The sequence below is a fragment of the Medicago sativa genome, chromosome 3, assembly GCF_051527215.1.
Source record: "Medicago sativa cultivar Bolivia chromosome 3, Bolivia_mono, whole genome shotgun sequence".
In the NCBI taxonomy this organism is placed as follows: domain Eukaryota; kingdom Viridiplantae; phylum Streptophyta; class Magnoliopsida; order Fabales; family Fabaceae; genus Medicago; species Medicago sativa.
In genome coordinates this window covers 103,456,843-103,559,434 of record NC_140751.1, presented here as the reverse complement: position 1 = coordinate 103,559,434, position 102,592 = coordinate 103,456,843, and the positions used below count along the sequence as shown (strand labels likewise).

Below are 102,592 nucleotides of genomic sequence, written 5' to 3'. Positions count from 1 at the left end.
AAATAACGACACATATTATTACTACTTTTGTCTCTCTAGTACTCCTTCCGTTTCAAAATGAGTGTCGCTTTAGAAAAAAAAATTTGTTTCAAAATGAATGTCATTTTCAGTTTCCAATGCAATAATAACTTTTTCTTTTCAATTGTACCCTCCAATTAATACGCAGCACACTACTTCCAAAGTATTACTTTTAAAACTAACCAATAGTTAATAAGGATAATTTGGTAAAATAACCATTCTCTTTCTTTTTAATCATTGCATTTCTTAATATGTGTGTAAATACCTAAAACGACACTCATTTTGAAACGGAGAGAGTAGTAGGATAAGGTATGAGTAATAATAAAAGTCATCAAGGTGTATTAAGTTCAATATCATATGATCTGAACATGAGTTTATAAATGGTGGATAGCTTGCACCTTACAATCTAGTAGTTTTATAGATGTTGAATTAGGTTTAACCTAAATTCTAAAAAAAAGTTTAATGTAATGGATTAGAAAATTTCTTGAAATAGATCGGAAGGTGAAGATATGTCATTCTTATCGTGCTGTCCAGTTTTGTGTTCATGCTTTAGCTAAGGATTAGAAAACTTCTTTGATTTATTCTGAGTATTTCCTTGGTCAAGTTAGTATGTATCTTTAATCTAGTCTACCATGTGTTCAACTGCTTCGTATAGTTTCTATTTTTTGGACTTTAATCCAAAAAAATTGCACACAAATATTCGGGATATTCTGTTTAGGCTCCCTACGTTATTTAAGCTGGAAAAAAAGTGCATTAGAAAGTAGTATCCAATATATTTAGATTTTAGTGGGAAAAAAGCTTAACGGAAGTACTACAAATATCAATAACCTTTGAAAAAATTTGATTGTTGGACTTGTAATTATTTTTTGCATGCCGCTTTTCACTTTGTTAACACCAATAAGAATTGTTTTGCATTTACCACAATACTTTGATTTAAGCATTTTTTTTTAAGAAGTCAAACTAATCCAAAGAAATTTGTATATGAGAGAATAAATATGATTTTGTGCTTATACTTTGAGGAAAATATCCAAGGTTTGATTTATGTGCTTCTGAATAGTTAAACTATATTGAAAGAGGTAGCTATTGTACCCAATAGTTTCTTAAAGAATCGGTCTCCGCGGTTACACATAAAAATTACTTGGTTAATAAAATTACATGTTTTTTTTAGGGTTAAATATGTTTTTGATCCCTATAAATATGTCAACTTTTCGTTTTAGTCCCTCTAAAATTTTCCTTCAACTTTTAGTCCCTATAAAATTTTCAATCACTACTTTTAGTCCCTATTTCTAACTTAATTTATGCATTTTTTAATGAAATTGTGCAGAAATGTGTAAAATATTCTAAAAAAATTTCCTAAAAAAAATTAGAATTTTTTAACAAAACACAAATTAAATATGAATTTTTAACTGTAAAAACTATAAAAATTCATATTAAATTCATGTTTTGTTAAAAAATTCTAAATTTTTTTTGGAGTGATTCTTGTAATATTTTGAATTTTTCTGGAAAATTTTATTAAAAAATATGAATTCTATATATGAGTTTACTTTAAAAGAGGGACCAAAAGTAAAGATTGAAAATTTTATAGAGACTAAAAGTTGAAGGAAAATTTTAGAGGGACTAAAAGGAAAAGTTAACATATTTATAGGGACCAAAAACATATTTAACCTTTTTTTTTAATTACAAAATGATGTGTTTCTGCGTACACGACAACAATAAGCTTGTTAACAGAAACGGTTCAACAAAGGAGGCCGGTTCAACCATAGCACAATTTCTTTCTATAATTAGTGTTACCTTGTGATATTCACGTGCGTTCTCGTTGTTTATGTGTGTGGTCCCTTCTTTGTCAACGTCAGCATGACATGATAGTATCTTTTTCCACATATGCATATACTTAATTTTTTGAATCAATATGCATCTTATCTTATTTATAAAAGTTTTTAAGTCTCTTAGACATGTTTTTAGAGCCGAAAATGTTGTTGAAGTCTAATGTACTTCAAGGGTTTTATTATTTGTCTTTTGGAAGCATTATCAATGATTTTTTCATAACAAGGATTGGACCAAGGGTTAACCCTAATCCCTATCAATGATTTTTCATAACAAGAATATGACCATGAGTCAACCCTAATCCCTTATCTATTTACGTTGGTTTTGGATGTATTTACGAAACACATCCACTAGCTAGCACCAAGATGTATGATTTTTGTTGATGATGTAGTCTTAATTGGAGAGTCGAGGGATGAATAGAATGAGATGTTGAAGACTTGAAGACAAATCTTAGAAGCGTAAGACTTTCGTTTGAGTAGAAGTAAGACATAGTATATGTAATGTAAATTTAGGAAAAGACGAAGTAGTTCGACATTAGAGATGAAAGTTGGAGATCATATCATACAAGTTACACAGTTTAAATATTCTGGGGTTCATTCTTTCAACAAAAAATATTAGGTTCATAGGACAAAAGGACGGAGAAATAAAAGCATACGAAAATCATTGTATTCAAGTTGGATGATTGAAATGGAGAAGAGTCTCAGGTGTTTTTTGTGATACAAACGTGTCGTTTAAGTTGAAGTGAAAAAAATACCTGACAGTTGTCAGAACAATGATGTTTTATGAAGCAGAGTATTGACAGTTAAGAACCAACATGAGAATAAAGTAAGTGTGCGGAGATGCGAATGTTGTGTTGGATGTGTGGAAAAATCTTATTTATAAAAGGTCTTAAGTCTTTTGGACAACATTTTGGAGCCAAAAAAGTTGTTCCACATTTCCTTCCTAATTTTTTGCTGTTTATTTATATTTTTAGAAAATGATCGTGTATCTTATTTATAAAGGTACTTAAGTCTCTTACGTAACTTTTGGAGCCAAAAAACGTTTTGCAAATTTCCTTCCTAATTTTTTTTTTTTGAAAATGATAGCGTATCTTATTTATAAAGGTACTTAAGTCTCTTACATAACTTTTGGAGCCAAAAAACGTTTTGCAAATTTCCTTCCTAATTTTTTTTTTTTTTAGAAAATGATAGCGTATCTTATTTATAAAAGTTCTTAAGTCTCTTAGACAACTTTTTGGAACCAAAAAAGTTGTTCCACATTTCCTTCCTAATTATTTTTTTCTGTTTTTCTATTTTTTTAGGAAATGATCGCGTATCTTATTTATAAAAGTTCTTTAGTCTCTTAGACATGTTTTTGGAGCCGAAAATGTTGTTGAAGTCTAATGTACTTCAGGGGTTTTATTATTTGTCTTTTGGAAGCATTATCAATGATTTTTTTCATAACAAGGATTGGACCAAGGGTTAACCCTAATCCCTATCAATGATTTTTCATAACAAGAATATGACCATGAGTCAACCCTAATCCCTTATCTATTTACGTTGGTTTTGGATGTAATTACGAAACACATCTTATTTATAAAGGTACTTAAGTCTCTTACGTAACTTTTGAAGCCAAAAAACGTTTTGCAAATTTCCTTCCTAATTTTTTTTTTTGGAAAATGATAGTGTATCTTATTTATAAAGGTACTTAAGTCTCTTACGTAACTTTTGGAGCCAAAAAACGTTTTGCAAATTTCCTTCCTAATTTTTTATTTTTTTTTAGAAAATGATAGCGTATCTTATTTATAAAAGTTCTTAAGTCTCTTATACAACTTTTTGGAACCAAAAAAGTTGTTCCACATTTCCTTCCTAATTATTTTTTGCTGTTTTTCTATTTTTTTAGGAAATGATCGCGTATCTTATTTATAAAAGTTCATAAGTCTCTTAGACATGTTTTTGGAGCCGAAAATCTTATTTATAAAAGGTCTTAAGTCTCTTAGACAACTTTTTGGAGCCAAAAATGTTGTTGCACTTTTCCTTCCTAATTTTTTGTTGTTTATTTATATTTTTAGAAAATGATCGTGTATCTTATTTATAAAAGTTCTTAAGTCTCTTAGACAACTTTTTGGAACCAAAAAAGTTGTTCCACATTTCCTTCCTAATTATTTTTTGCTGTTTTTCTATTTTTTTAGGAAATGATCGCGTATCTTATTTATAAAAGTTCATAAGTCTCTTACACATGTTTTTGGAGCCGAAAATCTTATTTATAAAAGGTCTTAAGTCTCTTAGACAACTTTTTGGAGCCAAAAATGTTGTTGCACTTTTCCTTCCTAATTTTTTGTTGTTTATTTATATTTTTAGAAAATGATCGTGTATCTTATTTATAAAAGTTCTTAAGTCTCTTAGACAACTTTTTGGAACCAAAAAAGTTGTTCCACATTTCCTTCCTAATTATTTTTTGCTGTTTTTCTATTTTTTTAGGAAATGATCGCGTATCTTATTTATAAAAGTTCTTTAGTCTCTTAGACATGTTTTTGGAGCCGAAAATGTTGTTGAAGTCTAATGTACTTCTGGGGTTTTATTATTTGTCTTTTGGAAGCATTATCAATGATTTTTTCATAACAAGGATTGGACCAAGGGTTAACCCTAATCCCTATCAATGATTTTTCATAACAAGAATATGACCATGAGTCAACCCTAATCCCTTATCTATTTACGTTGGTTTTGGATGTATTTACGAAACACATCTTATTTATAAAGGTACTTAAGTCTCTTACGTAACTTTTGGAGCCAAAAAACGTTTTGCAAATTTCCTTCCTAATTTTTTTTTTTGAAAATGATAACGTATCTTATTTATAAAGGTACTTAAGTCTCTTACGTAACTTTTGGAGCCAAAAAACGTTTTGCAAATTTCCTTCCTAATTTTTTATTTTTTTTTAGAAAATGATAGCGTATCTTATTTATAAAAGTTCTTAAGTCTCTTAGACAACTTTTAGCAACCAAAAAAGATGTTCCACATTTCCTTCCTAATTATTTTGTGCTGTTTTTCTATTTTTTTAGGAAATGATCTCGTATCTTATTTATAAAAGTTCTTAAGTCTCTTAGACATGTTTTTGGAGCCGAAAATGTTGTTGAAGTCTAATGTACTTCAGGGGTTTTATTATTTGTCTTTTGGAAGCATTATCAATGATTTTTTCATAACAAGGATTGGACCAAGGGTTAACCCTAATCCCTATCAATGATTTTTCATAACAAGAATATGACCACGAGTCAACCCTAATCCCTTATCTATTTACGTTGGTTTTGGATGTATTTACGAAACACATCCAATAGCTAGCACCAAGATGTATGATTTTTGTTGATGATGTAGTCTTAATTGGAGAGTCGAGTGATGAATAGAATGAGATGTTGAAGACTTGAAGACAAATCTTAGAAGCGTAAGACTTTCGTTTGAGTAGAAGTAAGACATAGTATATGTAATGTAAATTTAGGAAAAGACGAAGTAGTTCGACATTAGAGATGAAAGTTGGAGATCATATCATACAAGTTACACAGTTTAAATATTCTGGGGTTCATTCTTTCAACAAAAAATATTAGGTTCATAGGACAAAAGGACGGAGAAATAAAAGCATACGGAAATCATTGTATTCAAGTTGGATGATTGAAATGGAGAAGAGTCTCAGGTGTTTTTTGTGATACAAACGTGTCGTTTAAGTTGAAGTGAAAAAAATACCTGACAGTTGTCAGAACAATGATGTTTTATGAAGCAGAGTATTGACAGTTAAGAACCAACATGAGAATAAAGTAAGTGTGCGGAGATGCGAATGTTGTGTTGGATGTGTGGAAAAACTAGATGGGATAAGATTAGAAATTACAACATTATAGGATAATTGGGGTAGCACCTATAATATAAATATTGTGGAAAATAGGTTTAAGTGGTTTGGACATGTAGAGTGAAAACCTGTAGATTCTGTAGTAAGAAGAGTAAATCAAATAGAGGATAGTCATATTACAAGAGGTATACGAAGACCTCGAAGAACTATAAGAGAAACTATGAGGAAAGATTTGTAGATTAATAAGTTGAATCTAAATATGGTTTGTGATAGAACAATATGACATATTTCAATCCATGTAGTCAACCCCACATAGTGGGATAATGTTTGGTTGTTGTTGTTATCGTGTTTTGGAAGTATCAATTCATGCTTAACAATAACTATTATTTCATTTCATTGTAAACTACCACATTAATTAGTTAATGACATAATCAACTTCCCGTGCATCGCACGGGTCCAAATACTAGTCTTATATAATAAAGCTTAACCCCTAAAGTTATTTCTAACCCTAATATTTTCCCCTCATTTCTCCTTCCACTTTTCTGAGCCATTGGATCTTGCACATTTAGGCGCCATTCAATTTTAGTCATTGATCATCTTACTTAATTAATGGCAGCCGAATTTTGTTATCAGATTTGCTATAATTTTGGCCAGCCGAATCCTTATTATTATTTTTTTGAATTCCTATCCTCCTTTTTTTTTTATTCCTATCCTCCTTTTTTTTTCGAATCCTTATTTTTTTTTTTTGAATTCCTATCCTCCTTTTTTTTTCGAATCCTTATTTTTTTTTTTGAATTCCTATCCTCCTTTTTTTTATTCCTATCCTCCTTTTGGCCAGCCGAATCCTTATTATTTTTTTTTGAATTCCTATCCTCCTCTTTTTTTATTCCTATCCTCCTTTTTTTTTTTCGAATCCTTATTTTTTTTTTTTTTGAATTCCTCTCCTCCTTTTTTTTCGAATCCTTATTTTTTTTTTTGAATTCCTATCCTCCTTTTTTTTTGAATTCCTATCCTCTTTTTTTTTTTTATTCCTATCCTCCTTTTGGCCAGCCGAATCCTTATTATTATTTTTTTTGAATTCCTATCCTCTTTTTTTTTTTATTTCTATCCTCCTTTTTTTTAAGCAAATATTTTCTACACTTTTAGGTTTGCAATTATTTCACATAACAAATTCCATCTAAAAAAATGCATCACACCAATTTTATTCCCTTCCTCTTGCCTTTTTTTTTTATGAAGCAAATATTTTCTACCCTAAATAATAAAGCTTAACCCCTAAAGCTATTTCTAACCCTAATATTTCCCCCCCCATTTCTCCCTCCACTTTTTTGAGCCATTGGATCTTGCACATTTAGGCGTCATTCAATTTTAGCCATTGATCATCTTACTTAATTAATGCCAGCCGAATTTTGTTATCAAGTTTGATATAATTTTGGCCAGCCGAATCCTTATTGTTTTTTTTTTTGAATTCCTATCCTCCTTTTTTTTTTATTCCTATCCTCCTTTTGGCCAGCCGAATCCTTATTTTTTTTTTGAATTCCTATCCTCCTGTTTTTTTTATTCCTATCCTCCTTTTTTTTTTAAGCAAATATTTTCTACACTCTTAGGTTTGCAATTATTTAACATAACAAATTCCATCTAAAAAAAATGCATCGCACCGATTTTATTCCTATCCTCTTGCCTTTTTTTTATGAAGCAAATATTTTCTACCCTAAATAATAAAGCTTAACCCCTGAAGCTATTTCTAACCCTAATATTTTCCCCCCATTTCTCCCTCCACTTTTCTGAGCCATTGGATCTTGCACATTTAGGCGTCATTCAATTTTAGCCATTGATCATATTACTTAATTAATGTCAGCCGAATTTTGTTACCAAATTTGCTATAATTTTGGCCAGCCGAATCCTTATTATTTTTTTTTTTGAATTCCTATCCTCCTTTTTTTTTTTATTCCTATCCTCCTTTTGGCCAGCCGAATCCTTATTTTTTTTTTGAATTCCTATCCTCCTGTTTTTTTTATTCCTATCCTCCTTTTTTTTTTAAGCAAATATTTTCTACACTCTTAGGTTTGCAATTATTTAACATAACAAATTCCATCTAAAAAAAATGCATCGCACCGATTTTATTCCTATCCTCTTGCCTTTTTTTTATGAAGCAAATATTTTCTACCCTAAATAATAAAGCTTAACCCCTGAAGCTATTTCTAACCCTAATATTTTCCCCCCATTTCTCCCTCCACTTTTCTGAGCCATTGGATCTTGCACATTTAGGCGTCATTCAATTTTAGCCATTGATCATATTACTTAATTAATGTCAGCCGAATTTTGTTACCAAATTTGCTATAATTTTGGCCAGCCGAATCCTTATTATTTTTTTTTAATTCCTATCCTCCTTTTTTTTATTCATATCCTCCTTTTTTTTTTGAATCCTTATTTTTTTTGAATTCCTATCCTCCTTTTTTTTTTTATTCCTATCCTCCTTTTGGCCTGCCGAATCCTTATTATTATTTTTTTTGAATTCCTATCCTCCTTTTTTTTATTCCTATCCTCCTTTTTTTTTAAGCAAATATTTTCTACGCTTTTAGGTTTGCAATTATTTAACATAACAAATTCCATCTAAAAAAATGCATCGCACCAATTTTATTCCTATCCTCTTGCCTTTTTTTTTATGAAGCAAATATTTTCTACCCTAAATAATAAAGCTTAACCCCTAAAGCTATTTGTAACCCTAATATTTTCCCCCCATTTCTCCCTCCACTTTTCTGAGCCATTGGATCTTGCACATTTAGGCGCCATTCAATTTTAGCCCTTGATCATCTTACTTAATTAATGACAGCCGAATTTTGTTATCAAGTTTGCTATAATTTTGGCCAGCCGAATCCTTATTATTTTTTTTTTGAATTCCTATCCTCCTTTTTTTTTTCGAATCCTTATTTTTTTTTTGAATTCCTATCCTCCTTTTTTTTTATTACTATCCTCCTTTTGGCCAGCCGAATCCTTATTTTTTTTTTTTTGAATTCCTATCCTCCTTTTTTTTTATTCCTATCCTCATTTTTTTTAAGCAAATATTTTCTACACTTTTAGGTTTGCAATTATTTAACATAACAAATTCCATCTAAAAAAACGCGTCGCACCAATTTTATTCCTATCCTCTTGCCTTTTTTTTTTTTATGAAGCAAATATTTTCTACCCTAATTTCCATGTAAACTTGGTTATCTTACTTACTAAAGCTTATCCCCTAAAGCTATCATTAACCCTAATTTTTCCCCCTAATTATTCCCAACGTGGCATTTGTGTTCTCTATGCATATTCAAATTTTCTCTCTTTCCCATGACTATATTTTCTCTCATTCTTAACAGCTCCCACAATCTATTCTCTTATCAATTGTTAACGCCCCTCCCTCTCTCTCTCTCTCCCTCTCATCGGTATGCATCGCAAATTTGATACGGCAACGCAACGTGACGAAGCTGAAGCGAAGGAGATCGAGTGATGGTTGGTCGGATTTTTTTAAATGTTGAATCTGATGAAGCGAAGAGATTTGTGTAAGGTGATTGTTCAACCGAGAAGAGAAATCAGAGGGATTTCAGAAAATTCATCGGACGGTGATTATCATGATCTAGATTGTTATTCTTCAGAATACTCATCTGTTGGATTTGATGACCTAATTCCCTTTCTCCTGATTATCGATCTATCAAAGTCTTTTTTTAGTAATCATTGTAATTGTTTTCTTTTTATTTAAAAAAAAAATATTGGTTTGGTTACGTTTCATTTGAATTAATCTCACGTTTTGATTATGACATCTCTGATTAGGTGATTTCGATGAACAGTACCCCACAAGGATTTGACCGCCGCCGGCACCTGCGGTTGCTCTCTTCCACACCTCCAGTAGAGTTTCAATTTCCCCTTCTGTCTCACCTTTGGTGTTATGTTCGGTTCTGTTTCACTATCAGTATCTTTGTCATGAACGAACGGTTGCGTTTCTGGTATCGATCTTGGGGAGTTCTTCTCCTCTCTTAGTAAATTTCACGACATTTGTTTATTGTTGTGTTTTTGAGTTTTGATTTTCGGAATGGTTTGGGAATTGATGATGAATGTTTGGTGCCATCAAGATTGGTGCAATTGATTATTTGTTAAGAACTGTGAGTTTAGAAATTTGTTTCTGTGATATTTACAAAATAAATAAAGATAGTTTACCAGAATATGTAATTAGATGGAGCGGAAGCGAATGGGGAGTGATAGTTTACCAGAATATGTAATCAGATGGAGCGGAATCGAATGAGGAGTGATAGTTTACCAGAATTCTTGAATGTGTGATCAGATGGAGCGAAGTCGGTGGCGGAAGGTGACAATTCCTCACAAATAATCTTAAATTGGTTTCAGTTTTAGTCTTATTTTCGCATTATTTTCTTAAATAATCTTAAATTGGTTTCAGATTTTTTTGCGGTTTTGCTATATCAGTTATATAATTGAATCTGATACGACCGCAAGGGATTGCAGATTTGCTGGAGCAGGTAGGGAGGATTTTGATGGTGGTTGAGGTTCTTTCGTGTAATCACATAAGGATTCTTCCAGTCATTGAGTTAGAAAAGTTGTGGATCAAGTATTGTATTACGTTGAGTACAATACTGAAGAAGTAAGTATAAACTCATCATGTCCAGTTGCCTTATACAATAATTCTTCAAATGTTGTAATTTTTGTGTTGTGTATGAGTTTTATCAGAGTGTGGTTGTTTGCATCATAAATAAACATGAATTTATATTGTTTAAGTGATGAGATGATCATCTTGAAGTGTTTGTTCTTGAATCCTTTTTATTTAACATTGGTTCTATTAAGTTTCGAATGTCATTGTTGTTATTAGCTTCTGCTGTTGTACATATATAGAACCAAGTATATAACAAAGTATGCAATTCTAGGTTACTTTTTTAAAATTTTTGTACCATATGAAATAAAGTGTGCTAATTAAATGTTTGGTGACTTGAATCTTTTTGCTATTATTATATGGCATTGGTAAATTGTTTTGGTGACTTACATCATTTAAATTCTTAATAGTATGCTATACGATGTTTTTCATATTTGTTGATATTTTTGATTTTTTTTAAGGGTGCTGTCATGTTGGCTAAATGCTTGGCTAACCATGCTGTCATATTTTTTTAACTAATGGTTGGCAAACACTACATGATTTTAGTGGGATCTCTATGTTTTTTTTGGCATCAGTCAATTTGGCATTATTATCAAGGACATGGTTGGCAAGAACATAACTTATTGGATATTTGATACTCCAATGAAGTTCCTGGTAAACATGACTGTTGTAATGACTCATTTCCATCAAGTCTTTTATGGACTATGGTATGTCTATATTACTTTCCTCTACTTGAGTATATGTTAACTCCTTTGCAATAGTAATGTATCAGCCTGTCATTTTCATTAGGTCCTCTGATCGAAAGTTTAATGATATGCCTTTCTTACCCTTTTCCATGTATAATCTTTGCTTTTTGTTTTTGCTTCATTTCTAGCTTAATTAAGAAACATTTCTACTGCTTTTGAATTTATTTAGTCTTTTTCCCCTATTTTTATGGAAACAATTTTAGCCTTTATAGCTATGACTGTCATATGCTTGAAGTCAATGTGATGCAAAATACATTTACAAAAGTTATCATATGTTAACCATTTAACTTATGTACGTGTGTGTTTTTATAAGCCATGTTATATCTATGCATATTTATTTAACTTAAAAGTAATTTATTATGATCCTATGCTTTAGCCGTGTGACCAAGACCATAATATTGTCACACAAATATTTTATTTTTTTGGTCAAATATTGTAATATGTATTGCTCTTTAGAAACTATTTCGAGGACTCTGTTGGTTCTACTTTTGTTTATACAGCTATCATTGAGGAGTTATTAGTTTTAACTATAGTGTTCTTCCATAAAAAAGTATCTTCATAACTTAAAAAGAAATTCAAAAGAATTGGGTTATCAAAAACTAGAAGCATGCGAAGAAAAATTTGTAAAAAGATGTGCATAGTAACTAATAGTAGTTGTGTTGATCAGTTGACATTGATTCTCTAATAGGATCTAAAGATGTTATAATTTGTTAGTTGTGATTATCCTTTCGAAAGAAATTGATAGCTCAGTATGTTTTTTGTCTGGTGTGTACAATGTGGACATAAGTCTTTTGTGAGCCAAACTTCGGCGTCCTATATCCTCATCCTCTCCTCAATACCTGGTGTAAGTTGTGCTTTAAGGATCTTGGTTGTGCTATGTCATACATTTTTTGTACAAAGCCATACTCTTAAACGTTGCTGCAATGTGCCAATGTTTATTGTCCTCCTTCCATACATTTGCATGATAGTTTTGTTTGTTCTGTTTAGTGCTTAATATTTTGTTTATCTGTTCCTATATGTTGTGGTATCAATTAATATTCATATTGTTAGGAGGTTCTAAGAATCAACTATGATATTGATCGACTTGGTGTATTCTTTTCTTATTTGAAATCAATGTCATGTTGTTATATTGGGTGCTTTGCCGAATATTTAATGGTTCTACAATAATCCAACTTTGCTTTTAGGCTATGATGTAAGTTTGTGTCCATCTCACACACAAAGGAAATTCAAAGTTTGTTTTAATTTTAATTTTATCGTTTTGTATAGGATTGTTTGAAAGCTGTGATTACTCCATCAACCAAGTCAAGTGAAAAGAGAAGAGAAAAGGGAATATAGGTCACACCAATCGATGATGGTGGAACACAGATGTTTGAGATTGTATTGTAAACGAGCATAGTGAATGGATCTTGATGCTCTCCATCAATCTTTTTTTTTTAAAGACGATTCTTCTAATGTATTGTCTTCCACCTCTATATTTTCTATTCTCATTGCAATCGTAAATGTCATATGATAATGTTTCATAAATCAAACAATTGGGTTTGAATGGTTAATGAATTCCATAAATAATGAATTGTTCAAGAGAACTTGAATTTGATTTTAGGAGGACAATTTTTGGTCAAACTTTTCTTACTTTTCGACCGAACTCCAGATTACCATATCTCCTTTTTTCTTCGAACCAGATGGTTAATACAAAAAATATGATATAGTTTCATATGTTAATAACAAACTATATTCCTTCATCATTAAAAGAAATCTATTCTCATTAAAAAAACTAAATACCGATTGTTCAAAATATACTGCAGTTTGTAATTTTAAAAGACCCGTGCGACGCACGGGTCGGCGTTCTAGTATACTTAATTGTTTTTGCTTTATATTAATTTTAAAAATCATGAAATAATAAAATTATCCTACTGCCTAAGTGCATGATACATGATTTACAACAAAAAGTAGATATTTATAAGGGAATTCCACCGTTTTAAGCATAGGCATACTTAAAATTTAATAAAAAGGGTAAGTGTCAAGTTGTTTCATTATCCTATATTCTTTCTGGTTTCTATTATAAGAAAAATATCATTTGTTAACTTCGTTCAATAAATGATATATTTAGTGTTTAATATAGACTAAATACATCATTTATTGAAGGAACTAAATACATTATTTATCGAATGAATCTAAAAAATATACTTCTCTTATAATAGAGACGGAGCAGTATCAATGTACATGACAATTATCATGCTTCAATTGAACAAGGAGATTACATATTGGTTGAGAGGGAAAGTTGTGGAGATTACGAAGGGCATATGTTCCCTAGTTTGTGCCCAAAACCATATCCATGTCCTAGATTTATACGAAGTCACTATATTTCCAAGGATTCCAACTGTTCCCGTCACAGAAAACATATGGCGACTTTTTTTCTAAGGCAGGACAGCTCGAACATGAACGGCAGCAAAGCAATGGTAGTATATTTATGGGAAAAAAAAATTTAATTAACGCTTTATTAGTATTTTAAAATGACAATTAGCACGAGACAAATAAAATATATGAAATGTGACACTTAACATGAGACGAGAAATTAAATATGATCCAGGTAACAATTTGCATAGGTAAATAAAAACAAATATTGTACTTGGTTTTTGACCAGCCATGTCGTTAATCGGTTATGCATACACGTTTCACTAGAACAAGAATAATATTAAGATGGGTTCAAAAGTGTAGAAGATGAGCTTAAAGGCTCGTGTAAAACTGAATTTGAAGAAACAGCAATGGGACTTCCTTCTAACTGCAACATGATACTCCCCAGTATTTCAATTAAAATTTTCTTGAATTCTTCTTCTTTAATCATCATCTTCTTGTCATCTTCATTATTCACCGTCTTAAAGGCTTCACTAATAACCTTATCCATCTGTAAAATCAAACACATCGATAATTATAGTTAATTTTTTTTATTTGCTAGTAATATATATTCATTCAATGCAAGTATACCCGTCACTACAAGACAAAAGGGACTTTGGGACGGAATATTTTGTCGCAATGTAGTTGAAGATCTCGTCACAACTCATTTTTGGGATGAAATTAGCGACAAATCATTTCAGTCGCAATATTTGTTGGGACGGAATATGTTCATCTGCCACTAGAAGACACAGAGTCTGGGACAGAATTTAATCAGACATTGTGATGGAATCCTTTGAATCTGTTCCAAAATGGAGACAGATTGATATAAATTTCCGTCGCAAACATCATATATGGATGAATATACTGACTAATATGCATTGGCAACAATAACATACCTCTTCAATTGCACCAACTGGAGGTAAACCAGCAGATGGAGACACCACATCTAGTGTCACCTGCAAGTAATCCTTTGATATTTTTCCATTTCGATCTTTTGGCAGATTCCCTAAAGTTGTGTTCAACGTCTGCATACAAGAGAGTAGGTAAAACCACAAATAAAATATATCAAAGTGAATTAACAGCTCAGTGGCAATGGCAGGAATGAAAATAAAACCTTTTCTAATTCAAACTTGTTGGATAAGAGTCTCTTGACACCACTTCCATCAAAAGTGTTTTCACTGTGAGCTACAATGACAGGCTTCTCTTTAAGGCAATCAACCACACTCAATGCCACTTTCTTGAATTCTTCCAAAAATGTCTCTTGATCTCTAACAGGCCTATCCAAAGCTTGAGACAACAGTGCCGGATCCACAATGTTGTTAAAAACCTAAGTAGAGATAGCGACAAGAGGATATATATACTTGCATTAATTAAATTGAAAACAAGATTGACATTTATTTTAATTATGTTTGATCACACAAGTTATCTATTGTTGTTTAGTTTAAAAATTTGAAGTACTTAAACAAATAGAACACAACATGTTTCAATGCAAGGACAAGAACATTGTTGCATTAGACAGTCTATTACCCAAGAATCTGATGTAGGAGGAATTCCTCGATCAACATCGAGTCTTCCAAAAGCTTCAATAACAAGTTCGCGGAGTGATGTACTAGAGTTTTGAATCTGAGAGAATATGGATGTCATTTCTGTATAATAACTTGGACCGTTAACAAACTCAAGAAGATCTTCCCCATCCATGCAGAGTATAACAATTGGGTCTCGCTTCAGTCCAGCAGCCATGCCTAATAGAATGTCTGAGAGAACCTCTTTGAACTCACTCTTGCTCACTTTTTCTTGCTTTCCATGAGTGAATTCATTCAACACCTATACAACAAGTCCATCAAATTTTTATTCTTGTTCCAGTTCCATCAATTATCAGGCCGGGCATATTCATGTGCAGAAATTTTAATAGGACACGCATAAATTATTGAAGGAAATTGACGACTTCTATTGATCTTGAAAATACAATGGCAATCAAAGTCTTCTAATTCACAAAAATATAAATAATCTTAAGGAAAACAATATACGGAGAGCTCATATTTTTATTCGGTAAATCAGATTTGAAAACTTAAACTCAAAATTTGAGTTGTCTAGTTTTGATCGAATGGTCTTGACTTACAGATTGTATGATTGCATAGGTTCATGATGACAGTAAACTTAGGTCCATTCATCAAATATCTGACCACATCATTGATATATAATCATATTGCCTCTATTTTTTTTCTCCCTGTTTCTAAGGTATCTTTTATGATTGTGTTCCCATATTTACCATATTTGGTTAGGTAAGACACATTTGCTTTATCCCAAAGGATTCCATTTAAAGATCAATTTTGCCTTTCCACACAAGCACTAACTTCAGATAGCAGTTAGCACTAGCAATTAGGGTCTCTATAGTTCATCATTAACTATGATAGCAGACCAACTTTTTATCACTCTAATAATGAAGTATGCTCCAAGTTCAAAGACTAAGTGGTATGAGTCATCAATGGTATAGAACATACTATATGTTAAACTAAAACATATATGTCACTCATGTGAAAAAATCGGATGTCCCGCTGCCGACTTGAGGATTAGTCTCATAGAGGATTCAAATGGTTTAAGCCGTAATTATACCTTGGAGTGCGTAATGGATGTCAAAGATCGTAGTTACACTCAAGTAAAAGATAGTATTGCATTAAAGACTAGATGAGATACATTTATTATTCAACTCAAAATGGGGAAACTTATTTTGCCTGGTACACTTGCTGCGTTCTTTTTCTCATACTTTATGCTACAATATCTAGGCAAAACATTATAGGGGCATTTGAATGAGCTTTTTGGATTTTTTTTCCTTCATAACAGACACTTGTCTAAGTATTTAGAAGAATGTAAGAAATAACTTGAAATAAATTTATAGACTCTTTTAGCTTATCTTTATTAAACTCCCCTAGATAGATATCTCATGGAAACAGTTAAAACTTACCACATCCATTTTAACATACATATTCAGACGCAATAACTAACAAAAGCTGAGCACTTACGACATAAGTTCTCATATGATAGACAAGTAATGAATAAACAGTTAATTAAGTTTTTTATCCAAACGTCTTCCCAGTCTTAATTTTTAGAAATTGATGACGTCTACTGAATTTGAAAATGCAATGGCAATCAAAGTCTTCTAATTCATTCACAGAAATATAATTAATCTTAGGGAAAACAATATAGGGATAACCTATATCATTTATACGGAAAATCTGATTTGATCAAATGGTTGCAGATTGTATGATTCCATAGGTTCATGATGACAGGAAACTGGGGGTCCATTTATCAATTATCTATCTGAGCACATCATTGATATATAATCATACTGCCTCTATTTTTGTCTTTCTGTGGCTAAGGTGCCTTTTATGCGTCTTTACCATATTTGGTAAGGCAAGGCAAAGGATGCCATTTAAAGACCACCTTTGCCTTTTCACACCCACAAGTACTAACTTCAGATATCAGTTAGCACTAGTAATTTGGGTCCCTTCCCTTGAGTTCATCATTACATTAACTATGATAGCAGACCAACTTTATAAGTTTATATCACTCTAATTAAAAGTCTACTCTAAACTATAAATTTTCAAGTTTTATGAAGTACTATGCTTCAAGTTCAAAGATTAAACGGCATGAACCGTCAATGGTTTAGCATATACTAGATGTTGAACTTAAACATATATATTACCAATATGGGAGACACACTAATGAAAAAACCGGATGTTCCGCTGCAGACTCAAGGATTAGTCTCATAGCGGCCCAAAGGGTCTAAACCGTGGGAATACCTTGGAGTCTTTAGTTGAGGTCAAAAATCATAATTACAATGGCCTAGAAGAAGAAGAAAAAAAAGATATGTGTCACCAGATTCTGCCTGAAAGGAGATTGGCAGAAAAATGGCAATAAAAAGCAAAATTGAGCAGGGCAAGTAATTACAACCAAAAAGCATATTCCCACCGGACCGACCATGTTATCATGGATAATTAATTAGGATAGGACACTTCTGGGGCCAGCTTCTATAAAGTATCACATTAAAAATAATTTTAAAATTCATGTTATCACTTAAGTCTTTTTATCCAAGTTCAGAATTCGTCTTCAAGCAATAAGCTATTTTTGTGTGTGTTTTTGCTAATGAACCACATACACAAAAAGAAAGGGGCTAACTTGGTCAGGCCAAACATAAAGGAATTTCTTTCATAACAAGAGAAGTGATACCAATACATTGATAAATTAATTAAGTAATTTTATTTAGATTTGATAATATAATATTGTTATGAAAATAATTAAAATAAGAGAATTCATAATACTAGCACCAAAACAAAAGTGAAGAGCAACATATATACACATTACATCACTCATTTTGTTGCACACATTAGATTAGACATTACATAATAAAAAGAGAAAGGTTAATTACCTGATAGTAGATGTGATCAGAGTCAGGAGTAGTGCCCTGAGCAGGCAAACCAAGAGCAGCACCGATGTCAGCAACAGCGGGCTCAAGCTCCTTCAAGGAGAGTTTACCATCTCTGTCCTTATCCAGCTCATGAAATTTGTGGTCCACAAACTTGTTGAATCCTTGCTCGTTTCCAACCAATTCCATAATGTTGGAGCCATCAAGAACCTCTCCTCCTCCTCCGTTCCTCTTCTGGTTTTCCATCTACTGCTGATTCTTGTTCTTTCTTGTGGTTTATTTGACTGAGGGTATCAACTCAACAATATTATTATGGTGTTAAGTGTGTCCCCACATGTGGTTCCCAAAAGAAAGTCATACTCCTGTATAAATGTCAATTATATCATTCAAGCGTCACACCAAAAGGGCAACACAACATGTGCTCAAAGTCCTATTTCTTCTTTTAGCTGATGTGAACTTTCTGTTCTGTTCCTTTACTACTCATTTTTGACTACATTCATTATATTTAATAATTTACCTTTTTTTATTTTTATATCTCTCATTGTTTTACGTCGTATAGATCATCTCAGTAAAAAAAATTACAAATCTGAAATTATTTGATGTCATTAAAATGCATCAAGATAAGTGTTAAGACGTTGATCTTTACATACCTTAATGACATATTAAATGATTTCAAATTCTGTGTGGACATGTACATCTAGAGAGGGGTTATTTTTGTCAAAAGAAATAAATTAAGGGCTGTTTTAGAATATAGGAGAGAAGCAGCTCTACTCTATTGAAGATATATGACTATATTTTAAACAATGCCATGGGCCAATGGACCATACTATGCTTAGAAGAAAATACTACTGTGTGTGTGTCTACACAATCTGAAAAATAACAGCATTGATTGTCCATTATTTCGAAGAAGATATATTCTTGCATGAACTTTTACCTAAGAGATTATTCTTACACCCAACCAATAAAAATATGACACATGTTATTAACTTTAAAAAAATATGATTTTAATTAAGAAAATTGAAACAATAAATGGTGGTGGGTAGTTTTTGTTGGTTAAAGAAAGTGGAAAAAGGAGAGAGAAATATTAAAAATAATGAAAAAAATTATGATATTAATTATTTTTATTATTTTAATGAGATGTTTAATTTTAATTGGTTAGATGTAAGAATGATCTCTTAAGTAAGAGTTCATGTAAGAATTTCTCTTTCAAGAATACCAGTGAATACTTTTTGACCATAAATAAAAGCCTTATTCCAAGCAAATCCCTAAAGAATCCATAGCCTGAATACAAACTACTACCATTGGCTTCTGTCTCATGTTTCACCATGCTGCAAGGCCGGATGAACGAGTTGATAACTTGAATTAAGGCCGGATGAACGAGTTGATAACTTGAATTAAGTCATACATAGTACCACCAATTTATTATTAAAATTGAAACATTAATGATACGTATAAAGACCAGCCAGCCAGCCAACCAGTATTGACACCAAAATATGAGTGAGAGTGACTCAATCTCTGGATTACTCTTGTCCAAAGTTTTGAAGCACTCGTAACCAAATGTTAACAAAATTAGATGGATACTAGAACCATGACCCGTGCTGACGCACGGGTCTTATTTTCATGTAGAATAAGTCATAATAAATTTAATAATAAGCCGTAAAACATAAAGAGTACAAAATTTATGATACATTCCAAGCCATGAATCATAGGAATAGTAGAACTTTAATTCTGTTAAATAATAGAAAGTACACAACCTAGGGAAAATTGTCAGGCATAAATAGTTAACAATGAAGAATATTAATTTCGGTCAATCCTTCCAAGTACACAATTTAGGATACATTGTGAAAAACTTCGTGATAAACTACATTAGAAGTTACATCAGTGTCTTCACCATCATCATCAGATATTAATATCTTCAAACCTTCTCTTGAAGTAACCCTTGACAAAGCCACGTACAATTGACCATGAGAGAAGATAGACGATGGCAAATATACGCCAACATGTTTCAAAGATTGACCTTGACTTTTGTTTATAGTCATTGCAAAAGAAACGGTAAACGGAAACTGCTTTCGTTGAAACTTGAAAGGAATTCTAGTATCAGACGGTATCAAAGATATCCTTGGAATAAAAACTTTATCACCTATGTTAGAGCTGGATATGACTTTCCCTTCAAGCACAAACTTACCCATCCTTGTAATGATCAACCTCCGTTGCACAATCCCAAACTCTGATCTATATTTCTCAACAACATCACTGTAACTCCCACTTTTAAGCGCAACTTGTGATTTGGAAGTCCAGACGCAACTATTGTGTTGAGAAATTCAGGTGTGTGAACATCGTCCACTGCATCAGTACCTGTTTTATTTGCTAATGTGCTATCATAACTCAAATATATTTTTTCTTCTCCTGGCAGCAAGTCCAACACATACTCGTTTATCCGATCAACAATGGAATTTTTAGGGGCTAATATAGCTCTGTTTTGGAAGTAATCTATATTGCTCATATCTTCTAAAAGATTTGGGCAAGTGTTAGAAACAATTGAAGCAAGAGGATCACCTGATGTTATAATAAGTAAGTCAGATGGAATACTAACAGTAATATCCACATCATTGATTTCCCCAACCGTACCATCACCAATACTCAATACCCGATCTGAAAATAACTTTCTTTCTTCAATGTCTGACTCACGTGCACCGTGTAGAATTCTCATATTTTTGGTGAGAGTGAGAACCTCACAAAATCTCCAAAGATGAGAAGAATTAATTGTCGTATGTACAACTTCTGGTCTGATACCTTTGGGTATTACTGGTAATATCTGTCTGAAGTCACCACCAAAAACCACAACTTTACCACCAAATGGGATGTCTTTATTTCGCGCGTCCACCTTTTTAAGAATATCTCTAAAAGAGCGATCAACTACCTCAAAACAATGTATGTGCATCATCGGTGCTTCATCCCAAATTATGAGCTTTGTCTTAGCAATTAATATCGCCAATGGTGAATCTGGTTCAATGGTACATGTTGAACACTCGTCAACACTTAAAGGAATACAAATCCTAGATTGCGCGGTTCTACCACCTGGTATCAGCAATGCAGCAATTCCACTCGATGCAACCGCCAACACTATTTCACCTTGAGATCTCAGTGCAGCGCACATAGCCCTCCATATGAATGTTTTTCCCGTGCCACCGTAACCGTAAAGAAAGAACAGACCAGGACTACCCTCATGTAAGCTTCAACCTCAGGTAACTTGCCATTCAAAGTAACATTTGTGTCGTAGAAGCTATTGGTAACACCCATAGCACCTGATTTAAAATAGACGTTGGCTATAAGATGTTTAATTTTTTTACTGGTTGTTATAATATGTCTCAATTCCTAATACAATTGTTACATAATAGATATGCGTACCCATGTATTTCCGTGACTTGCAAAACTGAAGAAGGAGTATCACAGCGGACGTACCCTCATGAGCATTAAAAAAGCTAGTCACTTTGTCTGCAAACTCAGTCCAAAGAGAGACATGAATACGATTGCTCCTGTTAACAAAAAGTATTAACATTAATAACAACGATTATAACGTAATGTAAACATAAAATTTGAACTAATAGCAAAACAACCAAACATTACTCTGTATCTTCAAGAGTTAAATCAATGACCCTGCACTTCCTGCCATTTTTCTCTGTTTCCTTTAAAGTATCCTTTGCAGTTACATGACCAATGACATCTGATGGAAGAAGGAAAATTTCCAAGTAAGTATGCGATGAAAACGTGGAAATTTGACGTTAACAGGAAATAGGTAGAAATATAACAATGTTTTATAATTTAATTAAAATAAAAAATCCCTACCAATAGCCTTCTCCTCCTTTGTGCAACTCAATACTTCCTTGAGTGTCATGAACTCAAACACATTCATCTGAATTTCTGGAGTGTTGATTTTGGTGAATTTTGAGTGACCCATCATAGCCAACTTGTGCTTATGACTTATAAGCTTAAAAGGGCCATCATTGAAACCAACAACAACACTTTCAATAACATATGCACATCCTTTTGTCACCATTTTCTGGAATTTGGACACCAAATCTCTTCGTACAGTTGCCTGCATCCGACCACCCTAGAAAAAACGAAAAAAAACAAATTAAAGCACAGTTAGCAAAAATGCTTATCGCAACAATTCAGGAGCGGTTTCATAACACTTGTAAGGAGACACAAAACCAACCTTGTCATCAACCAAGAGGATTTTCATGAAAGTGATGTCGTTAAGATCCCACCAGTTACAGCCAAAAGGTTTGTGTAAGCGTTGGCCATAGCTTCAACAGACAAAAGCAATATACTATTTCTTAATCTATGGAATGTTGCAATTGAGAATTCATAAACAAAAGTTATTACTTATAGGAAATCAGCCACAACAATCACGTCAAAATGAGGAGCAGCCAATAAATACAGGTTTCCTGAATTTGTAATGTTGACTTTGCATAATCAATGAAAATTGAAGGTGGCAGCATCAGTGGCGCATCAGAAGGGGAATGTGGAGTGTGTTCTTTCAGGAAACAGATTTCGATGCACACAATGAAAATGTGTTATAGTGGCTTACAAAATATCTCTTATGGTGGGAGAATTATTTCAAACGATAAATTAATGAAAAATTAGGTACGTTGGAAATTTCCTCAACAATTATGTTAGGATTAAATACGTTGAGTTAAACGGTAATTCCATTTAAATAATGGTCACATCGAAAAAAAAAAGAAAATTGTGTTACAGTGCGAAGCCAATAATTCTTACGGCGGTATATTTATTTTTAACGTTAACCATTATGAAAAATAACTTGCTCTTAAATTTAATTTGAACACGGTGCTGTTTTTTTTATCATGCAATCTTGTGTCCTTTTTTTTTTCTAAAGAAATTTTCAACCGCGTGGTTTTAATACTATTTAATGTACAATTGAATGGCTCTAATACTAAAGAAATTGTGTTAAAATACTAATAAATATACAGTTGATTGTGTGTTATTTTATTTCCATTATACAATTTTCTGTGTTATTTATTCACATTTCAAATTTGGGATGACAATTAATATGCAATCATATGTTATTCTATTTCAAAAATTAAATTAATATGCAATCGTCTTATAAATGGAAGTTTTCAACCGTGTGTTTTTATAGCTAATAAATATACAATTGATTGTGTGTTATTTTATTTCCATTATACAATTTTGTACGTAATTCACTTGTCTAATTTTCAAGCTCGTGTTTTTTTTTTCATTTCGTTTTAATGGTATCGTGCTATACTATTTTCAATGCACCTAATTCACATTTCAAATATGGGATGGCAATTAATATGCAATCATGTGTTATTTTTATATAAATTTTCAACCGCGTGGTTTTAATACTATTTAATGTACAATTGATTGGCTCTAATACTAAAGAAAGTGTGTTATAATGCTAATAAATATACAATTGATTGTGTGTTATTTTGTTTCCATTATACAATTTTCTGTGTTATTTATTCACATTTCAAATTTGGGATGACAATTAATATGCAATCGTGTGTTATTCTATTTAAAAAATTAAATTAATATGCAATCGTCTTATAAATAGAAGTTTTCAACCGTGTGTTTTTATAGTTAATAAATATACAGTTGATTGTGTGTTATTTTATTTCCATTATACAATTTTGTACGTAATTCACGGGTCTAATTTTCAAGCTCGTGTTTTTTTTTCTTTTCGTTTTAATGGTATCGTGTGCTATACTATTCAATGTACCTAATTCACATTTCAAATTTGGGATGGCAATTAATATGCAATCGTGTGTTATTTTTATAGAAATTTTCAACCGCGTGGTTTTAATACTATTTAATGTACAATTGATTGGCTCTAATACTAAAGAAATTGTGAGCTTAGCTCAGTTGGTAGGACAATGCATAAAAATATGCAAAGGTCTGGGTTTCGAACCCAGCCACCACCAAAAAAAAAAAAAAAAGAAATTGTGTTATAATGCTAATAAATATACAATTGATTGTGTATTATTTTATTTCCATAATACAATTTTCTGTGTTATTTATTCACATTTCAAATTTAGGATGACAATTAATATGCAATCGTGTGTTATTCTATTTCAAAAATTAAATTAATATGCAATCGTCTTATAAATGGAAGTTTTCAACCGTGTGTTTTTATAGCTAATAAATATACAGTTGATTGTGTGTTATTTTATTTCCATTATACAATTTTGTACGTAATTCACGGGTCTAATTTTCAAGCTCGTGTTTTTTTTCTCGTTTTAATGGTATCGTGTGCTATCTATTTTCAATGTACCTAATTCACATTTCAAATTTGGGATGACAATTAATATGCAATCGTGTGTTATTTTTATAGACTAAAATTAAAATAACATGCAACCGTGTTATAAATGGCAGTTAAATGCAATTATGTTATAAATGGCAGTTAAAATTTCCTGCAATGAAATAAAATAATATGCAATCGTGTTATAATGACGTGTATTAAGGGTGAGGAGGTCAAACTTACACATAAATGCTTGAGAAAAGAGCGGGAAAAATCAAGGTTAGTTTTAGGGTTAGGGTTAGCTTGACCACAAGCTTTAGTAAGTAAGATATTTATTTAATTTACAATATTGATGTTTTTACTTACAAGAGGGATTTAGAAACAAATGAACCCATCATTTAAAGCCGGCAGCATGTACCAAAAAAAAAAGCTTAATTACTCTTTTGGTCCCTTAACTTATTTTTTGGTTTCGTTTTGGTCCCTTAACTTACTTTCTGGTTTCGTTTTGGTCCTTTAACTATTAAAAGTTTCGTTTTGGTCCCTTAACTTATTTTTTGGTTTCTTTTTGGTCCCTTAACTCTTCCACCGTCAACCACTTTGGTCCTTTTAAGTTAGGATGAATGTATTAGAGTTAAGGGACCAAAACGAAACCAAAAAATAAGTTAAGGGACCAAAACGAAACCAAAAAATAAGTTAAAGGACCAAAACGAAACTTTTAATAGTCAAGGGACCAAAAGAAAACTCAAAAATAAGTTAAGGGACCGAAACGAAACTTTTAATAGTTAAGAGACCAAAACGAAACCAAAAAATATATTAAGGGACCAAAAGAGTAATTAAGAAAAAAAAATGGTTTGAGGAATTTTCCATGAAACAGTGAAATCACAGGAAAGAAACAAAATATAGGAACGTCTCCTCTCACCAAACGGTGCAAAAACTCAAAAATATTGTTTTAGTATTCAAATATTTGTTTGCTCTAAAAAATAACAATAGAGTCGATATGTCCGAGTGGTTAAGGAGACAGACTTGAAATCTGTTGGGCTTCGCCCGCGCAGGTTCGAACCCTGCTGTCGACGACAAATCTTTTTTCAACCTTTTTCTTTCTATTTTTCTATTTTGCTCTTCGTACATCATAGCTAGCCGTTCATGGGGTGAGTCTATTTAAAATCATATTTTTACTTTTTTACTGACACTGGAGATTCCTTTTCTTTTCTTTCAAATGTGATTACCCTAAACATTTTATTTATCATTGACGAAAAGAAAGATCCGTCTTTTTGCTCTAACGTTTGTAAATCATAATCGGTGTCTTTTTATAAAATTTTGACACAAACAATATAACAAATATAATATAAATTTTTTATTTTTTAATGACATGAACAATATAACATTATATTTATGAGTGTTGAAAATAAAATGTCTAAATATTTCTTTTGAAGATTTTAGATTTAAATAAGATATCACTAAAAATTATGATTTATAGTTTGATTAGGGTATTTTTAGGATTTGTTCTTTATTCAATTCAAAGATATGATTTAAAAAATATTTGGCAAGAATTTTTTTCAAATCAAAATCGAATTATATCTCTTATAATTTTTGTAAGTACAAAAAGGTACATATCAATTTCGCGTATTCTGACACCAGTTTTACTTACTCTATTATGTGGTGCAACTACATTGGTACATATCCATTGCAGAAAAATTATATTCGGTACTTGTTCACTAGTACAAAAAACACTTATTAAATCAAGGATTTTAAATGGGTTGCTATCCACATGACTTAAAAAGTTGGGGTGAGGAAAGTTTTTAACTTCTAATGATATTAAATTGTTTTGACCCCATTTAAAAACTATATATCAAAATTCAAAGTTCCAAACAAAATATAGAGATCAAACTCCAGTGCTGGTTAGTTAGTTATGTAACTTTCTTGTATTGCATTCTGCCACATTATAATAATCCATTTAGACAATCCCTAATTGGGGACCTCACCATTTTAAGAATTGGTACTTGTTAGGTATCAAAGGTTTCACTTATGGGTTTGTTTGGATGACCAAAGAAAGGATAAGGAAAGAAAGTAAGAGGAAAGATTGTTAAAGGAATGAAAGTGAGTAGAAAGGTTGTGGAAAGTGAGATGATTTTATGGTTGTTTGGTAGGAGTGAAAGTGAAAAGAAAGGGAGAGGAAAGAATGATATGTATTTAAAAAATGACATTACTACCCTTATATTTTAAAATTGAAAATAGAATAAGAAAGAAGAGCAAATTATGAAGAAAAAAAAATCACATACATACAAGGGATTACAAATTATGTACGCAATACGCAGCAGACCCAATAAAAACATTATGTTTTTTTTTTAGAAGTAAAAAACATTATGTTGAAAAAATTAAATTAAATTATGATGTAAACAATAATGTGCACAATCCAAAGCAAAGACGTAAAGGTCTTTTGCTATGATGAAAAGCTTCTTTCCATTTTCTTTGCAATTTTGGGCGGAAGGTATTTTGATGTGGGGCCCATAAAAAAACAATCTTTCCTTCCCCCTTCTTATTGGAAGCACGGTTTTCAAAAACCTTTCTTTCCTAAGGAGTATCCTTCCTTAGACAATCAGTGGAAACAAACATGCTATTAGGGTATGTTTGGTTTGGAGAAGAAAGTTAAAGGAAAGAAAGTGAAAGGATAGATAGTATAAGGAAAGAAAGGTAGAAGAAAGTGAGATGATTGTTTTGATTGTTTGGTATAAAAGAAAGTGAATAGATTGTTAGAGAAAAGAAAGATATGTATATTTGCAAAATGACAATCATAACCTTAAAATGTTTTAGGTATGTGTTTGTTTTAAATTAATTATACTATCTACACATTTAAACATATTTTACTAATAAATATTAATTTACATATAACATTTGTTAATTTTTTATCAATGTTTTTTTTTTTTTCAAAACATCACACCAAGAGAAAAAAGAGCATGTTTCAAAATCATAACTTGCTTGCTTACCCACTTGTTGAAGTTGAACACATTAATATTAATAAATTATAGAGGGTATTTTTGACTTTTTACAAAAAGTTGGTGCTTCTTTGTGTTTTCCATCCAAAGAAAGGAGGAAAGTTTTTGAGAGTGGGTCCCACCTCAAACTTTCTTTCCTCTTCTTTTTTAAGTGCTGTCAAACCGTGGAAAGACAATCTTTCCACAAACTTTCTTTCCCTTCACCTCTCTTTCCTTTATCTTTCTCTAGATCCAAACACAACCTTAAGCTTGAGAATTGGTACTTGTTAGGTATCAAAGGTTTCACTTAAGCATTTCAATCTTAAGTAAGTTCCATCTTTTTTAATATTAAAATATTGAAATATAAAGATATAGAGTTATTGGTAAATGATTAACAAGTCTCATTTACGAAATTTGTATAAGATGTCTGGTTAGAGGTATGAAATGTTTCTATTTTTTGGGTTTATTTCTCTTCAAATCGTATACTTCATTTATTTTGATAAATGGATATGATATTTACTCATATAAGTGCATCCATACATTTATTTTTTGATATTTAAATAGGTCACACATGTACACGTCACTTATTTATACTTTTTTAATTATAGAATTTAATAAACATTTCATACCTCCAACCAGACAGTGACCTATTTATACATGTGTGGCCTATTTAAATATCAAAAAATAAATGTGTGGATGCTCTTATATGAGTAAATATTATATCCATTTATCAAAATAAATGAAGTATACCATTTGAAGAGAAATAAACCCAAAAAATAGATAATGTGTGTTTGTTTCTCAGAAGAAATTGAGAGAAGAGAGATCCTAACTCCTCTTGTATATACCGCCACTTTTTCACATAACTGCCACCCACGCCTTTGTTCTGAGTTCTGACAATATATATGCCTACTGCACCATGCAGATAATGCGATTTCCGATGAAGATTCTGAATTTAGAGAACAAATTTTAAATAATAATCTTTCACTCCAAAAGTATTGAATTTCAATATGATTTGGCTACAAAATCCTGCAAGCTTCAACAACAAAATGATACAATAAAGTTTGAGACGGACAAGAATACGTTGACCTTAGGGATTTACCTGCATTATTGCACAAACCTCCTTGGACGTAACAACTAACAAAACTGCATTAACATGAATGATAACCAAGAGAGAGTAGATGGAGGCGACAGTTTGTATACTTTGGAAGTATCTTTCGTAGTGACCTAGAGCAAAAGGTTGTGGCATGAATTCATCGTATGTGCAGTCAAGCATTTGGTCTAATTACTTTGAGCGTGCGATGACATGAGTCTCCTCTTTTTAGCTTATTTTCAAGCTCATACCACAAATTAATATACAAAGAAAGATTTAAAGATTCACTAAACCCTCTTATGTGAGACTTGCAACTTTGGAAATATAGAAAAACACTAAAAACACAACAAGAAGAGCCTTAGTACCACCTAGTCCACGTGCGTGAGTTATCATCTAAACCAATAAATAACGTCACCTTGCTAATAGAGGCAGAAAGAGAGGAGGGGCATATGGTATATTATGCATGGATGTTTGATTAATAGCATTGCTATGTTTTTTTAGCCTTATTGCATCTATAAAGCCCCATCACATGCAAGCGTGTGATTGTGATGATCCTTTTCGTTTTCAGTGTACGTACGGCCCTCTGTTTTCTACAGAGTGATCAGTGATGATGGGCAGGGGTGGATTCAAGTTTGAAATTCAGCTTGCCATGTGAATTTTTATTTTTTTGTGAATTTCATAAAGTGGGCCCAGTGTTTTTGTGGCACCATATGCCCAAGTAATTAATTAATTGGACTCACTTATTAATATTGTATGATAGGACCCCTTCTGGAAATGCATGGCTTCCCACTCTCAATCATTAGTAACACAACACCACTAGTAGTATATAATACTATAAATAAATGGTGGAAAAACCTACATAAATACTATAACAACGCCAAATCAAGCATTCAGTTCCAATATTATTGTTACACAGATCCACTGCACACATCTCATCTCATATATATTAATTCGCATTCTTTCTGTCTTGAATTCGATTAATTAATTATGGGTGTTCGTCTTCCATTTATGGTTTTTCATGCAAACAAGATATTCAAGTCATCATCATCACATCATCTCCATAGTAGAAATCATTCCAATGTTCCAAAGGGCCATGTAGCAGTCTATGTTGGAGAGGCTCAAAAGAAGCGTTTTGTGGTTCCAATATCTTACTTAAACCACCCTTCATTTCTTGATTTGTTAAATCGAGCTGAGGAAGAGTTTGGTTTCAATCATCCAATGGGTGGTCTCACTATTCCATGCAAAGAAGAGGCTTTTATTAATCTTACCTCTCAACTGCATGCTTGCCTCTCTTGAACATTTTTGTTTTTGGTGCAGCTCCATCACCATTTTTGACAAATAGTCATTCATTAGTGTATTTCATTGTACACATTTTGATGATATTAATATATTAACTGTTAGTGAGAAGGAAAAAAATTGGCACCTCCATATGTAACTTTTGTATGTATGTATGTATGTATGTATGTATGTATGTATGTATGTATGTATCTGTAATCAACTTCCAAATTTAATTAGTTCCCTTCCCTATCATTTTGAACCTAGATAATTTTTTTTAAGCAAAATATAAAGGGGACATTGGACCTGACCCAGGAAATACCCAAAAGGAATACATCACGGCGCAACCCAGCGAACCCGCGTACGGGCACGAAACCAGGTTACAAAAAAATATGAAAAGTGAAAAAATGCATACAACAGTTAGAGTTTAAAATATGGCGAATGGATCGACCGCCAACACGGTATCGAAATCCAAGTGCCAACAGCTCCCTGATCAACAGCAAGCATAAAAAGCTCTTTCGAGCAAGCAACGCGTAAAAACTCATATCGAGGGATGAGTCCAATACGTCAGAAACCAGACCCTTTCGGGTTAAACGAACCAACCCTTTCGGATAAATAGAACCAGACCCTTTCGGGGTTATCGAAACAGAACCACCGCAAAAAGGACCACATCCGTATCCACCCAATCTCTAAACAAACAACATAAACACAAAACAGGAAACAAACAAAAGAAAAAGTACAGAACCAGATTTTGAACCTAGATAATGAAAAGCTATTCCATTAGTATTTAACCAGATTATGTATTCCAAAGTTAATCAGGTTATAAAAAAAAATGTTATAACTATATTAGCTATAAAAATGTATGTTTATTTCACATTTATCTCATTGACAACTTAGAGTACCCACATTAACCACCAAAATTCAAGTCATTAACCACTTATTTTTACATAACCCACTAAAAAGTACATGGTTAGTTTAGTTCATTACGTGGTTGATTAACAACAATTTTGAATTTACAGAGATTAATATAAATTTAGATGATTATGTGGTTGATGAATTATAAAAAACTGCGAGAGAATAAGTTTATTTTATAAAACACACTAAAAACAATTGATTAAGTGAGAAGTATGCATGAAATGAAAGTAACATAAGAAAAGTTTGAAGTATAGAAGCAAGGTTGTGTGTGAGTCAAAATAGCTAGACCCAACAAGCTTGTATGTATCTATGATAAGATGATTGTATTGAGTAGTTAGTGTGAGGGTGGGAGAGGGACGAAGTTGTTGACTTAGTTAATCTGAAACTGAACTGAAATGAGTGACGAAGCTGTTGTATCTTATGTGTTGTGGTTGATACTATTAATAAGTCCCACATCGCCTAAATGCTTGGCGTCTCAACTGTTTATATAGCAGAGGTAAACGAAAGTGTTCGCCCTTCGGGGACATCCGATAAAATTGGAACGATGCAGAGAAGATTAGCATGGCCCCTGCCCCTGGATGACACACACAAATCCTTCCACAAATCGATCGATCGAGAAATTGTCTTTTGTCTTGTCCAAATTTTTTTGCCATTTTTTTTCCATCGTCTCTCTCTCTCTCTCTCTCGTTCAGTTCAGGTATGTTCGTTCTTAATTCGATTGTTCATTTTCTCACTGTTTGATTTCGTGTTTAGGGTTTTGTTTTTCGAATTTTGAAATTGGGGGTGGGTGGGTATGTATACACACTGCAATCCCATCAAATCAATTCAAATTCATGTGTTGATAGATGCTTGTTAAATCAGTGATTAGAACATACAACTCTGATTCCTGCTACTTGGTTTCAGATCCCCTTATCAGGGGGTGTATTTTAGTTGAATTAGTTAATTAGTTGAGGTCGTTGTTAAGTTGATTACAATTACGTACAATTTTGCTATTCAATACGAGTATTGTGTTCATTCATTCTTAATTGCTTTCTTTTTTTTTCCAAGGAATCACCAGTCAAATATTAAAAAAGACTGAAATAATGTTATTGAGTATGTATGTCAATGTCATTCATATACACAATTTTTCACCCATTTTCCCAATCAAGGAAGGGAAAAGGACAAATATTTTCAAGTGTCAAAAAAAATATGCCTATTGTCCTCCTACTAATCTATGTCACTCTCTTGCAGCTGCAAATTTATAGCCCATTGAAGCTAGAAGTAACATGCAAAAAATCATCTTCCGTGCAAGGAATTGTCAGGCCACCCATTGGATGATCGTATCCAAATTCTTCCTCTGCTCGACTCAGCAAGTCTTGAAATGAAGTTTGGTTCAAGTACGATGTGGGGATCACAAACCGCTTCATTTCCTCTCCGACATACACCGCAAGATAGCCCTTTGGCACATTTGCTACTTTCAATGACGTTTGGTTGCTGCTAAATGACGCCCTTCTTATAGCTGCAGGTAAACGGAATCCCATTTTAAATGTTTCAAAGAACAAACTTAAGAAAAAAAGTATTTTATCTTTTGATGCTCGAGTATGTGAATGACTTGTGGTTTCTTTCAGGGAAAGTGGTGGATTTATAGTCTTCAAGATTTTCTTCAAATCCATTTCTTTGAGAAATTATTGTTGAAGGATGGGCTCCATGAGATGAGGAATCACATGGTCTTGTCTTTTGATGTCTCTCTATAAACCAAGGATCATCAAGTTCAAATATAGTGCATACATACCCCACCTTGTGGATGAAAGGCCAGCCAGCAGATTACCCATCCAGTTGGAAGTCAAATGAGATGGCTAGGTTCAACTTAATGCTTGATCTTTGGATACTCATATAATTATATACATGCATTAGACATGTCATATCTTCTCTTCATATTGATAACACAGCTCAATGCCGACACGTAGCTAGCTACCAATTTTTCTCTTGTAGTGTGAATTCTAAGGTAGACGATGGCTAGTTGGCTCATAAATGTTAGGAGGCAACGTGGAACCTTTATCAAAGGCTTGGTCAGCAGTCAAAAGATAGTAGTACATGATTGAACCCACAGGTAGCAGAAATGTTTTGCTTTGAAAATTGATATTTTTTTCTTTAATTTCAACATGTTTCGACCCACACTTATTCGTTTTAAATAAGTGCAGTCTTTTGAAGAATGTCTAGCAGCAACTGCTTTGACATGATTATAGGGACGACTATATCTCAAAATTATTTTTTCAGCATATAATAGTTAGCTACTAGAACTTTGATTCATGAAATTTTGTTAAACTAGCCTGAAATGTCTTCTTCTGTACTACTATTTAGTTTAATGAATTTGAGGGGAACTTGTGGATCTGTATTTAATTTTTAATAATAATATTTTATTTCTTGCTTTCCACCAAAGGAAGACCCGATGTTTTTTCTAACTCAAGTCAAAACCAAACTACCATATAGTTAATGAGTTACTGCTTCTAAGTGTAAGACTGTTGAAAACTTTCCATTCAAAATTGATTAACAGACATAAGTTGGCAAAATATCATGGTCTAGTTTGGACGAGTTTCTAGCATTAAGGAATTGAGATGGTTATTTGACTTCTGTTATGTTTGGTATGTTTAGGTTCGACTCTTAGCTAACATGCACTTTTATGCAACAAAGTTGTCCTAACTAGTCAATCCGACTGTCTAATGCTATTGTTCATATGACTTTTTTGCAATATGAATTTAATCATAGGCCATTCAAGCCAGAAGTTGTATGTAAAAACACATTTTCTTTGCACGAAATTGTAAGACCAGTAACTGAATTGCTTTTCAGCTTGACTCAACAATTTTTGAAATAAAGGCTCGTTCAAGAATGATACTGGAATATAGAACCTCTTCATTTCCTCTCCAACATACACCACAAAATAGCATTTGGGACTTCCACTTGTTTGCTAGATGATTGACTTGCAGTAATGATAATCGTCTAATACCAGGTAAGCGAAAACCCATTCTTGTTTTGTTTCAGTTTTGAGATTAAATTTCTGATAATAGAAGATCTTGATTACGGTAGTTGATATATCAATTGGAGATTAAATTTCAGTTTTGTATGGATAGACTACTTCCACATTGTTGATCTAACTGTACAAGAATTGGAGATATATTATACTTTTTTTTTTTAAATAAAATAAAAAGGAGAAACGACAAGGAACAGGACTTTGAAATTTGGTTCCACAATTATGTTAACTCCACCAAATTTCTTAACGATTGCATCTCACACTGGTTAGAATAGTTGGAAGAGTTTTTTTTTTATTATTTATCAGCTTAATTGCTCTGCTAGATGAAGAAGTAGTTTATGGAATAATAATTTGTTTGATAATGATAACTATTCACCAATATGTTTCAAATTTTCGCCTTCGACTTCAACACAAGTAAACAATCACTGAAAATTGATAAACGTAACAACTCCCTTTCTAATCAAACTTGGAAAAGTTGTGTGGCCAAGCTATTGCTATAAATCATAAGTCAAAGCTGCTAGAAAAATAGTCTGCGATAAAAGTATGCAAGAAATTTGTGAGAATATTTTAGCTAGATTTTGCTTACACTACGTACCGTTCTGTCATTATAATAAACCGAGGGAAACAATATATATATTGCTTTATAATTTTGTCAAAAAAAATATATTGCTTTATAATTTCTTTTTGTTTCCAAAGAATCGCTAGTTTTGTTATTCATAAACAGAAGCATATAGATGCCCATTGAGTTGTTGAATATATTGTCATTTTGATTAGAAAAGATAATAACAAATAATTTGTTCCTGAATTTGTCATTCAGATGGACAATTCTAACTCATCCCAAAGGTAAAAAAAGTTACAATTCTATGACGACTATTGTACAAAATGTCCTAGCTAATCTATGTTAATCTCTTTCAGTGTAAGATTTATAGTTCATTGAAGCGAGAAGTAATATGAAAGAAAACATCTTCTGTGCAAGGAATTGTGAGGCCACCCATTGGATGATCGTATCCGAATTCTTCCTCTGCTCGACTCAGCAAGTCTTGAAAGGAAGTTTGGTTCAAGTACGACGTGGGGATCACAAACCGCTTCATTTCCTCTGCGACGTATACCGCAAGATAGCCCTTTGGCACATTTGCTACTTTCAATGACGTTTGGCTGCTGCTAAATGACGCCCTTCTTATCGCTGCAGGTAAACGGAATCCCATTTTAAATGTTTCAAAGAATAAACTTAAAAAAAAAAAAAAAAGTATTTATCTTTTGATGCTCGAGTATGTGAATGACTTGTGGTTTCTTTCAGGGAAAGTGGTGGATTTATAGTCTTCAAGATTTTCTTCAAATCCATTTCTTTGAGAAATTATTGTTGAAGGATGGGCTCCATGAGATGAGGGATCACATGGTCTTGTCTTTTGATGTCTCTCTATAAACCAAGGATCATCAAGTTCAAATAGAGTGCATACATACCCCACCTTGTCGATGAAAGGCCAGCCAGCAGATTACCCATCCAGTTGGAAGTCAAATGAGATGGCTAGGTTCAACTTAATGCTTGATCTTTGGATACTCATATAATTATATACATGCATTAGACTTGTCATATCTCCTCTTCATATTGATAACACAGCTCAATGCCGACACGTAGCTAGCTACCAATTTTTCTCTTGTAGTGTGAATTCTAAGGTAGACAATGGCTAGTTGGCTCATAAATGTTAGGAGGCAACGTGGAACCTTTATCAAACAAAGGCTTGGTCAGCAGTCAAAAGATAGTAGTACATGATTGAACCCACAGGTAGCAGAAATGTTTTGCTTTGAAAATTGATATTTTTTTTAATGTCAAAACCCAATGTTTTTTCTAACCCAAATAACAAAACCAAGCTACCATATAGTTAATCAGTTACTGCTTTTTTGCTCAAAAAAAAAAAAAAAGAGTTGCTGCTTTTAAGTGTAAGACTGTTCAAAATTCTCCATTTAAAATTGATTAATGGACATAAGTTGGCAAGAGATCATGGTCTAGTTTAGATGAATTTCTTGCATTAAGGAATTGAGATGGTTATTTGACTTCTGTTATGTTTTTTTATGTTTAGGTTTGAATTTTAGCTAACATGCACTTTTATGCACCAAAGTTGTCTCAACTAGTCAATCCTACTGTCTAATGCTATTGTTCATATGACTTTTTTGCAATATGAATTAAATCATAGGCCGTTCAAGCAGGAAGTTGTTTGTAAAAATACATCTTCTTTGCAGCTAATTGTAAGACCACCCATTGGATGACAGTAACTGAATTCCTTTTCAGCGTGACTCAACAATTCTTGAAATAAAGGCTCATTCAAGATTGATACTCTGAAAATTGATTTTCTTTTTTAAATTTCAAAACCCGATGTTTTTTCTAACTCAAAGTGTCAAAACCAAGCTACCATATAGTTGATGAGTTACTGCTTTTAACTTTTAAGTGTCAGACTATTCAAAGTTCTCCATTTAAAATTGATTAAGAGACATAAGTAGGCAAGAGGTTATGGGATTCACAGCCTTTTGAATCATGAGAGCTTTTGAAATTCATGTTTAACTGTTATTTTATTTGTATTATGGTTGGACACAGAACCGGCAAGGAAAGACTTTTCATAACTGGGTTAGTAAGTTGCAAACCTGAAATCTATTATTAGATGGGTTTGGCTTCTGTTTTATGTGCCTACTCTGTCCACTAATTGAACTAAGCCGCTGAAACATGTGAGGTGCAATTTTCTTGTCCTGATTTGGTTATTGTAGAGATATATATATATATATATATATTGTATTCTGTCATTGTTATGCATATTTTCATTTCAGTCTTGTGTCTGTTAAAATGGTTCACCAATCCATATAGCTTTGAACGAATTTTCTGATTGGGAAAATGTCAAATAATAGAATGCCAAACTATGTTTGCATAATATGGGTTGCCCTTACCTTAAGAAAAGAAATAACACTGGCCATCAACTGGACATAAGTTGCAGGACAGTTTAATGCTTGTTTTTTCTGTTAGCTGTCCTCAGAATATAACCTCAAAGGTCCCTAAGCCAGAGTCTGGTACTTGGTTTCAGCTGATGATCCAGCAAAACTATGCGAATTATCTGTTGCTTTTCCTCAATGTAAATGCAGTCAAATACAGTTGCAATCACCAACCCCGTGCCAATTTGAGGGGCATTATATATCCCTTAGTTATGGGGATGCATATCTAAATTCTTTTTTCAACAATAGTTCAACTAGCCTCAGAGCTCAATTGGTATTTATTCCGATTTACACTTTATTGTAAATAGACTCTTTTCATCATTCATCATTGCTGCTTAGTTTCTTTTTTCCAAGGAATCACTAGTTTAATCTATTTGTTGAAACATTGTGTCATTATGACTAGACAAATAATAGAGTGAAATAATGTCACTGAGTATGTCATTCAGATGAAAACTTTTTACTCTTTCCCAATAGGAGCCCATTTTGAGTTGTTGAATATATTATGTCATTATGATCAGAAAGAAATAAACAATAACAATTAGTTTGTTCCTGAATCTTCAGACGGACAATTCTTACCCGTTCCAATGGTAGGAAAATGGAAAAAAAATCTTTACAAGTTTAAATGATGACTATTGTACAAAATTTACCTGCTAATCTATGTCAGTCTCCTTTAGTTTAAGATTTATAATGCTTATTCAAAAAAAGAATAATAATGAACAAACGACAAGGAACAGACTTTGAAATTTCGTTCCACAATTATGCTAACTCCACCAAATGTCTTAATGATTGCATCTCACGCGAGTTAATTGCTCTGCCTATGAAGAAGTAGTTTATGGAATAATTTGTTTGATAATGATAACTATTCACCAATATGTTTCAAATTTTTGCCTTCGACTTCAACACAATGTAAACAATCACTGAAAATTGATAAACGCAACAAAGCCTTTCTAATCAAGCTTGGAAAAGTTGTGGCCAATCTATTGCTATAAATCATAAGTCAAAGCTGCTAGGAAAATAGTTTGTGATAAAAGTATGCAAGAAACTTGTTAGAATATTCTTTTCCAAGGAGCATATAGATGCCTTCTGTCATCTAATAAACCAAGGGAAACGATATATATATTGCTTTATAATTTCTTTTTCTTTCCAAAAAATCAGCAGTTTTGTTATTCATAAACAGAAGCATGTAGATGCTCATTGAGTTGTTAAAAATATTGTCATTTTGATTAGAAAAAAATAACAACAAATGATTTGTTCGTGAATTTGTCATTCAGATGGACAATTCTAACCCATCCCAAAGGTAGGGATAAGAAAAAAATTACAATTCTACGACAACTATTGTACAAAATGTCCTAGCTAATCTATGTCAATCTCTTTCAGTGTAAGATTTATAGTTCACTGAAGCGAGAAGTAATATGAAAGAAAACATCTTCTGTGCAAGGAATTGTGAGGCCACCCATTGGATGATCGTATCCAAATTCTTCCTCCGCCCAACTCAACAAGTCTTGAAATGATGGTTGGTTCAAGTAAGACATAGGAATCACAAATCGCTTCATTTTCTCTCCTACATACACTGCAAGACACCCTTTTGGCACATTCATAGATTTTGATGATGTTTGGCTACCAGTAAATGAAGACCGTCTAATAGCTGCAGGTAAACGTAGACCCATTTCAAATGTTTTGAATAACAAGCTGAATTTATCAGATTTAAGAAAGAGGTATCTAAGTTTGTTTGCTTGAGTAATTTGTGTAGTTGTGAAAGAGGACAATGTATTTATAGTTTTCAAGAGATTATTGAAATTCGTTTGCTTGAGAAATGATTGTTAAATTGATGGGGCCAATGAGACAAGAGATCACATGGTGTTGTCTTAGATGCCTCTATCAAGAATCAATATGTTCAATAAGAGTGCAAACCGTATCCACTCGAAATCAAATGAGATATGGTCATGTTAAACTCAATGCATGTACAATGCCTACTCATTATTTTCTAGACATGGCACTCATATTGATAAAACAACTTAATGTTGGTGAATGACCACCTGAAGAATTATGTGTAAAATATCAATCATACATACACTAACACCCTATTTGTGAGTTGTACATATTTATTGTTCTTGAAGGGATTAGTCGGCTATGGTTCACAAGAGATCACATGATACTGTCTAGAGGTCTTTCTTAAAAATTGAATGATTGCTTATGATTTGAGAGAGTAATTAAATTAAATGTATGTCCCATAAGTTGTACCAACATGGAAACCATTCAGAAAACCATAGTGGTAGCACAGATAAGAAAACCTACGAATTTTTAAACCATTGCAATGGCATTAGTCATATGTTTCAGACATGCTTTGAACATCTCAAATTTTCTTCATACATAGACGATTGTTACTTGCTTGTACCGTATTAAATCATAGTTTTTAGATTTCGTAGGCAAAGATGAGAAAGCTTTCGATAGCATGATCTTATCAAATAACATTGGCATAATACATATTTGTCAAATTGCAAAAAAAATACCAAGTGAAGAATACTAACTGGGCCAAAAGTCACTGCAACTAGTGAATCACTCCCTCCATTCAAGGTGCAAAAATCACAATTTCTTACAATTTTAGTTTTTATATCAGATCTCTAGTTTTTTTGCGTAGGAAAAAATTTCATCTTAATTTAGGGATCATAACAATTAATTTTGAAAGGTTTCGTACTCTGGCGTTTTCAGAATGGTTTTTCTAATTTTTAAACTCTATAAGTTTGCTCTATAAAATAATTTAGCAGACATAGACAACAGTGTCTGTGGTCAATTGTAAGGAACATCAAGTTTTATTTTGGTCGGCATCTGTTGATTCTTGATAAGAAGACACAAATGGGTCATACTGACCAAAATTAATTTGAGGTAAGGTGTCAACCACTCATCTCTGTGATAGACACCTAATTGGTTAGATCCAAATTTCCTACCAAATACCTTATGATTATGACTATTTTCAGTTCAAAACTTAATAACATTTGTTCTAAACTAATCAGGATGCCAGTCCAACTTTAACCCAAAGAAAGAAAGAAATGCAACAAGCACAAGTTTTTGTTAACAAAAATCTCTAAAGCTAAGAAGTTTGTTAGTAGCATATATCTATATGCTTGAACCTTGAAAAAAAAGAAGCTATATGCTTGAGTTAACAAACGAAAACTCTGTAGCCAAAATTGCATATAATGTTGGCGAATGCGTATTTTTTCCATTCTATAGGACTAGTGTGTCTATCCAATGTGAAGTTGCAACAGCTTCCAATAGATTTCATGGTTTATGGATGGAATTACAAACAATAATAGCTACTAGTTATCCTATAGAACAAGGACAAAATAACAGTAGTACTTGTTATGTTTAGAGCTTGTCTGAAACATTTCTCTTTTACAAGCCTAATCCTCATTGAAAACCTCCAAAACAAAGCCATGTGATTATTAATGAGCAATGTCTCCTACTAAACCCCATTGAATAACTAACTCATCCACCATACAATTGGTTTTCAAAGTCTATATATATATATATACTCACCATCGAGTTTAGAAGCAACACAAATCATTCATACCTTGAAGCATCAGAATTCAAGTTCATTTCTGTCTTCTACCACTTCTTTGAGATCATTCTGTTGTGAAGAAACAAAACAAGAATGGGTTTCCGCTTACCTGGTATTAGAAGATCATCATTTAGTGCAAGTCAATCCTCTATCAAGGGTATCTTGCTGTTTACGTTGGAGAGAAAATGAAGAGGTTCCTGATTCCAGTATCATTTTTGAATGAGCCTTTATTTCAAGAATTGCTTAGCCAAGCAGAAGAGGAGTTCGGTTACTGTCATCCAATGGGTGGTCTTACAATTCCCTGCAAGGAAGATGTCTTCTTACATACAAATTCTCGCTTGAACGGCCAATAATTAATTAATTAGTGATAACACAGCACAATAGGACTGACTAGTTGAGACAACATTTTTACATCAGGAATTTCTTTGTCCATTTTGATCTTTCCTCTTAAGTGGAAATCCGAAATGAGAACCTAACTTCGATGAAACTATATTCTTTTGAATTTATCTGTTGTTTTTTTGCGTCGTCTTAGATGACCGTGTGATGAATCAAACGTCCTATATTATTTCCCCAAAACAGATAAAAAGAAATCAAATCTGTAACTTCTAAACAAAAATCTCAAACGCTTGCTTCAAAAAAAGTCGCAAAAGGCTGAGTGATGGTAATCAAGAAGCTTAACAATTGTGGTGGAGGTGATGATGGTGGTGGCGCCGGTCATCACTGATCTTAACCATGGCGTCACCGGCCATCACCGATCTTAATCATGGCGACTCTTTATTCATTCCAGTACTGTGTTCAACGGAAATCATTGTCGAAGGTTCATTGTGGTTATGTTATAATCGGTGCTCTTTATCTGCCTCGAAGATACAACATGTTGTCAAATGTTTAGTACATGTTGATGAGAAAAGATAACAATAGAACAAATCACAATATAGAATATTCTGTCAAAAAATAGACATAAGCGAATGAGAACATTCTGTCGGCATGTGTTTTGTTTATTTTATGGAAGTGGTAAATCGTGGTTAAGCTCCTCCACAAACTCATGGATTACAAACTTTCCATTCTTTGAGCTAAGTGCAATTCTTGCTGTGCAATCCAATGACCTCTTGTCCAGCATCCAATGACCTTCCTTGCAACAAACAAACTTGCATGATCTAATGGAGTTGTCTTTCTTTCTTTTGTTGAAATAGTCCTTACACTATTAAACTCCATGCCAACACTAGGTATTGTAGTGGTTGTCATTGCTAGGAAAAACCTATCTATTTTCAACACAAAAACAGAGCAAGTCACCAACATAGCTTATTTGAAAATTACAATACACACACATATATTATGTACCTATACAACCTATAGGTTTAATCATATAAGTAGAAGACATTTAATGTTTTCAGTTTCAGTGTGTAATACATTGTAGTGTACATGCACTTACGTACACCTATCACCTTGATATCATTTTTACATACATGTCTAACTTAATTCAATATTTACACCAATGTCAAGTAACCAATAATCTCTCATCCATCAAGAAACTCCATGGTCACCTACTCACTAAAGGCACTCTCTTCATTCTCCATGATCTTCACACCCAACTCATTTCCACATACACCTCATGCTTTCCAAACAACAATCTTCAAACACTTACCAATGGTTTCTTCAAATCCATGAATTCCACCAACCCATTACATTTCAATGTCATCATATCTGATTTCTGTCGTAAAGGTTTCCCCTTTCTTGCTCTCACCACCTTTTCCTTCATGCACACCAATGATGTTCCTTTGGATACATACGCCTTGTGTGGCACTTTGACCGCTTCATCTAAATTCAAAGACGTCAATTTCGGGAAACAGATACATGCCCACGTGGAAAAATCAGGTTGGTCTTCTAGTGTCTTTGTGGGTAGTGCTCTCATTCATTTTTACTCTAAATTGTTGAATGTTAAAGATGCAGCTCTTGTGTTTGATGAAATTCCTGAGAGGAATACTGTTTGTGCCAATGCACTTTTATCTGGTTATTGTGAGGTTGGGTTATGGGTTAAGGCATTTGAACTAATTAGGAAGATGCCTTTATTGAAATTGAAATATGATCACTTTACATTATCAGCTGCTTTGCGTGCATGCACGGGGTTATCTTCTGTTGAAATGGGTAGACAACTGCATAGTTATTTGCTCCGTACTTTGCCTGATATAGAGAGTGATGTGTTTCTTCAGAGCGCGTTAATTGAGATGTATGGCAAATGTGGAATGGTAGAGAAGGCTCGGCAGGTTTTCAAGTTGGACGGAATGGATATCAGAAAAGAAAGAAGTAGAGACGTTGTATTGTGGACTTCGATGCTTGGCGTGTATGGTAAAAATGGGCATTATAAGGAAGTAATTGATTTGTACAGTGAAATGTTGCAGGAAGGAATCAAACCTGATGGAATTTCATTTCTGACAATAATCTCAGCTTGCGGTCACACTGGACAAGTAGATGCTGGTGTGAAGTATTTTGAATCTATGACTAATGATTTCAAGTTGGATCCTGGCCCAGAGCATTATAGCTGCTTGGTTGATTTACTTTGTAGGGCTGGAGAATTAAACAAGGCATGGGAATTACTTAATGAGACATGTCATCATAAGGGAATTGGCAATTGCAGTGTCTCAATGTGGGGAGCGCTACTCAGTGCCTGTGTGGACAGTGGGAATATTGATCTGGGAAAATTGGCAGCTCAGAGGGCTCTTGAGTTAGATCCTCAAAATGCTGGAATCTGTGTTATGCTATCAAACGTATATGCCCGGCTTGGTATGTGGGATGAGATTGGACGTTTGAGAGTATTGATCAATCAAAGAGGGTTAAGAAAAGATGTTGGATGCAGTTGGGTTCAGGTGACAAGTTGACAAGTTGAATGAGTAGGAAATGGTTTGAAGTGGTGTTGTGGCCTTTAAAATATTCCTAATCTGTCTCTACTGCAAATCCTAAATACGCCTACCATTACATGTCTGAACAAACGGGGACTGCTCAACTAGTCAACTAGCTTGAGGTTAAAAAATGATATTTGGTTAGATTTTAGAATGGATTTCGTACTGAAGAGCGGGCGTAGCATATTTTTCGTCGGAGAATGCTAAATAGTACAAAATTACAAGCATTAATTTTAGTATAAAATGTATGTAACTAAATTTTTATCCTTCATATGTTGTTGCCGGGATATGTATTGTTAGTTGTTACTCATCATTTCATTGAATTAAAGGTCAATTACTTGTACAACATTGCAGTTTTGTTTTCCTGGTTTTAGTTGTTAAGTAGACCAAGATAAACTTCAACCTATTTCAAATGCAAATTTTTTACTCATGTTACTTGCTCGACCTGCTAAAATCCCTTAGGGTATGTTTGGTTCAGGGTAAATGGAGGGAAGTGGAGGGAATATTTTTAATTATGTGTTTGGTTCAATTTTTAGAAGGGGAGAGGATAGGAGGGGAGCAAAATTCCTCCTAGACTCACGTATTGCTTTCCCCCAAATTGGGGGGATTTGGAGGGGAGGGGTGGTTTCCTCTTTGAAACTTTCATAATGCTGCTCCTCCTTTCTATTGCCTGATGCTTCTTCTTTTTCATTGCACTGATTTAATGCGTCTGCTTCACGTTCTTGTATTCACTTTATTGCCTTCTTATTATTCCAGTATTGTCACTACTTTGCCACTCTTATTTTATGTTTTTTTTGTACAGTTCCTTTATGCTGTTTTTTTATGTATTCTTTTTTCTTGGTGGATAGACGAAATGGCAATAGTCATTGGAAACACTCACAAGGCAAGGAGCAGGGTTTCTTCGAACCCCTGTCACGACGTTCGGCCTAGCAATTTTGGCATTTTTGCCAGTTGAGCTAGGAATTATGGACTGTTATGTATTCTATATTTTCTTTTATTTTGTTTTAGTTCTTTTGTCGTATATTTTTTCCCCTCCCCTTGTGAACCAAACATATTTACAATTAAAGTCCCTCCCTTCCCCTCTTTTGAACCAAACATCTATGTAATCAAAATTCATTCCCTCCCTTCCCCTTCGTTGAACCAAACAAGCCCTTCGGTTCTATCTCCTTGTTTGAGAATGAATTGTTTGATCAAAAGATTTCTTCTGTGATTACGACATTTGTTTCATATATCAGATAACTGATGAAACTTTGATATAGCTATGTATCAATTTTAGCATAATTTATATTGTACGTTTTCCCTAAAAATAGAATTCACTCATGCTTTAATAGTTTGGTACATATCAATTGATAAGCTAAGCCAGATTTTAGTTTTGTTTTTGCTATAAAACAACCTTGTTCTTGCTTTTGCACCACTTTCACTATTTAAGATAAACGTCTTTGTAGAGATGTCCCTCTGTATCAGCCTATCAGGATGTTTTCAACGTGCATTGCAATTACTTAATGAAGAATTCAATTCTAGCATCTATGGATATACTTGTATTCCCTAATTGTCTTGTCTATATCTACTTTAATGCATTTAATCTATTCATGCATTTCTCTAGTTAAAATGCTTACCATCCCAAACCTTCACAATTGCATCCTTATCTCCTGATAATAAATAATCCATTGTTTATTGTAGTTCAATCTTGTATGTGGAGTGAACCCCATGACCAAAGTCTTCGCTGATCCCATGACTGGTCTTGTCTGTCAAATTAGAGAAGTCGCTGTTCGTCGGCATGGTAACTGTTCAACCCGTGTGCTATTTTTATTTTTAAATATTGTTTAAACATAAATGTTAATTTGATTGGCACTAAATACTGATTTCTTGTCTTTCTTTTTTTTTTTTTTTTTTTTTTTTTGTATATGGAAAGCATATCCTTTCTTCTTTTCAACAATGCTTTTGCACTCTCTTTTACTTCTGTCCAATATGCTAGTTAGAACTTATTAACATTATGGTTGGTAGATCATGAAACGCAGTATTAGTAATAGGACTGTTGAACATGAATGCTTCTGTTGTTTTTTGTTTAGGTTCTTCTGTCAAGCAGACCCTTGTTATGTCCATCAGCAGACCCTTGTTATGTCCATCAATTTTGACACATAATGATTAGAATGCATTATGGTCTAGGAATAATTCCAAATGCTTCTTGTGGTTTATTTAATTTAATTTGCACTAGTGAGTGGGAACTCAATCTCCCACTCTATGGCTACACACAAGTTTTTCATTTATTATCTATGTTACGTCTGTTGTCTCACGCAGGCCCCCTCCCCACCCATGCACAACCCAATTGTATGCTATATTACATACTGGAGATTTAATATTGATAAGGAAAGGAAAATAGATTACAGAATTCTTCTGTCTAAAGAGCGTTCCATTAAAAGTGTGTTTGAGGCCCAAAAGCATTATCGATCTGATGATTTGTTTTGCATGAAGATAGTAGTTTCCATGAAGATTGTATTGTCTGACAAATTGTGCTCTTGCTTAGTGTATGGCTGCATGGTACTTTTTGTCTATGTCTCTGAACAATTTTTTTTAACTGATTCCATTTCCCCATTGCCTTGGGTATTTTGTTAAACATACACACAAATAAATAGCACTCTATTTTTTTGCTTTACCTTATATACTTTCAAGTACGGTAACAAATGCCCAAAAGCAGTAACGTTTTCATAGATTGATGTTGGTGTCGCCTTTGTTATTTATGGCAAATCTGGATCTCTATATGTGAAGTAATGTATTCATATAAACTATAACCCGCCGGTCCACTGTATGGTGGACAATATGCTAAATACGTGTGGGCAACTTGTGATCATTCATTCATAATTGTGTATGATATATATGTTGAAAAGTGTATTGCGTATGATCTGCTGCTATATGCTGAAAAATTATAATCGTTTTTGTTCACAGGATATCCAACAAGTCAAGCTTGTTTATAATCAGAAACTGAGAACATCACAGCCTCCATAGGATACAACTATGCAGGTCATAATATATCTGAGGTGCAGTTGATTTTGGTCATGTATGCTATTCTTAATTGCTTGTTGTGTGAAAATTATATGGCATTTATAATCAAGTGAAAGAACTTAGCTGGGAATATGCAATTAGGAATTTAGGATGTTAAAATTTGCTTCCAACAATGCGTTAATAATCAAGATTTTTTACTCTGCACTATAATCATTAAAGCAAGAGCAATTATATATAGAATCTTCTCCTACTTGTATAAAAGTAATTATCGCTTACATTGGAGTATGCAGTGCATTTTAGTAGTGAAGATTTGGTGAAAACAGATTTTTAAAACACTTGGCATAAAATACTAGCTTTAAACCAATTTTTGTACCAAGAGCGGTTTTAAAAGTCCAATTATTGAAAACTGTAAGATATATTTTCCTAAGTTTAAGCACTAGTATTTCTGATGGATCTCACTATCAAATTTGTTTCATACAAGTATAGTGAGACTTTTATAAATTTCAACAAATATGAAAGAATGTGCTGAAAATAAAAAGTATGTGACTATTGACTAATACTTTTTAATAGAGTTAAAGAGATATGCAACATTGTAAATTTGTTTTAAACCGACAATTAATAAGAACTCAATGTTTTTCCACTACATCTAATGGTCTGATCTGATCTTTCGTTGGTTGAATGCAGGTGTAAAACAAATTTACACACAATTCATGTCCTTTAAACTCTTGAATAAAACAATGTGTATTTGTTGACTAACAAAAGGGAGGGCCCTTTAGGTACAATACACGGGTGAATTAAGTAAGGGATTAATATTATGTCGATGGCCTTTACTTAATATATTCTTAAGATCAATATTAATGATGATCTTTTGAAATGGACCCATCCATCCATTGATGAGCCACTTAAGTCAGTAGTTGTAACACTTCAAAGTAGAATTGTGCGACATTCCTTGCTGGCTTTCAGATAGGCCTTTTTGTGCTATATATGGATATAAACTGTCTCAACTCTATATTCTCAAGTTTAGTCCCAAAAAAAAGAGTATATTCTCACTCTCAAGCCGGTGTTTATTTATGTGGTGTCCATTTCACAACATTGCCTTTCAAATTGACCCCTATGTGTGTGGACGTCATTTCAGAACTGTATATTATATATAACGAGATAATGATTCATTTCCCCACACACTATTTCTCTGACCTGTTTTCTCAAATAATAAATATATATAAAATACTTACCAAAAAATTTCCTAACAATATTTTTTGTGTGGTATATCATGCACCGGATTAGGTGATATCCCACATTGTAGACAGATATCATCCTGGGATATGGGACAAAGTCGCAAAAGTTGAGATAATTATTTTTTTTACATGAAGGAACAAATGTAATTCGGGAGAATTAATGGAGTATTATATACTTTTTCAATGAATGAAAGCTAACAGAAGAAATAAACAGTCTTCCAATTTGGGAATTGAAAGCTAGCAGCAACCTTAAGCAAACGTATCAAAATCCCTAAACAACAAATTAGAATGTCGTTATTATTTAAAATATCTGATCTAAAGAATATTTTAGAAAACTCAAAAAATTACTAGTATCAATTAAAATTTCAAACTACAGAAGACTAATCTAGCTGGATAGAGTAGAGGTTAGCATCTTCATGTGAAGAGAGGATATCATGATATCACAGGGCCCTTTATCTTACAATGTGTTGTCTTGATGAGAGGATAACATGGACTTTCATGTGCCAAGTGAAAGGTTAAGTCACCATCAACTTTAAAGATTATCCCTTTGGGTTGAAAAACAGAAAAATTTGTTGGCCTTTTCCATCTCTTCCACCAAGTAATCTCATTCGCAGAACATGAAGAGTCTATGCAAGGAAGGTGACATCCACTTAACTAGTTCCCCATATAGAAATAGAGAAATATTACGTCAACACAAACTATACCTGCACAAATGAAAACTACTATTAATGTATAATCCTTACATTACATGTGAAATTGAATTTAAATATGCAGAAAATAATTTGATATAGATGTTTAACCATGCAAATAATAATGTCAATGAAGGTTGATTCAATTAGTAAGTATCCAATATCCAACAAAAGCATGTGTGTGTCCACCCTGATCTTTGATGATTCCAGATCCAAATGAATTTCACATAAAAAAATGATGGGATGAAATATTAGGAAAGAATATATATAAATGCAAAGAATTGTTCAACTCTGATTATCCCAAAGCAACGATGAGAATAATAATTTAGTGTAGTTGAATCACAGAATTAGAAAAGCTAGTGGTGAGAGGTTTAAGTAATATGCATAGAAGTTACGCAGGTTCAAATATCATTGTCTCCATTATACACAAAAAAAAAAATGATCACGCATTAATTTAGCTTGGGTATTAGGATTCATTTGTATTAGTGTATTGTTTGGCATTAAGAAAAACACACATAAAGACGGATCACAAAAAATTCAGGACATGGCCGTATACGGATATTTAATTAATTTTGAAAGATAATTTTCTGTGGCTTGGAAACATGGTAAAAAGAAGCAAAACGAAGGCAAGGTAAGACCAATATAGTGGTATACACATGAGATGTAGATTTGTCCGATTACAATTTTTGTATTAATTAGGCAGGACCACATGCAGTTTTAAGACACTAGCCAACACTACATGCAGGTTGAGAAATTCAGAAGCAAGAAATACTAGCTAGCTTTTATTAGCAAATTTGTTATCACAAAATAACATCATTTCATACAAATTAAGAAAATATCATAGTAGTAAATAAAAGAAAGAGAATGGTGATTAAATGCAATGTCGAAAATGATAACTTAAAATCGATGCAAATAGTATCAATTAGAGGGTACAATTGAACAGGGGGAGTACACTACCTTGTGCATATCCCTATATTTTGTATTTTCGCTAGAACAATTAATATGGATGTCTTGCAAGAAAAGAAGCAGCCAGCCAACCAACCACGTTGAATATGATTCATATTCAAAACTCACTTAATTAATCAAACCACGTTTAAATAATCAAAATAAAGATAGACATCATGCAACTTAGTACTTAACTAGGCAAACACATACTACTGGCTATAAATAATAGTCAAATACTTGTTTGATTTCGTTTCATGTATTAAAACCCTGATCCATGGATGTAGATTAAATTAGTTATAGACATATCATGGTGAGTTCTACACGATGCAGACATAAAATAAATGATACTATGAAAGTGGGACATGCATGGATTATTTTTTGCACATAAGAAGGTTGTAGCCACAAGCCAGCAGGCCAGGTAGGGGATACAAAAAAGACTAAGTATGTTTATATGAGTGTTGTGGTAGTTATTAATTTGCTTCAATAATTTGGTGGAGGGTGTTTGAAAGAACGTAATGAAAGGAGCTAGCGGTAAGAGAAATGATATTTTGACAACTATTTTTTGACAACTTTTGGACAACTTTCTCTCTCATACTCACATGATATTGTTATCCCCTCTCTTCCTTTTTCTCTCTCCATTGTTTTTGACCAATAAAAAGTGAGAAAAACAAGGTTGTCAACAAAGTTGTCATCAAATGGATGTCAAAATATCATTACTCCAAGCGGTAATTAAGGACACATGGGTTTCTGCAAAGTTGATTGATTTTGTTTGGTTTGAATTTGATTTCACGTGTCATTCATCAGTAAAATCACACAAAAGCCAAAACATTACCAAGTTGTACCGATTAGTACGTGTTTGTTAGTAGGTCCGTCCGTGAATTCATGGATAGATTTATTTAGTGCTACTGTAGAGTGGGGAAAACCTCTTCAAATTTAAAATGAATCAACCATCAATTTAATCTTTGAATTATTACCCAGATATTAGTTTAATCTCTAAACTATAAAAATATATTAATAGTCTCTAAACTACACATGAAGTTCATCAATTTAGTTATTGGTATTGAGCTAGTTGGGGACTATTTTGATGGGTTTTCATATATTTTAAGGACTAAATTGACTGATTTTGTATAGTTCAAGTTACAATTTAGTATATTTGTATAGTTTAAGAACCAAGTTTAGTTATTTAATTTGGAATTTCTCAAGTTATTTACTGTGTTTACCCCGCTCTTGTTTACTTATAAAATAAAATGGTCGCAATTAAAAATAGAGTCCATGTTATTGGTGCCATAGAGAGGACCAACATAGAAGAGAGATGCCAGTGAGCTTGGTTCCCACCACCAACATGTCCTTAGTCCTTACTTACACACACCCCAAAACACCCGTGGGCTCTCCTTTGCAATTTCTTGCCCCCACACTCCACATGAACAACGGAAACCCTCTCTCTCTCTCTCTCTTCATTGCTTCTTCATAAATACCAACCGTCACACACCCATTATAACTTCCACCATCCTCAGTCCTCACCACTATAATAGTACTAGGTCTCTAATTGTTATATCCATTTCAAACCTCTCTCTCTCTCTCTTTGAAAATGGCCATTAGATCAAAATCAAGCAAGCTTGCTCAGAACACCGTGCTTAAGCAAATCCTAAGGAGATGTTCAAGCTTAGGTAAGAAAAATGAGTATGATCAAGATGAAGATGATCATGGTCTTCCTCTTGATGTCCCAAAAGGTCATTTTGCTGTTTATGTTGGTGAAAACAGAAGCAGATATATTGTACCAATCTCATTCTTAACTCATCCTCAATTTCAGTCACTCCTTCGACAAGCTGAAGAAGAATTTGGCTTTGATCACGACATGGGTCTCACCATTCCTTGTCAAGAAGTTGTTTTTCGATCCCTAACTTCGATTATGCTCAGATCATGAACACAAAAAAAAAAATAGTGAGTTTGTTTCATTAATTGGCTCTACTTGAAGAAAAGGTGATCAAGATGAAGCTGCATCTAGCTTTTGCTTCTCTTTTTTTAACACCATTCTTCATTGTGGTCATTGAATTAGTTCCTCATCAATTCACAATCTAGTGTTTTTTTTTTTTGTTTCTTATCTTAATTTGATTTTGTTTTGAATAGCCCTTTAATATTTGGGGTGTTCTTTATTTTTATTTTGGTCAATTATGTGACGATAACTTTTGTCCCCAAGAGCATTTTTTGGGGTAAAATTTGTATAAAGGGTTTCAGATTTATTTAATTTCCTCAAGGCGTTTCGTAATATGAAATCTGCATGTTTTTAGTTACTGGCACCTCTCTTTAGGCTTTCCACACACCCCACCTGCCATGTGAAATTAAGATTTTGTGCCGGGACAGAAACTGGCAATGCGAGATTATTTAGTCCATTCATAGTAAAGCACAAGTATATGATGCGAATTAATATAAATAAAATTCATAATAATAAAAGTAAAGGCAAAGGGAACAGAACATGCATGAGTTGTCTGACAAACGTGCTGTACTTATGTGTACGGATCATCTCTGTGCAATGGTTTTTAAATTGAAGAATACCCCACAAACATCAATCCTGAGAGGACTATATTAAGGAATAATAATAGGTTTTGTAAGAGTTGCAAAATAATAGTATCACAATTGATATTATCGTGTATGTGTCTTTAAATATTTGTGATCAAGCAAGTATTTTTCCGATTGATATATCGTATTATAGAGTGTTTGGTTGTGAATTTTGTTTAGATTGGGTTCCTTTTTAACGTGGAAACAGATGCTAATAATAGTAGCTTTGGAAAAAACTTATTGCCTCTTTGACGTGAAAACAAGTAGAGGCTTAACGAAGTCGAGCATTTTTTTTGTTTTAATAGAGTACATCTTACATGTTTATGTAGCCAATTATGTTGAGTCGTTATGCATCCCTGACACACTCTCCACAACATATGGCGATCTTTTTGTGGTCCACATACACCAAACTCTATTCCATTTTCCCTCAATTTTGAAGATTCTCATTAGGCATAACAACCTTCGTAAGTAGATTGTATCTGAATTTAACCGAATAACATTCGTTTCGATCATCCTAAATCAATTTATCCTCTTGCATTGTATGTAAAGAGATACCACCGAAATAGTTTTCGCTACCTAATCTCTGAATAATGCATGGACGACTTTATCAACATCCAATCTTTTCCTCCCATCTCACATCAACTGATTGACAAACATATTATGAATTTTTTTTTTCCTACCCCTATTATCAAAAAAATTGATATGTCTGTCCCTAGTTGAAAACTATTGATACAAATACTCTTGTCCTCCAATTGAAATGGCGAACATAACCATTTTTTCTCTACTCTCTGAGCAGTTGCAGGCTTTTTCTAAGTTCTACAAATGAAATGGCGAGCATGATTTTATTTTATTTTTCCTGTTCTATTTGAAATGGCGAGCATGCATGGTTTTTTTTTCATTTAATTTTTACATGTTTACCAATGAAAATGGCGACCATGTCCATTTTTTTTCCAATTTTTTTGTTCATGCGGTCACCATTGTTGCTCTCACATGAAATTTCTCTCACATGCAATAATAAAAGCAATTCATAGTGCTGTTATGTAAATCAATTCATGGTGCTGTTATGTAAATATGGTTAGTTCAAAAACAAAATCAATATGGCATGCTCGCCATTTTAAACAAAGAGCAGGAAAAAAAACTAAAATGGCTAGTTCGTCATTTAAAATAAAGAACATGAAGAAAAAACAAAAAGAAATTATGCTCACCAACTAAAATGTATAGCAGCAGAGAGGTTCATGAAAAAGTCTGCGGGATGTTGAAAAAATGGTTATGTTCGCCAATTCAAATGAAGAACAGGGGCATTTCTATCAATAGTTTTCAACTAGGGGCAGACATACCAATTTTTTTGGGGATAGGGGCAGGAAAAAAAAATTCACATATTATACACTCCTTGGTTTTGTGGGGAGTGCATCTACATTCCTTGGTTCCCCTGAAGCCACAAATCTGACATGATTCTGTCAATTATAATAGAAGTGGGAATAATGTAAATACTCACAATGTTGTTTTGGGATTAGGATTCTCTCCATTGAAAATTCTCTCAAGTTTTCTCACGTGGAATCTCAACCATCAATCATGAGAGAGAAAGTGATAATTAAATTATAATAAAAAAGTGAAGAAGGACAAACTAGTAACTTTAAAAGGGACTGCATATTGCTTTGTTAAGAAGGACAAACTGAGAAACAAAGGCTGCCTCTAGCCCTAGTTTGATGGTTCTATTAGTTTCAGCCGCAAAAGCTTCTATTTCATGCACAACTCTTCCTATAACTACCTACATTTCCTTAGCCCAAAAAAATATCTTTTGCTTCTATAAAATTATTAATTCAGATCTATGTAATTTTATCTCAGTTGATAGAGACATTGTATAATGTATATTTTAGTCGATGTTCAAATTTTTGACACCTCACTTATTTCACCTTAAATAAATTTTTAATCATTACACTACTTGACAAAAGCAATTACTAATTCATCATTGCAAGTTTGCAACATCTAAATTAGAACAAAAACTATAATCGTGTACAGAAAATGAATTCATTAGATAAAAAATTATACAGGAATTAAAGCAAGTAGCAGGTCGTCATTGCAAGGTTGCAAAAATCAGAACAAAAATCATACTCTCTCCGTCCCATAATAAATGACACAGTTGACTCTATTACGCATGTCAATGCATAATTTTGAGCTTAAATATCTTGAATAATATATTAGAAAAAATTATGAAAATTTGATATTTTGAAAATACTCATCGAGACGAATCTAACGACATGTTATATGATATTATTTATCTTTTTATATTAGTAGAAAAATATGGTCAAAGTAAGTTAGGTCAAAATTAGACATTTTTAAATGGGTCTTCTAAAGGAGTAATCTTGAACACAAAATGAATTCATTATATAGAAAAATACACAGATGTTAAAGCAAGTGGGGGCGGATTTATGACTAATTTTATTATGTAGCTAAAATAATAGTTTTAAAGATGGCTTAATAGGTCATTTGATCCCTTAAATAATTTCCAGTTTTCATTTTGGTCTCATAAGTAATAAAGCTCATGTTTTGGTCTTTAATTGTATGTTCGTCGGTCAAAAAAATCCCTTTCGTTAAAACATTAAACTTCTGTTAGTTTTGCCACGTGGCAAGTATAAAAGGCAAGTTTTTTTTTTGAGAAACCCAAAAATTAGGGTTCTTTCATCACCACTTCTGCCTCTTTTCTTCTCTCTCATTTGAATCCCTTCTCCTCTTCATCCTTCCCATTTGAATCCCTTTTGTCAAATCAAATCCAACATCACAAGCTTTTCTTCTCTTATAACCAAATTCAACATCACAATTTCATCATCATTATCACCATCCACAACACCAAATTAAAAAAATATCAAAAATGAAAAAACTAGATCTGCTTTTTCTGACTAGCAAGGTTCTGAATTCTCCAACGCATGTTTTCCCAATCGACAACTTCACCAAAATCGAATCCAAAAGCCGTAGTGATTTGTTCTCTTTATCCACCCACCACACATGACCCATTGTCATGACTCCACCCTTCCTCGACCCTATATCTCTTCAATGTCTGGTCATTAACAATAAGCTGCAAGTTGTTTCTGGAAACAATAACAAACATGAGTTATTGTAGAAGTAGTTCAGTCTCGCCACCAGGTGCAGCTTCGTTGTCACGAGAGGTAGTTATATTTAAAGGTGAGAAAAACACAAGAAGGGGGGTTGAATTGTGTTTTGGAAAATTCTTCGTTTCTCCTAAAAATTGAACACACTAATCAGAAGCTAAGTGAGACAGCTTCTGAAGTGATAATCAGAATCTGAACGCAGCGGAATAAAACAGAGAGAGAGAAGAAGAAAGACACAAAGCAATTATACAGGTTCCTTCCACAAACCGGAAGTAGTCATGTCCCTCTTGCACTTCCAAGGAGAGTTCACTAGAATGTAATATCTGATTACAATTGCTCAAGCACACAGCAAGATACTTCCTTTGCTCAAACACACTTTGCAAGAGTCTTCCTATGCTCAAGAACACAATCAAGAGACTTCTATGCTCAAGCACAACTGCAAGAGACTTCTATGCTCAAGCACAACTGCAAGAGACTTCTAGACAAACAAAATTACACAGAAAATTGTTTAAGGTTGAACACTTGATATACAATCAGAGGTGCTCACAATACAAATCAGATACAGACTCTAAGACTTAAGAATTTCTAAGATATGACTTTGAGACACAGAAATTCTAAGTGAATGCAGAACAATTTCAGCAAAGGTTTGGCACTTGTAAAAATGTTGAGAGTCTTTCGTTCAGCATTACCAAATCTCTAAGTCTTCACTCCTTTATATAGAGGTGTGAAAGAGACGTTGTGAAATTGGCAGCACATCAAAAGAGTCGTTGTTGAAGCTTGATCTTTCACCAATGATCTTTTGCCTGATTTGGCTGTTGTCCTATGAATAACCAATTTGAAATCCATTCCCATTGTGAAGGAACATCTTTGCAGGCATAGCTGTTATTCTGGAGCTGTTTTCTTGTCCTGTAGCGTAGACACAAAACAGAGTAGTGGAGAAGGTGGTTGTACAGTTCGTACAAAGTACAATGTCAACGCTTTTTTTTTTTGTTGAAGATAAGCTTCCAATGCCTTCAAATCTTCACCAAAATGACCGTTGCAAATTTCCACTAGTCTTCTGCAGTGTTTTCGAATCCAATAGACAGCTTTTGAAGTTTTGATCTTTGAATTTATAGCTTGTGGTGATAATCAGCTTCTGATGATCTTCAGCTTCTAATGAAGTCACTTCTGAACTATTAGCTTCTGACGACTATCCGCTTCTGAAGGCTATCCGCTTTTGATGACTTTAAGCTTCTGATGACCTTCAGCTTCTGATGACGTCATCATTCTTCAGGAGCACTTTTGTCTTCAGATGCACTTTTCTTCAGATGCTTTTAAGCTTCTTTTTCTTGAATCCTTAGCTCTCTTTTTGTTCTTCAGAACCTTTATATGTTGTACATTTTTAACTATGGTCATGTACACTTGAACAAATATTAGCTAGTCCAATTTACAATTTTTAATACCTTGTTATCATCAAAACTCTTCAAGGTTCATTGTTAAACACATTTTGTTCCAACAATATTGAGATCAGGGCCGTCCCTGGGGAGGTGCAAACAGCTTAATGGAGCTGGGCCTCCCCAATTTTGGGGCCCAAAATATTATTTTTTTTAAAAAATAAAATGCACTGAAAATAATAATATATAGGCGGACCATTGTAGGATTGACATTACAAAACTCGTGGCCCAGTGGTTTAACTCGGCAGTGCAGTGCTTAGGGGCTGCAGTTCAACTCCCAGGAATGGCATGGCATATGTTATATTTTTTAATTGTATTTTTTTCCACCATGATAGGGTTTTGTTGGGCCTACTTTTAATGGATTTGAGGTCTATATTTCATCAATATTTTCTTCTTCTTCTCCTTCTAATTACTTATTTACAAGTAAAAGTATAAATTATTCTTAGAATACTTGTAATTTTTGGCATATACTTGTCCTATAAAATCGAAAAGTTTTAACAACATTATAATTTCCTTCAAAAAAAAAACATTATAATTATTCTCTATGAAAATAAAATAAAATAAAATAAAACATGATAAGTTTTATTTATTTTTAAAAAATTGTATTTTTTTTAGGGGTCTATTTTTATTAAGAGAGTCGGGCCTCCAATTTCACAGGGACGGCCCTGATTGAGATTTTGGATTTGAGAGTTAATGAAGAGAATAAGTAAAAAAAATGATGACCCATAAGGCTAAATTGAATATAGCGGCAATGTTTAATGAAGGGAATGTCAATGATGCAAACGACACAAGTCTTTAATCACTTCTCCATTGAAATTGTTGAAGTTGAAATTGGAGATGAAATTGGATATGGTTATTGTTGTTTTTTATTTGTGATTTGTGATAGATATGAAACATTTATTTTTCTGGATATTTTTCTATGAAGTTCTTTAATGAATGTTTGAAAATGTGAGTTGAAGATGATGAAGATTAGTAGGGTAGAAGATGAAGAAAGAAAGGAAAAAAAAATTAGTTGGTGTTGGTACACCATAAGTTACAATAGACACGCATAATCAAATGGTCATCTTTTTAAAAAACATATCAAACGGTTTAAATTAAAAATTTAATAAGGTCTATGGTGGACCACTCTTAAGGTTGGTCCACCGTAGACATTGGGGTAAAACTTAACAGCCTGGGATTTATTTGATCGACGGAGATACAATTAAAGGACCAAAACATGAGTTTTATTACTTATGGGACCAAAATGAAAACTGAAAATTAATTAAGGGACCAAATGACATATTAAGCCTTTAAAGATTGTGTATTATTTCATCTAAAATAACTGTTTTGATAGTTTTATTTGGAATAGTTTTATTAGTACAAGTCCATTTGTCCTATTGAGCTTAGCTTAGTTAGCAAGGACAATGCATAATATATGTAAGGTTTGGGGTTCGAACCCCGGACACCACAAAAAAAGTACAAGTCCATTTGTAACCCTAACAATTGGTAATTTGAAGAAAAGATAAATGACCTGCCATATTTCATTCTTATAGACATCTTTCATATGTAAAAAAAATTGGGAAATAGTTGGTCTATTTATAGCCACACCATGCTTTATGTAGATCTGTCCTTTGCACGTGGACAACAAGTTACGTCACTAACCCTTTTTAATTAGCAAAATCATTCCTTTTGAAGACTACATTCATAGACCTAAAGATTAAATAGTTAGTTTATGAAATTAATGATATTTTATGGTCTTATAAACAACTTGTCATCAAAAAAGTTCACTTGAAACATACGATGTGAACGTTTGTAAAAATAAAACATGAACTAAAATTGATAACAAAATAATTTAGACAGACCTAAGCTTGAAGCAATTTTTTAGTGGGACTAAAAATTAAAGTTAGTATATTTAGAGTGACAAAAAATATATTTAACTTACCGGAAAGGAAAAAAAAACATTTAACCTTTACTTAAAGTATACTTTTAACATTTTTAAAATTGCTTTGATAAAATTTAGATTTTATTATTGTTGTTGTATAATTACTGCTTTATCTATAAGCATATTCTAATTCTCATATGATTATAGTTTTTATTTTTTGACTTCATCAAGTTCACTCTAACGAAGTTGGTCCTGATCTAAATACTACTTAGTATTAAATATAAACATATCTTTCAACCGAGAATGAGATCTACACTCTTCATGTTCTGTTAGCAATTGGTAGATGGCTAAAAGCAATCTTGTTAAGGAATAGTAATGCTTTATTTTGGGCCTAAGACGTTACGATTTGGGTGTAGAGAAGGGCCCAACAATGTAGGCTGGTTGCGGTGCCGCTAGCTAGCTACTGCATATGACGCGACGCGACGCGACAAAAGGGAGAAAGGAAGAATACTGGAATAGGAATAGGAATAGGAATAGGATAGAGTAGAAGAGCAATGAGCACGACGCAATTGCTTCACACCGCGGCTGCACTGATACCATCGGTCACACTCACACCTTGTTGGCGATGTAACAATCGCACAACCGCAACTATATTTCAGACTCAGAGGCGTGAGTGGGTCCTCACAGGAAATGCTTCAAGAATAATGAGGATAAAGTGTATGGCGAATCCAAGGAGAGTCAAAATGGTTGCCAAACAAATTCGGAGAGAACTTTCTGATATGCTCATCACCGATAACGTCTTGCAATTTGCCGTTCTTCCTGAAGCTTCCTTAGGTGCTGATTCTTACCTCTCTTCCGTCACCACCATCACCGACGTTGAAATCACCGCTGATTTACAGGTTCTTATTTGCTTTCCTATTCTATCATTTTCGCCGCCGAATTTATAGTGTGATAATTCAGTGGAATGTCTTGCAAGGAATGCGTTAGAGATTAGTACTCCCTCTGTTTCAAAATACATGTCCAAGTCAACTACTTCACATATGCCAATGCACAATTTTGACCGTTAATATTTTTAATTATCTAAAGTAAAAAATTATAAAAATTTAATATTTTGAAAATATTTGTCGAGACAAATCAAACAACATCTTACATGCTAATATTTGAATTTATACATTGGTTAAAAAGTATGGTCAAAGTAAGTCAAGTGAATAGTGCACATTGCAAAAAGTGGACATGTATTTTGAAACGGAGGGAGTATGTTGCTAGCAATGCGTTATATCAATGGCGACTATCTTGCCACATTGCCTTTTCATTTTTCTCATTTAATCTAGTGTATTTGGAATGTAAACCTTATTTATTTTGTTTCATGATGACTGTCATGTAAAGCTGTGGTTGGCATCTTCTAACTCAACACTTTTAGTGTAGGTCGTTAGGGTGTATGTATCTGTTTTTGGAGATGAAAGAGGGAAGGAAGTGGCCATGGCTGGGTTGAAATCAAAAGCCAAATATGTTCGCAGTGAGCTGGGGAGGCGTATGAAGTTGCGGTTAACTCCCGAGATACGCTTTTTGGAGGATGAATCTTTTGAGAGAGGAAGCAGGGTAAGAATTACTATATTTACCGTTTCTTTTTACGGTGGTTCTATGTTTTGCAATTGCAAGTTTGTGTTGTTCTGTTTCCACTTTGGCCCTTTCCAGACCATCTCTTAGTTTCTTGACCGCCTTCTAGTCTACTACTAAAACTAAATTACTAATTACTAATTATTACATTAAGTTGCTCCCAGCACAAATTTTCACTCAAGTTGTTTCTGTGTTGGCTTACTTGCTTTCCCTCAGTTCGTATTCAAAGAGAAATCTGAATACAATGCCTTATATTTTTTTCTATATGTTAGTTCATCACTACGCATAGGGTATATCTTCTATCTACCATATATATGTTGGAACTGCCATGTGTCACAGTTTATTCCGTGATTTCCTGCCGGTTTCCCCACAATTATGAGATGGTTCTTACTAGGCCCTTGTTGCTATGTGGGTTAATGTTACTAGTTATTCTAGATAAGTGATACATAAGAATAAGATGGCAAATAGATTTTCACTGCCTCTTGTATGGACAATTTCTTGTGCTATTCAAACAATGCTTTTGAGGGGAGAGGGTGGGTTCTTTGGTAGCTTTTCAGCCTTATTTTTATTTTCCTGATGATGAAATTGTGGGTTTCACATCACTGTGGTCTGATTTTGTTATTAATTTGTGATCAAATGTGATTGCATGACCGCTGAAATCTTTTTTTATCTTGTTTGTGCATATTCGTTAATTTTAAAAAGGCTTTTATCAGACTTTTATAACAAGTTTTATATGATAAATGTTATTATGTAATGAATTCAAGTATATGCTACTAATCAGCATGTTTCCATAGCCAGTGCTCACTTATGCACGCCATTCTTTTATATATTTAAGCAGCTTCTTGGTCACTTTTTAGTTTTTATTGATGTGTTGTGAGCTGTTATTGATATGGTGCTTCCACCCATTCAAACTTCCAGGTCATTGCAATATTAGATAAAATTAAGAATGAGAAGAGTGAAACAAGCAAAAACATGGAGCAGTTGGATTCATCAGTGAACGGAGATGACACTGAGCAGTTGAATTCATCATCAGATGAAGACGATGCTGATTGGGAAGATGAAGACCCTGAAGAAGGTATCATTTATGTGGAATAGCTGTCTCCCAGGCATCAGTAATTTGCCTGTTTGTTATGAAGATGGAGAGACCATGCAGTGTTGGTAGGTATGTCTTGATGAACTTGTGTCAAAAAGCACCTTTAGATAATCCCAAGTTTAGTTTTGTCTATATGAATGGTTAGTATCAAGCTTTCTATTAGGTTTGTATTCCAAAAAGAATTATACTGTGTATTTATCTTAAATTTAGTTTGTTCAGCTTTAGAATTCATGAAAAGATTTTCAGAACTGTGTATTTATTAAATTAATTAATTACATAACACTTTTTTCCAATGTGTATATGAAAAGATGTTGCTCGTGTTAATTAGTTAAGTGACAAAATTATCTAAACATGAAGCTTTGATAGGTATAGGACTTAATCTAACTAAGGTCGTCAGATTTTCTCTAACTAAGGTAGACAATTTTAGGACTTAATCTCCAAGATGAGAGTATAGGAGACAGTACATTTCTTTTCTTGCTTTAGTTGATCTCTGTAAAATGTAAATATAATTTCACTATCTCGAACAAATTACAACATGAACATGATGCACTCATCTCAACTTGGTATTTTTATGTTGCTTCTTCTTTTATATGGAGTTCGATTCATTGAGTGGTATGTACTGTGTTTGCCTTCGTACCTTAACCTTTTGTCACCTTTCTCATTGTGGTATCTTTGAATCTGGTATGCGGTAGTAAATTTTAAGTTGCTCAAATCTCAGGTTGCATTTCTTCCTTCGTTTACCTACAGTCATATAAGCTATCACAGTAGAGGATAAGTAGATGTGATTTATGAGCATTTGATAGCAGATCCTGCAAAAATGTTACATTAAACAACTTGGAAATCTAAAGTCTAGCTTCGATTGAAAATTAGAACTATAGTTTTAAGGGTTAAATATGTTTTTGTTCTCTATAAATATACAAACTTTTCGTTTTAGTCCCTCTAAAATTTTCCTTCAACTTTTAGTCCCTAAAAAATTTTCTATCTTCACTTTTGATCCCTCATTTAAAGTAAACTCATATGTAGACTACATATTTTTGAATAAAATTTTGCAGAAAAATTCATAATATTATAAGAACCTCTCCCAAAAAAAATTAGAATTTTTTTAACAAAACATGAATTTAATATGAATTTTTATATGTTTGACGGTTAAAAATTCATAATTAATTTATGTTTTGTTAAAAAATTCTAAATTTTTGGGGGAATGTTTTTTACAATATTCTACACATTTCTGCACAATTTCATTAAAAAATACAAAAATTAACTTAAAAATAGGGACCAAAAGTAGTGATTGAAAATTTTATAGGGGCTAAAAGTTGAAGGAAAATTTTTGAGGGACTAAAACGAAAAGTTAGTATATTTATAGGGATCAAAAACATATTTAACCCTAGTTTTAATAGTATTAGAAATGTGGAGTTAGTTTCAACTTGGATCAAAAATAAATTTAACAGACTTTTACTTCAGTGGCATGTGGGTCAAAAACAAATATAACAAAAAATATATGAAAAGTTTCAGGAAAAAATCTATTTTTTTCATTAAAAAAAATATAATACTTGTGTCATTTTTATTTAAGTTTGTTTAGGATTTTAAAAAAAAAAAAAATTTACTCTAAAATGAAAAGCTATTATGATTAGTTTTCTTCAAAATCTATTTTTTTTCGAACATAAGAGGTGACACATGAACTAGTTAAAAATATTTAATTTTTTTTTACTTATGCGGGTATTAAACAAATAAAAATAGTTTTTTTTTGTCAAATAATCTAGTGGTTAGAATTCATCTTTTTTAAGGTGAATAAGTGGTGTGTCCCTTTGCATATAATAATGGATGTTCCTGCCAACTGAGATATGCTCACGGGGACAAATAAAAATAGCTTTATAATATCAAAACTCATTTTCCCTGCTAATCGGAAGGTTAACACACAAAAAATAGCTTCAATTATTTATTTTTTAAAAAATATTTAGGAAAACACTATATTTTTTAAAACTCACACATAGTTTCTTGACAAATATTTATTTATATATTCTGCCTACTTCCATGGACGTAATTCTTGACCTTCACTCCTTCTCATGGGAATGTTGCTCATAGCTTTTAGTGGGGAGCTTTCTTTTTGAGACCTTTTTTTTGGCTTGAAAATAAAACATTCATATAAAGTGAATTGAACATTAAGTTATGCATAGATCTCTCAAAATTGTTTATCTTATCAGTTTGTACCTTCCGATGAGCATTTTTTAGCTTGAAAAAACGATCGGGTCACTCCCGATGCTTGTTTTTGTGAATTTGTCAACAATTCAATGGACTTATTGAACAATCACGGAAGAGCTGCACACAAACAATCCAACGGAATTTCTACTATTCACACAATTCTACTCACCAAACCACCAGTTTTAAATCTGTACGAGTCTTTTTCTATTTACAGCCGAGTCGACCTTTATCCTGTTTAATGAAATATTTTTTTAAAAAAAATCATTTTTTTTTTCTTTCAGTTTTCACATCTGACAATAGCCATGCAGTTTTGAGTGACAAATGGATTGAGGGGATTAATTACTATATATGTAGGGTTAATTTTAGTTTGGACCAGTGAATGTTGGGGTTCAACTTGGACCAGTTGAATTCTAGCCTTTGATACAATATTAATTAATATATACAATTGTGATTGTCTATCCATTATCTGATGTCTAAGTTAGATGCTATCCAAGCCTACTCTAAGACTGCGTGCCTAGTAGTACTGTTCCAAATTTGGTCCAGGTTAAAATTGTGTGAACAGGTTAAAAACATTAATTTCACCTTTAAATTGAGTACTATTGTTAAAAACATTAATTTCACCGTTAATTCCAAATGGATTCACAGGTCCAAGTTAAAAAACAATTGTATAAATTTTTTGATTTTGTGCAAGCTAAATTCACAGGTCCATTAATTCCAAATTCCTCTTCTAGACTATCGTTCCATACCTCTCAGATCTGAATCGAATCTCCTTTCGGTAAATCCCTCATTTCACTAACAGCAAAATCCAAATATGTCAGAAAGGATTCTCGTCGTGGATCTTTGATTGCTTACAACCCATTGAATTTGATTCAATTTCTAAAAGTGTTTATCAAATTGAAGTGATGAAAAGTGAACTGAAACTGAATTTAAATTTGGGGGTTGGAGAAAAAAGTATGAGTTGATGAAGTGATGAATTGAATGTCCTTATGTTTTCAGATCTGTAGATTGATGATTAGTCTTATGTTTGGGTAATGGAAAAAATTTATGAGGTTTCTAGAGTGGAACAGTTGGGGATCTGGAGAGTTGTTTTTGTGCATCCTTAAGCAAAACGCATGAAGCTGAGGGCGATAGTCGTAAGGTTGGATCTGGAAAATTTGTTTGAAAAAATTGTCTTTGTTTTAATGAACATTCAATTTAAGTTGATAGTTGGTTGTAAGTTGGTTAATAGATCTAAAAAAATAATAACTTTGTAAATTATTTTGTTGAAAAGGATTACTACCGTGTATTCTTGTAAAAGGGTGTATGGTATGAGGTAACTTAAACACAACTTGCAAAAGCATGTCATTTTACTGGTCCAAGTTGAACCAAAACATACACTGGTCCAAACTAAAGGGACCCTGTATGTAGTATCTAGTTGAGGGAAAATAAAGAGGGAGCCTTATGTTTGGTAAAACATAGAAGTCTGTCTCTCCTCTCTTCATTCAAATAAGCACATCTTAAAAAAAAATTGAGAGGCAAACAAACGGGTTGAGATCCTCTCCATTTATTAAAATAAATGGAGATTGCAATTACGAAAGAGATAGACACAAAATATAGATGGTGGGTCCTATCATTAAATGGGTCCCATCATCATTGATTATTTTTAAGACTTTTTGTTTTTATATCTCTCTAAATGATAGAAATGGAGAAGAGATTAAATGGAGAAGATTTTAACTCCAAACAATAGTGAGTTAATAGTTATGTTTGTTTCTAGAGTTTGTTTTAGCTCACCAATCAAACTGTCAGCATAAGAAACATATCTTCAATTATATCAAATAATATGTTAATAATTAAATTACCAATGTTTATATTTATACTCCCTCCGTCCCAAATTATAAGCAAAAAAAAAAAAATCATACTTATTAAGAAAACTAAAACATAAGAATTTGGAGTATAGTTTTTTGTGTTTTCTTTGGAAAAAGTTTTATAGGAAGATGTAAAAACAATTTTCATTGGCTATTGGTTATGGAAAAAATGAAAGAGAGAGAAAATTGAATGTAATTTGCATTTAATTTTATGAGAATAAGCAAAAGTTTTTCTTGGAAAAGAGATTTTTTAAAAAAACAAGATTAAATAAGATAAAAGTTTGTCTTTTTTGCTTATATTTTAGGACAAAGAAAATGAGTTTTTTTTTGCTTATATTATGGGACGGAGGGCTGTTTGCATACTCACGGTTTGTTTTGTATGAAACTTTTAAAAAAATACTATGCACTTTTGTAGTTTTTCGTTTTCATCATCATCATTATTATTAGGCTTAAATATGTAAAAGGTCTCCCGCGTGTTTTTGGTTTTCGTCCATGTATTTTTTTTTCTTTTAAAATAAACCTTGTAAGTTGATAACTTTTTGAATTTCGTCCCTACCGTCAACTTCTGTTAAAAAAAGTGTCTAACGGCGCATGACGTGGCAATCATTGACATGGCAATCATTGACATGGCATTAGTTGCGTATGTGGCCTTACAGGTGATCCCTACTATATTACAGGAACCAAATCCAAAACCGAAAAGGAACAGAGGGATGAAATTAAAAAATACGAACTTACAAAATTTGAAATTTAAAACTCATTTCTTCATCTTCTTCCTCTCTGTCCTTATTCCTCTCTCTCCAATTTTCCAATTCTTCCCAATTACACCATATCAGATTTGTGCTTGCTCCTTCCGTCTTTGTCCTAGCTCTTTTCTAAATCTTGCTTGTTGTCGTGATCTACAATTGGTAGAGCATTCACAATATCTCCTTCGAAACTGATATATGTTGCCATTTTGTTGGAACAAGACTTGTTTTGCCTACAAAGGTTTCTGCCAGTGATGGTAAATTTTAAACAACTGTACAAAAAGCATTCCAAATTTAAGTTAGTAACACACTACAAGGTAGTGTTCTTCAAACTCTAGTAATTTATTTTTTCTGGTTTGTTGTTCTGTGTGTGCTTTTGTTTGTAAAGAAAATGATAGCTCAATGTTTGTAAAGAAAATGATAGCTCAAGGAAAAAAGTAGTAGATGCTGACACTAGGTCATGCATCATTTTGTTAGTAGTTTTTGTCCACTTTTAGTTGAGTTCGGATGATTATGGATGAGTTTGAAGTTACGAAGAGCAGATTTTATGTTTCCAAGTGAAGAAGAAATCGTGCCATGATTCACAGCAATCAGAGCAAGATCTGGAGCAAGTTGGGATAGCTTTTGGTTCGTAAAAAAATTGGAATTGAAGTAGTTTGAGGGTTATGGAGTTACAAGTTGTGTTTCACTCCAGTAGAATTTATTAATATGGTGTGGATGTATTGTTTGGGATTGAAAATAATATATAGGGATTAAAGAAAATGTGAATTTGATGATTTTTTGGTGAATGATGAATTTAGTTTTGAAGATGAAGATTTGAGAAGGAAGAATTTTTTTGGGTTATGATCGAAGAAGGATGAATTTTCTGGGTTAAGATGGAAGAAGATGAGAAGAGGATGAAGAGATGAATGAATCTCTGAAAATTATAAAAGTCATTTTCTTTTTTTCCGTTTAGTCCCTCTTGTAATTTTCGTTTTTGGAATTGGTCTCTAAAACAGGCAGAGAGAGGAAGAAGATGGAAACAACATGGATTTTAAATTTTAAATTTTGTTATTTAGGTGTTTTTAATTTCATCCCTCTGTACCTTTTTGTTTTTGGTTTTGATCCCTGTAATATAGCCGGGGATCATCTGTCACAACACATAAGCGTCTTTTGCCACGTCATCATTCGCCAATCAGCCGACAAAAATTAAAAAGTTATTAACTTGCAGGGGTTGTTTTAGAATGATAAAAAAAAAAGATACAGGAACGAAAACAAAAAACATGCGAATTTACAAGGACGGTCTACATATTTAAGCTTTATTATTATTATTATCATCATTATTTTTTTATTAATTATATTAAAAAAAAAAATAGGGAAGGTATCAGCCAGGGGAGGGGATAGTGGGGCGAGGTTGGAGAGTATGGATAGACTTTAAACAATTGGACCAAGTCTATCCTATATCATCCTTATATTTGCTACCCATTTCTCTTGGCCACTGATCATCGGAAACTACTTCTCATATCATTAAGTAATTAGTATATAAAAAGGGCATGTTGATATTTTGATACAAAAATTGAACACCATATAAAGGCATGTATAATACATTTAATATAAGTCCCCTCAAAAAAAAAAAAAAATACATTTAATTTAAGTGTTGATTTGACCGGAAGATAATGCATAAGGAATAAAGAAATAGCAATCCGTAGCCAAAATATCTTTTTTATTTAATTCTTACTATTACAACGATAGATTAATTCACAAACACATATACCATTTCAAAGAAAATTCACAAACACGTATAAGGAATCTCTTATAATACTGTTCTTAGTTTAACACAAATATTTTAGTTCTAAACGCCTAGATTATCAATATTTTAGTTTCATTCAATTAAATATAATTTTGTTTGACTTAAATGCACTTTTGGTTCATCTATTTTTAAAAAAAGAGTTAATTATGTTTTTAATCCCTATAAATATTCACAGTTTTGTTTTTAGTCCTTGCAAAATAAAATTACACTTTTTAGTACCTGTGACATTTTCCTTAAACATTTTAGGGACCAAAAATGTTGATGGAAATTTTTGACAGGGACCAAAAATACTGATGGAAATTTTTATAGGGACTAAAAATTCTGATGGAAAATTTTATAGAGACTAAAAAGTGTGATTTTATTTTGTAGGGACTAAAAACAAAATTCTAAATATTTACAGAAACCATTTACTTAATTAACCCTTAAAAATATTAAGTTTTGCTCCTCCTATTTTTATTTTTTGAAAGGAAAAGAGCATGCTTATAGCATTTCATTAATAATAAGAGAGTTTATACAACGAGGTGCACGATAATAAATTTTGGGACTAGCTGATAATGTGGCAACCCCAGCAAGGGTATGAGCTACCTCATTTGCTTGTCTCCTGTTAAACTCAACCTTAGAGTTTGAGAAGTTTGTGTTAAAGAGACTCTGGCATGCTGAAATCACTTGGCCAAATTCTGTAACATCAATCTGACGATGGTTAAAGGCATATGTTGTAATCTTTGAATCCAAGACAAAATCGACGTTGTCAAATTGCATGTCACTTAACCATTGTAAGGCATGGAATAAGCCTAGAGCTTCTCCTATTTTTAAAACCAATTTTTTGGTTTCAATTTAACTTATGTAGCACACTTATTTATGACGCGGCATAGTTTATTACCCATATTTTGCTAAAATGGATATTCAATTTGGTCTAATAAGTTCTACCACGTCATTAATGAATGTCACATCATAGAAAATGAGCCAAAAATAAAATGGGACCAAAATTAAAAAATATAAATTGAAGGACCGAAAAATGATTTTTAAATTAACGGGATCAAAATTTCATTTATAATAAATAAGGGAACTTAAAAGTGCACTTAAGGCTTTTTATGCAGCTAGGTTTCAGTTACATGCTTTATTTTTATTTTTTTGGCTTTCGCACCGGTTTTCGATCCATCAATGGTGGACGATTAATCTGACTCATGTGTAGAGGCATGCGCTTTGGTCAAGCGTTGTTTTCGTGGGAATCGAACCCGGTATTTCCCGGATACGTCCTTGGAATGAGCTCCTTGCCACTGGAGCTCAAGCAACTTGGTTTAGTGAACCTACTTGAGTTGTCTAGTGGTGTTAGTTTGAGACTTTGGAGTGTGCTCCTCCTCAAAATCTTATGTTCGATTCTTCTGGTATCAATTTAGGTGAACTAATCTAGTTTCTTAAAAAATAAAAAGACAAACTTGTCGTGAATTATTTTCTTATTTAGTTGATGGAATATGATTAATTCTCTTTTCCATGAAAGGTGTACAAATTAAGAAAGGAATGGAAAGTTGGTCAATTCCATTTTCAAATAAATTCCCAGCCAAGGGGTTAGATATTTGGATGCGCAACCCAACTTGCAACGTGGCTTGAAAACATGAGTGGAAAAAAGGAATAATGTTCAAAGAATCCAATCCAATCAAAAGGGACAGCTCCTTTCAAGTTTTCAATTTAAACCTCAAAGAAAACTTGAGAATTTGGATACAAAGTCAGCGGTCAGTTTCATCTACAAAGCGAGATTCCCAATATTGGTGTTTCTCATGTTAGGAGGAATTTGGATTCCATGATTTCTCATAATCCTATATTTACGTAGTTATCATTGGATCAAGGTCCGACGATATAGAATTCAAGCTTTTATTCTCAATCCAACGGTCATCAGTATGATCATTGTGTGAAACGGTCATCAGTATGATCATTGTGTGAATGCGCGATTTGAACAACTCTAGGTGATACAAATCCTATTAGGAGGGTGTGTGGGTAGAGTTGTAGTAGATTTTCATATTGTTGTATTAAATTCTTAGTCTCATATGCACAAGACTATCTCCATCTTCTTTTTCAACATTGTTTTTTTACATTTAGGTTGATAAATTGTTGAGAAATTTTATTTGGTTGGAATGTCAATGTCAAGAAGTTAGTGACTGTTATTTGACAGAGTTTGTTTTCCTGCTCCTTAAGGTGGTTTGGGGCTTCGATTTTTCAAAGCTATCAACAAGGGTGTTAATTTAAAGCTTCATATATTGGGATCTTGTTAACTCTAATCATCAATGGTCTCACAAGGTTTACTTACGCTGTTTACCATATCATATCTAGTATCTACTGTTGATAGTTTAAAATGGTAGGTTATTGGTGGTAACTTCGTACACTTTTGAACTGAACATTGATTTTTTGAGTTTGAGGTTAATTTCTTAAATGTTTTTGACATTTTTAAGGTAATTTGACTTCTATTGAATTTGATTATTTGTGCAACGACGTCCGTTGAAATTGCTTATTTTAGAGAAAGACAAAGATTTTTGTTGGAAGGTGACTCTTAATTGGTTGTTTCGGCTTTCAAATATCCTTACATTGTTCTTCCACAATTGAGAAATGGTTGGCTCCATTATTTAAATACTATTAATGATTTCTCTTCTTTTTTTTGTTGACAAAAACAAAGCGATATTTATTCATTCAAATTGATAGAATATATCAGATACAACATCGCTAAAAACGTAAATGATGAATCTATGAATAAACTCGCAACACCCAAGTTAATAGCGACAAAATGCCTACAAATAATATGATAAAATCTAAATCACCAAAATGCTCATGATTCTGGATCTGCAACGTTGACGCAAAATCATTGATTGAAACTGATCTTTCAATATGAATCAAACGAACACCGCAACAAGACGCGAAATCAAACAATCCCGCACAAGACGACGAACAACACAACACCGCACTCAGACGACGAAATCACGAAAAAACGCTAAAGAAAAAACGCGATATATGTGGAAATCACTTATTTAGATCGAAATAAAGAGGGAAAAAGATGCAGATGGTGATTCTCATATTTGAGAAAAGATAAAAAAAACTTTCCTCTAAAAAAAATAAAAGGTGACAAAAAATATATATGAAGAGAATTTTAATATTAGATTAGAATTCCCTAAAAAAAAAATATTAGATTAGAATTAGAATCACTACCAAAAAAAGATTAGAATTAGAAAAGAGTTTGCTCAAAAAATAAAAGAATTAGAAAAGAGAAAATACCGAAATAGTGACTAGCCCAAGTTGCAAGCAACAAAACCTAAATCCTTGTTATATATTGCGCGCCTCTGTTCTGTGAACCCTGCTTTTGTTACAAAACAATGGCAGCATCAAATCTCTCTACCCTCTCTTCCTCTTCCCTCAACAAACCTAAACTCTCTTTTTCTTCTTCCTCTTTCAACCATTCAACCGCCAACACTTGTTTTTTCCACAACAAAACTCTTCTCTCAAACTCAAACCCCAAAACCTCACCTTCTCATTCTTACAACTACAAAACACTTTCATGCACCAATAACAACCCTAACAACACATTCCCATTCACAAACATCGCCGCTAATGATGACCACGACGAAAAGCCTCGTGAAGAATGTGGCGTTGTTGGTATCTACGGCGATCCAGAAGCCTCTCGTCTCTGCTACCTCGCTCTCCATGCACTTCAACACCGTGGTCAAGAAGGTGCTGGTATCGTTACCGTCAACCATAACAAAGTCCTTCAAACCATTACCGGCGTTGGCCTCGTTTCCGAAGTTTTCAACGACACAAAACTCCGTCAATTACCTGGAAACTTAGCCATTGGTCATGTCCGTTATTCAACTGCAGGCCAATCCATGCTCAAAAACGTTCAACCTTTTGTTGCAGGTTACCGTTTTGGTTCCGTTGGTGTTGCTCATAATGGTAACTTTGTTAATTACCGTTCCTTGAGAAATGAACTTGAAGAATCTGGTTCAATTTTCAACACTACTTCTGATACTGAAGTTTTGCTTCATCTTATTGCAACATCAAATCATAGACCTTTTATAGCGAGAATTGTTGAAGCGTGTGAAAAAGTTAAAGGTGCTTATTCAATTGTGTTTGTTACTGAAGATAAACTTGTTGCTGTCAGAGATCCTTTTGGTTTTCGACCTTTGGTTATGGGAAGAAGAAGTAACGGTTCTGTTGTTTTTGCTTCGGAAACATGTGCACTTGATTTGATCGAAGCTACTTATGAAAGAGAGGTTTATCCTGGTGAAATTATGGTTGTGGATAAAAGTGGTGTTCAATCTCATTGTCTTGTTTCTCATCCAGAACAAAAACAATGTATTTTTGAACATATTTATTTTTCATTGCCCAATTCTGTTGTATTTGGGAAATCTGTTTATGAATCAAGAAGATTGTTTGGTGAAATATTGGCTACTGAGAGTCCTGTTGATTGTGATGTAGTTATAGCTGTTCCTGATTCTGGTGTTGTTGCTGCACTTGGTTATGCTGCAAAAGCTGGTGTTCCTTTTCAACAGGGTTTGATTAGGTCACACTATGTTGGTAGAACTTTCATTGAGCCATCACAGAAGATTAGAGATTTTGGTGTGAAGTTGAAGCTTTCACCGGTTCGTGCTGTTCTTGAAGGGAAAAGGGTCGTGGTTGTTGATGATTCAATTGTGAGGGGAACTACATCATCTAAAATTGTGAGGTTGTTAAAAGAAGCTGGTGCTAAAGAAGTTCACATGAGGATTGCATGTCCACCAATTATTGGGTCTTGTTATTATGGTGTGGATACACCTAGCTCTGAAGAGTTGATATCTAATAGGATGAGTGTGGCTGAGATCAAGGAATTTATTGGTTGTGATTCACTTGCTTTTCTACCTATGGATAGTTTGAAGAAGTTGTTGGGTGATGATTCTTCTAATTTCTGTTATGCTTGTTTCACTGGGAATTATCCTGTTGAACCTACTGAACTTAAAGTTAAGAAGAGGATTGGTGGTGATTCTGTGGATGGTGGATTGAATGGATCGGTTCAAGCTAGCCCAAATCAGAAAGAGATGAAGATTGTTGGAGTCTGATCACAATTGTTCTGTGTAATTTTGTAGTATATAGGCACCACATTATACAAGGTTTAACTTTTCAACCAAATCAAAAAAAAAAATACAAGGTATAACTTAGTACTGGGCACATAAATGTCTAGAGAAACTATCATCTGACTACAATATTTTATTTCAGCTAATTCAGAAATTTGGATTCTGGAGCTGGCCAATTCTTAATACCTATTTGTTGGTCGTATCTTAAGATCTGATGTTTGGAATTTTCTTATTTTGCAAGTTAGATAAATCTTATATAAGATTAGGGAGATTTATTTTATATTGTTTTTGGAACTTCAGGTTTTGCTTTATTACTATTATTATGAAAAGGTTTTGCTTTAATACCGTTTCTGTTTTTCGATATACAACTATATATATGTCAAACTCTCAAGGGTACACAAAATATAGCATTAATTTTGTTTTTTTTTCCTTTCTCCTCGTAGTGTTTTACTAGTGGCAAAAGTCACTTTGCACGTTCTCCCTTTGAAGGTTGTATAATTAAAAAAAAAAATTGACCTGTTATCAATTTCACCGTTTAATAGTGTTAAGTTATCATAATAACTACGAATTTTCAAGTAATTATGATAACTGATTTTTCAAAAAAATTGAACACTACTAGTATTAACCAAACTAAACTAACAGATTGGTTTTTTATTGCAACGCGAAGCTATTGACTATTTTATATACTCTTGCAATATAAAGACACAGAAAGCCCCTCGACCACATTCATGTAAACGAGTACTATGTGATTTCTTACCAAGTACTGCCCCAGAATAAGAATGTGGCTAATCCTTTAACCGGAAATATTATGTTGACCCAAAATTAACTTGCTTTGACGAAATGTGACATGGCACATGAGGCACACTACTCACTCACCACCTAAGTTCCAGCCATATCCTCCCAAACCCACCATCTCAGGACAACTAAAGTTTCATTCAAACAGACGAAAACGTTGAAAAAACTCAGCGCCATAAATAAATACAGCAATTAGAAAATTCAAATTGACCAGAGAATGCAAAAGTTGGCATGACTCTAAAAATAATAATTATTGGTTACATTTCAAATGTCGATGTTTATTAAATAAATATTTTGTTTCCTAGAGTAGACGAGTGAAAGGTTTAAAAGTCAAGGTCAACTATGAAAAACCCTTCCAAATACCGAAACAAAGCGACAAAACAGTTACAGATGTCTCCTGAGCATTTTCCAACTAACCGGGCGGCAGGCAAGACAATGAATTAGCAGATGATTGAGAAGAAAAATATTCATGAGAATCAGCACCGAAAACAAATTCCGGAATTAACCATTTTCAGCTCTATCGTAAGCATTTGATTTATGCTTTGGTGCAAAAGTAAAGCCATCTGGAACTTTGCCAAGTAACATCTCTGATAATCGCACCTGTGTATAATAAAAAGAATCGTTTAACAGTATGGGACCAGGATATTATAATATTAGATTATAATGAAAATGTATATAAGTAATTATGAAGTGTTAATAGTCTCTTCATCATTCACATTTCCTACCAACTACATCCTGTTAAACAAAACTATTTTCTGCTGTCTTCGGATAGAGGGTTTTGCATGAATAGAGAAGAAAGGGTAAAATCTTCATTTTTTAAATGAAAAGTGAAAAATCTTTATTTCGATAAGAGAGGGTAAAATCTTAATTTTATACAAGGTTTATAAAATAAATATAATGAATAAGTGTCAGGACAATAACTTTCATGATAAATCTATCATTTTATTTCTTCCATTTTAAAAAAATTAATAGATCATATAATATTTACTTGAAAGAGAAGCTCCAAAACACACCGTTTAAATATGCTCAAGAAAACTGGAAACAAAAGGGAATTGCATACTGATAGAAACTGATATCAAAATATAAACTAATAGTAATTGTACAATATAATCCCAAGAAATTCGAGAGTCTTGGTTCTCTCCCCTCCAAGAATTCGAGAGCTTGGTCTCTCCCTACCTATCCTTTATCCCAATCCCTGAATGCCTTTCTTTTCCTCTGCATCTTATTTATAATACTAAGTCCTATAGCTGTTACATAGAAGTCTAGTAGACAGCAATTACTGCAGACAAGTAACAGTTACTTATTTATAATATTATTAAATAAACCACTAGTATCTATAACTTCTGCCCTTAGGAGTCCTATTACTAACAATACTCCCCCCCTAAAGACTCACCTTGTCCTCAAGGTGAAGGATAACATAACTGTCCACCAGGGTCCCATAACTTGAAGTAGAGTGACAGAGCAAGGTGTGAAACATGATAATTAATGCATGCATCAGACACTCTCTTTTGGGGAGGAATTTTCGGCAGCAGTAGGCATAGTGCCAGTTCGATCAAACCAGAGGATAATCCACTCTTCACCACAAACACATCTGGATCTGGCGGCTTTGGCAACGGTGGAGGTAGGCCGCCAAACTCGAGTGAAACCCATCCCTCTCCGATAATTTTTCTAGGCAATTTCGCCCTCGATTCGAACACACTACTCATACCATGTTCATAAAAGAGTCTGTCGATACCAAGAAATTTGCACAGATCTGTTTTGGTCTCTTGTTGCTTTTCCACAATGATGACATTCATGGAGGAATTTTCTGCATCCATTTCTTCTGCATTCTCTACCTTTTCCTCTTCTGCTGTCTGAATGAGTTCAGAATTTCCTTGATCAGTTTCTTCTGATTGAAGGCTGAATGTGTGAGGCGTCGACGACTCCCATTCCAATCCAGATTCCTCTTCTTCATCCGATATAGGTAGAAGGTCTCTATACTCTGGCTTAAAATGCCAAATGAATGCAACGTGAAACGCTCGCCAACTCGCATGTGGATGGCATCGACTCCACCACTGCCACCATACGAGAGCACGGTTTCGCAAGGCTTTCACCGCCTCCAGCAACTTCTCACCCTCCTGTGTTCCCACGACATCAAAATGTTTCTCAATACAAATCAACCACCAATAAGCGTCACCGCTGCCGTCAAATTGTGGCATGTCCATTTCCCCCCTACTGTGAATTTCTTTCCCTGGATCAGAACTGCTCTGATACCAGTGATAGAAACTGATATCAAAATATAAACTAATAGTAATTGTACAATATAATCCCAAGAAATTCGAGAGTCTTGGTTCTCTCCCCTCCAAGAATTCGAGAGCTTGGTCTCTCCCTACCTATCCTTTATCCCAATCCCTGAATGCCTTTCTTTTCCTCTGCATCTTATTTATAATACTAAGTCCTATAGCTGTTACATAGAAGTCTAGTAGACAGCAATTACTGCAGACAAGTAACAGTTACTTATTTATAATATTATTAAATAAACCACTAGTATTTATAACTTATGCCCTTAGGAGTCCTATATCTAACACATACCCAGTCAGCTGCAGAGTCGGAGGCCATCAGTGTCTCAAGGTCATCCCGCCCATAGTAAGATGGTGGACGCCAATTTATTCGTTGTGGAACCACATCCAAAAGACCAACAGGTATGTACCTACAAGTGTAGCTAAGCCATTCCAACAAGAACCGCCTGGTAGTCTCCACCCCTAAAACACAGCATATAATATATGAATTACACAACAGTAAAAAAACAAGATAGAAAAGAAGTTGTTTCATGTTGTTTTTTTCTAGCAAATGGTTATAGACTACATGTAAAAGATTGAAGGTATATTTTCATGTGAGCAAACTCAGCCCTCTTACAAGATACTCCCACAAATTATATGCTCTTAGTCCAAGAGACCCCTTATACACTCATCAATGTTTCATATTCTTTGGAAAAAGAGAAAAAGATATGAACCAAATTTGTTGCATCTACATAAGGACCGTTCATTCTTGGCATAAGACAGGTACAATTAACAACTGTTTAGTGTTTGTTTTGAGGTAACTACTGTAGCTATTTTTTCTAATAATTTAACGACAGCAAGAGTTAAACTATTAAATTATGAATATAATAAAGCTACTCCATCAGCACCAATAAAATATACCTTTTGTATCTGAACCCCAATGTTGAAGACCAAAATGCACAAAATCTTTGAAAATATTTAATCGCTCGCCAGAACTGATGTCCCAATGTCGCTGTTCCTTTATCTCTGTAAATATCCAGGGCTGCACACAGCAGTCATAAGTTTAGACGATTCAAAAATAAATAAATATCTACACCATGCAACAATATTGCTCCTGATGAAGACAACTAGCATTAGATATAATACTCAACAACAAACTCCATAAAATGAGATCGAGACAAGGCAATAATACTAACTTTAATAAGTGCACCACGGGCAATCAAGCATGTGGCAAGTTCAGGGCATTCAGTTTTGTGGTTGTTCCAGTCTACAAATGAAAAAACATCTCCATTCCCCACTACTTGCAAATTATTAGGGGCTTTCCTGGTACACTGATATACGTAATCCCAGTCAGCAGGCTTGCTATAGCGTTGTTGCCGTGACCTGCCATGTATTGTCACTGCACTAGCTCCCCAAGAGCTAAAGTTTGCTATCAGAGAGTCGATACGATTCCTCCCTTCAAAATACGCTGTCCGTACCTAGTGCAATAGATGAATGGGTCATACATATCTTAAGCAAACATATTGCGGAAATTCAAAAGCATAACAAGATTTTTTTTGTCCTGGAAAACGTAAAAGGACTTGGTCTAGCGTGAAGAAAGTTCAAAGTTCCAGAACATAGGAAGCTATCAAGATGCTAAATGGAATCCGATACAAATTTCATTGTGTCCTATTGTTGCATTTAGCATGGAAAATACCTTTATAGTTACTGGAATATCGACTGTGCCTGAAGCTACTTCTACAACACTTTTCATGCGCATTGGTTTTGTAAGAAGAGCTGATCCAGCACCCTTATTCACAACAATGTCAATAGGGCAACCCATGTTTATATCAATGAAATCTACTGTACATTCCTTTTCTATTAGTTCAACAGCTCGCCCTACAGTATCTGGATGTGCCCCACAGATTTGTACACCAAATAAATCTTCAGATGAATGGCGTCTCAGCAATGCCCATTCTGAAGCTTGACCCTATTACAAAAGCAAAATTATGACAATTGAAATGTCAAATAGATTGTTCAAATGTTGAGAAAATGCAAAAGAAAAGAAAAGATGAGGTTAGAGTTGTGCAGAACAAAACAAAGAGGATGGGAGAAGGAAAAATATCAAGTTCCAGTCCCAGCAGAGTTTTGAAAAATTTTATTACTAAATTATTGGTTCCTATATTAAGGTTTCAACGTTCAAACCTATGGAGGATATACTATCTCACTTGATAAATTCATTTTAGGGGAAAAAAGATAAATACCAAACTATGTGGGAATTGCCTGAAATTGGTATCAAAATATACTGATGTTTATTAGATCATCCCTATATACATCATACTCAGGATTATAAAGAGAACTAGAAGAAAATTCATATATGTACCTCCAAAAGATTTGTGCACATTGCCATTTCACCGCATGTTATTTCAGCTCCTAATACTTTGCAAACTCTCCGGAAAGGGAGATTTCCAACAGTGGTCAAGGGTGCAAGATACAACTTCTCCCTGAAATCAATAAGCTTCTTTTCACGTGAGTGTGACTTCAAGCTTAGATCAGTTTCTGGGGTTATAACTTCAGTTCCTGCCTCTGATTCAGATCTTATGCAGCTTCCGTCCACAATTTGGTCATCAACACTCACACCTGTTTCAGCAATATGAAGCTAAGTTCAACTAGAATTGAATGCAAAGGAATATTAAACATTGAAAAAATATTAACCATAGACTATAAGCACTAAAGTAAAAGATGATTTTATGACCTTCATTTTCCGTCTCCTCATCTTCACAATTTTCTGCGGTTTTTCTTTTCTTTTGGGGACAAGGTATATCAGGTTCAAGTTCTCTTTTAATGCCATCATCATCTTTTATAACATCTACAGAGCGTTCTAACTTAGAATCTGAGTCAGCAGGAACCCCACAAGAGCCGTCATCATCAGACTGATGGCGTTTGTCACCATCGTCTTTGTTTTCCAAGTCAGATGTAACCGCACAAGAACCATTGTCATCAGACCAAACACATTTATCACCACCATCTTTGTTTTTGACGGCATTCCCTTTTGACTTATTCTGAATAATGATCGATTCAAATGTGGAATGAAGAAATTAAAACTGAGTTCTTAAAGGAACTGACATATACATCAAGACCATATTAAAATTAAAAACACACACACAGTTGATGAAATTTGAGCAATGATAATAAAGGAACACTGACAAAGGCGTTTTAAACTTGAATCTCAGTACAGTAATAATAAATTAAGAAAGAAAAACCAGTAGCATAATGATGAATAATTACAAGCGCATTGGCATCTTTCTAGTGTACTACTATGTAGGCAGCAAACGTTTATGTTATGTAGCACCGACACTTCTTTACATCAAAGGCATGTCCGGTGCCCGAAACGCTGACACGACAATGGCATGTGTAGTTACATTCATATAATTCATTTTCTTAAATTATTACCACTATCGACATGTCTGTGTTTCATAGCAATTATGAATTCGGTGAGGAAAATGAGAGGCATAACATGAACAACAACGGGAAAAAGAATAAGTAACATACCAAGAGACCAAGAGTTTTGAGTTTGGCATCAGTTTTGGGGAAAGTCATCTTATTTTTCCATAAAAGCTTCTGAACATCTTTGCTAAAACCATTAACTTCACACCTTTCCTTCAATCCGTTAGAAGATAAAGGCTTACCCTCTTGATGTGTATTTAAAAATCTACAGGATAACCCATAAGGGCAAGCCCCTTCAGATTTCAGAAAAGGACATTCACCCTCCAAATCAGCCAATTTCTGCACTCATCATCGAAACCAAAAACCCCCCTTGTAAATTAATAAACAATTGAGATTTGAGAATGCAGTAATAAGTAATAACTACCTGTTCCTTGAATGCTTGAATATCATGGCTGAAACGACAGTTTTCTTGATAAGGACAGGAATTAACATCACCTGACTTGGCAATGTTTGGACAAAGGTTTTTTGTTGATTTTTTATCCTGCAGAATACATACAGAGTGACATTGTTCATAATAATAAGTTGTCTAATATAAGCTATTTATATAGAAAAGAAGGGTACCTACCTGAAGACGTTCACGTTTGAGTTGGCGTTTAGATTTCTTCTCCTTGGCGAGAACGGGAGGTTTGTCGTTAGGAGCAGAGGAAGTAGTTCGATCGGGAGGAGGACGAATGAAGTCCTTCTTAACAGGAGCTATGCATCTTGCGATCAGTTGTTCGATGGTTTGATGAATCACTAAAGTACTTCCCTTCCCAGAATCATCCTCGCCACCCTCCATTTTCGCTCTCTAAATGAAAACCAAGCAAGAGTAGGGTTTTAAGCTTTTAATTAATCCATTTTTATATAATTTAAAAATGACAAAATTTCTTTTAATGTTTAATTAATCTTTTTGGGTTTAATTAATATTTTATGGATATATCATAAAATTCATATAATTACTTTTCTAATTATTATGATTTTTTTTGTATGAAGTGAAAATTAAGATCTAAATTATCTTAGTTTTAGTTCAAACGATTTGAGCTAATGAATATTTAGAGATTGTGTCTTTGTTAAAGATGTTTGGGTTAATATTTTTGGTATTGATTTGACTAGAAAGTTTTGAGTAATTATTCCCCTTTATGTGGATATAATATGATCAAATGATATTGAAAAAGGCTCAAAGGCCTCAAATGTTTAGAGTGGTGGTCGAGAAAATTTATTTAGTATTCTATAAATGAGTTTGTGTTTTACAATGTTGATCATTCGATCATTATAATGATGAGTACAATTTAATGGAAAGATTATTATGTTATATCAAAGTTTGGATCACGAGATTCAAACGAATATGTTTTCAACAAAAAAAATGATAGTTAATGGTTTTGTGCAATTAAATGGAGATGATTCTATTATCAATCATAAGACTTTGGCGGATTGTGATGGTGGTTTTTGTATGGTTTTTTTTTTTAGTGAACTTAGATACTTGCACAACTACAATGTGCTATTTTGCAAGAGATTATTTCATTGAAGGATAATTATATAGTGTTAAAGTCGAATCAGATTCTTTAACTGCAGTTCCCTGATTTGTAATGGGTTTAGTCATCCAACGTGTTTTGAAATATCTTAATCAATAAATTACGAGTTCCAACTTCTCCCGTGTCAAAAACTTGGCGTATAGGCATAATTCTCCACACCCAAAAAAAAAGAGGAAAAACACGCGAAAGTAGTAAAAATAGGGGGTATATTTAAAAGACGAGGAGTTGTATATTTATTTAATAATGGCCCAATAACGGGCCTAGCCCATATAATTTCCACTGTATAGTGCGCGTGAACCAAAGCGAGAGGAGCAAGCAAACAGCAAAGAAGAAGAAGAAGAAGAAGAAGAAGAAAATTGTGTATGGCGAGTGGTGGCGCTAGTGTGATGCAGCGGTGCACCGTAGCTGCACGGTGGTTGATAAGAGGAGCGTCGTCGGAGACGCCTTGTGCTTCTTCTGCCGGCGTAACAGCTGCTCCGATAGTGTGCGGACGCGGTGATAAAAAGACAAAGAAAGGGAAAAGATTCAAGGGCTCGTATGGGAAATCTCGTCCGAAGAGAGAACAAATGATCGAACGAATCAAAGATAAGGTTGAAGTTCCCAGGTCTACTCCTTGGCCTCTTCCTTTCAAGCTCATTTGATTTCATTTCATTCCCATTTTTAGGGTTTTCTCGTCTGAACAATCCATGTACTTTCATTGCCATTTTCTATTTCAATAGAAAATTTTATTTTGATGCATTATATTATGTTGGTTGCTCATTGTAATTCCACAGTGTTGTGTTTGGGTTTTATCAATCATTACAAACAAATTAATAAATTTGCTGTGCAATATTGTTGTTTATGCTAATAGATTAATCATTTCACTCTCACAGACACTTGTATAGAAAAATATCGTAAATATGAAAAGTAAAGCCCTCTAATTCACTTCAAATACTTAATCAGATTGATTTAAAATCAAAATCCATAAGGTTGAAACCAACTTGTAAGTCACAAATTTAAGAGCCCCACAAACATTACTAGCATTTCTAGAAAATAGTTTGAGAATACTACTAACGGAACCACTCACAAAACAAATAAAGTCTTGCAAATTTTCCAAAATGGGCATGCTATTTTACTGGGATTCGTTTTTTAGAAATTGTTCATAGATATATAGGACACACAGATTCATGGACACAGTCCTTACTCAAAGTTAGTGAGGGGGTCATTCTTGGTTGATCTGGTTCCACTCACAAATACAGATTGTTTGGAATGTGCACTGCAGCATCTGCAGAGAAATTAGAGTGCATAACTACTTCTCTTGGTTATGGAGGAATTTCGATAAAAGAAGTGGACAGTTCTTGTATAAAATGCTAAGCTGAGTACTGCTACTTCATTTTGTTGTGAAATTCTACCTTGATTAATTCCCTTATCCGTAAACATTGTGAGGGCAAGCTGTCAAATGCTGCCACACACACATAACATACTTGTTAACCAAGCCATTTGCGCATGGATGTTTTGTGGTAAAATGTGATTCACACTTTTGTTCGACCTTAAGAAAGAGAGGAAAACAACATTCATATTGTGTTGTTGAATTGAAGGTTCAGATTGGCACCCCAACCTTAGTCTTCAATTTAGCTTATACCAAATAAATGAGGTTTTTTAACCCTTATTTTTCAGCTCGTACGACTGATCAAAGTTTGGATGTAATAATTTGCCATAAATCATTAACGAATCAATCCACTCTATAAGTTGTAGCTTCTCTCTCACTCACTCTCTATCTTTCACACACTCAAACATGAGACATATCAAGTATCATGCGAAACACATGCATGTATACAAGAACTGATTAATCAAGGATTAGGATATATCCATGTATACAAGTATCAAGTATCATGAAATTCTACCTTGATTAATTCCCTTATCCATGTGCGATGGCCATTTATTTGAAAGATTATTATTAAAGAACTCGAACAGTGAAAAAGATGCTACAATCAACATTGTATTATAGGTTTTCTTGTGAAAGAGTTGTGACAAATGCTAGTGGTTGTCATCAGGGCATTGCTTAACAAGTCAAGAATAAACAAGTTTTTATAAGTGTTGTTTTTGTTACATTGAGAAGAGATATACTTAAATTATCAACGACAAATTATCTTGTTGGGAAACTTAAAACAATGACCTTAAAACATTTGTTGGCAAGACTCAAGTATTATTCTAGATGTCATTAATTGTTTGCATTAAAATTTAATAGCAACAACCTTGTTTTTCTGTGAAAGTCGGTATAACATAACAATTGTGGTGCATGAGTTGCATTAAGCACAACCCTTGGTGCTTTTGAAGGCAAATTTTCACTCATGGCTTGTAGAATTAACATCTAACTGTGTTGAATAAGTAAAAGAAATAAATAATCTGTGTTCAGAAGGTGAAAAAGTATAGAGCATAAATGTGTATATGCAAGTGCTAGAGTCTGATCTACTGCTTCAACACATAATTAAAACAGCGAAGGCCTGTTTGCAGGCTTTTAGTGGTTCCAGGTTAAACTAGACACAGGAATCAACTTTCACTTTCAGGTCGATACGCTTATGAAGATTTAGATCAGTTTCAGCTGGGTATTGTAGCTCATCTGACAACCCAAGAAACAAGTCTGCAATTATGGGTAGTCCTACAGCCAGAAGCAAGAAACCAACAAGCATAATCAATACTCCGACATGTGAAATCCATTGGCCGTATAGTTGGTGTCGCGGCTCAGTTGCAGCTTGATATCCATTGTGGATGGTCCACAACAGCAAGGCCATAGCAATTAGAGCTCCAATTATGCGCAATGATGCTGAACGGGAGCTGGGAATGGTGGTGTTTGACTGCGTCGTCATCTAGGTTACTTCAGCATGCAAGTGTAGTAAGAATCCTATCGAGACTCCCTGATTGGTATGTGGAATATCAGAAATTGTATAAGACCGAATAAAACCACAAAAAAACAAAGGGATGAATTTATTTTTTATGTAGAGGAGCTTAGTGAAATAAGAATTTGATTCAAATTAAATTAGGAACCTATCTATTTGCAGCAAAAAAAAAAAAAAAGACTTGAACACCCAACAATGACGGACTCTTCTAGATACCGAGTATGCAAACGACACTTTTACTCCATAGGATACATCATAACTCACTTTCAGCTTAGAACAAAGCCGGATCTGCCTTGTATATTTTTGGTTATATTTGAAACTAGCGTTTACACTAACACCTTTATTGTTTATAAAATTACGCCAACATTTGGTTAATTTCTTAAATTAATATAGATACCAGTACTAGTTTAATATGACATGGATATCATAGGAAATGGGGGATGAAGTCCTTTTTTGCAGCGTATTTCGCATGCTTAACCAAACAATTCAGAAAACTCGGAGCATGGACAAATTCAAATTGCATTAGGTGACTGTTTCAAAACTTAATTGAAGGAAACAAAAAAATAAAAAGTGAAAATATTAAAATGGGCTGAATCTATATTGTACAAGATACTTTTCTCCCTCAAACAAATTTTTTCTACCATTTGATCAATACGTGATCTAATTGTGTTATTTATTGGTACAATTTTGAAAACAAAGTCTATAACTCATTTTGTCAAACCAAAAAAAAAAAAGTTCTATACCTCATGCACGGTAACCTATAAAAAGTTCCACACCCTTGTTGGAGATGTTTGATAAATTGGATGCAACAAGGGTGAGATAATAATATACATGAACATTCAGACGAAATAGTGATATAAATAATGTTATCAACATATTCTTCAACACACTCTTTACCTAGTTATAATTCATATGATACCACAAAATTTATAAGGGATCCACCTGGTTAGCTGATATCCATATGAAAAATAACCAATAAAAAAAAAGTGTTCCAAAGTGTATGTTAGACAATGTGTTCTTATCACTCTTCAATTTTCTTGTCCAAAATATTCACTTCTACAAATTAATTTACTCGTAATACATTAGCAACACTCCTGAAATCAAATTCCTAAGGGTGTTTTTGTTTGAAGTGTACCAAATTTATTCCTTGGAATAACATTCCTTGGAATATAAAGATAGGAATAAAATTCCAAGGTATTTAGAAAAAAGATGTTTGGTTAACATTATAATATTCCAAGGAACCTTAAAAATAAGGAATATAATAGGTAATTACACATAATTTTATTCCCACCTCGATGGGGACTTTATTCCCACCATTTTCTTTGGGAAAACTTTTCTATTCCCAGGAACATTTTATACCCGGGAATAAAATTTAGTAAACTTGTAACAAACATAGGCATATGCATTTTTATGATTTTATTCCCAGGAATTTACAAATATAACTTGAAACAAATACACCCTAAAAATTAGAAGGAAAAAACATTTGGTGCAAAACTCTGAAATCATGCAATCAACACTCATATTTTGGGCAAATAACCGATAAAGTTTATGGTAAATCCACACTAACTTGATCCTGTGGTGATGACCGATAGTAATATAGATTGGGTCAACAAGTCATAAGACATGATGCATTTTAAAATTTTAATACAACTAAATTTCATAATTACAAAATTCAGCACCTGAACAAAATTAAAATACTTACAGCTTCTACAGTGAAGTCTTAAACTACCTCAACAAAAAAAAAAAAAAAACAATTTTATTTGAACATGACGGATTTTAAATCATAAATCAATCATTCGAATCAAACTACTTCTAGATTCGCTCTGGAGCCAGAATTTTATTCACATATCTGATTTCTCAATTTTCATGTATTACTTATCACTACGCTCCCCAAATCTCGTAGGTAGTAAAGCAACTCTCATCAACTATCGTAAATCGATGGCGTTGTAGTGTAGCTCAATTGTTACCATATGGTTGCAGGAAATTTAAGAGATCATGATTAAGAATTTACAGACAATTTATGGAATAAGTTTTGTTTATTAAAACTCCCAACATGCATTAACAAGTACCAATGAAAGGCTTAAGACATAAAATGTTACAAGAACCAACTGGTTCAGAAGCGATTAAATATTTTCGACATCATAACTGTTCAATTTTTATCACATACGAGTAAAAGAAGGTGATTTAATCCACAATCTAGTAATAATACAAAACAATTTGATTGCAAATCTTTATTAATTGCAAGGGGCATAAGGAAATCAAAGGTTTCAGTTATTGTCTTCACGGCCATAATCATAAATTATCTCAATCTGCACCCAGAACATAATAAACAAATTCAGTCAGAAAGAAGCACATTCCAGAGCAACATATATTGAAACAAATACAAGGTTCATAACAAACAGAAAAATAAAAATAAAAAAATGAGGAGCACGATAGAAACCGGCATACAACAAGGACAACGGCCTTACTCACAAACGGAGAATGGAACTCCTATTCTTTTCTATGTCCATCAGTTGTTATCATATTTTATGAAAATATCCTATCTGATAAATAATGGAAAACATCAAATGACGTTATTATTGATCTATGCAAGACCTTGATATTCGTTCGGTATACAAGGGGTGGTGGTAAATGGTTTCATAAGAGGACCCTGGAGAGCGTGATAAAAGCCTAGCAATAGGAACTTGTCACATAAATGAAGTAAATTTCTAAAAGGGTGATAAAGTGTTATGGTGGATTAGTACTTGAAAATCATTTAAAACTACAAAAACGATTGATGTTGCTTCTCTTAAGTAAAAGGCTTGTGATTTCTAAAAGGCTTGTGATATTACTTGTCCTCACAAATGAAACGATGACCCAATCGGGTCTGTTCGACAAAAAACATAAAAAAATAAATATTAGAGCTCAAAACTCAACCTATGTTTTCTTTTGTTTTTGTCGAATCAACACCGATCAGTCACTGTCTCAGTCATAAGGACATGGAGGACACTGAACTTCTACTAAAAGGTGGCGACGTTAGTCGTCGTCAAATTTTTGAAAGATTTTCAAGCAGGTCCACCATATACCACATGAGATGCTCCCCCACCCTATTAACTGCCTTGTGGTATTCAGAAGGAAATACGTAAAGTAAGAAGAAATACTCCAAGCCAAGGTCAAATCCTGTGGGCCAATGCCTATAAGCTTAAACTGAACTGGAAACACACGCCCTCTGAACTACAATGTATAACAAATTTGTTCTCTCATTCTTGCCAACAAACTTTCCTCTCATTTGTAATCTACAATATAATCCCTACCCTCACCAGGCCCCTTAACCATAACAAGGAACACATCAATACAATCGGCATGAAAAGCTGCAATTTCCTCAAGTTAGAAGGGTGAAAACTGATTACAGAAGCCTGTCTTCCTCTTCCTAGTTGCCTCCTAGACATTAGCAGCCAATTATCAATAGGTTTATCTGTTGACTGCTGGCCCTCTAGACTAGTTGGTAATGTTATAGGATCAGGTATTTTAATAACTGGAGTTTACCTCCCTTGCCAAGTCCTGATATTTGTAAAACCTGCTGCATGGCAGTAGGGTGGTGCTTATTATTACCCATGTGAATTTCCTTGAGCATGACAATACAGGCCTCTTGACTGAGGCCCTTGAACTTCAAGATGCAATCTGTTTTGGTTTCAACCAAGGTCCCCAGGACGGTAAAAGTACCCAAATTCAGCAGCGCTAACATCCACCCCTTGAGTGTAGCTTCCATCATTCCTCTCCAGACCATTCCTTTGCTTGTTTAAATGTCAGCCAAAACCCGTGAGTCAACCCAATTCACTAGTGGATTGACTTAATGCCTCACATTTTCCAATGTTATTTTGAACCAACTCATTAAACAGTAGGCCAAAGCGATTTATGCAGGGTTGATACAGGTGGCCTCACTTTCTCCCTTTTTTTAATCTTAAAAATAATTTTTTATAAAATAAAAAATACAATGCATGATGGGTCACACTGGGTTGGTTCATTCTGACACCTCTAGGTTGTAATGCGTTTTTTAATGCACAGCCTGATGATAAACTCTCCCAAAATATGTTTTGTCCTTTCCCAATATGACTCGTATGCATAGGATTCCACTTTTGCTCAACGGGTTTAAATCTACTTGGTTCACCATTCCTATTCAAGGAGTAGTAGTGGCATGGGTCAGCAACTCGGCATGTTTGTGTTGCTGTTGGAATGCCTCTCGCACCTGAGCATGCAGGTCTGAGAAGGACTTAGTGATCCCGCAACAATTGCTATCAAGGAGCTAAGTTTGGCCGAATGAACATTCAACTGACTGATCTAATGCACTAGAGAACCAATTCGTTGTGAAGCCGGTCAGGTTTACACACTAAATTCTCCCTCTCCTAAGCTCTCAACAAAAGTAGAGCTGAATGCACATTAAGTGCAATGAGACCAACTGTCCCCACAATTTATTTTATTTTTTAATTTGAGCATACTTAATATGTGTCATCTTTATAAGACCATTTTTCTGAATTGTGATGTGTCATGTGAACACCCCTGTGTATTATTGAGAAGAAAATATTGAAAGTAAGAGCAAATAGGTAAACTCCACGGGCCCTGGCTATAAGTTGAAACTGAAATGGAAATACACATGACGCATTCTCTCCTTCTGAACAACCCTCCATAACAAATTGGTTCTCTGTTTCCTCCAACAAACTTTCCCACCCACTTTTTATTTACAGGGTAGTCTCTCCCTTATCAGATCCTTTTTTATAACTACAATCTCATCAATTTCATAGCCTTCTTCATTTTCATTGTTAGATATGACAACCTGAGACCTTAGTTTTACTGTTTCAAACATAACATGGTTTGTTCAAAAATTAATATTGATCTATTATCCTCTAATTGGGATCATTGGAGAGAGAAAATTAAGGGGATCATTATTCTAACTTCTAATACGCATGTTTAATGTATAATTTCAAAGGGGAATGGGGCACACTTATTCCTGGCTATATGGAAATTAGGTTAGTCACTTAACTAAACAATCACAGAAAAGTTTGGTGCATTTCAAGAGACTTTAAAGTGCACAAAAAAAGCAGATATTTGGACCATTTTATGTGATAGTCTCACATGATAGGGTCATCAGATGAGATATATCAACACAATGGTCTTAGCAAGGGAAAATTGTGGTACTATATGCAGGTGTTAGCATCTTGCAGAGGACATCATGTATATCTCTCTCATCTAAAGAACTTGTCTTACACACATATACATGTCTATGTATGCATCATATGATATAAGTATGAACTAAGTGGGCCAAATAAAAAGGAAAAAATAAAGAAAGCATATAACCATAATAACTTACCCCTTGAGGTGGAGCTGGGTTGCGAGTAAACTTGGAACCACCAGGAGCCCATGGAACTATTATACAGCAGAATTTAGAACAAAAAAAGCCAGTATCAGAACCGGATAAAATAACAAAGCAGGAAAGAGATGGAGGAACGGGTAAAATTTTACTAACATGGTAAAGCAATGGAGAAAATCAACCTCAAGAGTAGAAAAACTAAAGAAAGGGTAATACATTGTGAGTGTGCCTATGTATGCACCCAAACGAAGGCAGATTGTAGCGGAGGTAAATGAAATGTTTCAAACTGTTTGTAAGTTATATACTAGTTGAATAACAGCGGCAAACACAGGTACTTATTACTTACTGTGAACATTTCACATAATCTTATTATGACAGTCCCCTCAATCAACAAAGTAAAATTAATATGTATGTATATGATTTGTTGTTGTTATACCTATATAAGGATCAGGATGACGCCACTTATTGTAGCTAGCTTCAGCATCCGCTATCAACCTATCAATGGTATCAAGATCTTCCTGTAAATTACAATCACAAAATTAATTAAATTAGGGTGAGTGAAAGTGCAATTGCAAGATGCGATGATGATGATGATGATCTGAAACGAACCACGTGTTTGTTTTGCTCGAACCTATCGCGGAGGTTTGAAGCCTGAAAAGTGGATGGAATGAGAGAAAATGTTATGAATTGAATGAAATTGGGGAAATGAAAGAACGAGAAAGAGGGAAAGGGAATACGTCGTCGTAGAAGAGGTGACGATGTACGGCCCAGTTGAGTGTGTCTTTAAGAGCACGGCGATACAGAATCCGAACCTTCTCCCTCTGCGCCGCGCGCCGAGCAACGTAAGCTGCCGTCGATGTTAAGCTCATTTCTCTTTTCTCAATCTCTCCCCTTTTTCCTTTTTCACTTACTCTCAACTATCATTTCATTATTACAACAACCAGACCAGACAAGAGAAGAGCCAGCTACTCTACTACACGGCGTCGTATCATCATTGGGCTTTTTGGGCTACTTTTTACTTCGCCAGGCCCGATTCATTGCTTTTTAATACTTCACTATTTGCTGGAATTTTACGTTATACCCCTACATTTATACTCTTATCTCAACTACATCTTGTTTAAACTGCCTATATCTTACTCTTCAGCATAAAGTTAAAACACCAATTTTTTTTCTTCAAAAGCTGTCGGTTCATCCTGCTAGGAAACACATTCTAAGTTTTTCAAGTAGTGCAAAGAATCAAATCAGACTTTCATGTCCAAAATTTCATGATTTCGTCATGTTAAGATCTTCATCATGTTCATAATCATCGTTTTTTTTTGTGCTAGTGAATTTTGCAGATTTGTAGTAATTGGTTTAAATGCAACGTTTTACCAATCTTGAAAACTTCAAATACAATGTATCAGATTTGATTGCGAAAAATATATTCAAAGATTTTCGTCTGGGAATCCTAAAATCTTATCATTTTTTTCTAAAAAAACTTAAAATATTTTTTATGTTTTGAATGAATTTTATTTTGCTTTGTAACGATCAGTTAGTTACTCAAGTAAGCTTTAGATCAGAGGTGTGAAATTATTAAGGGTGTGTTTGGATTAAGGTTTTACGAGGGGAAGGGAGGGGATGGCTCACTTTTATTTTTTGAATTACGAACAATGTAAAATGTCTTTTTAAAATATATTAAGTGTTTTTGAAGTATTATATGATCATTTATCAATGTTGTTAATTCAATTTTTTAAAAATCATTTTATAATTTCTGTAAATTAAAAAAAAAGTAAGTCATCCTCTCTCTTCTTCTCTTAAACCCTCTTTCCAAACACACCATAATGGTATGGAGAGGACTTAGCTAAATATTTAGAGCCTTTTTTTAGTGATAACTTGGCTCAATATTTTGCTTTTACTAATTTGATTTTGATTGTAATGATCTTTGTGTAATTTCAGTTTGTCTTCTGAAAACGTACTACTCAATTTTTTCGAAGAACTGACTAGAAATGACTTAAGAGATTTTCAGAAATTTAAATATGAGTTACTAATTCATTACTTTGCTTTCTTAATTCATCCTTTTGCTAGGTACCTAGAATATCACGTGAGGTGAACTCATGCTGGACAAAAATGTTAAAAGCGAAGGTGAAAAAAATTGTGGAAGAAGTTAAACAGCAAAAAGGGAAAAATTTTAAATTTTGTTAATCTGTAGGGACTAAGGTGGGGGTGGGCTAAAAAACCGAGATGTTGAACTGAACAAAACAGAACAAAAACCATTAATAACAATTTTGGAATTGAACTGAAACAGTTCGGTTTGGTTCAAAATAGTTTGGTTCGATTTGAAACAGTTCGGTTCGGTTTTATAACTTCTAACATTCGATTTCGTTTGGTTTTTTATATTTTTTCAGCAATACCAATAATAACAGTTCGGTTCGGTTTAAAACAATTCGGTTCAAAATGCAAACAGTTCGGTTCAGTTATTTTAAATTTAACAAATAGTTTAATTTCGTTCGGTTCAATTTTCATCTTGAACTAAACCCTACCGACCCCTAGGCGAAAGTGTAGATGCAGGGGTATAGATAAAATTTCCCCATTTACTCTTATGCACCTTGAAATGAGGTAAATGACTGACTTATTGGCAGCAAAAAAAAAAATTTGAAAAAAAAAAAAGTCATACAGTAGGATGAAGTATAGACGCAATTTTTTTATGCCTTCCTTGCTTGTATAGTTTAATTGTTTATGGTGTGTGGTGTGGCTTGTTTGTCTTTAAAATTCTCCATTATAATTTTCTACTTGTTGTAAATGTTTCTTATTTCTTGCATGAAGTCATCTTCAAAATTGTAGTTTGGGTTGTGTTTTGACATTGTTATTCTTCCTGTTAATGGACAAGCAGTGATTTGTTATTGAGTATGCTCTTTTACAATATATATTCATTGAAATATGGTTGTAAAATGATTAATTGAGTTGAATGTATGTTTGATTTAGGTGCATCATCGCTTGTTAGGTGCAGATCTTTGTGTCAACCATTTTAATTCCAAGACAGCTTTGCTCTTTCACTAATAACCCATTTCTTTTGTTTCTTCCTTTACTAGGGATGAAGTATTGGCATAAAAGAAAAAGCAAAAAGACTCTTTCATTCCTACCGCAAGAGTTTCTTTCTTTCTTTCAATCTTTTTGTTATTGTAAATGCAGGTCTGGATCTGGTACCACAACTGACTATCATAGAGATGGAAAGGTAGGTAATTAGTTACCGATGAGAGTAAATGTGTCATTTTGGGGTTTCTGAGAGCAATTTTATGATGAAGCCTAGAGAACAATTTTCAGTTACTTATTTAGCTTCAAGTCAAGGCAGACTTGTATTTTTAAACATGTTTGATTTAAATAGTAAGCATTTTTACTTTTTTTTCCACATTTCTTAAGAAAAGTAGCTAGTACAATTAATGTCCCTTTTGTGTGTGAATGCTTATTTGAAGTCTTAAATGATTCGGAATTAGGGTGTTGGTTAAAAAAAAAAAAAAAACTAAGTTAAAAGGAAAGGCTAAATGATAAAAGTCTATGTTTTTTAATTGTTGATACTACGAGGTGTGTTACCGGTGTTGAATCTTTTCATTTTGGTTTGTGAAATGAATAGGACTTTGATTTAATTTGTCTGGATGAGAGCAAAAGTTATATTAAAAGTTTTTTATAGATATTTGATAGCCAATTAGTCAAATGAGTTTAGGATTTGTAAAATACCCCTTATATGGTCCAAATTTCTTATAAACCTAAATATCAGTATAAAATTTATCTCTTCTTTTTTCTACAAAGTTATGTAAATATACTCCCAAATATCAACCTAGATATACTCCTAATTTGTCTAAATTTATCTCTTCTTTTATAGTGGATGCTCTAGAAACTTAGAAATATTATGTGAAGTTAACCCTCGATGACAAAGGGAAAATTAGGCTCCTTAACTCGAGACATACCTCAACTAAAAAGTATATGAATGGTTATTTGAAGTCTTAAAGGATTAAGAATTATGGTGTTGGTTAAAAAAAATATGGGTGATGTTAACCGGTGCCTCCGGGGCAATGGTTAAGGAACCTAAAAAAGAAAATTTTAAAATGAGGAATAACATTTTTTATGCTTTTGAGGAGTTGACAATATAAGTTCCAATGCAATACTTACTACATTTGTTTTCTTAACCAGTGCCCCGGGGCACCGGTTAACATTACCCAAAAAATATAAGTTAAAAAGAACGGTTAAATGGTGGAAGTCCATATTATTTAATTGTTGATGTCATGAGGTGTTACTCGCGTGAAATCTTTTAATTTTGGTTTGTGTGATTTAAATTATGAGAAATTCAACCCACTTGGGTTGGCCTAGTGGCATTGACTTGGGATCTGGGAGTGTGCTCCTCCTTGAGGTCTCAGGTTCGATTCTCTCCGGTGCCAATTTAGGTGGGCTAATTTAGTTTCTTAAAAAAAAAAAATTATGAGAAATTCTTGCATGAACTCTCACCCAACACATTATTCTTACACCCAACCAATAAAAATATGACACATGTTATTAACTTTAAAAGAAAGTGTGATTTTTGTGGGTTAAAGAAAGTGAAAAACGGAAAGAGAAATATTAAAAATAATGAGAAAAAATTCTGATATTAATTCTTTTTATTATTTTAATGAGGTAATTGCTTTTAATTGGTTGGGTGTAAAAATGATAAGTTGGGTAAGAGTTCATGTAAAAATTTCTCTTAAATTATTTTGATTTAATTTGTCTACATTAAAGGAGAAATTATATTAAAATATTTATAGAGATTTAGGAGTTTAGGATTTAGTCAAGGATTTCTTCTTTTATTTATGTAAAATACTCATATTATGGTCCCAATTTCTTTTAAACCTAAATATCAACCTAAAACTACCCAAATAGTACTATATTCTGTTCTGTTTACATTATTACTATAAGAGTAATATACCTTGGTTAGCAAAGTATTTTTAGAACTGTGTTAACTTATATCATTTATTGTAATTAAAAACCTTAATTGACCCTAATTATTCTCAAATATTATTAAGTATTGGTTGTTGATGGCCATGATGAGGCACAAAAGGTGTTAAACCAAAAATAGGATAAATGTTGATGGTCAAGATGAGTATAACTTTGAATTAGTGGTAAGCTATTAAATGAGGAGTGATCTACGTATACAAACTTAAGTATTAGTTGTTTATTTGTTATTATGAAATATATTAGTTAATTGATTATTAAGTAGATATATTTGTTGAGACTTCTTACATTGAGGCAAATTTTTACTAATTATTTTCATTGATTTTAAAATTACCTTATTTATTGATTATGTTTTTTATTGTAATATGTTCACTTAATATGTTTTTACTTCATTATGACTTGAACATTATATTTCATCATCGTGAGCTAAACTTAGTTGGTAAGAACAATGCATAATATATGCAAGGTCCCGAATTCAAACCTCACCCACAACCAAAAAAAATAAAATAAAATATATTTATTCAATCATAGCATGTCAAAGTGAAAGGCGTCACACACATTCCTTTTAGTGTGATTTTGGCGTATGAATGACAGTCTTAATATACGTGAAATAAATAATTAGTTAACATGATCAAGAATTGACATTGTTTATGGAATAAGCTGTATATTTCTATAGTGTCGATGTTGGTTTCACAATCTCTTATGAGTGAATGAATGCGACAATAATTTTATTATGTGATAAGATACTTTTGAACGATCGTAGAAACATAACTGAAACTGTGAGAGGAATTATTAAAGCGTAAACATTATGACGTACAAATAAAATTATAACCTTTGAAGTAACACATAATTATTCTTTCAACTTAATTGTAACACTGGCATGCACACACATTTACCATCAATGCATTGTGGTTTTAAAGGACGGTAACATGCTTTGTATCTACAATCAACGATAGTTTGACAATTCATTGGATCTGCATAGCAAATAAAAATAAAGGATTGTTACTAAAAGTTAATCAACTAGTGCATGCGCACGTGTGTGATATAAAAGAATTTGAGAATGGTGAAGAAATGACATACTAAATGGTTTTCTGCCAGGGGCAGCACTAGTTATAGAAAACAAAGAAATAAAGATTATCAAAACATAAATAATTTTCAAAATTTGAGCCATATTTTTCGACATTTTCACATAATCGATTGAAAGTTGTTCGATCACTTTATAAGTAAAATTCTATAGTTTGTTAAATAAAATGAAATAGATCATAGAACTTAAGAGTTGCAACATGCCTATCATAAAATTATAATATTTGTTAGTAAACATCTCACGTGAAAGTTTTGGAGATGATCAATGATCATTATTTTTTATTATGATTTTATTATATTTTTGCCTTTTAGCCTTATATTATAGACTGGGGACAAACCCAACCAAGAAAAACAATGACGAATTATTAAATGCATTAGGAGTAGATGTAATGCATCAAATACGTGAAAACGTATTTTTGAAGTATAATCATTTTAGTTGAAAATAGCAAATGATATACGAGGATCACTAAGTTGATATACGAGGATCACTAAGTATTAAAGTGAAAGTTAATCTATCAATAGTCACTTGGGCTTGGGATATGTTGGATCTAGGGACGAATTTACTTATAGTAGATCGGGGCAACTCCCCACTACTTTTTATGTGATATTTGTTAAGTCTTTGATATTTTAATTATTGTCTCATCTTAAAATAATACAATTTTTGCACTAAATAAAAATTAATATCATAAAAATAGATTCTCCTTTTTTTTTTTTTTATAAAATCAAATGTGTAAATGCATTTGACATAAAATTTTGAATGATTTCTACCATATTTTTTAAATACAAAGATAATTTTGAATGATTTCTACCATATTTTTTAAATACAAAGATACACAAAAAAACAATTTAAATTCGTAGATGTTAAGGAGTCTTTAATTTTTCCAATATATAATAGTACAGTTTTTATAATTTCAAGTATTTTGTTCAATGATACTAATGTTATTATTTTATCACTTTTGCATTGCTAAATTTTTTGTATAAATGATTATCGTATAAAATCTTGCCTCACATGTTAAAATTTATGGATTTGTCTATGTATGGATCATAAAATTGCTGATCATTATTGATATTAAACTTTAAATTTCTTAATGGGTCTTCCTTGGATAAAAGAGAAATACCATTTGGACTATCTTAAAATAGACATTATAAATCGTTTCAAAGCTTACAAACGGCTTAAACTTATACTAAATACGTTTTAAATGTCCTTGTGAGCTTCCTTCAAAAAAAAATGTCATTGTGAGCTTAGCTAAATTTGTATAGACAACACATAATATATGTAAGGACTGAGTTCAATACATTTTAAGTAGGGTTAAATATATTGCTAAAAAAATTAAGGCTTAAGTGCAGTTTTACCCCCCTATTTTGCCTCATTCTGGATTTTACCCCCCCTATTTTCAAATTCGGAATTTCAGCCCCCCTATTTTACATTTTTCATGATTTTACCCTCCCAACCACATTTAAACACAATTATGCTGATGTGGATTTTAAAATAATACTTTCTTTTTTTACAAAAATAATAATACCTTATTGTCCACATAATTAATTATTTGTATTAATTATTATTTTATTATTTACTGTTTTTTAATAAAATATCACTTATAATTAGAAAAAAATTGAGAGTACTCAATCGTAACCCATCTTTCCGCCGTCCTTCATTTCTCATCTTAGCTCGCTGTCGCCGTCGTCACCCATATCCTCCACCCTCACACTAATGACGAATCTCATGTTTGTCTTCCTCCTATTTCACGGTGAATCTTGTGGTTACGTCAAAGAGGACATTTAGAAAGCAAGAGAAAGATAAATGTGTGAATCTTGTGTTATTTGTTTGAAACATGGCAATGGTATTGATTTAAATTATGAGTAATTCAACCCACTTGGGTTGGCCTAGTGGCATTGACTTGGGATCTGGGTGTGTGCTCCTCCTTGACGTCTCAGGTTCGATTCTCTCCGGTGCCAATTTAGGTGGGCTAATTTAGTTTCTTCAAAAAAAAATAAATTATGAGAAATTCTTGCATGAACTCTCACCCAACACATTATTCTTACACCCAACCAATATAGGTGGGCTAATTTAGTTTCTTCAAAAAAAAAAATTATGAGAAATTCTTGCATGAACTCTCACCCAATTCTTACACCCAACCAATATAGGTGGGCTAATTTAGTTTCTTCAAAAAAAAAAATTATGAGAAATTCTTGCATGAACTCTCACCCAACACATTATTCTTACACCCAACCAATAAAAATATGACACATGTTATTAACTTTAAAAGAAAGTGTGATTTTTGTGGGTTAAAGAAAGTGAAAAACGGAGAGAGAAATATTAAAAATAATGAGAAAAAATTCTGATATTAATTCTTTTTATTATTTTAATGAGGTGTTTGATTTTAATTGGTTGGGTGTAAAAATGATAAGTTGGGTAAGAGTTCATGTAAGAATTTCTCTTAAATTATGTTGATTTAATTTGTCTACATGAAAGGAGAAATTATATTAAAATATTTATAGAGATTTAGGAGTTTAGGATTTAGTCAAGGATTTCTTCTTTTATTTATGTAAAATACTCATATTATGGTCCCAATTTCTTTTAAACCTAAATATCAACCTAAAACTACCCAAATAGTACTATATTTTGTTCTGTTTACATTATTACTATAAGAGTAATATACCTTGGTTAGCAAAGTATTTTTAGAACTGTGTTAACTTATATCATTTATTGTAATTAAAAACCTTAATCGACCCTAATTATTCTCAAATATTATTAAGTATTGGTTGTTGATGGCCATGATGAGGCACAAAAGGTGTTAAACCAAAAATAGGATAAATGTTGATGGCCATGATGAGTATAACTTTGAATTAGTGGTAAGCTATTAAATGAGGAGTGATCTACGTATACAAACTTAAGTATTAGTTGTTTATTTGTTATTATGAAATATATTAGTTAATTGATTATTAAGTAGATATATTTGTTGAGACTTCTTACATTGAGGCAAATTTTTACTAATTATTTTCATTGATTTTAAAATTACCTTATTTATTGATTATGTTTTTTATTGTAATATGTTCACTTAATATGTTTTTACTTCATTATGACTTGAACATTATATTTCATCATCGTGAGCTAAACTTAGTTGGTAAGAACAATGCATAATATATGCAAGGTCCCGAATTCAAACCTCACCCACAACCAAAAAAAATAAAATAAAATATATTTATTCAATCATAGCATGTCAAAGTGAAAGGCGTCGCACACATTCCCTTTAGTGTGATTTTGGCGTATGAATGACAGTCTTAATATACGTGAAATAAATAATTAGTTAACATGATCAAGAATTGACATTGTTTATGGAATAAGCTGTATAATTCTATAGTGTCGATGTTGGTTTCACAATCTCTTATGAGTGAATGAATGCGACAATAATTTTATTATGTGATAAGATACTTTTGAACGATCGTAGAAACATAACTGAAACTGTGAGAGGAATTATTAAAGCGTAAACATTATGACGTACAAATAAAATTATAACCTTTGAAGTAACACATAATTATTCTTTCAACTTAATTGTAACACTGGCATGCACACACATTTACCATCAATGCATTGTGGTTTTAAAGGACGGTAACATGCTTTGTATCTACAATCAACGATAGTTTGACAATTCATTGGATCTGCATAGCAAATAAAAATAAAGGATTGTTACTAAAAGTTAATCAACTAGTGCATGCGCACGTGTGTGATATAAAAGAATTTGAGAATGGTGAAGAAATGACATACTAAATGGTTTTCTGCCAGGGGCAGCACTAGTTATAGAAAACAAAGAAATAAAGATTATCAAAACATAAATAATTTTCAAAATTTGAGCCATATTTTTCGACATTTTCACATAATCGATTGAAAGTTGTTCGATCACTTTATAAGTAAAATTCTATAGTTTGTTAAATAAAATGAAATAGATCATAGAACTTAAGAGTTGCAACATGCCTATCATAAAATTATAATATTTGTTAGTAAACATCTCACGTGAAAGTTTTGGAGATGATCAATGATCATTATTTTTTATTATGATTTTATTATATTTTTGCCTTTTAGCCTTATATTATAGACTGGGGACAAACCCAACCAAGAAAAACAATGACGAATTATTAAATGCATTAGGAGTAGATGTAATGCATCAAATACGTGAAAACGTATTTTTGAAGTATAATCATTTTAGTTGAAAATAGCAAATGATATACGAGGATCACTAAGTTGATATACGAGGATCACTAAGTATTAAAGTGAAAGTTAATCTATCAATAGTCACTTGGGCTTGGGATATGTTGGATCTAGGGACGAATTTACTTATAGTAGATCGGGGCAACTCCCCACTACTTTTTATGTGATATTTGTTAAGTCTTTGATATTTTAATTATTGTCTCATCTTAAAATAATACAATTTTTGCACTAAATAAAAATTAATATCATAAAAATAGATTCTCCTTTTTTTTTTTTTATAAAATCAAATGTGTAAATGCATTTGACATAAAATTTTGAATGATTTCTACCATATTTTTTAAATACAAAGATAATTTTGAATGATTTCTACCATATTTTTTAAATACAAAGATACACAAAAAAACAATTTAAATTCGTAGATGTTAAGGAGTCTTTAATTTTTCCAATATATAATAGTACAGTTTTTATAATTTCAAGTATTTTGTTCAATGATACTAATGTTATTATTTTATCACTTTTGCATTGCTAAATTTTTTGTATAAATGATTATCGTATAAAATCTTGCCTCACATGTTAAAATTTATGGATTTGTCTATGTATGGATCATAAAATTGCTGATCATTATTGATATTAAACTTTAAATTTCTTAATGGGTCTTCCTTGGATAAAAGAGAAATACCATTTGGACTATCTTAAAATAGACATTATAAATCGTTTCAAAGCTTACAAACGGCTTAAACTTATACTAAATACGTTTTAAATGTCCTTGTGAGCTTCCTTCAAAAAAAAATGTCATTGTGAGCTTAGCTAAATTTGTATAGACAACACATAATATATGTAAGGACTGAGTTCAATACATTTTAAGTAGGGTTAAATATATTGCTAAAAAAATTAAGGCTTAAGTGCAGTTTTACCCCCCTATTTTGCCTCATTCTGGATTTTACCCCCCCTATTTTCAAATTCGGAATTTCAGCCCCCCTATTTTACATTTTTCATGATTTTACCCTCCCAACCACATTTAAACACAATTATGCTGATGTGGATTTTAAAATAATACTTTCTTTTTTTACAAAAATAATAATACCTTATTGTCCACATAATTAATTATTTGTATTAATTATTATTTTATTATTTACTGTTTTTTAATAAAATATCACTTATAATTAGAAAAAAATTGAGAGTACTCAATCGTAACCCATCTTTCCGCCGTCCTTCATTTCTCATCTTAGCTCGCTGTCGCCGTCGTCACCCATATCCTCCACCCTCACACTAATGACGAATCTCATGTTTGTCTTCCTCCTATTTCACGGTGAATCTTGTGGTCACGTCAAAGAGGACATTTAGAAAGCAAGAGAAAGATAAATGTGTGAATCTTGTGTTATTTGTTTGAAACATGGCAATGGTATTGATTTAAATTATGAGTAATTCAACCCACTTGGGTTGGCCTAGTGGCATTGACTTGGGATCTGGGTGTGTGCTCCTCCTTGAGGTCTCAGGTTCGATTCTCTCCGGTGCCAATTTAGGTGGGCTAATTTAGTTTCTTCAAAAAAAAAAAAAATTATGAGAAATTCTTGCATGAACTCTCACCCAACACATTATTCTTACACCCAACCAATATAGGTGGGCTAATTTAGTTTCTTCAAAAAAAAAAAAATTATGAGAAATTCTTGCATGAACTCTCACCCAACACATTATTCTTACACCCAACCAATATAGGTGGGCTAATTTAGTTTCTTCAAAAAAAAAATTATGAGAAATTCTTGCATGAACTCTCACCCAACACATTATTCTTACACCCAACCAATAAAAATATGACACATGTTATTAACTTTAAAAGAAAGTGTGATTTTTGTGGGTTAAAGAAAGTGAAAAACGGAGAGAGAAATATTAAAAATAATGAGAAAAAATTCTGATATTAATTCTTTTTATTATTTTAATGAGGTGTTTGATTTTAATTGGTTGGGTGTAAAAATGATAAGTTGGGTAAGAGTTCATGTAAGAATTTCTCTTAAATTATGTTGATTTAATTTGTCTACATGAAAGGAGAAATTATATTAAAATATTTATAGAGATTTAGGAGTTTAGGATTTAGTCAAGGATTTCTTCTTTTATTTATGTAAAATACTCATATTATGGTCCCAATTTCTTTTAAACCTAAATATCAACCTAAAACTACCCAAATAGTACTATATTTTGTTTTGTTTACATTATTACTATAAGAGTAATATACCTTGGTTAGCAAAGTATTTTTAGAACTGTGTTAACTTATATCATTTATTGTAATTAAAAACCTTAATTGACCCTAATTATTCTCAAATATTATTAAGTATTGGTTGTTGATGGCCATGATGAGGCACAAAAGGTGTTAAACCAAAAATAGGATAAATGTTGATGGCCATGATGAGTATAACTTTGAATTAGTGGTAAGCTATTAAATGAGGAGTGATCTACGTATACAAACTTAAGTATTAGTTGTTTATTTGTTATTATGAAATATATTAGTTAATTGATTATTAAGTAGATATATTTGTTGAGACTTCTTACATTGAGGCAAATTTTTACTAATTATTTTCATTGATTTTAAAATTACCTTATTTATTGATTATGTTTTTTATTGTAATATGTTCACTTAATATGTTTTTACTTCATTATGACTTGAACATTATATTTCATCATCGTGAGCTAAACTTAGTTGGTAAGAACAATGCATAATATATGCAAGGTCCCGAATTCAAACCTCACCCACAACCAAAAAAAATAAAATAAAATATATTTATTCAATCATAGCATGTCAAAGTGAAAGGCGTCGCACACATTCCCTTTAGTGTGATTTTGGCGTATGAATGACAGTCTTAATATACGTGAAATAAATAATTAGTTAACATGATCAAGAATTGACATTGTTTATGGAATAAGCTGTATAATTCTATAGTGTCGATGTTGGTTTCACAATCTCTTATGAGTGAATGAATGCGACAATAATTTTATTATGTGATAAGATACTTTTGAACGATCGTAGAAACATAACTGAAACTGTGAGAGGAATTATTAAAGCGTAAACATTATGACGTACAAATAAAATTATAACCTTTGAAGTAACACATAATTATTCTTTCAACTTAATTGTAACACTGGCATGCACACACATTTACCATCAATGCATTGTGGTTTTAAAGGACGGTAACATGCTTTGTATCTACAATCAACGATAGTTTGACAATTCATTGGATCTGCATAGCAAATAAAAATAAAGGATTGTTACTAAAAGTTAATCAACTAGTGCATGCGCACGTGTGTGATATAAAAGAATTTGAGAATGGTGAAGAAATGACATACTAAATGGTTTTCTGCCAGGGGCAGCACTAGTTATAGAAAACAAAGAAATAAAGATTATCAAAACATAAATAATTTTCAAAATTTGAGCCATATTTTTCGACATTTTCACATAATCGATTGAAAGTTGTTCGATCACTTTATAAGTAAAATTCTATAGTTTGTTAAATAAAATGAAATAGATCATAGAACTTAAGAGTTGCAACATGCCTATCATAAAATTATAATATTTGTTAGTAAACATCTCACGTGAAAGTTTTGGAGATGATCAATGATTATTATTTTATATTATGATTTTATTATATTTTTGCCTTTTAGCCTTATATTATAGACTGGGGACAAACCCTACCAAGAAAAACAATGACGAATTATTAAATGCATTAGGAGTAGATGTAATGCATCAAATACGTGAAAACGTATTTTTGAAGTATAATCATTTTAGTTGAAAATAGCAAATGATATACGAGGATCACTAAGTTGATATACGAGGATCACTAAGTATTAAAGTGAAAGTTAATCTATCAATAGTCACTTGGGCTTGGGATATGTTGGATCTAGGGACGAATTTACTTATAGTAGATCGGGGCAACTCCCCACTACTTTTTATGTGATATTTGTTAAGTCTTTGATATTTTAATTATTGTCTCATCTTAAAATAATACAATTTTTGCACTAAATAAAAATTAATATCATAAAAATAGATTCTCCTTTTTTTTTTTTTATAAAATCAAATGTGT

The 102,592-nt window shown here is 32.9% G+C and overlaps 11 protein-coding genes, 5 long non-coding RNA genes, 2 other non-coding genes and 5 pseudogenes across 20 annotated transcripts; 10 read left to right on the top strand and 13 right to left on the bottom strand.

The window, feature by feature from the left end:
- Positions 1-10,236: 10,236 nt before the first annotated feature.
- Positions 10,237-12,598, top strand: LOC146943236 (uncharacterized). Its single transcript, XR_015033582.1, has 3 exons — positions 10,237-10,280; positions 10,862-10,993; positions 12,299-12,598. It is a non-coding gene; the product is annotated as an uncharacterized LOC146943236 (long non-coding RNA).
- Positions 12,599-13,604: 1,006 nt separating this feature from the next.
- On the bottom strand, positions 13,605-18,294 carry LOC146943235 (uncharacterized). Its single transcript, XM_085757325.1, has 5 exons — positions 17,850-18,294; positions 14,951-15,247; positions 14,538-14,750; positions 14,320-14,448; positions 13,605-13,934 (listed from the first exon to the last, which is right to left on the bottom strand). Exons 1-5 carry the CDS (start codon positions 18,090-18,092, stop codon positions 13,725-13,727), a joined length of 1,092 nt encoding a protein of 363 aa, XP_085613451.1. The 5' UTR covers positions 18,093-18,294; the 3' UTR covers positions 13,605-13,724.
- Positions 18,295-19,523: 1,229 nt separating this feature from the next.
- On the bottom strand, positions 19,524-21,075 carry LOC146943234 (uncharacterized; annotated as a pseudogene).
- Positions 21,076-21,077: 2 nt separating this feature from the next.
- Positions 21,078-24,518, bottom strand: LOC146943233 (uncharacterized; the record flags this gene model as incomplete). Its single annotated transcript, XM_085750091.1, has 6 exons — positions 24,490-24,518; positions 22,063-22,153; positions 21,693-21,957; positions 21,474-21,570; positions 21,309-21,382; positions 21,078-21,151 (listed from the first exon to the last, which is right to left on the bottom strand). Coding segments are annotated over exons 1-6 (630 nt in total), but the record flags the coding sequence as incomplete, so codon positions are not given.
- Positions 24,519-25,114: 596 nt separating this feature from the next.
- TRNAS-UGA (transfer RNA serine (anticodon UGA)) lies at positions 25,115-25,196 on the top strand. The gene has a single exon. It is a non-coding gene; the product is annotated as a tRNA-Ser (tRNA).
- Positions 25,197-29,080: 3,884 nt separating this feature from the next.
- LOC146943231 (auxin-responsive protein SAUR23 pseudogene) lies at positions 29,081-29,643 on the top strand (annotated as a pseudogene).
- Positions 29,644-30,883: 1,240 nt separating this feature from the next.
- Positions 30,884-30,984, top strand: LOC146943230 (U6 spliceosomal RNA). The gene has a single exon (XR_015033871.1). It is a non-coding gene; the product is annotated as a U6 spliceosomal RNA (small nuclear RNA).
- Positions 30,985-31,439: 455 nt separating this feature from the next.
- On the bottom strand, positions 31,440-32,125 carry LOC146943229 (auxin-induced protein 6B-like). The gene has a single exon (XM_085757322.1). It carries the CDS (start codon positions 32,025-32,027, stop codon positions 31,614-31,616), a length of 414 nt encoding a protein of 137 aa, XP_085613448.1. The 5' UTR covers positions 32,028-32,125; the 3' UTR covers positions 31,440-31,613.
- Positions 32,126-34,128: 2,003 nt separating this feature from the next.
- LOC146943228 (auxin-induced protein 15A-like) lies at positions 34,129-34,673 on the bottom strand. Its single transcript, XM_085757323.1, has one exon. The coding sequence runs from the start codon at positions 34,585-34,587 to the stop codon at positions 34,306-34,308; it is 282 nt and encodes a 93-aa protein (XP_085613449.1). The 5' UTR covers positions 34,588-34,673; the 3' UTR covers positions 34,129-34,305.
- Positions 34,674-37,554: 2,881 nt separating this feature from the next.
- On the bottom strand, positions 37,555-39,876 carry LOC146943227 (auxin-induced protein 15A-like). The gene is made up of 2 exons (XM_085757324.1): positions 39,713-39,876; positions 37,555-38,003 (listed from the first exon to the last, which is right to left on the bottom strand). Exons 1-2 carry the CDS (start codon positions 39,789-39,791, stop codon positions 37,744-37,746), a joined length of 339 nt encoding a protein of 112 aa, XP_085613450.1. The 5' UTR covers positions 39,792-39,876; the 3' UTR covers positions 37,555-37,743.
- Positions 39,809-40,401, top strand: LOC146943226 (auxin-induced protein 15A-like; annotated as a pseudogene).
- An 853-nt stretch (positions 40,402-41,254) lies between these two features.
- LOC146943225 (putative pentatricopeptide repeat-containing protein At3g23330) lies at positions 41,255-46,044 on the top strand. Its single transcript, XM_085757321.1, has 3 exons — positions 41,255-43,053; positions 44,489-44,588; positions 45,752-46,044. Exon 1 carries the CDS (start codon positions 41,378-41,380, stop codon positions 42,785-42,787), a length of 1,410 nt encoding a protein of 469 aa, XP_085613447.1. The 5' UTR covers positions 41,255-41,377; the 3' UTR covers positions 42,788-43,053; positions 44,489-44,588; positions 45,752-46,044.
- A 1,194-nt stretch (positions 46,045-47,238) lies between these two features.
- LOC146943224 (uncharacterized) lies at positions 47,239-48,788 on the bottom strand. The gene is made up of 2 exons (XR_015032988.1): positions 47,844-48,788; positions 47,239-47,747 (listed from the first exon to the last, which is right to left on the bottom strand). It is a non-coding gene; the product is annotated as an uncharacterized LOC146943224 (long non-coding RNA).
- Positions 48,789-49,959: 1,171 nt separating this feature from the next.
- Positions 49,960-50,922, top strand: LOC146943223 (auxin-responsive protein SAUR50 pseudogene; annotated as a pseudogene). The gene has a single exon (XR_015032987.1). The product of XR_015032987.1 is annotated as an auxin-responsive protein SAUR50 pseudogene (transcript).
- Positions 50,923-58,132: 7,210 nt separating this feature from the next.
- On the top strand, positions 58,133-60,637 carry LOC146943222 (ribosome-binding factor A family protein). Its single transcript, XM_085757320.1, has 3 exons — positions 58,133-58,533; positions 59,060-59,233; positions 60,170-60,637. The coding sequence occupies exons 1-3, from the start codon at positions 58,189-58,191 to the stop codon at positions 60,344-60,346; spliced, it is 696 nt and encodes a 231-aa protein (XP_085613446.1). The 5' UTR covers positions 58,133-58,188; the 3' UTR covers positions 60,347-60,637.
- A 9,495-nt stretch (positions 60,638-70,132) lies between these two features.
- On the top strand, positions 70,133-72,230 carry LOC146943221 (amidophosphoribosyltransferase, chloroplastic pseudogene; annotated as a pseudogene). Its single transcript, XR_015032986.1, has 2 exons — positions 70,133-72,042; positions 72,081-72,230. The product of XR_015032986.1 is annotated as an amidophosphoribosyltransferase, chloroplastic pseudogene (transcript).
- A 777-nt stretch (positions 72,231-73,007) lies between these two features.
- Positions 73,008-79,355, bottom strand: LOC146943219 (FMN-linked oxidoreductases superfamily protein). The gene is made up of 10 exons (XM_085757318.1): positions 79,111-79,355; positions 78,910-79,026; positions 78,591-78,824; positions 77,794-78,100; positions 77,422-77,678; positions 76,756-77,028; positions 76,256-76,537; positions 75,981-76,101; positions 75,373-75,542; positions 73,008-73,401 (listed from the first exon to the last, which is right to left on the bottom strand). The coding sequence occupies exons 1-10, from the start codon at positions 79,321-79,323 to the stop codon at positions 73,303-73,305; spliced, it is 2,073 nt and encodes a 690-aa protein (XP_085613444.1). The 5' UTR covers positions 79,324-79,355; the 3' UTR covers positions 73,008-73,302.
- LOC146943220 (uncharacterized) lies at positions 73,838-75,277 on the bottom strand. Its single transcript, XM_085757319.1, has one exon. It carries the CDS (start codon positions 75,003-75,005, stop codon positions 74,202-74,204), a length of 804 nt encoding a protein of 267 aa, XP_085613445.1. The 5' UTR covers positions 75,006-75,277; the 3' UTR covers positions 73,838-74,201.
- A 997-nt stretch (positions 79,356-80,352) lies between the features above and the next one.
- Positions 80,353-80,897, top strand: LOC146943218 (30S ribosomal protein S31). Its single transcript, XM_085757317.1, has one exon. It carries the CDS (start codon positions 80,419-80,421, stop codon positions 80,695-80,697), a length of 279 nt encoding a protein of 92 aa, XP_085613443.1. The 5' UTR covers positions 80,353-80,418; the 3' UTR covers positions 80,698-80,897.
- Positions 80,898-84,949: 4,052 nt separating this feature from the next.
- CIB22 (LYR family of Fe/S cluster biogenesis protein) lies at positions 84,950-89,181 on the bottom strand. The gene is made up of 5 exons (XM_085757316.1): positions 89,014-89,181; positions 88,886-88,927; positions 88,713-88,794; positions 88,277-88,332; positions 84,950-85,241 (listed from the first exon to the last, which is right to left on the bottom strand). The coding sequence occupies exons 1-5, from the start codon at positions 89,143-89,145 to the stop codon at positions 85,200-85,202; spliced, it is 354 nt and encodes a 117-aa protein (XP_085613442.1). The 5' UTR covers positions 89,146-89,181; the 3' UTR covers positions 84,950-85,199.
- A 4,751-nt stretch (positions 89,182-93,932) lies between these two features.
- LOC146943216 (uncharacterized) lies at positions 93,933-94,601 on the bottom strand. The gene is made up of 2 exons (XR_015032990.1): positions 94,313-94,601; positions 93,933-94,206 (listed from the first exon to the last, which is right to left on the bottom strand). It is a non-coding gene; the product is annotated as an uncharacterized LOC146943216 (long non-coding RNA).
- Positions 94,602-97,701: 3,100 nt separating this feature from the next.
- On the bottom strand, positions 97,702-98,370 carry LOC146943215 (uncharacterized). Its single transcript, XR_015032985.1, has 2 exons — positions 98,082-98,370; positions 97,702-97,975 (listed from the first exon to the last, which is right to left on the bottom strand). It is a non-coding gene; the product is annotated as an uncharacterized LOC146943215 (long non-coding RNA).
- Positions 98,371-101,478: 3,108 nt separating this feature from the next.
- On the bottom strand, positions 101,479-102,021 carry LOC146943214 (uncharacterized). Its single transcript, XR_015032984.1, has 2 exons — positions 101,859-102,021; positions 101,479-101,752 (listed from the first exon to the last, which is right to left on the bottom strand). It is a non-coding gene; the product is annotated as an uncharacterized LOC146943214 (long non-coding RNA).
- Positions 102,022-102,592: the final 571 nt, after the last annotated feature.

What these genes read in the sequence shown, in the direction of transcription:
- LOC146943220 (XM_085757319.1), bottom strand. Translation starts at nt 75,005, where the DNA reads ATGGACATGCCACAATTTGACGGCAGCGGTGACGCTTATTGGTGGTTG.
- CIB22 (XM_085757316.1), bottom strand. Translation starts at nt 89,145, where the DNA reads ATGAGCTTAACATCGACGGCAGCTTACGTTGCTCGGCGCGCGGCGCAG. An exon ending in TCGAGCAAAACAAACACGTG is followed by an intron (nt 88,795 to 88,885) that starts GTTCGTTTCAGA and finishes TGTAATTTACAG; the next exon opens with GAAGATCTTGATACCATTGA. An exon ending in TCATCCTGATCCTTATATAG is followed by an intron (nt 88,333 to 88,712) that starts GTATAACAACAA and finishes GCTGTATAATAG; the next exon opens with TTCCATGGGCTCCTGGTGGT.
- LOC146943225 (XM_085757321.1), top strand. Translation starts at nt 41,378, where the DNA reads ATGTCTAACTTAATTCAATATTTACACCAATGTCAAGTAACCAATAAT.
- LOC146943228 (XM_085757323.1), bottom strand. Translation starts at nt 34,587, where the DNA reads ATGGGATTCCGTTTACCTGCAGCGATAAGAAGGGCGTCATTTAGCAGC.
- LOC146943227 (XM_085757324.1), bottom strand. Translation starts at nt 39,791, where the DNA reads ATGGCTTTGTTTTGGAGGTTTTCAATGAGGATTAGGCTTGTAAAAGAG. An exon ending in ACAAGCTCTAAACATAACAA is followed by an intron (nt 38,004 to 39,712) that starts GTACTACTGTTA and finishes GTTTACCTGCAG; the next exon opens with CTATTAGACGGTCTTCATTT.
- LOC146943229 (XM_085757322.1), bottom strand. Translation starts at nt 32,027, where the DNA reads ATGGATTTGAAGAAAATCTTGAAGACTATAAATCCACCACTTTCCCTG.
- LOC146943219 (XM_085757318.1), bottom strand. Translation starts at nt 79,323, where the DNA reads ATGGAGGGTGGCGAGGATGATTCTGGGAAGGGAAGTACTTTAGTGATT. An exon ending in TTCAAGCATTCAAGGAACAG is followed by an intron (nt 78,825 to 78,909) that starts GTAGTTATTACT and finishes TGATGAGTGCAG; the next exon opens with AAATTGGCTGATTTGGAGGG. An exon ending in CCCGTGGTGCACTTATTAAA is followed by an intron (nt 76,102 to 76,255) that starts GTTAGTATTATT and finishes TGCTGTGTGCAG; the next exon opens with CCCTGGATATTTACAGAGAT.
- LOC146943222 (XM_085757320.1), top strand. Translation starts at nt 58,189, where the DNA reads ATGAGCACGACGCAATTGCTTCACACCGCGGCTGCACTGATACCATCG. An exon ending in AAATCACCGCTGATTTACAG is followed by an intron (nt 58,534 to 59,059) that starts GTTCTTATTTGC and finishes CTTTTAGTGTAG; the next exon opens with GTCGTTAGGGTGTATGTATC. An exon ending in CTTTTGAGAGAGGAAGCAGG is followed by an intron (nt 59,234 to 60,169) that starts GTAAGAATTACT and finishes TCAAACTTCCAG; the next exon opens with GTCATTGCAATATTAGATAA.
- LOC146943218 (XM_085757317.1), top strand. Translation starts at nt 80,419, where the DNA reads ATGGCGAGTGGTGGCGCTAGTGTGATGCAGCGGTGCACCGTAGCTGCA.
- LOC146943235 (XM_085757325.1), bottom strand. Translation starts at nt 18,092, where the DNA reads ATGGAAAACCAGAAGAGGAACGGAGGAGGAGGAGAGGTTCTTGATGGC. An exon ending in CTGATCACATCTACTATCAG is followed by an intron (nt 15,248 to 17,849) that starts GTAATTAACCTT and finishes CTTGTTGTATAG; the next exon opens with GTGTTGAATGAATTCACTCA. An exon ending in CTCCTACATCAGATTCTTGG is followed by an intron (nt 14,751 to 14,950) that starts GTAATAGACTGT and finishes ATCTCTACTTAG; the next exon opens with GTTTTTAACAACATTGTGGA.